The sequence below is a fragment of the Idiotropiscis lumnitzeri genome, chromosome 13, assembly GCF_059441095.1.
Source record: "Idiotropiscis lumnitzeri isolate Australia: NSW breed Sydney's pygmy pipehorse chromosome 13, RoL_Ilum_1.0, whole genome shotgun sequence".
In the NCBI taxonomy this organism is placed as follows: domain Eukaryota; kingdom Metazoa; phylum Chordata; class Actinopteri; order Syngnathiformes; family Syngnathidae; genus Idiotropiscis; species Idiotropiscis lumnitzeri.
Window position 1 is genome coordinate 14847672 of NC_142403.1, and position 115409 is coordinate 14963080.

The following is a 115409-nucleotide window of genomic DNA, read 5'->3' on the forward strand; positions in this document are numbered from 1 at the left end:
ACTTTTTTCAAGTCTGACATTTGTGAATTTATAACATTGTGTGACTAGTCTGAAACCTGCAGTATGGAACCACTTTATGTGCCCTGCGACCAGTCAAGGGTGTACTGAGCCTCTCAGCCAGCGTCACCTGGGATAGACTCCAATTGACCCTAATGAGGACAAAAAAATAATTGTGTATTTCATGTCCCACCCACGTTGTGTTGTGGCTTCATTTTGTGTTCAACCCAAATATCAAGTGTTGATTTTGCCAATTTGCCACAACATGAGTGGAAGTCATGGTGGCGGCCACAAAGGACGCTCTGTGCTGGGACAGAAAACGGGGGCAACAGCAGCTATTATTACTGAGGGTATAATTAGGGTGAGGTAGTGAACAGAGGTCCGTTTGTGATGCCGGCGCATACATTCAGCGGGCTCTTGTTTCACAGGAAGTTTGGCTGCCGCCCAGCCAGGTCACTTCCTGCGGAGGCGGGCCAGCCGCTCGGCCCGCTTCGCCACCATTATTGGACTTGTTGGATTTGTTGGAGCTGCGCCGATGCGCCGAGCATATACATGTCCTCCGTTTTTGTCTCTATAAGCCAGCAAGTTCAACTTCTTAGGTAACATAAACAGCCTTTCTATAGGCCTGTGCTCCAGTGTGGTATGCAGGCTCCCTCTAGTGGTAGTAGAAATAATTACTACCTAAATTCTATTTAAGTTAAATATTTTCATCAATCACACTCGTGTTTGCAGCGCACACTTCATGACAGGTAAGAATTAACAAAGTCTACTATCATGAAATGTATTGTCAGTTTCAACCTGGAAAATATTATGGGCTAGACTTTGTTGTGACTGAAATTACTTTAAATTAGTCATTAATTGACGTTGGGGGGGTGGGGGTGCTTTTCATATTCGACATGCGCTAATGCTAACTGCTTGCTAATGCTAACTGTATGTTTTACTTGTGTCCAGGCGAAAACGTCATAGGCTACTAATGATTTAGGAGCTTTCAGTTTAGCTTTGGTGTAAACACTCGGTTTTTCAATTATGTATACATAAATGTCCCACTGCCTAAAAAAAAAACATGCTAGCGTTTTCGCGTGCACATGCGACCGTATGTACGAAGCTAAATTATGTTTTACGCCCAATTACACGGTGGGCTGTATGTATGTGTTAAATACAGAAATTGCACAAGTAACTGAGACTGAAAATACGGTAGTTTACGAATTTTATAAAATGTTTAACAACCTCATCAGTCCCATACAATTTCTAGCCATTTTAGATGTAATTTTTTTTATGTTGCACTTACTAATTCGATTTTTAAAAATGTTACAAGATATATTTTCTTTGAAAAAGAAAAAAAAAGAAATAAAAAAAAAAACATTCAATAGTTCCTGCATTTGACTCTTTGTAAATCTAAAAGCTCAACTTTGCTTAGTGTTTTTTTTTGTTTGTTTGTTTTTAGAATGACAAAAGGAGAATGGGGGACTACCATAAAAATGGTATTTGGAACTTACTGGGACAATAGAAGCAGTACAATTCATGACAGAGTCTTAATTCACTCTATTATATTTGGGGAAAAAAGTGAGTGTGGGGTCTGGTATACAGCACGATTAAAACTGGAGACAGATCATGCTAATGATTTGTATTAAAGCCACATTTTATTCCATGCCTCAGTAGAATGATAATGTCTGTTAACTGTCTAATAAATAGCAATAATGTCCGCGACGTCCATATGTTCCCAGTGAGTGGAATAAAAATCTAACAAATAAAAAAGATAAACAGACACTAGAAGTTAAGTTATTGTAAAATTATATTAACAATCTTTTCTCAATTTTGAAATAAAAAAAAAAGAAGAAGCAAATAAAAGACAACAAAGGGCAGATGTGTAATGTTCACAGAAGAGGAAAAACAATGAACAAAAAAAAAAATCCTCATCACAATTAACAAGACTTCTGTTGCTGCTGCTGAGTTGATGACGGAGCCGACTAACTTAAGATACCTGGGTCAATATACGGAGTCCAAGACTGTATCAAAATCTTACATAAAAAAAAAAAAAACAGAGGTGGTCAAAACAAAAGTGAAGCCATTTGAAAAAGAACAGTTTAAAAAAAAGTTTCGAAGCAAGGGTCCACTTGAGGGCAGCACTAAGTAGTACGAGTGTCTATGAAAAGCTGATTGAACATTTATTCCATGCCCTTGATATCCAACTCGCGTTCCATGTACTAGTACACTCTTTAACCTCACTAGTAAGGCAATTTAGCACACTAGTACAACTCCCATCTTACTATACATTTAGTTTCAGTTTGGTGACCCTGATCGAGCACTTTACTACTACTACTTGACTAGTTGTGCACAAATGCCTTCCAGTGCACAGTTTTAGCTCGCATGTAGTCGTCCGACAAGCTTGTCCAAAGTTCTCCAGGTAGTGTGCAGTAATGTCATACAGTTGTAAAACAAACATTAGCAGTAAGACAGTGGTCATGCGAGTGCGTTGGATTGTCAACGTATCAAGGGCAAAGCGTCTACTCGTGAATAAATTTAAGATGGATATCAAGAATAGGGAATAAATGCGCAAACATCTTTTCTTAAGCGTCTGCATTTTTTTTCGTTGGGTCCTTGTCTGTTAGCCAGATGGACTCATGGAAAAGGTATAAACACAGCTCAAAAATAAAATAAACAATATTCGGCAGTTGTTTTTTTCCACACCAGTTGAGATGGACCATTAAAAATTCAGACTAGGCTGGTGTCAAAAATCCAGTCCCAAATACAGTGTTCCCCAACCAACCAATATTAAAAATCAGTGAGAATTGGCAATTACCTTAAGTTGCCTCAAGATGGCAGCAAATCAGTATTTTTCTGTTTGGCCTGACTATAAAAGCTCCACCTTACTTCAACGTTGTTTCTTTGTACCAAGCTGGCGCCAAAGCACTACTTGTATTCAACAGGGCTTTGGACTGACTCCTGAAAGTTCCTCGCTTTTACCTCAACTAGTTCCTTGGCACCAAGATGCTACAAAATAGCACCTATGCACCACTTTTTATTTTTGACAGAGCTTTGGGTCTAAGCATAAAAATCGCAAATTGGCCGAAATAAGGTAAAATTACAGGGTTTTTTTTGGCTTTTTTCCCCCCCAATATATACAAATAAACGTCAACACAGTACAACATAAGCCGTATACTACATTTAAAAAAAAGTCGTGTAAAAATAAAATTGCCAATTATAAAGGATAAACAAATTTTGTGTCGGAAATCTATGCATTTATTTTTGTAAGCATTAAGGAACCCCAAAAAATATGTACTTTATAAAAAAATAAAAAATTCTTAATTGGACATTTAATCGGCTATGGCTTACTCTGCTCAATATTTAAATTGGCATTGGCCTAAAAAAAAAAAAAAATACACATTGGTCGAGCCCAGGCAGGTATGTGGGGGGAACACTGTAAATGAAAATGTCCATCATTAAGTGTTCTCAGCAAGTGTGGCGGCAAGGTGGGCACGTATGGCAAGAAGCAAAAAAAAAAAGAAAATCAAAATAAAATAATAATAATAAATGACTGGGAAAAGCTCACGATGCACATGTACATGTATGTACACTCTCCAGTGTTTAAAGTGGACCGGAGCGGGACAAGGGAAACGCTTCCTGCACAAATTAATTCCGAAAAGAGGTAAACCATCGCTCTAGGGTGGGGACTCAGGGGGGGTAATGTATCTCAGGGTACGTGTCGCCATTGATCGTTTCACTAGCTGCTGGTGTCCCGTGAGAGACGCGAGCCATTCTGTTTCCCCGTGTTTCAGCATTTCTGACGCCAAGTTTGGATCCCTGATTCTTTGCTGATGCGTTTGGCCGTGCCTGATAGTCGGGGGGAGGCGTGTGGGTTCGAATCCTTGGAATGATGGCAAATTACGAAGGGTAGGGATGGCAGGGGGAGAGAGCAGAGAAGGAGGGGAGGGGTCACACACTCATCGTCATGGTTGGCGAGTACTGCAAAGGAAGAGGAAGAGGACAGGTTAGAAAATCCTATTCAGACGTCACCTGCTATGGTCACTGAAAGAAAGAAACCTTTGAGGGTGTGACCTACGTTCTCGCTCTGAAAAGAATGGAGGAAATTCCCACTCAGTTCGCCATCATCTCTCGGGGTCCCGGGAGGATTGCTAATGCCACTTAAATTGTTTGGAGAATTCTGAAAACAACAACAACAAAAAAAGAGCATGAAATTGTTATTGTGCGGATGGACAGAGAGTCAATTTGATCACACGGCTGATTGCAACGTTTACCTTGTTCATTCCATCCAAATCACCAGAGCCTAAACGAAGAAAAAAAAAAATCTTATGATGTGCAGAGTACTTTTGTCACATTTGGCAATATTCAACATGTTGCGTTGATGGTGTGCTTCATGGCAAGCGTTGTTACCTAATGACCCGTTCATGTGGTGTGGTTCCATTCCAGCCATGGCTCCCAAGGGTCCATCAGAGCCGGGGCCCATGGGGAACTGAAGCGGAAAAAACAACGTGTGGGATTACATCGCCACTGTAAAGCCAGCAAACAAACTCTAGAATAAATTTCAATCAATTAAAGCTCTAAAGTCGCAGGCCCTGACGTTGATTTCCTATCGCTTTGACGTTAGTTTGCGAGCCATATCCAAAGAAGCAGCCTTACAAATATGGGGAAACATAGCGACTCACTTTTAAACAAGCACGGGTTTATTTTAATTGTTTCCATATGAGCTGTCATCTAGTAAAACTCATGTTTTTCACTAAAACTTTAAGGTTCTGGAACGGATTAATTGCGATTCTGTTCAATGCAATGAGAACCATTACCTTGATTTATGAACATTTCAGCTTACAAACAGGCTCACCACTTAAGTCCATAGCTGTATCACCTAAAATATTGACTTTGCAGCCAAAAAAAGGGTTTATGATTTAATAATTTTTATTTCAATTATCAACCGATCCATTTTCTGTAACGTTCGTCCTCATTCGGACTTCGGGTGAGCCGGAGCCTATCCCAGCTGACTTTGACACTCTAAATGGGTTGCCAGTCAACGGCAATGTCAACGTCCGAGCTTGATGCGTCACCCACTAGTTGCCTCTATTTCAATCCCACCGTAACTTACATTATTTCGATTGCCGGGTCCAGTGTTAATCATGGTGTACAAATTGTCACCAGAGTTGTTGGAATCTGTTTAAAAGGGGAGTAAAAAAGATAAGCTTTCATGCGAGCGGTAGTGGGGGGAATGCATGAGTACGGTGACTCATGAGCAGGAAGTCGTCACCTGCGGGGCTGGGCATGATAGGAGTCCCTGGTGGTCCTCCTCCAGACGCGCCCTTCGGAAAACACAACATCATTAATCACTGGCGAAAAAGAATGTTACCCTAAAAGAGCAAAGATGTCTCCTCACCCCATACGCGCCGGGAGACGGTGATGAGTAAGGCATCTGTAACCAAGAACACCGACCATGATTGACCAGAGATGAGAAGCCCAACCGCACGCTTTATAGCTCAGTGTCATCATTCATCATTGTGTCATCCTAAGAGCATTATTATGTGCGTCTGTTCCGACTGTGCGTGGAAAGCGTAACACAAAACACCGCAATTGCATCCCAGACGGGAGCCTCGGAGCGCATTAAGACATCCGCAGCGCCGAGAGGCGATCTAACTGAAATTTGAACCGCCACTGCTTTGTCTTTTACTCCGTACGCTTGTGTGTGCGTATGTACTTACAGAATTAGCATTGTTAGGATTGGGCCATGGCCGACCGGTCCCTGGGCCCCTGCAAGGCAAAAGGAGCGTTGAAACGTGACAGTCGCGCTCTGGATTGAAGAGAATTGCGAATAAATTGAAGACTCACATGTTGACTCCTGGCATGCCGGGACCCATGGTGTTGTGGGGGGGCCTCATCCCTCCACCGAAGTTCTGAAAAGACATTATCGTTACTAGATGGGCTGATAACTGATATTTGGAACCGATAGCCATTCGTAGAAATACAATGAATAAATATGATAATACGATGCGTAATTCTATTTTGTTTTATGTGACAGTTTAAAAAAAAAAAGTCCATATAAATCACCAGTGGCCATTTTGATGACAATAACTTTGTTTTAGTGCTAGCAAAGCAAAAATCTACTGTACCTGCGGGCCGGGCCCCATCGGCCCCATTCCTCGAGGGCCGCTCATTCTCTGCATGGGCCCCAAGTTAGGATGACCTGGTGGGATGAAGAAAGTTGATGTGAGGAGAAAAGACATGAGATCATGTAATTCCGCAAACCTCCACTTTAAATACATAGATAAGAGACGGAGGAAATGGGATTGATTCTTACCTTGTGGTCGTGTTGGGTCCATATTAGGCAACATGGGATGTGGGCCGGGTCCTCCACCTGGTGGCTGCGAGGGAGAAATGCATCACGTTAATGAGTGTTAGAATTTGCGAGTGTCCTTTCTTCAAGGGTGTGAAAAAGAAAATAAAAAAATAAATAAAACAGCAATTCCCATTCAACAAATTCTAAAATCTTGGACTTTGTTTTGTTTAGAGTTTACATTCACCTTTTTTCTAATTTGTGAAATGCGCTATATAAATAAAATGGTATTGTATTTCATAATGCACAGTTGTACTTTGAGATAAGTCCGCTAACCACCAGGGGGCGACACACAGTTAAGTCTTCATTAAGCAATGCGAATGAAATGAAACATATTTATCAAGTTAGCACTTGGTAATTTGGAATTCGTGGATAAATTAGATCTTTTTTAAATTATTAATCATTTATTCTAAAACGGTAAGCCATTTATTTTAAAATGTTGTGATTCTGTTTACAAATTGTTCAAAAAAATAGTACTGATGTTTTCCATAAATTAATGAATATTTGCAAATCACAATCATGATTACAATATCGGTCCAAATGAATCAAAGTTAGAGCATTTGCCAGTCAAAGTACTACCAAAATCCCCCCCCCCCAAAAAAAAAAATGTTGTTGTTTATTCTTCTACCTGGTTTGCCATCCTGATGGGGGGGCCTCTCGGACCGCCGGCGAAGCGAGGCGACATGAAGGACTGAGACACAAATAAGACATCAGCGTCAGATTTAAATTCAAACCCAATACTCTTCCTTCCTTCATTCCCATTGTGCCAGAGCAAAGCATTGGGGCTGAGACCAAAAAAAAAAAAAAGCATAGCACGAAGCACCGAGCGCTTGGAGCCGGTGCCCCGAAATGACTGCAGAAAGCCAAACGGAGAACAAGGAAGGGCCAAAGTGGGAAAGGGAGCGTTACCTGACTGTGGGGTCCCATCATATTGTTAGGGGGAGGAGGCTGAGGGTGAGGAGAGCCCTGGGGACCGGGAGGACCCTGCGGCATTGCACAAAATGACGGCAAAATAGAGGAAAGGGTGGGTGAACAGAGAAAGAGGGGAAGGGCAAAGACAGAAAGAGAGAAGCGGGGTTACTGCAGGGCAGAGGACAGCTGGAGAGCGAGAGATGAAAAAAAAACAAAAAATAAAAATGCAACAACAGAATAAGCTTGCTAACATGTTCCAAACACAGTCAGGGAAGCTAAGCAGAGAAGAGCAAGCGTGTGAGACTTGGCCTTGAACGAGAGAGAAGACGATGTGGGCTTTCTCGCCTGTCAATCAAGGAACGGAGGAACCTTGCTGCATGCAGCATGTTATCAACGCTAATTTCGAACCCCCCCCCCCCCCAAAAAAAGAAAAAGTAACAGCATCGGTTAGGCTCCGTGCAATTTAGCCAACAACGCTCGCACAGACCGAGAAGCTAATGCTGCTCATCTGAAACGGAGTGGATCCAATTTTGAGACAGTTCCAATGGATTCCGGTTTTTGGCTACGCGTGTGCGTGCTCACATTAGTGTGAAAATGTTTGTTCCCGGAATTAGCATGAACACACATTGAGTCATTTTTGGTTGGACAGTTATTTAATTAACTCAATAGACATTTTGTCCCATTCGGTTATTGTAAAAAAAAAAAAAAAATGTCAATTACTTATTTATTTTTTTTTGACTGGGTTGTTGGGCTGCGCAATTATTTACATTTTAATTGATATCACTAAACAAAAGAAGTTTCACAACCGTCTCAGTACGCTGCATTACTAGTTAACTTTTGCAGAGGATAAATAATATGACTGTGTATACTTTTATTGTGTCTCTGCATATGTGGCTGCACGGTGTGTGTTCAATTATCCGTTGCTTAATGGATTACAATTGTGTGACTTTTGATGCTAGGTGACATTCAAAGTCATGTTATTTTAAATCCGTCTAATTTATCGGTTTATGTGTAGTTTGACAGCAAACTCCAACTGGACTCTTTTTTTTTTTTTTGAGGAATTGTTCACTATCTTCCCAGCTTTACAGAAAAAAAAAATATTTTTAAATATTTTTACAGAAGGTTTTGGTAAGATGACTACTTTTCAAGGACAAATGATGAAATAGTTTTTAACGGACTTCTTAAGAGTTCATATCACCGTTTCATTCCGCACAGTTCCCCAACGCGTCGCGCTTCATGAGATATTGATTCACAGTAGGTGCAGCATACTTCCATTTCTCCATTAGGGAAAATGGCCGTGCCACGCCTGCCTGTTTACAGCAGCGGAGGGGCCTGTGCATACTAAACATCTATGACGTTTACGACGAGTTCACTAAGCAGATTCAAGGACAACGGCAAGCACGAGCACTCCGGCGCTCTGTGATACACCCGTACGAGATGCAAAACAAGAGCTGTATCAGCGACTCGGCTCGGACAAAAGACTGTTTTAATTTCTTTAAGTATGCTAACCACGTCTGTCAGTGTAATGCAGTATCATGGCATGTATTGAATCACGTTTGATTGGTCGGGGTACAAAATACACCATATAAAAAAAAAATATTCATCCATCTATATTATCTATTAATTCACCAATATGTCCTTCAACTGAGCTCCTTTTGTGTGTGTGTATATATATATATATATATATATATATATATATATATATGAGAGAGAGACAACATGAGAATGATTCAGGTCTAGTTTAAGTCACAGGCGTAACTGACAAATGTTTATAAAAAGAAATATTGCAAATAGTCACATCACAACAGTCAACGACTCAAAATATTCGTCGGATCTATGAAGGGGTAAATAGCTGCACGGACCAAGCTGTTAACTTAATGAACAAGAGGCCGCACTGAAGATGACTCAATATGTGTTCATGCTAATTCCGAGAAAAATAACATGTTGACGCTGATGTGAGCAAGCAAAGACGTACACAAAAAAAAAACAATCCAATGGAAGAGACACAAAACTGGATCACCTTGTTCCCTTTTTACACATAGAGCCTAAATCATGCTGTTATTTCTCTGTTGGCAGCCATGTATTCAGTGGAAAAACACGCACGTCAGCCAGCATGCATTTTCAACCTCCCAATAATTAAAAAAAAAAAAAAAAATCACCCTGACAAATACTAACAAAATCGAAGAAATGATTGACAATGCTTAATTTGGCAAAAAAAAAATGTTGTGGGTTTTACAACTATTTTAATGGCTGGGATCAGTGAGGTGAGTGTTCCACTGACCTGGAAAAATCCAGGTGGCATGGGTCCTCCTGGCATGCCATCGCCAGGGGGCATCCCCCCCATTACAGGGCTGGGGGCCGCCGCTGCACTCTGGATAACAAACAAAGACAAAAAAGACGAGTCATGATGAGGCCTCAAACACATTCAAAGGAAAAACATTTGCTACAAATGAGGAGTGGGCCTCAGTGGTACCTTGACTTGATTTGTTTTGTGTCTGAGCTCGTGGAGAGAGAGAAACAAAGAGCACAACAACCGCCGTATTCACAAACCTTAATCGTCCCATTTTAAGAAATCTGTGCACGTGTTCAGATTTTTTGGAATGATCGCTTCTACAACATTCCTAAGTAATCACAATTTCCCATCATTGGTGTGACGCCTGATCTACATGATTATCTATTGAAAAAAAAAATTTGGAAACGTGGACAAATCACACATTGACAAGCCCTGCCACAAATAGTTAATAAAAAAAAAATAAATAAAAAAAAGTGATTGATGACCTCAAAAGTTTCAGAATTGCCTCTGGATGTCACATGATAATGGGAAAAAACCATTTCATTCATCTTCTTTTATTATTATATTCCTGGAACGTGCTGATCCAGATCTGTACCAAAATCGAGGAAGTTACTACCACAACAAGGTTGTGTTTTTTTTTTTTTTACAATTAGGGGCACCAAAAACTGCAATATCCGCTCAGGATTCTACATTTGGCAGCAATGTGATGCACGATTCTAGTTAAGGTAAGCCATTTTAAACAGAAACAAAAAAACATTTGCGTCATTTATAAACGGAAGTTTCGAATTCAACCAAAAGTCGTTTGCTGCCGTCAACACGGTTAGAAAACGGGGCTTTGGAGTGCGGGTGTGAGCTCTTTTGTAACATACAGTTTTCAGAAAAATGTGTCTTATACTGCAGAGCCCACTTGGAATCCCGTATACGTTTTATCTATATCAGGCTTGGGAAAACTACGGCCCGGGGGCCACATGCGGCCCGTTAAACGTATTAATCCGGCCCGTTGAACTTGAAGAAATTTAAATGAATAAACCTTGTTAATGTCTTATTTTCTAAATACTGTAGTTTTTCAAAGACATATATATATATATATATATATATATATATATATATATATATATTGTTGCAATACTTTTGTTCACTTTCATTTAAAATTAAATGTACTTCACCGATGAGGTGAGGTTACCGAAACACTCCATCCCTCTGCTCCTCTGTCAAATTTTAGAACCCATTGTGGCCCGCCAATCAAAAAGTTTACCCACCCTTGCTCTATATCGTGGATGTGGGCGGGTCTTGAAAAACGAGGTTGACTGCACTTGGCGGGAGTACGAACAGGTAAAAACATTGAGGTGGTCCACGAGGCGAATCCCGACAACTGCTGTTCCATGATGTCGTGAATGAGATAAGCATCAGGAGTGACTCAGTGGCTCCAAAGTGCAGCTACACGGCATACTGGACCGATTTCCTGCACAAACCGCAGACCTAATTCACTAATGTGCCATTTGCTTTGGTCACACACGCTCCTAATTGCCCGCGTTGTTCTTCTCCCTTGTATCGAAGGCAACATGAGATGTGCTAATGCCTCCTAAGCGGCCGTGTTGTTTGGCTTCCACAGAAAAGGCGACGCAACAGGAGAAGTGGCCCCCTTTTCGGCTCCATTTTGGTCGCGTAGACGGGACGCCGACGAGGAGCGATTACGACAGCGATGGAAGGACGGATGTACGATCGGCCCCACTCAAATATGCAAACGCTGTCTGGAGCCCTCCAGCACTCAAGACATTACTGGTCAACAGCCAACACACTCCCTGTATCGACTGCACCTCCCCCTAATTATATCGGCGCAGGGCTGCCACTGCAGGGCCGCTGTGAAATACCTCAGCCGGGAGAGAAGTGAGGCCAGAAAGAGAAGTCACGACCTCAACACCTCAATGATGAGCAAACAAACACGTATTTAGGAAGTTTTTACACGTTAGTGTTAAAGGAGAGGGAGGGAGGCGGCGGATGCGCAAAAATGCAAGAAATTGATATGATTTGAAGAGAGACGCTGGCGTCCTTTCATTTTGGTTACCTGGGCTTTTAAATGTGCGCAGATCGCTCGAGTTGTTTTGCAAGTCGAAGTTAGCCGGAACAAGTTTTGCTCTCACCAAGCAGAGGACTGAAATCTGAATTTGGAATCTAATTGATTACAGAAACAATGGCGAATAGTTTTAAGTCAGCCGGCGCGAATGGTTTGGATGACCTTGGGCAAATTTTATTGACATGGAAGCCCAAAAACACTTTGATCCATATAACTTACTGAAAGAAACACCCAGAAATGAAGAGAATAGACCGTTTGGAATAAATTAATTTCATGGAGAAAAAAAAAACAATTCTAAGTTAAAGTTGACAAAGTAGGTCAGTGCTTCTGATTGCTGAAGGGATTAATTCCATGTATTAAGTTTTTAGATGAATCCCTGGTCTTCCATGAATTTTATTTCCTTCTACGATTTTGGCTCATTGAATGTCTCCAACATTGTCGGCAAGCCCGATTGACCAATGATGCTCTTATAAATTTATTTTTTAAAGCAGATGCTTGACAAAAGGTATGTTTTAACTTTATGGTAGTCAAAATCAGCCGGTAAATTTGTCCAATTAACTGGAAATGATTCTTATTTTACTATAAAATGTAAATGCGGTAGTTTTAGGATATCATCAGCTTTGTGGACACAATATGTTCCTCGTTGGTACCAAACATGACAAGCTGAGAGAAACATGGTTTTTGGACACCATTATTATATTGTCAAGCATGCGCAAATTAATTTTCATTTCTGGCTATTGACCTGATGCTTTGATCATATACATATTTTCCTTATTTTTCATCCAAATTATAAAGTCCATCTTTTGAACAACTGACTCTCCCCTCTCAAGTCCTAATTGGTCCTCATCGCACTAAAATTGACAGATGTGTTTGGAGGCTTGATGTAAAGAGCCCAGCCGAGCCCTCAGCCTTAACCCGACCTCGTCTTTGCGTAGACGCTGTGGAACAGGAAAGGGGGGCGCAGATGTCTCAGCCTTGCGTCGGGCTATGAGCTCTCGTCTGAAGCGGCTTCCTAGGGGACCTCTTTAAGACAGACTCGCCCCTCCCCAGTAGGCGCAATTTTGGGTTGTGCATGTGTTCACTTAAAAAGCCCACAAGCAGCCGGCTGGCCTCGATGGCCTCAGGCCGGAGGATGCTAGAAAAGGTCAAGAACTAAGAGCAGCTGATGCAAACATAGGTGAGTATTAAGAAAGACTACAGTTTCGTTCCCGAATCATTCACTCGGTTCCTACTCCCTGAACACTACACAGGGTCCTTATATAGGCAAGGCATTATATAGCGCAATTCAGACACAAGGTGGTTAAAAGTTGTTTAAAAAGTAGTTTTAGAAAAACTACTCAGGTACTGTCAGTTATGTCATTGATGCTGACGCATAATTACAACAGACCAGATCAGCAAGTTAGTCTTCCATCATAAATATAGAACAAACACACACATTTGAATGTATTTTACAAAATGAATACAAGCAAAGAACTTTGTCCAGCCGTCTTTATGTGCCTGTGAGTGCTCTTGTATTGTCTGTCAACATGTATTGCTGCGCCGTTTGTGTTCCAAGCCTACAGCATAGAAGCTATTTGTTAACCTGTCTGACATTTGGTGTTGTTTGTTTGCGTTATGCTAAGTGGACTTTCCAAGAGTAAAGTGGTTGCTTTCATTCGACATGTGATTCTCTTTGTTTCATATTTAGTTTGACAGTAAACTTCAATAGAGGGTGGGAGTGACCGGTTGGAAGTGTTTACTGAACTGCTTGCTACGAAGTGAGGTGAGTTCACTGCCATCACACAGCGTTTGCGTGTTGCTCGGACAAACGACACATCTTGGGGGGGAGTTTTGTATTTCAAGGCACCGTGGTCTCCCTACCCCGATAAACCTCATTACAAATTAGTACAGCATAGCTAAATATCAAATCGGGCATTGGCAGTGATTCCAAACACAGTCTTTTTGAAAGCACAAATGGGATGAGGAAGAAACGATACAAGAGACCACCCAATTGCAGCCTCCTGACCAAGCCAGATCTTAACAGCCCCTCTTCTTCCATTAGAATCAACAGCGCAAAGAAAAAAGGGCCCTGTGTTTAGCTTGTAAATGTTTAACCATTACTCAACATCGTAAAAGCTAGCCCGGATCCCGGCTGGACGCTTCGGTCCGGCCCCGCCCCCTCTCGCCTCGTGTCAGCTCCTCCTGGTGGATGCTCGGCATATGCCACAGTTGCCGCTCCCCTCTTGTCTTTCACCAAATCTGGCCCTCGCCTCCCGTGACAGCCATCAATCAGCCGCCGACGCCATGGCGACGGGGCCCCGAGGGGAGCATTCAGCATCGCCGGCGTGAATACACCAGGGCTTTACGAGCGCCGGCGGCCAACGAAGCGACGCGCGCAAACGCACCTCCCCCACACCTAGACAATAGCGACGCTCCAAGCACCAATACTGTCCACACATACAGGCGCATGATAGCTTGACCCCCCTCCACCCCCACCTCACCCCCGACATCTACAAATGCCCAACATCAGAGCAAAAGGCAGCCGCAAGATGTCGGGGAATGAAACGCAAAGTGTCTGGATAGCAGAATTTTCCCTGCGTATGCAATTCAGAGGTAGCCACCTTCATTTGATTCCGGGCCACTTCCGATTCTAACCGCATACGTACCTAAATACGCTTTTTTTTTTTTTTTTTTAAACCGTGTCACTGAAGCTGAGTCATAACTAGAAGTGCAACAATTAAACAACAGCCAATTGATTATCAAACTCACCGATAACTATTTTTATAATCAATTTTCTAGAGACCTCGTTGAAATTTCAGCCTCTCAACAGTAAACGTTCTAAGTTTTCTGTAGTCACCCATGAAAGTAGACACATTTGTTTATGCATTCTCTGCACTGTCAATTAAAAAAAAAATCCCGATTTTGAGTTAAGGGAATAATTTTTATTTTTATTTTAATCATATTCATCGATCAATCAAAAATGCTTTTTACAGATGACTCAATTATTTAACGAATCGTAATTTGTAGGCCTATTTGTAACTTATATTTATTTTATTAACTAACAAATAAATGAATAAACATCGGCTTGACGGGCCACTTGGAAGCAAGGTACCACAGTTCTCTGTGCTCGATTGAAAAACCGCAGGACACAAAGCGAGTGTGGAAGAATGTCGGTTTCAAGCGAAAACGCTCGCCTGGCAATAACAAGGCATGTCGTTATTTAAAGGGCAGCGCGCCGCTGTCGGCGCTCTCCGAGCTCCTAGGTCACCAGCGAAAACCACAAGGCCCGTTACCGTGACAACTATCTGCCAAGAGACAAACCCACGTCGCCATTTTAACGACGGGAACCCCCTACAGCCCGCCCCCTTCCTGCCTGATGAGTCAACCCCCCTCTCCCGAACCCCACGCGCAGGCGAGCGGCCGTCCTTTTCTGCCGATGCCGTGAAAGTGTTCTAATTGGCACTTGCTCATGGAACAGGCGTGAGCGCAACAGATAAAACCTTTCAAAACGGATCATCGTAGTAAAAAACAGGTTTCACATCAAAGAAATGTCATTGACTGGGTGTGCACGTCGTACGTTGAGGATCTAATAGCCGTCTCCTCCTGCCGCTAATCAATTGAGAATATTCCATAGACGGTTAAGATGCCTCAATGTGTACCGACAGGTCTGACTCGGGATACGCTGACATCAGCATCGTTTTCCCAGAAAGCAAATCAGCCCCCTCCTTTGCGTGCATCACCCAACAGAGCAAGATAACAAAAAAAAGCATTGAGGTACAAACAGAGAAAAGACAACACATTTCAATTTACAAATTAAACACAATGGAAATGTGAGAGGGAATTTTTTTTTTTTTTTTTTTTTATAAATGATGGCACCAAGTTCATAAATGTGAACACTTATGAGTAATTAACCCACGCCTGAAAAGATTTCCGCAATTGACGATTACGTGAACATTAACTTTTTTCAATTAATTGGTTAATCACATTTTCCTTACCTTTTATTTCAAATTGGCAGCGCAGGTAATTTGACAAGTTAAACCGATAATGACTTTGTTACTGCTTCAGGTCATAACGTGTCAGAAAATAGGCAACGATCTTGATCATTGTTTTCCAAAGTCAAAGCAGCTGTCTGCAAATGTCTTAATGACAAACGAGTAGCTGTCTATTAATCGAGCCACCTTTTATATTGTAATTGCTTACAGATCCCCCAACATGGCGGCAAAGCACTACATTGGTCTAAATAAAACACTAAGATGCCACCAGCTTTGCACATCCGGTAAAGATATGACAACGATGTTTAAAGAACAATTAAATTTCTAAATTACTTAAGTGGCGTGTGTGTGAGATTTTATTTTTAGCATGTAAAATATGCGCCTTGATCGATAAAGGTGATGGTCATAATAATAGATTATTCAAAATAATCAGTCAAACTCCATTCATCACGCCATGAAGCTATTGAGGTCAGGCGCTCTGCATGGGCTGCAACCGGCAAAGGCTGTTGATCCAGTCTGAACTTGTTTGCCGCCTAACGTACAGCAACGTCATGTCAACTAGTGGATGCTGAGCAACTCCTTGGCCAAATAGGAGTCAAGAACATTCACACACTCATCCCGTTATAAATAATTTAAAAAATAATTTTCACCATGGCTGATCAAGGAATTCCATTCATTCAAGTTATTTAGAGAAAACAAAAAAAAAACAGGTTCTGATACAAAGCTGAGCTCAAATGAAGATATTTTACAAGTTATTGCCCAATCTAAAAATAGCTCGCAATATTAGCGGCTCAACAAACATGCCGATTTTTTTTGGTTTCCTGAAAAGCTATGTTTATCTAACCGTGCCTGGTTTTTGCCCTTGAGCAACATTGCGGCCTTCAATAACAGACTACTCACATAGTCGTGGAAGGCTTTGGCTTCACTGGAGTGGTCACATGTCTCTCTCCTCTCCGGCGCAGCGCAGTACAAGTCCCAGAATACACTGTGGAGGACACGTGGTGATGTGAGACAAACACCAGCGCGTAAACAAGCTCCGGACGTGTTTACACGGAGAGACAAGATCACCATCGCTTACCACCACCAGGAATGCAGGAATCCGGGGGGTTCTCCGAGTGTTATGTTCTTCTCCCATCGTATCTGGGGAGAATGTTTGCAATCATCTTAAAAAAAAATCTATCGGTTCAAGACCGATACTGGTCTTGTTGAAGGCTGCCGATACATGCAAAAAATAATAATAATAATTTAACAATGAGTAAGTCCTCCTCGGCAGTAGTTGGCGCTATCCTGTGGCCACCATCCTAACCATAGCCAAAGAGAGCAAAAGTGAGATGATCCACAAAGCGCACCTACCTCTGACAAAAAGGTCTGTGCAGACTTTTGTGCGCCTATGTGAAGCAAATACTCGTAGACGTAGAGAGCCAACCTGCGGAAAATAAAATCACACTTTTAATTTGAGAGGTAGATGAGCACAGAAAAGCAGATAGAGCGGAGAAGGTAGTCCAGTTGCACTATGTTGAATAAAGCTTTTTATTTGATATCCAACTTAAGGACCAGGCACTAGGACCCACTTTGTCCTGACTAATACGGCAATATAGTACACTAGTAAAATGACTCTTAGTCATAACGTGCGACGACCTCACGCTGGATGTCAAGAGTATCAAATAGCGAAAATCTGGATGCAACCGACTGCTCCCTAAAACATTTAAACTGTACTGTAATAGCCAAGATGTCACAAAACACAACACAATGTCAGCTAGTGAACACTGTTATATCCAACTAGTAACATGGAATTGTTTTGCTAGTGTGCTGAATTTTCATAAAGTAGCTGGGAAAACATTACTCTTGAGCAGGGTAATAATAGTTTGGGAATTTTTATTATACAACAAGAGTCGTTCCACCAGTGCACCCTGGTCATTCTACAAGTGCATCCAAGTTGTTCTACTAGTAAGGTTGAACTGTTTCAGTACTGTGGACAAAGCGTACTAGTAGATAAACTTGAAGCTGGATATCAATTAGGCTACTAGTGTGACAAATCCCTCACACCTGGGCTTGGTCTTGTAGCTTGTGCAGGAAAGTCGTTTGCTATTAACGTTTAATAGTGTATTAGTATGCTACAAGTGGTACTAGTTTTGGTAAAAAACAGACTCAACTAGTGACCCTGCTCACTAGAACATGGACCTCAATTTGGATATTGAATTTGTATTCAATACCCTTTAGATGGAGGCTATCAATAAGGAGTAGCATTACTAGTGCACAACAGTAGTTTACTACTCTCCTTCGACTAGAATGGTTTAATTACATACTAAATAAGACAAATGTGTTTTATTATTTGTAAGACAGTCATTCAACTATATCACTATTACACACTAGTAGTAGTAGTTTTACTAGTGAGTATAAAGAGCAAACCATTACATAAAAATAGAATTGACATTGAATAAATACTCAAGCGGATTTATGTGAAATTGTTTGGTGCTCCTTGTAGGGACCAGGAGGTTACTAGAGTGACACAGTCATACCTACTAGTTCTGTCAGGTTACTAGTGCACCATAGTACACTACAAAGATCTCAATGCATATTAGTAAACCAAAAGTGGTACTAGTACAGGGAAAATACATTACTATCAAGACACAATCATTCTTCTAGTTTGCACTAGTAGTTCACCAGTAGTGCACTTAATTGTCGTACTAGTGAAGACAAAGAGCGCACTAGTACATGTCTGGAAAACAAGGATACCGAATAATTGCTTAAAAGTCTTCCCATACTAGTGCAGGCCTTGTGAACAATGGCTGCCTAGCAGGCTGTGGCATAAACACTTACATGGGGCTCAAACACAAAGTGTGTGCGTGTATACGTGTGCGCGTGTGTGTGTGTGCGTGTGGTGGTGGTGGTGGTGCAACAGCAGCAGTATATAGTGCAAAAAATACACAAAGCGTCTGCAAGGAAGCCTTGGCGAGAAGGCAAACGATCCGAAGCGAGGCTAGCTTGCAAAGAGCTCCGCACACAAAACAATGTAGTGTGCAGCCAGGCGATGTTATTGTTTTCTAGCGCTCGATTCGAGGCGAAATGTCACACTACTGCTCGTTATCCGAGTAGCTATTTACACACGCAATCGGCGGTTGGAAAATGACATTTAATTAAAAACATTTCTTTTTAAACGACGCCGATACACATCGGCAATAGTGGACAAGGCGGTTCATTCAATTCCTTTCTCGGTAGCAGGAAATCGCCTCTTGCTAGCCCGTCCAGCGAACAACAGGCAAGTTGCGAGGGGAGGGGAAAAAAAGACAGCACAATTCGTCACTGTTTCTCGCCTTACTTTTCTCGCGCTTGGACGTCCGAGGGCACCGGGGTTCCTTTGCCTTTGGGAAACATTGTTTCTCGTGGTAGAACAGTCGGCTTTCTTGCTTATTTTTGGTAGTTTTTTTTCTCGCCACTCTATTTCATCTGTCGGTTCATCGCGACCACGACCCTCTCGCACGCCAACCGCACTACACTGGTCCTCCTCACTAGATAGATAACTCAACCGAGCTTGGTCCAAGCGCGGGGCGGGGCGAAAGGCGGGGCTGACGCTTCAATTGATGGTTTTACTAGCCAATAGGCGCGTGGGATTGTATTTAAGGTCGACCTCCCTGTGCTCATTTTTAGCAAGAACGTCATTTTGTAACAAGATTATTTTATTTGACAAACTTCACTAATTTAACACTCATACTACATAAGTAAGAACCACAGGCAACAAAAGCGAGCACACCCCGAAGTGAAACGGCCCAAACCAAAGAATGTGGCAAGTATCAAGCCTGTGTGTGGCCAGCAATATTTTACACTGCTTTGGCACTTTTGGACATACATAATAAAAATAATAAATTTACTATCCCCATTAAAACAACAAAAACTAAACAACAAAAATGAGTTCACCCCTAGGTGGGAAAAAAAAAAATCTAAATTCTGTTCCAAATGTCAATGCTGTATGTGGCCACTATTATTTTCAAACACTTCCTAACGATCTTGGACATGGAATTCTCCAAAGCGTCATTCTAAATTTACAGTGCCCTTAAAATAACTCAACATTCCTCCATTAATATAAATGGAGACAAATGTGAGCATTTGCTCGCACTGCCTGAAGCCTTTTGGGCAAGGGAGTTTACAGATTAATGTCTAAACTGATAGCAACAAAAGTGAGTACACCCCAAAGTGAAACTGTCGAAACCAATATGTCGTTATTATTTTTCCAGTACTGTTGTAACCCTTACAAATGGACGTTAATATTTTGGGTTTTTTTTACCTTCATAATTAAGTACATCTGTACTTTTCGTCTTTTTCTTAACTTTTATTTCTACTTTCCTTTTTTTGCACCGTTATCTCTGCTTCAGAGTCAGGTTTTGCTACCACTCCTGAATATATTTTGCAAGTGTCCATGTTTCAAAAATAAAAAAAATTTTCATCTAAAAAAATATATTTGTAAAGTTCCACCTTAAAACTTGCTGCGCGCTGGCCTGGATCCCCCCCCCTCCTCTCTCTCCCCCCCTCCCCTCGAGTGGCGAGTGTGATTTCGAGTGTGTGTGTTGTTATTTAAGAATGGGGAAATGAAAAAGAACCCCCTTCCGGGTTGCCGTTTGCTTTTTCCTACCCGCTTTTCCACACTTTTGAAGGACCGTCAACTCACCTTCCAAAGCCAAAGTCCCTCTTTCAATATCGGTAAGTGTCTTTTAACTTCTCTCCGGAGTTAAACATACCCTCAAGCTTCGAGTGTTTACAAAGTTAAACACCTTAATACAATTCATGAAAGGTCATTGCAAGGATAACACAAAATTCAAGACCTCGTCGTTGCATCTTATTGCAACTAATCTTGTGTCGCAGCTCTGGAATTTTGGAAAGAGAACATCACAAGTGCCAACATGCAAATGAGAATTTAGGAATGAAATGCCTTTGGATTGTGACGCAGGATCGTTAGTTTTTAATCAGCTATTGCAAACTTTTGTATTGAAAGGACACATTTTAGGTCATGTTATTAGTTGATGAGGTGAAAATGTAGTTCACTAGCAATTTTGGTCTAATTTAATGACAAAAACATCAACAAAATGTCAATCAAATACATCATACTCAGCAGAGATTCTGATTATTAAATGTTTAATTTGTGGAGATTGCTCCAAACGTGTTTTCCATCGCTAAAATGATTTTATTTACATGGATCAGAACTATTGATTCTGAGAACCCAGATTAGATTCACATGGCAACATATAGATGCTGCAATCAAAGTGGAGAAAAAAAACGTTTTTAAAATAGTCTAATTTCGCTTATAGGTAATGCAGGTAATTTCTTACAATTGTGTCTTGAACAACCACCACTAATGTAAAATGTGTAAAATGGTTTATTTTAACAAAGAAAAGCTCATTATCTATTTTAATGTTATTTATAATTATGATGTACGTCATTGTGTGCCCTGCAATTGGCTGGCAACCAGTTCAGGGTGTACCTGAAGATAGGTGGGATAGGCTCTAGCACCCCCCCGCCGCGACGCTTGTGTGGAGAAGCGGATAAGATAATGGATGGATGGATTTATAAATATGATATTATAACAATGAGAGCATTATTATATCTGTCTACATGTGTTGCGCCACTATTCTTGTTCAAATATCCGTTACTTAAGGCGTTATAATACTGCAACTCCTACACTACTTGTTAGTCCATCCATGGCATTTTGCATTGTTTGTTAGCTAAATGGGCAAAGCTATGTGGTTGTTTTAATGACATAGCAATGTATAATATTCTCTTTAAGTTTAGTTTGACATTAAACGTTAAAGAATGTTGAAGAATTGTTCACCATCTACCATACTGCTGTTTGTTGTGAAGTGAGTTAAAAGTAAAAAAATTCGGCCATTGACCGTAATTGCAATGTTGCGTTCGCTGACTCAGCTATGACCCACCCACGCGTGTCTCCTGTCTGCGCAGCGGTGAGTCATGATGTCGGAAGAGGGGAAAGGGTCCGGCGTGACGGTGGAGATCGGCGAGGCGTACAGGAACCCCACGGAAGTCACGATGAGTCAGATTGTGCTGCCTTGCCACTCCAATCACTGCGGCGAGCTGAGCGCCGGTCAGCTGCTCAAATGGATGGACTCCACGGCCTGCCTTTCAGGTGGGCAAATCGTAATTAAATTTAGGGCCTCACCGATAATTTATTATTTTTTAAGCCGATTCCAATAGTTGGCAGAATACAATTCCGATAACCGATCAATCTGCTGATTAATTTAATAAAAACATATCATGAATAAAATAACTTATGTTTTGGTCCATTAACGTTTGCCGGTAGAGCGTTTAATTAGTTTTAAATTAGTTTCTTTGTCCTTAAGTATTTGCTCAATTTGCAACCGAGAGAAAAATCAGCAAAAATCATTTGATTTTTGATTTGTTTTTTTGCCGATTTTCCTTTTTGGATTCGGAATGTTGTAATGTGTATGTCTTCTGTTTTAATGTGTAAAATCGACAAAAAAAATTAGAGTTTTTTTTTTTGCCAATTTTAAAAGGGCTAATACAAGCCAATTAATCAGTCGACCACGTGTGCTGTAGTAACCAGCATCTCCAGCTTAATGTCGCGTTCCTAAAACATCCACATTAAAACTGTTAATTGTCCGTATGTGTGAATGGGGACAATTAATGTAGTGAAAAATGGATGAATGCATTTTAAAAAAGCATGAAACTGATAAGACAATGAACAAATGTAACCTATCGCTTTTTTTTTTTTTTTGCACTTTGTACTCCTCCTTCCTGGTATTTTCAGCACGCAGCGGAGCTCAAAATGCAACATCATTCAAGTGTAACTCTAATGCACTCACTTAAAAGGTGCAGGAGTATGCACTGTGAATAAATGAACCGCTTTGGATGAAATGGATTTGAAAAAGTCTCATACATTTTCAATGTAACCTCAGAATGCCCCAAAATAAGATGATTAAAAAAGAAATCTCTCCAATTATGCATACACAATAGAAATTCAACAAAAGATCTATTTTAAATCGAATTAATTAAAAAGACTTTAAATAAAACTGAATACAAAGGTGTGCTACAATAAGTGACAAAACATTCTTCTACAATGCCTCCAAATGTAACCTTTGCGCTGTAAAAAAAAAAAAAAAATTCTTCCACATTGCGATGTTGATTTGAATCCGTGTAATTTTTCAGCTCTTATGATGACCGAAACTAATCTCTCTTCACAGCTGAGCGTCATGCTGGCTGCTCCTGCGTCACCGCGTCTGTCGATGACATCCACTTTGAACACACCATCGGGTAAGAACTGAACCCGTAGCCGATCCAGTCGTTCGCAACTACTGTGCCGTGGCTCCTCAATGGACCGTGGGAAATCATCCAATTTCACTGAACTGGTTTGAAATCTACCCTATGCCAGCAACACTTAGTGACACGCGGGACAATGAAATGACTTCCATACTGTTGTCACATGCTTCGGAGATAAGCTAAGATAAGCAGCCTATCCTATGTTGATAGCATCATCACCGCTCCATGTTGATTGTAAGCGTGTGTGTGTGTTCCAGGGTGGGAAATGTAGTCACCATCATAGCCAAAGTCAATAGAGCCTTCACATCCAGTATGGAGGTTGGTGGTTATTACTGATTTTTTTTTTTTTTTTTTTTTTACAATTGAAAATATTCAAGTTATATCATACCTTAATTTTTTTAATTAGAATTTTTTTTACCATTTAGGTCGGCATAATGGTGACATGCGAGGACCTCTACACTGACACTCACTGGAGGGTTTGTCAAGCCTTCGCCACCTTTGTGGCCAGGAGAACGGAAACGGGCAAGGTATTTGAGGAGATGCGGGCAAAAATATTGAGACATAGACACATGTGTCAGTGAGCGTAACTCGACTCACTGAAAGCAGCAGCTGAGGAACATGTCTTCAAAAAAGAGGCCTCAAAATGTTTTGTGCCACTCCCAGTTGAAGTATACTGTCAAACTAAACCTAAAATAAATTTAAAAAAATGTGTTCAAAACAACCTCATACTGTAGCTTTGCCTTAAAGGTCTATTCAGCATAATGCTAACAAGCAATTATAACCCTTTAAGTAAGTATATGTAGACATACAATAAAGCAATACTCTCAAGCATATATTCTTTATCCTCTGCAAAGGATGACTACTATTACTGCAGCTCACTGAGAGCAGTTATGATCGTCACTATGCCTTTGTTTCCCTGACCGCAGGTTGCCAAAACCAGAAGCAGCACAATGTCCATTGAATGAAGCGAAAAAAAATACGTTACAAAAACGGTTTAATCATTTGCTTATCTAATTCGTTCAAGTATAATATGACAAAAGGGCATTTTTTATTAGGTTTATAAAACTAGAATGGATTACCGTAATAGCATTTCCATTTATTTTATGTGGAAAAGATGATTGAAAGTCAAGTGTTTTGTGTTATGAGTGTGGCCAAAAATTTTTTATTTGTATCTCAAGGCAGATATTTCAATCAACAATGCACATGTTACAGTAGTTCTGTTTAATTGACAAAGGGGAAGGAAATCCAACCTTGTAATTGGTTCTGACACCCTGAAAAGTTGCAGAACCCCTCCTGAGTCGACGCATGTCCCAACACTTTTATCCATCACATGTACCTGTCGCTGGCCCCGAGTCCCGTTCAAATGTGCCATTACAGGTGCAACTGAAGCAGCTGAGCCCTCAAACACAAATGGAGCAGATGGAGTACAGCCTGGCAGCAGAGCGGAGGAGGATGAGGCTCATTCACGCCGAGATCATCACAGATCTGCTGAGCAGCAGCACGGCGCAACTGGGTATACACCCCCCCTCCCAATTTGCTTGCATCGGCAATAAAGGCATTCCATTGTATTCTTTGAGGTTTCCCAACGTGCCGCTTGGCCATTAATCTTCACCTGCTGGAATGTTGTTCTTTTGCCACAGGAGAATTCCAAGAGTACCAGGACGCCGTGCCGGCCGAGCGCACTCGAGTGGAGAGTGTGGAGCTGGTGCTGCCGCCCCATGCCAACCATCAAGTCAGCACCTTCGGAGGCCAGATCATGGCTTGGATGGAAAATGTAGCCACTATTTCGGCTAGGTACTGTATATGCGGATTAAACCTCGATTTAACGCTTGATGAAATTTTGTATGTGAGAGAGAGAGAGAGGCGGGGGGGGTGGAGGGAGAGAGGGAGCCCTCTTTTAAAATCGTATATGGTTTAACTTCTAAACATATTCAAGCTGTTTATTTATCACTCCCCCTGAAGTTCCTTAACTCATTTACTACCATTGACGGCTAAAGACGTCAAAGATCCATTTCTTTTTTAACATTTTTTTTATTTTTATTTTTTACTCTCCTGGCAGCGAATGAGTTAAAACTGACGAGGAGTTTATATTATGGTTTTTAATTGATAATTGTCTCTCTCCTCGTCAATAATAGCCGCTTGTGTAACGCCCATCCCACTTTGAGGAGCATTGACATGTTCCATTTCCGCGGCCCATCTCACATCGGTGACCGACTGGTACTAAAGTCCATCGTGAACAACGCCTTCAAGCACAGGTCAGTCTCTCCCCAATATGACGTCACAATAAACCTTTTCACAATGACGTCACCTGTACTTCGGGATGGCAGTAGCTCCGATGACACTACTTAAAACAAACCCTGACCGAGGTGGCGCGATTGAGAAAATGGCTAGGAAAATTATTTCAGCGTTGTTTACTTTCAGAAAAAGCCTACTAGAGCATCCAAACTTTTTTGGGGGTAAATCGCTTGAATTTGATTGGTTAATATTCAACACAGCCACTTTCCCAGTTAAAAGAGTGTGTGCACACCTTTGCGACCACTTTATCTCAGTTACTTTGACTTCCCTTCTCGAAAACTTTAATCTCTCTCGTCTCCACTTTCTTATGTTGCAGCATGGAGGTTGGAGTGTGTGCTGAGGCCTACCAGGGTGGAGAGCCTCAGCGTCATATAAATAGTGCCTTTATGACTTTTGAGGTATTGGATGCCGATCGGAAGCCACGCACGCTGCCTCGAATAAGACCTGAGCCTGTGGTGAGTCAGCCATATTGGGTTGTCATGTTGTGAGAAGGACTTACCCGACTTAATCCACCTTTTAAGACCACCACTGTCAGTTAGGATTTTAGAAAGCATCAATATTATACAAACAGCATGCAACTGTGCCAAGTATAAGTTAAAAAACAATAAGTTAATAACGTTTCACGGCACAAATATTACAATTTAGGGTGTAAATGTAGACTAGTGCTTCAGGTAGATGTAAATACATAACTTTGCACCGCCGTGGTTATGCAACTAATGTTTTACAGGACGGCAAACGGCGTTATCAAGAGGCTATTGCAAGGAAGAAGATCCGCCTTGATAGGTGAGTGGAAAAACTCAGCAACCATCTTGGCGGAGGATGTTTTCACAAGAATGAAGTTGAGTCAGTACAGTGGTACCTTGACTTGTGAGTGCTCCCGTTTACGAGTTCTTTGAGATACTAGAGAGACAAAGAGCGACCACATGAGAGAGAAGAGACAGAGACACTGAGAGAGAGAGAGCCTGAGAGAGAGAGAGCATGAGAGAGAGAAAAAGATCTAAGAGAGAGAGAGTTTCTGAGAGTGGGAGAAAAATACACTTTGAGAGTGACAAAGCGAGAGACACAACCCCAGAGAGAAAAAGAAGTGAGAGAGAAAGACAAGCCCTGAGAAAGAAGACAAGAGAAGACAGAGTGAGAGACACGTAGAGAGAGAGAAAATGAGTGCGAGAAAATGAGAGAGAGATGATTTTAGTTATTTATGAGTGGATAATGTAGGACCATTTTGAAACAATATTCGATTGAGACTTAATAAATCATGCTTGAAATGATGGTTATTTATTTATTTTTTAAATAGGGCTGATTTGATCACAAATTTCTATTCAATAATTTGTTCTATTTTCATATGTCGACGGTTTGAATGTTTTCGTAACATCTTCATCATATAACAGGTGTGGTACTCGTTTGGCCGCCATGTGCATATCTGATGTTGCGCACTGTGGTCCGAGGGATGCTCGGGGAGTTTGTTTGTTCGAGGGAACATTGGTGCACACATAACAGCACGTGAGTCGTCAGCACAGAATGTTACCGCTGAGCAGAGCTCACCAGGCATAATACGCTTATTGTTGCGCTCTCGAGCGGCCGGCCTCCGTTCTAATCGCATATTTATTCAGTCAAATGTTGGAACCACTGCAAGAATGTTTTCATGTTGCTTAGGTCTTGCTTTTGTTTCTGGAATGCAGAGGTGGGCAAACGTGCACACACACGGTCTGGACAGAGAAGTAAAGATACTTAAGCGTGAGAGAATTATTGGTGTTTGAATGTGAGAGTGTTTTTTTTCGGGGGTGAGTTTGTGAGAGGTATTTTGGTGTGTGAGTATTTGGATGAGTGAAAGTTTTTGGTGAGGTGGAACATTTTTGTGGGTGTCGCATTTTATAAGGAGTTTTTGAGAGTTTTTATGGAGCGTGTGGAGGAGGACTTTTTATATGAGTGAAAGTTTTTTTTTTGTCTGTGTGAGAGGATTTTTTGTGAGTGTGAGAGAGACCTATTAAAAGTACTTAAATACGATATTAATTAGAACAAAAGTAACAGCTCAGTAATGTAGCGCTACATACTGTAAGTGTACAATCCAGTATTTGTACTCTGTTACTTCCCGCCACTGCTGGAATTTACAGTAAATGTTTTCTTGTGTCTGCAGGAAATACATCATCTCTTGCAAGCAAAACGAAGTGCCGCTGTCTGTACCCTGGGATCCAAGTAACCAGGTATGAGTCATTCTAAAGACTCCGCTTGTGTGATGTTGTAGATTGCCTCCATATGCCGGCTTTATAATGGCCTGAGGGCCAAATGAAATGCACTGCATAGTTTTATTTATTTATTTTTTTTTTTTTTTAAAGCCCACTCAAGCTCATAAAATGTGCCTTCTTTGTTTCTTGCTAAATTGATTTGTTCTTTTTAGTTTTGGGCTTTTGTTCAAAAAATGCTTTTTTTTTTACTTTTTAAAGTTATTACATAGATGGTTGTGCCTGGATATTTGTATTTGACAACCCGGCTTTCTTGCATCCTTTGCTTCTTCAGATGTACTTGAGCTACAATAATGTCTCTGCTCTGAAACTGATGGGCACCATAAACAACTGGGTGTTGACCTCAGAAAAAAACAAAGTGAGTATTTTGATATTAAAAAAAAAAAAAAAAATATATATATATATATATATATAAAAATAAATAAATAAATAAATTAAATCAGGCTCAACCTGAAGTACCGAATCCTATGTGTAGGTCCGACTGTACACGCTAGAGGAGAACCAGACGCTGTGCTTCAAAGTGGAGATGAACGTGAGCGTCTCGGCCGAGCAGACGTTCCACCTGCTCTCCGATCTCACGAGGAGAAAAGAGTGGGACCGCCATTATCAGTCAGTCACTTGCTGAATTTCTCCACTACAACAAATATTGAAAGACCATGTAGTGTCAAACAATCTGCTTGTATTTAATATCTTTTTTGCGGTGGTCGTTACGTGACCAAAAAAATACATCATTTTAGTCATCATATAATTTTTAAATGAATCAATTATCGGAATTGTATTCTGATGTGTTATGTTTCCTGCAGGGCGTGTGAGGTGATCACGCAGGCAGACGAGGACGACACCATTTATCGTGTTAAGACGCCCTCCATCCGAAAAGGGGGCAAAGGTCAGGACTTTATCTTGCTGGCGTCTTGTAGGAAACCATGTGATGTCAGGTATGTTGGGACACATATCGCGTCATAAAAACCACGGGTCGTTATCGAGCTGATATTGGCCTTATTTCAATCTCATCGTCAGAAAGTCAGAGAGTCTTCTCACAATCCTAAAAACATGATTATCAATGTACTCTTATTTTGCTTGTCACCGATTTAAGAATCGTGTTGTCCTGTTTTGTGTCTTGCAGGGACCCGTATCTGCTCGCGCTACGCTCAGTCACACTGCCCACTCACCCCCCGACTGCCGAATACGACCGGGGAGAGGTTCTCTGCGCCGGCTTCACAATTTGGGAGGACTCCAGCGCTGTCACCAAGGTTCCACATTTGTCAGCCTTTTGCTCACCCACATTTCTGCACAGCTTTGTTAACAACTCGTTTTGCAACTTGTTTGGGCATTTGTCAATGCGCAATGGTGTCCTTCAACTCGCTTGTGCGTTTTTGGGTTTTTTAAAACGCCAGCTGAATCAACTGGGCCTTTTATAACTAGCTTTAAAAAACTAATAAAGTTAAGCTACTTTTCAATCACAAAAGAGTCTTCAAGTGCTTCACAAGCCCACGGTTCATAAAAATAATGAAAAAAACAATGAAAAAAATATTTGTGGGGTAGGAGAGGAGAAGCGGCAGTAAAACAGGCCGAAATCCAGCTCTCACTGGGTAAGGCACTCATTAATGCTCCTTGGCTAGTAGAAAATAGAGATCTCTGTTTTCAAAAATGGTACGTAAAGCTAAAACGTCGTCAGAAAAATCAGTAAGTACCTTATACAGATACAAAATCGACTTAAGTCCAGAAAGAAAATGTTTGTACTTGGTTACTTCTTACCACGATCAAAATGTGTTTGCTTTCAGGTCACCTACTACAATCAGGCCACGCCAGGTGTTCTTCCTTACATCTCGACGGACATTGTTGGACTCTCCTCCTCTTTTTACAGTGCTTTTTCCGCCTGTAGTGACTTCCTTGAGGCCAATAAGGACAGCTTGGCCACTTCAACGCCGCTGGCCAAAAATGCAGCGAATACGCCTTCTCTCCAAAAGGAGCCGTAGTACCGAATTGTCTCTTTTTCTTTTAGATTGTGTTTCGGAAATACACGTGTGTGACAGTGGCACTTTGTTTTTACGGTTTTTACTTTTTGGGCATTTGTTGTAAAGGGCCAAGGAAGTGCAGCGTGTGCGTCGTCAAACCTGGTACTCGTTTCAAAGGCATAGGATATTACGCAAGATTGCGCAAGGATCGTTAGCCTCTTATGGTTTTGTCAAAACTGACTGGAATTCTGGAAAAATGAAATTGTGCAATAATTAATATAATATTTTCCTATGACATTTTATTTTTCTGGCAAGTGCTGTAATTACTGCTTGTGATTGTTATTGTTATTTTTATGTTTGCATTGGTAGTTTATGCATGACTTGACGTAACATAAGTAGCTCTCTTGAGATGCTGCGTTAATACAACTGCAACAATAAACATTAGACAAGTTGGACTGTTGTCGTATTTGCCCAATTTTTGTTGTGTGCTCCGAAACAATAAGTGTGAGTGAAAAACATTCACATATAAACATGATTTATAAAGTGAAATATGATTGATTATGAAATGATGGTTTAAATAAAACGAACTGTTTAAAAGGATGAAATAATTCTCTTTAGATTTATTTTTTTATTATGATTTTTTTATTGTAAAAAAATTACATTTCAAATGACCAATTATTTAATTAACGCAAATCCTATTCTGGCTCTTGCGGTCTCCCGAGAGGCGCAATCAGGTGCTTAGTTGGCTTTGTCTTGGGTGGGCTTCACACAGCAGAAGCATGAAGCCACATGCCTCTCACCTTTTACAAATCTTTGCAATGGGATCATACCAAGTCTGAAACAGAGGCGATACACAAAAGGCGCTCTGGAAAGTAGATTTACCCTTGTCACTTGTGTGGCGTGCCGGGTTCCCTCTGATCTATTTTAGGAATTTGGGTGCCTTTGCTCGGCATCCTGCATCTGTCTGTCGCAACTGGCCGGGTCACTTCACATCACAGTACAGTATGCACTGGTACCTTGACGTTAATTGTTTTTTATTTTATTCATTTACAGGGTAAGACAAAAATGTTGATAGCAATAATATGTGCCCACCGTACAACATTCTGATTCATATTGTGTTTGAGGAATTAGAATAAAGTGGATTATTCCAGTTGTTGAGCTGCTATTTTAGCCTTATACCTTTTTTGGGGTTGGGGTATTTATATTAATTTAAAAATTGACATAGTTAAATAGTCAAAAAATTCACAGTAATTAAATAATTTTACGCAAGCCATTTCCGCTAATTATTTTATTCAACGTTTGGGTTTAAGAAGCTCGCGGCGTAGTGCGGTCACGTGACAAAGTACGCGGAAGTAAAACCGGAATTAGTCACCGTACAGAAGTCCGGGCTTGATTTCAAGCTACTTTTTACACATACGAGATGGACAACATTAATCGAAACTGTTCCCAAAAGTTGCAAATGGCAACTAAAGAAAAACTGAGAAAATTCAACGGTTTGCGCGGTAAGTTTTCCACGAGCTCCCTTCCACGAATGTACAAGTGTGTTTTAGATACAGTGCTGTTAAACTTGTTTCCATCGCGGCGGTATATCGTTGAAAGTTTGTCAATCTACGGGCTCGTGTTTTTTGTTGCTGTTTACTTTTTTTTTCAATACCACACAAAAAGAAGAAAAAAAAAGACCGATATTGTAAATTCTCACAGGTGCGCAAGTGCATATCTTGGCTCTACCAACCCAACCCATTATCAATAAATAAATCTTCCGAGTGAGTTTGACACGTGATTTAGAACAATAACATTGTTCCTTGTGATCCACCTGAAGGTCGAGAGGTTGCATGCGATGAATTTTGGGACGTGGTGGTCGTGACCGCTGCGGATGAGAGGCAGAAAGACGCCTACGAGCTTCAGATTAAGGAAAAAGTGGACCGGAAAGAGCTACCGCTTGGTGTTCACTACAAGGTCTTCTCGGATCCACCTGGATGTAAAATAGGTGTGTATTCAATTGATGAGTGTTTTTAGTTGATGCTCACGCCAGTCTTCAGTAGGTTTAAGAATAAACGTTAAAACTTGTTTGGCTGGCAATCCAGTTGGCCTACAAGTAGATTGTTTTGATTCGTTTTTGTACTAAATTGAATGTACGCTTACTTTTAGGCAACGGCGGCTCCACTCTTTATGCTCTGCAACACCTCAGTGACATCTATGGCAAGAATCTTTGCAAGATGAGAGTCATCCTGATCCATGCAGGTTGGAGATAAATCCAGTGGTGTAACTATACGGTGTTGAAACTGACAATCGTGATCGTCTAAACCAGGCGTGGGCAAATTACGGCCCGGGGGCCACATGCGGCCCGTTAAATGTTTTAATCTGGCCCGCCAAACTTGAAAAAAATGAAATGAATAAACGTTGTTAATGTTTTATTTTCTAAATACTGTGGTGTGTCAAAGACAGATATCATGTTGGAATGCTTTTGTTCATTTCCATTTAAAATTAAATGTATTTTATTTTCTCTGATGAGGTCAAGTTACCAAAACACTCCATCCATCTGTTCCTGGTCCGGCCCCTCTGTCAAATTTTAGAACCCATTGTGGCCCACCAATCCAAAAGTTTGCCCACCCCTGTTCTAAATGATCAAAGATGTAACCTCCCATCCATCCAAAATCGAGATTGGCGCTAAATTTCTTTGGCAAGCCTCATCCAATTATTTTTCTCTTGACAGTCGTTCGACCGGATTTGAACTAAACTGCAGCTACCTCAAAGGCTAGTTCGACTACTGTATGTGAGGAGAGAGGACCAGAGGAGAGGAGACATGACTAGCCATAGAAAATATGCCTAAAATTTCAGACCCCCCAAGCTTATTAGGGTCACTGATATTGAAGCATTTCGGCTGCCTGGTTGAGAATTGAGACGGAGATCTCTTGTGAAAAAAACCCCAAAACATCCCCATATCATGGGCACTGAACCATGATTCCGAAATCGAGATACAAACTCGAGTCTTAACGTATCGTTGCAGTCTCTGAAGGTCCACGTTCCAAAATGCACGGCCCGCCACTGGATTAGTCATGACTAATGACTCTTACCCGCAAGATAGTGAACTGTTTTTGATCCTTAAATGTTCACCCAGGTGGCTCGAGTCAGCGCCTGCCCAGTGCTAGCGCGCTCGGGAAGATTTTCACCGCCGTGCCGCTGGGCGCGCCCCTCTACCAGATGCTGGAGCTCAAGCTGGCCATGTATGTGGATTTCCCCTCTCGCATGAAGCCCGGCGTGCTGGTGACCTGCGCGGACGACATTGAGCTCTACAGTATCGCCGCGGATGAGCGCGTCGCGTTCGACAAGCCGGGCTTTACCGCTTTAGCCCACCCCTCGCCGCTGTCCATCGGCACCACCCACGGGGTGTTTGTTTTGAAGCCGCGTGAGGACACCGAATGGTCGGAAATGGAGAACAGAAGCTGCTTGCGCTTTCTTCACAAACCAAGCGTCGATACCATGCGAGACATGGGTGCCATTTGTCAAAGAAGAAGCGATTCTGACGCCGAGTTTGTGTACACGGACAGTACCTACTATGTGGACTTTGATACGTCGCAGCATCTCCTCGGTGTGCTCAAAGGGGTCGGACTGTTGGAGTGCGAGATCGACGCGTACGGTGATTTCCTTCAAGCGTTAGGCCCGCGGGCCTCCATAGAATATACCCACAACACGGCAAACGTCACCAAAGAGGACGACGGTCTGGTGGAAATTCGCCAGAAGATTTTCCGTCTCCTGCAGGGTACGCCCCTAAACGTGATCCTACTGAATAACTCCAAGTTTTATCACATCGGGACCACGGCGGAATATCTTTTCCACCTGACCAGGGATGAGGCCCTGTCGAGCGAGTTGGGTCTCCTGTTTTCTGCCTTCAGTGTGCACCCGAACGAAAAGGCAGATGCGGCATCCTGCGTGATGCACAGCATCCTAAGACCGAGTTGCTCCGTGGGGGCCGGATCCGTGGTGGAGTACTCCAGACTGGGCGAGGGAGTTTCCGTAGGTCGGAATGCAGTGGTCAGCAACTGCTGGGTCAGTTCTGGTGCATCGGTGCCCGATGGGGTCTTTATGCATTCGCTGTGCGTGACCCAGCGGGACAAAACTGGCTTCGTCACCGTCGCCTTCGGAATTAACGACGACTTGAAACGCTGCGTAAAAGCTTCGGAGTCGATGGAAGCTTTGACTCTTTTTGGTGTGACTCTTGAAGCCTGCGTGTCCTTCTGGGGACTGGACTCCCGTGACTTAAGATTCTCCGGTGACGTGTCCAGCTGTAGTTTGTGGAGCGTTTGTTTATTTCCTGTTTGCGAGGACCAAGAACGCTCATTCTCTGTATCGCTCAACATGTTGCACGCAGTCCTGGGGCGACGTGCCTTCACCTTACCCAAAGATATAAAACTGATATCCATGCACGGAGCGTTGCAGTGTAAAAACCTGCAGGAGATGCTGAACTTCAGGAAGGGACTCTATCATGACATCACACAGAGCTCATGAAACATATTTTTAATACTTATCCTATTGTCATGGCTTTCTCTCCCTCTTAATCACTCTGACTGGACAAGAATCTCCACCTGATCTTTATCCTCAACTCAAAAGCAGTTCTGATTCCAACTCCAAAGCGGTGCACTTCTGCCATCTACACGGTTCTGTTTGTGATTCCAGTGGTTTCCAAGCCTGAATTTGAACAGAAAAGACCCTCCTGAAGCATACATCCAGGGAAAATATTTATGTATTTATATCACATGTGTTGTGATAGCAGAATTATGTGTGTCATTGATGAAAAAAAAAAAGTATATATACAAGGATCTAAATATGATGAGGATGACGAGGTCACGAAAGAAAAACATTACGATTAAAGTGACTGTTTAGCTTGATATTTTTGTTCACACAAAAAGCAAAATTTTTCTCGGGATTTTGGGCAAAGCAGCTGAATTTCTTTGAACTTACTTATGTTCTACTGCTGATTACCAGAGATTGGAAAATTGACTCAAACTTTTTTCCCTGGTGAAAGAAGTTTGTCATTTTGTGGATTTGATGTAAAAAAAAAATAATCACAAAATAATCTATCCCCAGCAGTCCAGGCTCAGTAATTGTAATGAGTACATTGAATGAGTTTCTTCAGTGAAATTTTATATGCGACGGTAACTTTGACAAAATATCTACGACTTGCAAGCACATACCTGAGTATAAAAGTTTCCAACGTGAATTTGAAATCTTTTCTTTGCTACCTTGACATAGTCAATGTTCAGTGCCATTTTTCCAGAATTTCCTTCAATGATATCTAAAATCTAAGGTTAAACCCTCCCCCAAAATGTATCCGCCCCCACCTCAGTGAACTTCACATATGTCCCCACAACACAAGGATTACCTGTGTCTCACACACACACACACACACACACTCACGTGTCACGGCGACGAAGGGAGATCAGTTGTCAGAGTTTGTTTGGCCGTTATTATTTTTAGCCCACGGCCATGATCTCCTCTTTATCTGGACGTGTGCAATTGTGGCAGCGGCAGCGATTGTATGACTGACGGCCTGTTCGCTCACAGCATACGGGACCTTCCTTCTCGATGGGGAACTACAAATCCAGACCATCGCAGACGTGTACAGGTAAGATGAGACATTTAGTTTTTTGGGGAATGTGATGAATTCGAAATCAGCAGCTCGTTTGTTTGTTCTTGCTGAATGTGACAATTAGGGTCAAAGTGACAATCGCGATTATTTTGAATCATAATTATTCATCTTGGAAACATGTATTTTTACTGCACTGATTTTTGATTATTTTTATTTATTAATTTTTTTTTACCATCGGCTAACTGAATGACTGTTACCTTGTTTTCTTGTCACTTGCCCGAAATCTGAACAAGATCCAAACAGCGCATGCTGATCCCTTTCGTGGCCCGAGCGCCACACCATGATGACCATCTCCATTTTTTTATTTTTATTTTTATTTATTTATTTATTTATTTTTTTGCTTTACTTTCTTCTCTTGCCATGACTCGGCAAGATCCATTTGCCTCTTTTGTGGTTGGCTGACTACTTGTTGAGAAAGTGTTTAATTAGATATGCAGCATTTAAAATGGAAATGTTGCTGACAGTCTGGTTCGTTCAATTGTGGCAGCCAAAATCGAAGAAATTCGATTAATTGTGCAGCCCCGATTCTAAACACGTGCGGCTTACTTTAATTGGACACTTTGAACTGTCCTTAAATGTGAACGTGAATGATTGTCTCTCTTTACTCAGCTACGTTTTATTTATAGAGCACAGTGGCAGCTGAAACAAAGTGTTGTCCATAAATACAAATTGAACGCAAGACAATTGCACATAACATTAAAAAAAAAAAAAAAGTGTTGAAAGCCAAGAAATTAAAAATGGCTCTTAAATGGGACTTCAAAAATGTCAGCAAAAGCCTACTAGAACAGCTGAAGTTTAAATGATGTCATTTTGAAGACGACTGTATGCAACCACATAATCTTATGTTGGATATTTTTACTACATGCGCACTGAAATAACGGATCACCAAATTATTTGTGTGTCGCTTAAGATGAGTGGAAGAAAAAAGTGAGCGAGTCGTACTCTGTGATTCTGGAAAAATTGCAAGATGACCTCCAGCTCAAAGACAGCGAGCTCGTCGACCTCAAACTTGCATTCAGGTGAACTTTTTCTCTTTTGCCGCACAGCCAAGGGATGTTGATTTAAAAAAAAAAAATAAATAAATAAATAAATTCTCCCCTCTGTGACTCAGCTCTGACGAAGCGTTTCAGAAGGTGAACTTGAACTACCGGACAGAGAAAGGCCTGTCCCTGCTGCATCTCTGCTGCGTGTGCAAAGGTATGCACGGCCACCACACGCTATTAATAACTCGTCAACAAAACGCTATGTTGGAGTGGAAGGACAGATTACTAGCGACTTATCTGAGGACGACCTTTTGGTGTTGAAGTCAGCCTTGTTAAAAGCATATTCATATATTCACTTTTTGCTCTTTTTCTGTGAAAGCTATCCTCGGTTCTGTTTTTTTTTTTTTTACTCTTTTTGTAATGTCACACAATGCTACAAAATGGCCTATTCTCTGACAAATAGGAAAGTAGTCATTTGTGTCAAGGCTGTCTCAATAGTTTGAAGATTTAGCCCGGGTGTTAGCTGAAGTTAGTCTTGGCCGCATCTGTGTATTTTTTTTTTTTTTTTTTTTTTTTGCTGTGCGGCTATGAAAAAGCCCAAGCTGACAAACGTCTTAGTTCTCGTTATTGCTAGACAACTGATATGGGGTAAAATGAGTTTGAATTTATATTGAAGGATTCTCGGACAATAGGTTTCGGTATTTACATTTTTTTTTTTTACATAAATGAGTCCGGAAGAATCTGTAACTGTCCAAATACTTAAAGACTTTCAGTGTTTATAAAAAGTCTACACACACACACTTATTCAAATGTCAAATTTTGGTGAAATGACACCCAATATACATCATTTTATGTGACCTTTAACCTTTGCAACCCAGTTAAAAAAAAAACTTTTCTGTCATGGAAATAAAAAAATAAATAAAAAAAACTGAGGTAAAAGTTGAAGTGGGGCCTTAGTCAAGATGGAGGGAATTATGAACGGTTCCAGTCTTACCACAAAGCCTTCAGGTTTCTACTAAAGTCAATGAAAAGCCTACTAGAACATCTGAACTTAATTTGGGATTAAGCTGAACACAGGTGTGTAGGCTTAACTCTATATTTTGTCCAGGTAACAAGGGACACATCAGCTCTTTAATGGTCAAGGGTCTCCGTCCGTCCAGACTGACCAAGAATGGCTTCACTGCGCTCCACTTGGCTGCGTATAAGGTGATCCCATCCGGCAAATGCACGTCCTTTTTCCTTGATGATGAACGACCGTGAACGTGTTGCTTCTTTGGCCCGCATTGCTGTTAGGACAACGGCGAGCTGGTCACGGCGCTCCTCCACGGGGGGTCGGACGTGCAGCAGCTGGGCTACGGAGCCCTCACCGCCCTGCATGTTGCCACGTTGGCCGGGCACATGGAGGTGAGAGAGATACAGCCTATTAATTAATTAATTAATTAAATAAATTCCAATTTTTTTTTTGGGCTGGGTTAAGCTGACGGGGTGGGTGATTTTTGCGCAGGCGACTGATATTCTCCTCCAGCACGGCGCTTCCGTTAATGTCCAGGATGCTGTGTTTTTCACCCCGCTGCATATCGCCGCTTATAATGGCAACGAGCAGGTAAATCCAATCCTCTTTCACCATCGTCCATTTAGGGCTGAATGATTTTGAAAAATAATAAGTCAGTGACTTAATATATTTCTCAATTGTATCTTTTTTTAAAAATTTTTTTATTTTTAAATCAGCTCACCAAACTATTGCTGAAGTTTGGTGCTGATGTGAACGCCAGTGGCGAGGTGGGAGATCGGCCGCTGCATTTGGCCGCAGCCAAGGGATTCCTTGACATCATTGCGCTTCTGGTCGGCGAAGGGGGAAAAGCGAACGGTAAGACTTTCCAAAAGTGTTTTAGTTTTGGGGTTGTGAAAAGTCTTGGGTTTAAATGCCATAGGAATTTGATTTATTTCAAATTAAATCGAAGTATTCTTACATTTAATATAAAGTAACTTAACCAAATTCAACATATTTTCATCAACGCAATCTTGACAACAAGGCTGCAAACACAAAGGAGAGTTAAAATAAATTGACTTCAATTAAATTGACTCTTTTTAGACTTTTTGACAAATATCACTGTTCCGCAAAATGTATATATATATATATATATATATGTATATATATATATATATATGTATATATATATATATTTTTTTTTTTTTATGTGACAAGAATCACAGTATTTATTTTTTTAGTTTAGTCACATATCACACTTTCTTGTTTAAATAGATTATTTTTAAATGTTGCAAGATATTACATTCTTTTTAAAGTTTGCAAAATTACACATTTTTAAAATCACAACAAACAGCCAGATATGATTTTTAATTTTTTTTTAATGTTGAATGTTAAATGATCAAATAATTTTTATTTTTTGGATTATTTTATATTTTTACAACTTTTACAATGTATATCACAATTTAAAAAAAAAATTACAAGCAATCAACATTTGTTTTTTTTTCTTAATTTAAAAGAAAAAAATTGTTGAAAAAAAAATAGTTACAAATTATGACATGATTTAAAAAAATTTTAAAGGGGGGAAAAAAGCTACCACAATTTATTTTTCTAGTTGAGTCACAAAATATCACACACAGTTGTATAAAAGGAAAATCATTTTTAAATGTTACAAAATACAACACAAAATTGAATTAAACATTTTTAATGTGAAAAATGTGGAAGTTTATAAGCATATCACACAATAGAACAAAATTTTTCCTGTATATACTTTATGGGCGTGTGTTTGTGTGCGTGTGTCTCCAGTGAACGCGCAAGACAATGAGGACCACGTGCCGCTCCACTTCTGCGCCCGCTTCGGCCACCACGAGGTCGTGCGCTTCCTCCTTCAGGGCAACTTCGACGCTCAGGCGCACGCCACCAACATATACGGGGACACGCCGTTACACTTGTAAAGGGTTCGCTGCCGTGTCGCTATCCTGTCCACGTTGCTCCGAAGCGGACCGTTTGATGTGTCGTCTTCGCACGCAGGGCCTGCTACAACGGCAAATATGACGTTGTGAAGGAGATCATCCAGCTCTCTGGTGCCGAGAGTCTCACCAAGGAGAACATTTTTAGCGAGACATCACTGCACAGGTATCGGTTTTTACCGTATTTCTTCAAATAGTTGCCGCCGCAGGTTGTAAATCCTGATGAGTTCCCGTTTTGCATCTCAGTGCTTGCACCTATGGTAAAGATCTGGAGATGGTCAAGTTTTTGTTGAGCCAGAATGCCATGAGCATCAACCACCAGGGCAGAGATGGACACACAGGTGACTTTTTTTTTTTTTTTTTTGAATCCTTCTAAACCCTGTCTATTACTGAATCTTAAAATGTTTTTTTTACTTTTGAATGTTACAAAATATTACGCAAAAAAAGACATTTTTTCAAGTGACAAAATACTTATTTGTATATCCAATTTTTATTTTAAAGTGACAAAAGGCTGCTCATATTTTTAATAAACTGAAGTAAAATAATTATTTAATTTCAGAAGGTTAAATTGACAAAATATGACACTATTTTGTAATAAAAAGTAAAATTTTAACATCAGGATCTAACATTTTTTTTATTTATGTTGAATGCTACAAGGTATCAATCACGCTTTTTTTTATTTTTTCGTATGTTGAATTTTACAAAAGTATCACCAAATAAGATATTTTTTATGATACAATAATTCACATTTAAAAAAAAAAAATCATATATATATATATATATATTTTTTTTTACACAAGGTTTTAGCTCAAATTTCTATTTTTACTTGAACACTTACAAAGCAGCAGAACATTTAAACGGAGCACACAACAAAACTCGCAGGCATACATTATGTTTTCTTTGTGAGACCAACAAATATTACTGAAGCTTAGTTGCAGACCTTCTCTGCCTCCTCTTCTTGCTTGTCATTCTCTCTGGCTTCGTGGCTGGGTTGTTCCCCACGATGTCCTCCAGCCCTGCACAGCGCCTGCTTCCACGGACACATCCGCCTGGTGCAGTTCCTGCTGGACAACGGAGCCGACATGAACCTGGTGGCCTGCGATCCGAGCCGGTCCAGCGGGGAGAAGGATGAGCAGACCTGCCTTATGTGGGCCTATGAGAAAGGTGACAGTCGACCAGCTCTGTATGCTGCCAGTGAACTCGCCTCACCATTATTTTAATAATCTATAAATCGGTCGATTGTTTTTTTTTTTTTCCAATTAATCGGTAATTCATAATTCTATCCCTTTATTCGAAAAAAATTATTTCAAAATGACGGTGTATGTATTGCACAAACATAAATTACGACAATGTTACTGATTTGCTGAGTAACTTAAGAAAATATGAAAAAATCATTGATCATTATTTGCAAAGTACAAGGATTTTTAAAAAAATTTTGATTCAACATTATTTTAATAATCTATAAATCGGTCGATTGTTTTTTTTTTCCAATTAATCGATAATTCATAATTCTATCCCTTTATTCGAAAAAAGATATTTCAAAATGACGGTGTATGTATTGCACAAACATAAATTACGACAATGTTACTGATTTGCTGAGTAACTTAAGAAAATATGCAAAAATCATTGATCATTATTTGCAAAGTACAAGGATTTTTTTTAAAATTTTGATTCAACACAAAGAATCAGTCTATTTTGACGGCGGACCACAGAAATCATATATTTACTGTTGATTAGTGGAAATTGAAATAGACTAATGCAACAATATTCTTTATCCTCTGCAAAGAACGACTAATATTGCCACAGCGTATCGTGCCATTGTGACCAGCTTCTCCCGTATTTTTTTATTACCCCAATCAATGCCGCTTTTTTTTTTTTTCCACCTCGATTTCCACCGCAGGTCACGATGCCATCGTCACTTTGCTGAAGCACTACAAGCGCCCAGATGACTCTCCATGTAATGAGTATTCGCAGCCGGGAGGGGGTGAGTCCAAAATCAACAGAGCCGCACAAGCAGTCACGTGAAAACGCGTCTACATTTGTTGATTGTCTTCCAGATGGCTCGTACGTTTCTGTGCCGTCCCCTCTGGGGAAGATCAAGAGCATGACGAAAGGTAACGAGGTGGAGCGGATTTTGCCGCATTTTCACCTGACTGTCATCTGACGTGATGCACACATGAACACACATGCTCTGTTGCTCGGTGAAGCTGGTGATAAACACAACAACGCTGAGGATGGATTTGACTTTGGCTTTTGAAATTTAGTTGGTTTTAATTAGGTTTTAGAGCAGGTTGGTTTGTTTTGATTTTTTTCGGAAATGCTTTGGTTTCGTTTGGTTTAGTTTCGGTTTTAGTTTCGGTTTTAGTTTTTTTTTTCTTTTTAAATCAATGGTTGAGTTCATAAAAAAACTTACTAAGTGTTGTGTAATAAAGTAAAAAAATGTTTCCTAAACTTAATCCATCATACAATATAAAAAAGTTTGTCGTTTTTTTTTTTTTTTTACACATTTTTTTGGACTACCGGTCTTCTTTCAATTTAATTAGAGTTCATATGCTTTCTCAAGTTATTGTCAAAAATAAAAATAAAAGAAAAAACAAGAACCAATTCAATAAAACTGATGTTATTTTTGGACTCAACAGGGCAAAATTTCTCATAAATCACGATACTTTTTTTTTTTCCCAACAATATTATGTGTTTATTGAACTGTAGCGGTAAATGTTCCTTGTTTTTCCATTTCAGAGAAAGCCGAAGTTCTTCTACTCAGGGCCAGCCTCCCCTCTCATTTCCATCTTCAGCTCTCCGAGTTGGAATTTAATGAGATCATTGGATCTGGTAACATAATTTTTTTTCCTTTTCATTCAATCTTACAATATTACAGTAGAACTCAATTTCCCCCACAGGCTCCTTCGGCAGGGTATACAAAGGGAAGTGCCGGAACAAAATAGTCGCAATTAAACGGTGAACCTCTACTTTGTACAAAAAATACGTTTCTCCTGCACCTCCCTCTTATCTGACGCTTCGTCTGTCATCTGCAGCTACCGAGCCAACACGTACTGCTCCAAGTCGGACGTGGACATGTTCTGCCGAGAGGTGTCCATCCTGTGTCGCCTCAACCACCCGTGCATCATCCAGTTTGTGGGCGCCTGTCTGGACGACCCCAGCCAGTTCGCCATCGTCACCCAGTACATCTCGGGGGGATCGCTCTTTGCGCTGTTGCACGAGCAGAAAAGGTGAGCGAGTCAACGCTTACGTCCTTCAGCCGGACCACCCACCCCGTTCATATCTTAAATCATCATTACCAATGCAATAAAACCAGGGGTGGGCAAACCTTTTTGATTGGTGGGCCACAATGGGTTCTGAAATTTCACAGAGGGGCCGGCCGGACCAGGCGCAGATGGATGGAGTGTTTTGGTAACCTCACCTCATTGGAGAAAAAAAAATACATTTAATTTTAAATGAAAATAAAGAAAAGCATTCCAACAAAATATCTGTGTTTGACGCACCAGAGTAGTTAGAAAATAAAAACATTAACAAGGTTTATTCATTTAAAATTTTTCAAGTTAGGCGGGCTGGATTAAAAGAAGACTTTTTGGTTGTTTGAAATCCCTACAAGTGTAATTCTCTTTGTTGGATGTTTAACTCGTTTAATACCATTGACGGATAAATACGTCAAAGATGTCTTTTTTTATTTATTTTTTTCCCCCCCAGCTGGTATTGAATGAGTTAATTCATTCCACTGGGAAGAGAGAGTTACACAATAAGAGCATGTTTTCACAACAGAGCAGTCAGCCGGTCTCATTATCCTCCCTGGAAGCAAACCCCTCACCAATTCCTCCACTTTAGTCGCAATGGTCATCGATCGAGATCAAGTGTTGTGCTAACTGCGTGCCCAGGTGCACTCCGGCTTATCGAGCGACGGATGTTCAAAGCTGTGTGTGATTGGGAAGGGGCAAGGCATTGATCCGGCTTTAAGTCACTGCCGCTTTAATGATGTGTCAATGGACAGGCTTATTGATCTGCAGTCCAAGCTCATCATCGCCATGGATGTGGCCAAGGGGATGGAGTACCTGCACAACCTTACCCAGCCCATCATCCACCGAGATCTCAACAGGCATGGGTCTCACGCACTCGCATGCACACAGCCGAGTTGTAATGAAAAAGAGATGTTGTTGGTTTTAATGACACGTGTGCCCTTTTGCAGTCACAATATTCTTCTTTATGAAGATGGACATGCGGTGGTGGCTGATTTTGGAGGTAAGACTTCTTTTGTCAGACTGAGGAATCATCATAGAGAAAAATACGTGCAAGAGAACGAAAACGAAAGAAATTTGGGGATTTTTTTTTTTTTTCGCCTTACAAACACCAGAAATTCTTCAAAGAAGCTGATAAATGTTCAATATACCTAAATGAGCGAATATGTGTATTTGCGTGTGCCAAACTGCAAATATGCAGCGGTCGACTGTTATTCATAAGTTGTGATACCACAAATCACCACTAGATGGCAAACATGTCTAAGTTGCATTTTTACTGGGTCTTATACTGCCTTATAGTACTTGTACAAGTTGAGTAGGCCCGATAATTTGTGAATTTGGAATGTTATGCAGGACAAAAATACAACCTCGATAATTATTTTATATTATTTTGATTGAGTTTATTTTTATGAAAAAAAAGTGCTGTTCAGTTTGTGCCATCCTTGCATAAAATGGTCATTTTTATGCAAAAGAACCCTTAGCGCGGGAAATTATTATTATTATTATTATTTTTTAGGTTTGCTTATAAGCCATTCTTGTTGAGTTTAGATAGTGTATCATTTACACATGCATTTCTAAAGTATTTTGCACATATTCACATATTTTGTCCATATTTCAAATTGCATTTTTGCAACATGTCTGGTTATGAAGTGCGTGGTCCTACGTGCCCCCCCCCCATTAGCACTCATGAAAAATTGTTCCCCCCTCCAGCATTTAAGTCGTTAATGTTAATTGCGTTATTTATGATGGTCCTTGCAGAGGTGCTACCTCAAAGTAAATTCAGTGCTTAACACTGAACACATTTCTGTCTGCAGAGTCCCGATTCCTCCAATCAGTGGATGAGGACAACATGACCAAACAGCCGGGTGTAAGTCACACAGGGAGCAAATGCACAGTCCGCCACCGGAGTTTCCTTTGGCTAACCATGTAGCTCGTGCATGCCTGCGCCTGCAATCAATTACCGAGCAGCACACCAAACTGCCGTCATGCAGATTCGGGCTCGGCGTGATGATTCATCACGACCCGGGATGCTTAGCCTGCAGTTTGGTGTTAAGTGTGTTGCGTCTCTGGAGAGCCGCCTGTTGGAAGAAACGACTTACCCTGGCACAAATACGTTGTTTGGCGTCGCAACTGCGCGCATGTGCGTTTTCAAATGGCCGTTTTTTTTTTTTCTTTTTGATTTTTACTGAGATGTCTGTCTTTGTGCGTGTGTGTGTGTGTGTGTGTGTGTGTTTAGAACCTGCGATGGATGGCTCCTGAGGTCTTCACTCAGTGTACACGCTACTCAGTCAAAGCAGACATGTTCAGCTATGCCCTCTGTCTGTGGGAGCTGCTGACTGGAGAGATTCCCTTTGCACACTTGAAGCCTGGTAATTTTTCTTTATTTCTTTGCTTTAATGTGCATTGGCTTCAATTGGGTTTCCTTTTTTGATTAAAAAAAAAAAACTGTCGGCCTGGTGTGATGCAGAATATTCCAGCCATGTCGCAATGGTGTTTGACAGTTCTTCGTGTGTCTTGTCCTCAGCTGCCGCGGCAGCTGACATGGCATACCACCACATCCGGCCTCCGGTTGGCTACTCAATCCCAAAACCCATCTCTGCACTTCTGATGAGGGGATGGAACGCATGTCCAGAGGTAAAGCAGAAAAAAAAAGCCCTTCGTGAAAAGTGGAGGTCAAGCAGAACAGCGACTTTGATGCTGATGTTTTTTTTTTTTTTTTGCTTTTGTTACACCTCAAATTATAAAACAACGCAAGCATGAAAAAGGGGTTTTGAATGCAGAATAATTATTAATTTAATATAAAATTAATGTGTAACAATGATAATAATTTATATAAGTAAATCTGTGCCATCAGTTTGAATTTGAACACTGATTTTTTTTTTTTTTTACCATCAAAACTGAAAACTGAATTTTTTTCATCATTGAAATTCAACATGTAAAAAATTGGCTACAGAAATTCAGATGCAAAAAAGTTCAGCTGCCAAAAATTTGCTTGCAAAAAATTCAAAATCTCAAGTCATCTGACGTCCAACCAATCATGCAATTGCATGTGATTTTTTTTTTTTTTTTTTGCAGGCCAATTCTTTTTACATTTTGAATTTCAATGCTGAAAAAAAATCTGTTTTAACATTTTTATGGTAAAACTATTCAGTGTGATAAATTCAAACTCCGATGGCACAAATTTAATTTAATACAATATACTCATAATTTCACATTAAAATATTATTTGTGTTCAGTAGCCAATACATTTTAGTGTATAAACCATTACATAACCCCTCACTTTGTAATTACTAAATGAAAAACCATTGCACACTGAAATGACAACACAAAAGTGTTTTATCTATCTTTTTATTATTTTTATTTTTTCGTAGCTGTAACAAGATCTTGCCAACCAACTGCTCCGATGCTTTTTGCTCCTTAATCCCATTGAGGCAAAGCGTGCCGAGTCAGCTGCAACTACATTCAGCGCTAATGAATGGCACATTCATATCCCCCACAGATCATACATTATTGCATGGCTGTGCAAAAAATGAGGAACGCGCATGACCAGTATGCCATGTCCCCAGCTTCCTCATTAGACTGCTGCGACTTAGTGAGGAGTGACCGTGATTGGCGGTCCACAATGGGTTCTAAAATTTGAGCCCATTGATGGGGTGTTGGGAACCTCACCTCATCGGAGAAAAAAAATCCATTTAATTTTAAATGAAAGTGAATAAAAGCATTACAACAATATATATGTCTTTGACACTCCAAAGTATTTAGAAAATAAAACCGTAAGAAGGTTTTTTCATTTGATTTTTTTCGAGTTCGGTGGGCCGGATTAAAACATTTAATGAGCCGCATGTGGCCCCGGGGCCGTAGTTTGCGCACACCTGATGAAGAGGAAAGGAAATCTGTTAGGCCTACTAAAATAAAATAAATAAATAAATTTTAGACACATACAGCCAAATATGACATTCTGAAATGAAGAGACTGGGAATTAATTCCTGAAAAAAATCGGGATTGAATACTTTTACAATCAATTATTCTATCGATGATTCGGATGAGTGTCTTACAAAAGGATTATTTCCCCAATTACTGTTTACTAAGCAATTATTATTGTTTCCTTAGAATTGTTTAGTGATTTAAAACAAAACAAACACACAAAAAAAAACGGTGAAGCAATATTCCACAAGAGGGATTGATGTTGTACTCGCCAACCTTTTTGAAACTGATTCAAGGACGACAGAAATCTGAAAATTCGGGTTGAACTCAGAGGATTTGGACATTTCAGTTAAACAATAGTTCTAGACGATTACTCGATTATTGACATAGTTGTTGATTAATTTGATAATCGACTAGTCAACGATCTAGTCACTTTCTCATTTCAGGACCGTCCGGAGTTTTCTGAAGTGGTCACCAACTTGGAGGAGTGTTTATGCAACGTTGAGGTATACCATGAACATTTTCACAAGGCGGTCGGCAAAAAAAAGCAAACTGAGACGACATTTACCCTTTGCATTCCTGTTGCATCATGAGTGTGCCAATGCTGCATCTGTGTGTTTGTCCAAAGCTGATGTCACCCGCCTCCAGTAACAGCAGCGGCTCCTTGTCGCCTTCCTCGTCCTCGGACTGCCTTCTCGCCCGAGCCGGGCCCAGTCGGGGTCACGTGGCTGCGCTACGGTCCAGGTTCGAGCTGGAGTACGCGCTCAACACTCGAGCGTACGCCTTCTGGAGCCAGAGGTAAGACGCACGAAATGACCGAAATCTGCAAACCTGTTTGAGAGCCACTGTCCTTTCCCGCCGGTAATGTTTTGTTTCATGCCCGTCAACTCAAACTGTAGCTTTGTTGCTCTTATTTGTACACGATTTAGGCAAACTGTTGGCTCTTGTTTGACAATTGCTATGTCAGGAACAGAATTACAACAACAGTGGCGCGTGGAGTTGCTTGGTTACCAAACAGACAACAAAGGGCAGCAAGTTCACTAAACCAACCAGAACCGGCCTACATCTCCATGGGGCCTGCTGTGAAATTTTAGTCTAGGGGGGGGTGTTGTATTTACGTCAATAATGATTATTGATCATTTCTTGATAATTTCCTCCTTGTAGTATTATAAATAGATTAAAAAAAAATTTCGTCTATGTCAGTGATTTGCAGTTGGTGGGTCGGGACCCAAAAGTGGGTTGCGGAATCGTTTTGGGTGGGTCGCAGATATGAAGTAAATAATAAAAAAAACGAAAAAAGTGTGATCAGGTATGTATTTTTATTGGGCTGTGAAGCCGATAAAGCAAACGACTAAGCAATCCACCATGAAAACCAATTTGCTTAGTTTTTTTTTTTTTTTTTAACCTTCAGTGAACGGAGGCGCGCATCTGGAGGCCTCTCGTTGGAGGAAATAAGAAGGAGCATGCAGTTTTCCCCCATCGATCGCAATGGTTTGTCCACTCCTGTAGTATTGTAATGATTCAATATTAATTTGTTAATATTATTATTATATATTATTATGATTAATCAAATAGGAATTGATTTTGTATTATTAAATCATTCTAAATCAAATCTTTTGAGTTATTTAAAGAATCGTTTCAGTCCTATATTCAATACTAGAACTCGATACATATCAATATGAGAGTCAGTGAAAGATTTTGGTGTTTGGTGTCACAGATTTCATTTTATTTTCAATGTTTTTTTTTGTTTTTTTTGGCAGGTTACGTGTCCGATCCAATGAGCACCATGCGATTTTGCTCCTCGTTCAGCAGCAATGGCAGCTTTGAAGACAGTAACTAACATCGTTTTCCGTGCCGGTGATGCTGTATATACTTTTATGTGTTGTTGAAGGTTTTTTTTTTCTCCTGGTTGTTAGTTTGCATTTATGGCTTATTTTTAATCGAGACTTACATTTAAGTATTTATTATATCACTCAATGTTTTTTTTTATCTGAAAATAATCAGTAAAATCTGTGATGAGTACATTTATTTTGTGTATAAATGGAAAAAGGCAATTTGGAGTTGCGCACTTTTAGTGTAGTACCACGTTGTGCCACTGGATGTTGGGCAGCACTGAGCTCTTTTCAATGGGATGACGTGTAATTAACATCAAGAAGAAGAGAAGATCGTTTTATATTGCTTGATATAGAGTTTTACATTTTCTGGATTAGCGAGAGAGTGAGAAGAGACACTAAGGAATAAAAAGTGTATTTGAACAAGCTTAAATGTTTCTTTTAAATCTTTCAATATGTTTAAAACACGTGGGAATGAACACAAGCAACTTCATTTATCACGTTTTTTTTTTTTATTTCTTCAATGGCCAAACCGGCAAGATGAATGAAGCCAGGCAAAACCGCACAGGAGGATAGTAAGGTAAATAAATAATCTGTTTAGGAGTAAATAGAGTTTGTGTTTACACCACTTTTAATCATTTTATCATTTATGACGAAATGTTAGCTCTCGTCAAGCCATAATGGTCACGTGAACATGAGAGCACTTCATGCTTAAGTGTGGGAACATCGCAGGTCGGCAAAGTCCTGTGAGCCCGGTTGCTGTGAATTATTCAGTTTGTGAGTGTGTGAGTGAGCTGGAGTATCTTCTTTCACGTAAGAGACGATAGAACTCGATCCCTCCCATTACTGGCCCTCTTTGAGAAGAGATCTGCTTTTATAAACATCGCAGTCACAACTCATCGCGAAGCTTCTCGTTAGGGAAGTCCCTGGAACTTATTTAGAAAGTCTGGATCGTGTCCCTTTTCTTCAACTTTATGAATGAGATAATGACAAGGCGCACTTAAAATAACCAACGCCTTCAATTCATGTTACGAAAGCCCCGCCCCCTCGTAATCAAAATCAGAAAAGTAGCCTCTCGATTAAATGCCGAAACCTGCTGGGAAATGTTTGATGACAAGCATGCTGTCTAATGTCCACTCTCGGTTCTGGCCGATGCCAATAAAGAGTAAGAACTTTGTCCAAAAGGCGTTTTGTTCACTGACAACACGCTCAAACGGTCTTCACTGACAATGTCATCCATCAGCCGCATGCTCGGGTTGACGGACGCTTTGTCCTCAACGGTCACGTGGCTTCCAACGTCTGAACTTGAAATTTTCAAATGGCTAACCTCGGTTACTTCTTGACTTTCTTTGTGCATATTTCCTTCTGGAGATGTTCGCTCTTTGACTTCCTGGTGGGCAGGATAGGTCCCATTTTCAGGCGAGCCTTGGGTTGACGTGGCCTCGACGCCCAAGTGTGACCCATTTTCTGTGATTTGCGCTGCAGTCTCCGATTTGATTCCTGACATGCTCGCTGCTCTCCACCCATGTGTTGATTCGGCCTCGTCTTCAACGAGAGATCCTTCACTCTCCTCTTTCTCTATGAGCTTAGGTTCAATTTTGGTGTTTTGTCGGAGTTGTTCCACGTCATCCTCTACTTCCTCATTGGCCACCTCCCTGTCGTCATTAATTGGATTTCTCTCAAGATAAGCCTGAGCTTCATCTTTGGTGTTACTGACTTCCATGCGATTTGTTGCAACCTCCTCATGGGATGTCTCGGGAATTTTCAGAAGCTCTGAAGATTGTCTGGGATCTTCGCTGGCACCCGCGTCAGACCCCTTTAGGTCTTCCGGAGATTCAACAAACGTTTCAAAGAACTTGGACGCTAGGTGTGCAGTTAGCCAGTTGGTGACAAGCTCTGCACTGCTTGCTCTGGCCAGCGCCTCCGGACTTTCTCCATGAGGGAGCTGATTGCCAGATTGGATGTTTGATCGTGTTTGGCTTTGTCGACGCACACTTGCTCCTTCCTCAGAAGCTTTGCTGGCCTCGTCGTCTGTGCCAGATGATGGATCAGCCTTATTTTTAGGAGTTTCTGTCATTTTCTCAATCTTGAGGTCTTGTTCGTTTTTTCGTGGTTCATCAAAGTTGAACTCGACTCTAGACGCTACAGTCTCAAAGTCATTTTTCTCGGAACTACCTTCCGTCTTACGGACATCTCCCGTTATTTCCATCTTTATCTCGTCGTTTTTGTGTTCTGCAAATACTTCATCAGGCTGTTGTCCTTTTTCAGCTCGCTCCGATATATCGTCATCACTTTTCTCCTCGTTGGAGATGCGTTCTGCTTGAGTGGACGTCTCCCCATTTTCAGCGTCAACTTGACTCCGTTTACGAGTTTCGATTATCAGAACTTTGTCTGCCGTTGTCTTGCTCGTATTTTCTGCTTGAAAGATGCCAACATTCTGCATCCCAATTTTGGGATCCTCATTTTGCAAGTGCTCTTCTGGCGTTTTCTCCGGTTCCTGTGCAATCTTCGATGATTCTTGTCTTTCCTCTGTGTCCGAGGTGACAATCTCTTCCTCTTCAGGTTTAACGGCTGTATCTTTTTTAGCTTTGCTGTCATCTTTGTGTTCACTTTCCTCGGTATTATCAACGGCTGATTGGTTTATTTGGTCAACCGTCTCGGCAGTAATGATTTCTTTGTCTTCGTCTTCCCCCGTTACATCTCGACGACTTTCTTCAGCTTCTTCCTCGTCCTTGTGTCTCGCTTCGCGTTCTTCCACCTGATCAGTGGTTGCCTTTTTTGTTTCTTCACCGTCGTCGGTATACGCCGGAGTAATGTCTTGGTTTTCGTCCCTCGTGGCGTTCTCGATCACTTCATTTTCTTTTTTGTCAGTGGTTGTTTTGCTTTTTTCGTCACTTTGCTTGGCCTGCTCATCTTTGTCTCTCTCATCTTTACGTTCTTCTGCTACGTTCTCATCTTCTGTTGTTTCAGTTTCTAACTTTTTATCTGTAGCTGCTTTGTCTAGCGCTTCCTTTTCAGAAGTAACACTTTTCTCTTCGTCATCTTTATCCGTTAAATCTTTTTCTTCAGCTTCATTTGCACTATTTTCCATTGCTTTACTTTCGTCCTTATCTGTAGTTGCCTGGTTTATTTCTTCAAATTCTTCGGCCTCCATTTTCTCTTCTTCCTTATCAGGCACATCTTTACTTTCTTGACTTTCCTTCATAGTTTCAGTGGCTGCTTTTTTTACTTCTTCACTTTCCTCCCCTTGAGCAGTAACAATGACCTCGTCTTTTCCTGTCATATCCGTACTTTCTTCAGGTTGCTTTCGGTCTTTCTCGATCGCTTTTTCTCCATTGCCCCCGTTGATTTCATTAACTCCATCCGCCTTTTCTTCATGTACTTCTTCGGCCTCTGCGTTGTTCACATCATCTTCTCCATTGAGGGTTTCCATTTCTCCTTTGTCGGTTTGTGTTTCGTCCTTTGCGTCCTCCGTAGTTTTAGGACTTTCTTCAGTTTGATTTTCGTCCGTTTCACTTTGCTCGTTAGCGTCGCTTAGTTTCTCATGCGGGTTCGTTTTTTCTTCGTCTTGTTTACTGTGTTCCTCACAATTTGCATCATCTCGCCCTTCGCTAGTAGCCTCAATATCTCCTGATGCCTCATCCTCTTCTTCCACTCTGCTGCCGTCGTCTTTCACATTGTCGTCTTTAAAAACCGTTGCCTCTAATGAACTTGTGTCCTCTGGTGTTGCTTCGAATTCTGACATTCCAGTCGACTCCTCTGCCTTCGCCTCGCTTGCCGGCTTCACCTCTGAATCAGCGTCCGCAATCGCCGAACCATCTTGAGATTCTAAAGTCCCTTCGCCTTCCTTCCTTTTCTCCTCGGAATCACCTCCTTCCATCGCTTCCTTCACTTCCTCCCGCTCCATTGCGTTTACGCTCTCGCCCATCTCATATTTTGTGTCGTCAGAGTTCTCTCGGGGTTCTTCTTGTCCTGCTTCAGCATGTTCTATTGGCTCAGTTACTTCCTCTAATTTAGATTCCACCACAACGGCTTCTGCAAACGCACACAAATAGGTTGTTTGATTTATTTATTTATTTTTTAACAAGCATCCCAACAACGTTTCAAAGAGGAATTAAAATTGATACCGTCTTTTTTCGGCTTCTGGCCTCGGTCTGTGGATGCCACGTCCTCCTCTTCGGTGCTGGTGTCGCTCAGCTCCGGCTCAGAGCTGCACTGCGACTCCTTCAGGATGGCTTCGGCGAGCTTCTCCTGTACAGATTTGGCTTGGGAAAGACAAATATGCAACGCAAACTCAAAATCAGCCACACCCGAGACATTCAAGGAGGTTTGAAAAGAAAGAGAATCAGTAAGGAAGCATAAATTCTCACACAAAACACACTTTAGAGCTTTAATTGGGCAACAGGGTCAAAGTAACAAATCATGCAAAAATATGCACACAGCTTTGAAAATAGGATTCGGCACATAGAAGACGTACAGCAAAATCATGAAAGGAAAAAGTGACATTTTGACACCTGGCACAGATACTGTGGCATCTTATATGATCTAAAGTGTAGATAATAGATTTCCAGATATCAAACACATGATTAAAAATGCAAAAATACTGGTGCTGAGCTTCGTATTTTATGTCAGGGTTGTCCGCATACGGTCCTCGAGGGCCGCCATGTGTTCGATGTTTCCCTCCTCCGACGCACCTGATTCGAATGATCATGATCGTTATCAGGCTTTTGCGTAGCTTGCTGATCACGCGAAGCGGGTGTGTTGGAGGGGGTGAGTCATCTTAACCGTGCAGGATGGGGATCCCTCGAGGACTTGCATTTTGACACGCTTGTTTTAAATATTTGGACACGCTGTAGACATTTAAAGCTACTCATAACTTGAGTCTTGTCGTTCAGCAGCTTTGCCAAGAGTGCCAAGAAAGGTAATAAAAATGATGGAAAAATATTTAGACAATATTGTCACTCTCTTAAAATAATGGCCTCGAGGAATAATTTGTTAAAAAATTTAATTTATGCCTGATAAATCTCGCCGGGATGCAAGCCACCTCTGCTACAAGCGGCTTCATCCTTAGTTATACAGCTCATTTAATTCTACCCCTGATAAGAAATTATTATTAAATGTAATCAGTAATTGGTTCAGTTTTTCATGTTTTCTGGGAAAAAATAAATAAAAAAACCTAAGCCATTATTTTAGGATGGTGATGATATGCAAAAAAATGATTAAAAAAAAATCTAAGAATAAAAAGACTTCAAGTAAACTTAATACAAAGAGGAAATACATATCAGAGAGATTTTTTTCCACTGACTTCATGCAGTGTAGTCATGATAATGTACGTATAATAAACAAGGGCAGCTTTGTGCCTCTGGCAGGGTCAAGGGGGGTCGGAGGGGGGGGGACTCTTACTCTCTCTGTCTGTCTCTGATCTGGACCGTATCAGCACAATAAGCGGTGGTTCAGTCCACGCACTCCCATTTACTCACCCCTCTCCGGCTCCTCCAACTTGCTCTCATCTTCTGTCTCGCAGCCCTCCGTTTTCTCTCCCGATGCCTCCCGGCTCCGTTCTTTCTCTGCTGCGTCGGAAACATCCACATCTGCGCTCGACTCGGTGGCTGTGGATTCTTCTGGGTTCACGTCATCTTTGTCATCCACGGTTTCTTCCTCTTGAAGGACTTCCTTGGGTTCTTCCGGTTCCTCATCCTCTCTTGAGTCTTTGACGACCTCGACGTCGCTCTCCTCGCAGGAGCTGGAACTTGAACGAGGTCTCGTGGCATCTTCCTCTGTGTGGGGGGATTGATACAGTTCGAAATTCATTCAAAGTCTACCAAATGACAAATTAAAGTAGTATCAAAAAGGAGAAGATAATGCAGGAGTAAAAAAAAAAAAAAAAGAACAATTACCCTAACCACTTTTTTCCTCTTATAAACTGAAAGAGTCAACCCACCATCCTTGTTGTCATCTTCAGAGTCCGATGAAGTTTCATCTTTAGTCTGTGCGTCAGTTCCACTGGTTGGAGATGCTTTCTTTTCATTGGATTCCTCCACAGCAATTTTGTCGTCTCCTTCAAAGTCCTCATCATAATCTGCACGGCAAGATTATCATCTGTCAATCCTTCGGGTACTTAACGTGTGCTTCATCATCATCGTCATACCATCTCTGTGTTTGTCGTCTTGTTGTGGAGAGGTGCTCTCACATGCTCTCCCGGCCTCCTTGAGTCTTCCTCCGGCATCTTGAACCTTCTTGGGTGGAGGAGCTGGCTTCTTGTCCAGGCCCATTGCTATTATGCACCTAAAATTGATCAAAGGTTTTCATCATGGGCCACTTTGTCATTAAGTTGCTCACAAGTGGGTCGGAAAAAAAATAAATAAAAAAAATCTCTCTCTCTCTCTCTCTCTCATTTTTTTTATCAGGTTTGAGAGCTATTTTCATGTTCTATTAAATTATTGATTATTATTGAAAAGTTAGAGCGCAACGTTTTAGATTTTAATTAATAACTCCAATCAAAATCAAGGTGGGTAAATTTAATGTGAACAAGTCAAGGAGCATAAACTTCCACAATTATTTGTTTGATTCAATGTTTCCCTCGGAGACGGTGTGTTTCGGTGATTCTTTAATTTTGTAAAAAAAAATTATGTTTCGTACCCTCATTGGGAAATCCAATTTAAAAAATAAAAAAAAAATTCAAAAAAGCACATCTAAACGATAGCTAAATCCATTTTCTACATCTAAATTTAATTCAAAATCTAAAAAGAAGGATTGAGATGCCTAAAAATAAAAACGATAACGAGCGCCTTATCTCACCTGTAGCAGGGCGACGCCCGCTCGACGGCGCTGAAGCCAAAGAGTCCGTGCCTGCCGCCCAGTCGGGGGCCTCGCCTGTGCTTGAACTCGCAACACGAGCTGAGCCGCTCCACTTGCAGCCCGTTCAGGAAGAAGGTCAAGCTAAAAGGGAAACCTCGATGTCGCCTCGACACAAACTGGAACGTCTCTGAGGTGAGAACGGCGGGTCAGTTGGGAATGATGTGACATGCAGAATCAAAACTTTTCCAAATCATTTAAGGCGAATTTCAGCGATACTGAAACACTCGAGTGATTATTTTCCTGTGAGTGTTGTTGCGTTTTCCGTTTGTTTGCGTCGCTGCTCCATGAGTGTTAAAATATCATTTGTGTGATTTTTTTTTTTAATGAATGCATTTGATAATTTCTGATAGCCTGCATTGTGTTAGCATTAAGCTAACGTGATGAAACGATATAGTTTGGTTGAACATTTTGGTGATTAAATAATTAAATTGTATGTTTATCTGTGTTACGTTTAAGTGTGTGCTTGAGGCTGTTGTTGGGATAAAAACATTTTATGTGGTAATTTGCGGATTTTCACCGGGTCTGGACCACATCCCCGTCGCGCTAAATGTCGGCTCACAACATTATATTTGATGCTAATTATTTAAAGCCTTTAATGTCTCAGAAATGAGCTCAGCCGATTTCAAATATTTTTTTTTCTTTATTTCTCTGAGGCTGCACTTTTGATGCATGAAATTTTAAATAATTGTGAAGAAAAGCCTGTCTTTCTTTCTGACTACGTGTCGAGCTGCCGGAGTGTAGCACCAACTACTGGTGCGGACCACTTACACCAGGTGTGAGCAAACTACGGTCCGGGGGCCACATGCGGCCCGTTAAACGTTTTAATCCGGCCCGCCGAACTTGAAAAAAATTAAAAGAATAAACCTTGTTAATGTTTTATTTTCTAATTATGGTGTGTCAAAGACAGATATTTTGTTGTAATGCTTTTGTTCATTTTCATTTAAAATTAAAAGGGATCTTTTTCATTGAAGTTCTCAACCACATTTAACTTAACCTCTCTCTATTTGGGCCTTTTTCTGGATTTAATAATTCTATGACTGATGAGAACAAGAACGAGCCTATTTTGACAAATGTAAGATAAAAAGTACAGATGCCTCTTTTTAAATATAGGGAGCAAACAAAAAAAAAATACTGAAGGAAAGCAGGTGTCCAGATCCCTGAAAACTTGACAGCCACATACTTGTTGCATCGCACCACTGACCTCCTTCACGATGCTTGCCCTTGTACACGCACAGGTTCTCTCCTCCGCAGTGTTGCTGAAACACTTTAACCTCGTCCCTCAGGTCCTCCGAGTCATGGGAGAGATGCACAGATTTGCCAAAATACACCATGGTGACTCGCACTTTGCTCTGGGCCACAGAAGTCCTCAGGAGGGGCTGCGCCTTGAATTAAATGACGTACTTGGTTGATGCTTTCTGACTGGATCGGATTTTCATTTCCATATATATATCCCATTTTCACACCACAAAGCGCCAACTATGACAAATTGTTCTTTAGACCTCGTTGGCGTAGGCTGTGGTGGTGGCGGGGCGCAGTCGTCTGCGGCCCCTGAGACTGGGAGTGCCGCTGGGAGCGCAGTCGGGCCCCCTGGCTTTCTTCTTGGTGGCAGGAGGCAGCGGCGTGACAAAGTTGTTGATGACCGGCAGGCAATAAGGTGACACACCGGGCGGGGGATCCCATGCGATGGGCTCGTGCTTTCTTGACTCTCGGTCAGTCTGGGAGGGAGGAGGGCTGCGTTGTGAATGTTAAGTATTTTGCATTTCTAACCTAAATTTTAATATTTGTGCCGTAAAATTGTCATCGTTTATTCCACGAATCCCCTTCGCCTGATGACAAAGAAGAAACACCTGTTGTTTTTTTCCCGTTTGCAGACCTGTGCGTCCGACAATGAATTCTGCTTTGGCGCGCTTGTTTGCCTGTCCCCGTGGCTGTCTTGGATTCTGCTTCAAAGACGGTGACGTGTGAGTTCCCCATTCTGCTTGCTCTGAATTAAGACACCGAAGTGTGAGCATCTCTGACGTGCTTTCTTTAACCAATTCGATTTCAAATTCATCCTCACGACGATGTTTTTTCTGTCCTCTGATTGGTCGGTCAGAGGAGACTTGTTCCAGCCAACTTGGCTGAGCAAAACTTGTCTATTGTGTTTGTATCCTACTCTGCTCTAAGCTACTCTTATGTGTCCAAAATCACGTTTTAATTTTGGTGTGATTACTGTGTAAAAGCAGGCAGGTGATTTTTTGTTTTGCTCTCACGGTGCAGTTAAACGCCGGGCGGTTGTCACTGGGTGCTTCGTTGACCCTGTGCGCGGAGCTGCGTTGATTGTTGCCGCTGTGGATTGGCTTCAAGCGTGCAGGCCGCTGCATCTTTCCTGGAGCAGTGTTGGGTCGAGATGAACATGGCTGCACACACGCATTAGACTATGAGACTCGTGGAAATCTGTGAGTAATTTACATCTCTCCTTTCTCAAAAAAGTCCAGAATTGCCTATAGATGCCACAGATTGGTGGGATTAAAAAAATTGCATACTGTATCTGCATGGGAATTTTGAGTAAAATTTAAAAAGTCAATGTACTTAAGTTAAAAAAAAAAGTACATTTATAGACAATACCTGTTTTGTTAACTTGGCACAATGAAAATATATTCTCGCTAGTAACAATGGCTGAGGCTATCCCGCTGTCAAAACAAGTTACTTTACGTTTGTACTTGTCAATATAGCTAGTACTTTCTTATTTGTGCTTTATTGGTACTTCTACTTACTACAAGTCCAGAGTACATTTTGCCACCTCTTGGACTCACCGATTCTGAGGATCCGTAATAACCGCCCGCAGGTCCTGAGTGCTGTTTCCGGACAGCCCTCGCACCCATGGGTGGGCGTGGCGATGTCATCCGTACATCGTCTTCAAATCTCTTTGTGCGCGCCACCTTCAAAACCAGAGTAGCGTACGGGATGTCATGTTCATGCAGTGAACCTCTTTTATGTTATGTTTCTGGCCCATTGATGAACTAAAAATAAATAAATAAAAAAATCCATGTGGTTATCGCCCTCCTACATGATTTAAACACTCATTGTAAACATTGCTGTAATATGTGTGTGTGTTTGTGTGTATATGTATGTAATATATATGTAATATATGTGTAATAACAGCGTATCCCCTTGCGTTCACTTTGCATACTCCAAATGAAGTCAACACGGAGACACGAAGCGGCATTGACATGCAAATGACTCACCTTCATCTTGTGCACTCGCTCCTTCCTGGCAAACGCCTCCAGTTTTCTTTTTATCTCCATCTGATGGAGACGCTGCAAGGGAAGCGGAGCCAATTAACATGGCTCATTATGCCGCACGACGCTGACAGTTGTCTGAATTGTTTTTTGTGTATGGTACACAATGTTCTGACCCCCCCCCCCCCCTTCTCTTCTCCACCCACCTCCATTTCCAGAACTTTGAGGAAAATGGCCTGGGCCAGGCATTCTCTGACATGTCTCTGGTGGGCCCTCTGGAGTAGCTTGTGTTTGTATTCTTTGTCTGGAACGATGCGCCCGCTCGTGGTGATCTAAGGGCAACAACAGTCACAACACTCTGCTAGAAGAAATAAAACACAAAACAATGTCTCAGATCTTTAATTCAAAGCAGTGTTGGGAAATAACCAGTACAAATATTTCATTAAGGTATTTAATTCGTTTTCTCCAATCTAACAGACTTCATTTCTCATCTCCCAAGATTCATCAATAATGATGCTCAAAGCTGTGCGTCATTTAATGAACCTATGTCGCTTTTTGTGGGCGTAAAAAGCAGGATTGAAAAGAATTTGACTTTCAGCAATATTCTGCAAAAACTGCCTGAGTTTGAAATACTTCCAAATTTACAGTGATAAACAGAAATGTGTGCCACCATCTAGTGGCTTTCAGTGGAATTACACCCAAAAACTAAATAGTTGTAAATTGTCCAAAAACCTTCAGACAAACATTTTTCAATTCATAGGCACGGAAGAGAGTGTCACACAAATCTGTGAAATTAAATCTTGCACAGAACTGTTTTTATGAACAGATGTCAGTCGAATGCACCATGGCTCGCCCATAAATTAAGGTACCACTATAGATTTAAAACAGTTCTTCAAATAAGGCTTCCACACAACAATTCTATGCAAATGTAGAAAATGTTCTTCTATTGTACCAGTCCGGCTCTCTGCAAATGTCTCCTGATGCGAGTACTGCTGAAGTAGCCAGTCAGGTGTTTGTCTGTCAGGCTGTTGTAGGCTGAAATAAGCCTGCGGCAGAGAAAAATAAAACAAATGCTAAACATTTTTGGGGTAACACAATTTTGTGTCCGGTTAAAATGAGCAGAAACTTGTAATGGAGCATGCCTGTTGTTCATTTCCACTCATCCACAGCTCTCTTTTTTTTTTTTTTTTTCTTCTTTTACAGGTGTCTGATTCCATGCATTCATTTGAAGAGATGACACACTTGACCCCCGCCTGCTTCTCTATTGTGCACCTGGATTGTCTTTTATGTGCTACTGTGTCGCTCTTGATGGTCCGATGCTCTTTTTGAGAGCGACGTTATCGAAGCATGGCGATCCAACAGTTCCTGTCCCATGTTGAGGTTGACTCTGACAGTACCCTAATTTGTTTTTTCTAATTATTCAACAATTTTGGCCGGTCTACATTTCTCCTCCAATTCAAACCGTTGTGTGCGGACGGATGGAAATGATATCGTTTCATTTATTTTTTTGTCAATTTTTATTCCATAAAATTTCAATTAACATGTTAACGGCTAAATCTGAACGGAGATTTTTCTGTCTTTCTGACCCATGTGACGGTTCACTTAAGTGTCAAGCGGCTGCCGTGTAGCGCCAACTACTGGCGAGGAGGAGTTACTTGATGTCATATTTTTGTCTTGCTGTCAAGTATCTGTGGCTGGTATCGTCATCGTTCACAATACCTTTTCAACTTGATACGATGAAGAAGGAATCACTAATTAATTGATTAAAAAGCATCCTAATACTTTTGTATATGCATAATTTTGTGTTAATCCTGGAGTTATTTTAGGAGTTGACGGAGAACTTTTACGAGTTTACCTTTTTTTTTTTTTTTTTTTTTAGGCACGACTTTTGTCCACTTGGCAAGCAACTTAGAATGTACTAGTAAAAAAAAAAAAAAAAGTGTATGTGTAGTGTCCTCCCAACTAAAATATGTGACATTGACTCCCAAACGTAGAGTAGCAAATCAAGTAGCACGTACCCCGGGTTGAAGTGACTCATGGTGCTCATTGTCTCTCCGTCTGTTTCAGATCCCTCAAATTTTCCAGCTCGCAAGCTCGGCGGCCTGCGCTCGGCTGACGGGAAGGCAACCAGAGCACCAAATTCTCATCTGATCCCGACCGGAGTCGCCGCTTACTTTTGCTGGAGTGGAAGCGGTGACACTGGGCGGTTGCCATGGGAGACCACGTGACAATGCTGCCAACCAGGCTGGTTTCCACTTACACGCACGCACACACACACACGCACACACAGTTGCACTGGCATCAAACTCGACACCAGTTGCACTGACCTACATTTACAACCTTAATTCTAACATTTGTTCCTTGAAGTTGCTTACAATATCTGAATGTGGAGATTGTCTTGCAAAATGCGTCTGTGGCGATTTGCACGCATGAAACATTTTAATAATCAGCATCTCTGGTGAGTATGATGACATGAATTTGAGGTTTTTTTCATATTGTTACGTCACTTTTGATTGTGAACTATGACAGAAGAAACGCGAGGCAGAGTTGCATGCTGTTCTGGAATTATATAATGAAATAACTTATTTAAAGTAGAATAAAATACATCTTTATCCATATCGCTTTTTCACAACACTCATTTTAACTCCTCTTCCTGAAATTGATGAAACTATTGCTTTGATTACAACTTCTATTACTACTGTTGCTAAAACTACAACCATGTCTATTATTATTATTATCCATTCAGTAAAATATGTAAATGTGTGATCAAAATTAAGCACAAAAAAAAAAAAAAACAAAGCAGTCAAATTTAGACCCACACAAATAAAATAATACATATTCCAACCCAAATTTTCCAAAACTCTACTCACCTGCCGGTGTAAACATTGCAGGTCCTCCGATCCCCTCTAGAGGACATAAGGGAAATGACAAAACCTTCAGTTTGGTCGTCAAATGTGTAAAAGATTGTAGCCTCTAAAAAAATATTGAATCAAAACGTCCCCAAACAATTTGATTCAGTGATTTTTAATTTTTTTTAATCCAGGACGACAATACTAAAGTACAGTATATTGAATGTATTTTCTGAATCTATAAAGGTACAAGGTAGACTAATCTATGATGTATATATTTTATTTTCATTTGTTTTGCAGGTACCCGACTTGACCAGAGAGTGGAGCCGTGTTCCTTTCATGAGATGCTAATCTCACTGGGATGACTGGTGTGCCACAAAACACGATACAATACAATGATACCTTCACTCACCCGTTTAATTTGTTCCATGACCAAAACTCATAAAAAGAAATAGCTTTAAGTCGTTTATTGCCGCTCGCCGTTGAAGTTTACTGTCAACCAAAGTGAATTACATGTTGGGGAGGTTTTTTTTTTTTTTTTAATTAATTAAATTTTTTTTGGTAATCCTAAATTTTTTTTATTTTTTTTTTACTTTCTACCATTGGGTGGCGGCACACTATTTTTTGTTTGCCACTGTAAATTTGAAGGAAGAAGAGTGAATTATTTCAAGGTCAGCCTAGTTTGTGCTGAAGATAATTGATCGTTCAATCCTGATTTTTATGCCTACCGAAAGCAGTGGCTGTAGGTTTTTACATTTATATCATGTTTATAATATAAAATATTTATATATTGTGTGCATCTTTGAGCATTAGTAGTCTTGTATATTGTGAGATAATTTTTTTAGTTTGGACGTAAACCAAATTAGTTTCCTGTAAACTGAGAGTGGGAGCGGAGTTTGTGCAATATTTCTGAGTTAACCATTGCTCTTGCGCTCTCAAAAATACATTTAAATTCATTTGTCTTATTTTATAAGTGTGTTTAAAGACCTTTCAAAATAGATTACAAACCATAAATGCTATAAAGTCATGCCTAGAGAGTATTTCTATAATTCTCGTTGCCTTTGTTGTGGAACGTTACACTCCTGATGGAGGGAGGATTATTGTATTAGTATTTTGTTTCTTCCGAACTCTGATTCTAACCTGGCATAGTTCGCAATTTATATGAACAAGGTGTGAAGGCCTGTTTGAACATCCGGGCAACAAGCAGTCGGAGCTGATGGAACTTGAGACAGACACCTTTTTTTTCGCCCGCTAAACACCGTAATCAAGTCAGCAAGCGTTAAAAGAACAATTAGCCACCAAAAAGAAAAAGGGATGATTAGAAATTCCATTCAGCGGAAAAAAAGATTCCCGGCTGTCGACGGGGAAGATCTCTGGGGGTCCTACGGTTTTGGTGATGGAAGGAGGGGGGTTGAGTTTTTGCAATCAGCGTTAAATAGAGCCGTTTTGTGGCTGTGTGATTGTCAAGTGGGCCATTACTTGTTGATAAGAGCGCTTTTTTTCCTGCATGTGGCCCTTGATTGGGGCAGAGAATGCTGCTTCCCACTCGCGCCGTCCCGGCGCAATCAGGCCCCTTTTTCAGCCCACTGCCATTTTCACTGCAGTGATTTCCACCCATGAGCCCCCCCCGCTCACCCAATGCCCCCTACTCAGACCCCCCACCACCACCCCTCCCCTTCAGATTCAATGACTAGTCATTTCCAGCAAGGAGAAAAGGTCACGCTAATCTGCGAGTGTCAATTGTAATCTAACCTGTCGACCTGATTTCAATTAAATAAATGAGATGAAGCAAAAAAAAAAACGTTAAGGAGAGCTTCAGAGGTCAAATGCTATTCGCTCGGAGAAAAGACTCTCCCGCACTCTGTGGTATGCCCACTATCTTGCAATTTTGTTTTTTTTTTAAAGTCATTTGTCTTTGGTCTTGCAGAACCCAAGTCCGCTTCAGCTTGAAGTCACAAACTGTTTGGTAAAGAACAAAATCCATCACTGACAGCAAGTTGTCAAGGTCCTGAAGGAGCAAAGCAGCCCCATGAACGTTTACACCGCCAGCATGTCCGACTGTTGGTATGATGATCTTTTTCTAAAATCATCTTTGCTCTCGTCAGTCTCTCGAATATTCTCCCCAAAAATTCTCTAATCTTTCATCCTATGAGCCTTAACTCATTCACTACCAGCTGAGTTATATGTAAAATGGTCAAATGGATCTTTGACGTCTTTAGCCGTCAATGGTAGTGAATGAGGTAATGTTGGTCAGCGGCGAGGGAAACCATGAAAAATGTAAAAAAAAAAAAAAATTTCACAGCATTGTAGTTCCGTAGAAATTCCACTGGCATAAGCGCAACAAAATACTAACCGACTCCGATACCCTTACGTGACCACAACAAGTTCTCATCACCCATACATGTCATTTTATTTACACTTTCCTTCCTTCCTCTGGCGGCTGCACGAGGATTTCTAACGTAACCCACTGCAGCATCCAGACGTGATGTCACAAGGCAGTCGGAGGAGTTTTGTTGACATTGTTTTTGTCTGCTTCATAGCCCGCTAAACGCAACGATAACACGCCAAACGATACGCGCCGCTCGATTGGCATCTGGGCAACATGCGGGCTCCTGTGATGGACGCCAGCTCCTAACTATGTCTTTACATCTGCTCTTTTGATGATAAAACACTTTTTTGTCACTTTTTGACCTCTCGCTATCGGAACGAGGGTTTAGTAGGGAGCGTGGCCGGGGGTGCACGGTTGGAAACGCATTATCTGATCTGGGGGGGGGGAAGGAAAAAAAAACGAGCATTCATCGGCACCGGCTGGAACACGACGCATCTTCAGGAGGCACGCTAGGACTGCTTGAGCCCTCCCGAGATGATCCGATACGGAGGCTCATGCGGTGTCATGCCGATGCAGGTTGGGAGCAATAAAGACCTCCTGCAAGGCAATAAAGAGACATCATGTTATCTTTTAAGGACTTCATGTTTTTTTAGGATCTTCGATTCAGCTTCAAAGGAGCAGCAGGAACCTTTTCATTCGAATTTGGTTTGGCATTTCTTGAAAAATCTATTTTGAAAATTGGGATTTGCACACAATTGCAAATATTTAGTTCCAAAATTGCCATGATTTTGAAGTTGACTGAATAATACACATTAATATACTATTTTATTTTTTTTTAAAGGGGAAGTCAAGTAAAAAAAATTTTTTACAATAATATGTTCAATGCGGTCCCACTAGTCTAAACACAGCATTCTGATTAATATTGCGTTTGTGGAATATAAATTAAGCCGCAAAATCCTCCTGTTTTTCTCCATCTAAGAGGACAACACAAAACATACTCACAAAAAAACCACAAAATCCTTTCATAGCCTCCCAAAATCTATCACACTAACCTCCCAAAACTCACTCAATGAAAACCGCACACGGGCACCAAAAAACTCACTCCAAAATAACTCTCACGCAAATGAAAATCGTTTAACTCACCCCCCCCAAAAGAAAATTCTCTCTCGCTCTCCCTCCCTCTCTCTCTCACTCACCTAAAAACTCTATTCGCAAGAAACTCCAAAAAATAAACAAACTCACTTTTAAACTTCTACAAAATAAACTGCCGTCACAAGAAAAAAATCACTTGCATAACATTCTCTCTCTCTCTCTCTCTCTCACAAACTCTCACACTAATATAAAATCAACCAACATACAAACAACAAAAACCTCAAAATGAAATCCATCACTCACAAAAAACTCTCATGCGAACACAAATCTATTTTATTCTCCCCAAAAGTCTCACTCCACCTCCCCAAAAACTCATATTCACTTCCCCCACAAAAAAAAGCAACAAACCTCACGAAAATAAAATCACTCTTAGCTCACCACAAAAACACTCAAAAACTCGCGCTGAGATATCTTTCTTGTCCTTTCCTTGCCCTCATACCGGCTTTTTTTAATCACATTGTACTTTTTTCTCCTTTGCACTCTTGCAACGAAACCACACAGACAGGCAGGCAGGGAATTACTGGGTGGGCGGGCGTGGCCAAAGGTGACACTCTGAAATCTGAATTCTGAATTCTGATCCTCCCTCGGGAAGGATCACTTTGCGGGAGGACAACAAGAAGAAGAAGAAGACGACGACGCAACAGACATGCGCTGGAAAAATGAGGCCAAAGGTCAACGCTGCATCCTGGCAGGAGGCTCCGGCGAGGAGGTGAGTACGTACGTTGTTGGGAATGAAGATGCGGATGGGGATGGAGGCCTCGGGCCCGGCGCCGCGCCGCGCCGCACGGACGGCAAGTTGCTCTCTCCTGCAATCTTTGGGGCATCCACTCCACCTTCCCTCGTCGTTAAAACTCAAGCAGTTAATGAGACCTCTTCATTTGTTTTTTTTTTTTTCAACTTTGACTTTTTTTTAATCGCTGCTATTAAATAAATCAACGCCCTTTTGTTGTAGTACCACTAAAAGGGGGGAGGAGGGGGGGGTGCAGGTTTGGGGGAATTACTGGCTCAAGTGTCGTCTGTTAGTCCAAGTAATGACTCCTCTTAAATTTGCAATTGGCGTCGTCATGGTGAGCAAGTGAGCGGGCAGCTGATGATATTTATGGCGAGCATGCGGGTCAGTGAACGCACCACGCGCGCGGCCACAGAGGAGGAGAGAGGAAAATAAAAAGAGGACATGTGCGCATGTGAGGACTCCAAAGAAAACTTTTTGGACACGGGAGACCACCTGGTAGGGATGAGAAGCTTTTTAAAAAGAACAGAGATGTTCTTTTTATTACATTGTGAAGTGGGTTTTTTTTCCTTTTTTTTTCTTCACAATTTTAGCGCACTTAAAACCAAAACAAACGCACTGTGGCATTTTTAAAGAACTTTAATAGGACGTCAAAATGATATTTTGTGCATGTATATGCTGTTTTGCGGCAGAGATCTGTTTGTATTTGTTATAATTTTGAATTAATAATAATTAATAAACTTGTGTAATTCATTTAAAAGTACTAGTTGTTTTTTTTAATTTTTTAATCTCTGAAGAGTGCAAAAAATTTTATCACCAGCAGAGCTTAGTGTTGGAAATTGTACAAAAATGCATTTTGCATCTACATCTGCATTTTATTTTTTGCACTACAATTTGTAAAATTTGATTTATAAATATATTTAGCCATTCTTATTTTTTGCATCAATTTTCATTCCCAAATAGTATTTTTTTTTTCTTTTTTTTAATAATAATGCATTACTTAACCTACAAAATGCTTTCAAGAGAGTTGAGGTGATGTGCGTGAAGATTTACGAGGCAGGTGTGACCTTCTCCCCAGTTCGGGATGAAAGCTTCAAAACTTGCCTAAATATTGCTAAATCTAAAATATTTTCAAGCAAATATTCTTATTTTTACAAGCATGCTTATTCCTTGTAAACCCCAACTCATACTGTACATTGACAATCAAATTGTATTCTGTTGATTTTTTTCCATTAGCTGTCATTTCTATCCACCGATTAAACATTAATAGCTGTGATTTTTTTTTTTTTTTTTTTTAACTAGAGTGCTCGCCACAACTTCAGTCGGAAATATCTTCAAATGTGCTAATGTTTTACACCAAATTGCTATGATTTACTTGTACATTGCTTTTGCGTGTTTATTATTATTATTATTATTGCTATTATTATTAATGAATTTTATTTTTTTTTTTTTACCATTTGACTGAAATAAAATTCTGCTTTTAATAGATTTGCTGTGAATTATCGCCATTTTGAGGTCAAAATTAGGATTAGTTTTCTCAACCAATGCCTTTGATTTATTTTTTTTTTTCCCACCTTTTTATTACCACAATATGTCACTTTCAACTACATTAGAAACATCAGAATAACATCTTCAACCAAAAACTCTCAGGGCAAACAACCTAAGTAAATCTAAAATGCTTAATTGTAAGTAAAACATGCACACAAGTACGGCAGCGTTTTTTTTTTTTTTTTTTTTTAATAATGCAAATTCCATCCATTACCCATCAAAAAGAGAACGATCCGGGGAAATAAATAAATAAAAATTGTGTATAATTTCTTAAATTATTTCTTATTTAAGAGGATTTCGTGTGAAGAAAAGCGCTTGGATGAAATGTTTCCTTTTTGTTTGTGTTACGCATGCAGGTGGAGGTCGTGGATGAAGACATGTCGGCTGAGCCCCTCCTCACCACACGCGTGTGCGTGTGCGCCAGCTGCAATGAAAAAATAGTTGATAAATATTTATTGAAGGTATTTTCTATTATTACTGTGCCATTATTATTGTAGCTTTGGTGTGTGTGTGTGTGCCAGCTGCATTGAAGAAATAGTGGATCATTTTATTTATTTATTTATTTGCTGATTGTTGGACATTGAGCAGGTTTTTGTGCGTGTGTGCAAGATGTTTGGAAGAAATGGTGGCTTAACATTGATTCCGACAATGAGGAAATGGCGTCTTGAAAAGCATCCAAAGCATTATTATTTATTTTATTTTTTTTAATGAGCATTTTCATTGCAGCTTTTGGTGTCATTGTGGTTTCATGGTATTCATGCCTCACAGGCCCGGAGAAGAAATAAACAGTTGTCTTCCCTGTGCGTTTGTGCGTGCACATGCGTGTGTGTGGGTGTGTGCGTGCGTGCCGCAGGTGAGCGACCTGTCGTGGCATGTGCGCTGCCTTTGCTGCAGCGTGTGCCAGGCCGCACTGGGAGGCCACACCAGTTGCTACATTAAAGACAAGGAGGTCTTCTGCAAGATGGATTACTTCAGGTAGACGTTTGTTCTGCTTTTTTTTTTTTTATTACTTTAACGTGAGTACAACAAAATGGTGCACGTCAAGTTAGCAGAAAACAAATACTGCATGTACAAGTAATGATTTTTCGATTATTGCAGAGGTCACCAATGCGGTTCTGTTGTAAATATAGCAAAAAGTGCAAATGGTGATTTTCTAGGAATGTTTTAGGAGTGATCAATAAAGTGTCGCATATGATATTTAGCTGTTTCCGAATTACTGTGAGAAATCATCAACATGATCGGTCACTTCACAGAAATAATTATTGCACACTTGCGCAACCACATTATCTCAGTTCTTTATTTTTAACTCCCCCTCTCAAAAGATGAAAGAAAATAAATTCAGACGGGCAGGTATAGGTGACATTAATAAAGGGAAACAATTAATTTTTTTCTAAATATACCATAAAAGCCTGCCATTTCAACACGGGTGTGTAGACTTTTTATAGCCACAGTATGGGAACTCCATCATTGTTTTTTTTCATGGAAATGATTAACATCTCAAATGCAATTGGGATTCAATATGCGTCTAATCTATTTTTATTTCATTCACACTTGTATAATAATAATGCAAAAAAAAGTCATGCCCCATCAAAAGGTTTTTGATCACTTAACAAATTATTTCATTCTGACTGGATGAATTTCTCTGCCGATTACGATTGATGCCGGTTGTTGTGTGTGCGTGTTGTGCCGCAGAAGGTTCGGCACGTGGTGCGCGTGCTGCGGCCGCCACATCCACGCCACGGACTGGGTGCGGCGCGCCAAGGGCAACGTTTACCACCTGGCTTGCTTCGCCTGCTTCTCGTGCAAGAGGCAGCTGTCCACCGGAGAGGAGTTTGCCTTGGTGGAGGACAAGGTGCTGTGCAGGGTCCACTACGACTGCATGCTGGACAAGCTCAAGAGGGCCGCCGACAAAGGTGACTTGTCAAGAAAATTATTGGTGAATTAAAAATAGTTAATTAATCACACTCATCAAATTGTAATCCGAGATGACTTTATGTGTCCCAAAGTAGATTTTTGACACTGATTTCTCCGCTTTGCTGCCTTAAAACGGTCATCGCTAGCGCTAATCAGCCTTGCTAACTTTGATTGAATCATCGAAAGATTCGTTAGTCACGGCCCGAAAATACAACAGATTTTTTTTCAACTGTTTCTGCCCATACGGTTTTTGTTTTGTTTTGGGGGTTTTTTTGGAATTAATTGTAGGCAGCAGCGTAAACATGGAGGGTGGCGTGCCCACGGAACAAGAAATTAACCAGCCCAAACCCTCCAAGAGGGCACGGACCAGCTTCACTGCCGACCAGCTGCAGGCAAGACAAACATTTTCAGAGAAACACATGGAAGTGAAGCAAATGCAATGTCCAGTACACACACACACACACACACACACACACACATTGTTTGAATATTTTTTTGGTATTTTTAAAACTGTGTTTTAATTGGTCTTTTGCAAATGCAGGTGATGCAAGCGCAATTTGCCCAGGACAACAACCCGGATGCTCAAACGCTGCAAAAACTGGCCGAGCAGACGGGCCTCAGTCGACGAGTCATACAGGTTTGACGTATAATAAAAAAAAATTTAAAAAATGTGAATATTATCGTCTTGCATTAGTGCAAATTTAAAGGCAGACTCGATTGTGCAGGTGTGGTTCCAGAACTGCCGGGCGCGCCACAAGAAGCACGTGAGCCCCAACCACACGTCCGGCACTCCCCTGACCTCCCTGCAGCCCACCCGGCTGGCCCCGCCCACGCCGACCCCCGAGGAGCTGCAGTACACCACCTACGAGGGTCCGGAAGGTTCCATGCTGTCGGCGTTGCACTCGTTCATCGACAGTGAGCATCAGGCTTTTTATGAACTTCTATACGAGTGACTGCTTTTCACTTGACTCAGCATTTTTCACTTCACCAATGGTGTGTGGCACAATACAATGTGTCATGCGCTGATTCTCAAAGTGAGGTACGCCGTCTCCCTCTAGTGGCACGAAAAAGAATCACTAAATTTAATGTTCATATTGTTACTGTGGCTGCACGATTTTTCAATTTGGGACACTTCGGTTGTATTCAACTTTTAAGTGCGATACATTTGCATCGTTCAAAATTGCCTAGAGATGCCGCAGGGTTGCGGCAAAGCACTACTTTTTGTTCAGGAAGGACGTCATTTGTTTGTGTAGCAGAAGTTCCTCTCTGCAATTCATTTCATTTTTACTTTACTATAAAAGCATTGCTTTGGCGTCTTCTGGTGCCAAGAAATTATGTCGAAGTAATTTGAGGAGCGTCATAAGATACGTTGATTTGAAGATTAAATGCAATGTATTGTGAAACGTTAACGTTAAATACAACTGAACTGTATCAATGCAGTGATTCTTTCTTGGAGAACTAGAGCCACCACTGGTACTAGTAGCACACTTTGACAATCACTGGAATAGATTGTGGAGGTGTACCTAATGAAATGGCTGATTAGCGTGTAGCTGCCATTTTAGGTTTTATTGTCCTCAGGGGGCCATGCTAAAATTGATGAGGTGATGATTCAACGCATTTGTTTATTACGTAATATCACGATCATCATTATTTGTGAAAAACGTTAGGATCATTACAAACCGTGAAATATTATTCCTGTAACCTGCCTCAAAATGTATGATTTTCGTTTTATATTGTGAAGCTTGAAGTTGCTGAATATTTGTGAAATCTCCTCAGAACGCCGCCCTCAAAAAATGCAAACGGGATGCGTCTAAAGGTCTGCAAATGTAATTTATTGTGCGTATGTGTCTTTTATGAAAAATAAATGTCTAATTTTACAAACACAGAGAAATGATGAACATGAAGAATAATTTATGAGCGTATGTTTTACTTTGCAACATTTCAAAAAAAAATCTCACCCAAAAAAATGTGAATTTTTTTTTTTTATTTGTTGGAGGAAATTCACATTTTTCACAAGGTAACCTAGTTTCGAGTTTTGAAGGGGGAAAAATATTTTTTCAAAAAATGTTATCCAATGAAAGGCAAACATTTCAATGGTTAAGAAAATTATTTTTTTTTTGTCTTAAAAAAAAGTCATATTTCTAAAGAAAATGTCTTCATTTTGACACAATTTAAAAAACCAAGAAATAAAAGTGCCACATAATTTACAATTTATTTAATATTGTCATTAATAGCAATGGGATTCTTTAATCAATCAGATTCCTAATTGGTCTTCACGGGGTCCAACTGCTGGCTCTTGATGATTTCGACAACTTTATTGATCAGTTTGAGCAAAACTTTTTACTGCAAAATTTGGCTCACAAAACACCTCTGCTGTGTGGTATCTCCAAACATTCATACATTTAATAATCAAAAGGAATCACACACACCACACTCATTAGATTTGCTTGTGTCTACTTGTTGCTTCGTTGAGGTGGACCAAAAGAATCTCATTTGAGCACGCATGGGACAGGAAGGGAGGCACATAACGACGTCAGTGGCGCCCGTCATTGTTGTTGACACTTTCAGTAGAGATTGCGTAACGCTGACCTACCACGTTGAGCTTTTGTTTGGGGTGACCCTATTTCAGAGCCACACCAGCAACAAGATGGCGGACAAAATTTGGGATTTTGCAATTTGTGTCATAAATTGCTGTACAGTATTTTTAGTTGTGAAGTTGCGTTCTTTAAAAAATGGAGAAAACAGTTACTTATTCAAGAAAAAAATGGTTTTTTTTTTACATTTTTAAAAAAACAAAAATAATTTTTAATTTTATAACAAAAAATATAATTTTAATGAAAAGCTCAGTGTTTTTTTCCAAGAAAAAAATTTGCTTTTTTTTTTTTTTAAAGTGTCTTAAAAGAAGTCTTTTTCTGAAAGAAAGAAGGTAGTCGTGTTGATTTTCTTTTAAGATAAAAAAGTACTGTATTTTAAAATATTCATATTTTTTTTAAAAAATTTAATTTCCCTGTTGCAAAGAAGGTCGTGCAATGCTGATCTTTAGTGGAGAATTCAGATTAAATTACACTGCTGAGGTTGGATTTATGTCCACCAGAATAAAAATCTCATGCGTTACTATTATTTATTTATTTATGTGCTGTATTTTTCCCGTCGGATTTCTATCGCATTCAATCTCAGGAAAAATTCCATGCTCCATGATTCACAGCCAGCTTCAGAATTCAATGAATCATGCCTTTTGTTTGCACATTCATTCCCAGGTTAGTGTCTATACGGGAGAATGTGCGTGGATGAAAAAAAATACACAAGCCCGGGTACATCTATTGTTTTTGCTTTTTAAATGGCTTACACAATGTTCTTCTCGGCCTTTATTCTTTTCTTTTGATTTATGTGTTGTTCAGATAGTAGTGTGTGGTAAATTGAGTAATCCAGCCCCTCCCTCCCTCTTCATTTGTGGGTTTAATTCCACTTTGGGCCTCTAGGTGGCAGCATATCACTGTACATTTTAGAAGAAGCGAAAACAGGAAGTATTTCAGGCTCAGCCTCGTTTTTTTTTTTTTTGCGGAAGCGATTAGAAACAGATGAAAGAAAGTTTCATTCCTCTCCTATCTTGCGTTTTATGCCTACAAAAGTGAACGGCAGTTAATACATGCCTTTATATACGGTACTGTGTGTCCTTGTACTTCACTTAGGCCAGTGGTAGTCTGGAGGGGTTATAGAAGGAGATGTGTGTTAGTGTTTTCTTTTTTTTTTTTTTAAAGCCTATGTTTGGTGAATTCAAAAGATCCATGCCGTGTGTCACATGGCCCATCTTTTCCAAATTGCATTAAACATATTTCATTGAGTGCCAGCCAGCTGGACACAATATAGAAGATTGAATGAACTAAAGGCCAACATGCAAAAAAATTGTGTATATAAATGCTGTTTAGTAAGACTACGTGGGACAATAAAAACAAGAAACCATTTCAAGTCGAACCCCAGCAATAAATGCGCAAACCACATGTTGACAGAATGGAAGCGGAAAGGAGTTTCAAATGAAAAATGAGCAGCTTCTGAATACATTCAGTTGAAAGTCCGTTGAACAGCCGCACCTCGTTTGGCAAACAAAACAGTCCTTGGGTGACTTAAGGTCGGGTCCAAAAAAGCGCAAAGAATGACTACATACTTGCTATGCTCCACTTGAACTAAATGTCTTTTTGGGGTGTGCTTCCATTAATCCAAAAAATCCGCGACTCACCTTGCATTGCTAAATAATGCTTTTGTTCACATGATTCCCAGGGGGGCGGAGCTAGGGAGTTGCGACCAACCTGATAGTTTTAAAACCAGCCAGAGCTTGAAGAGACAAACGGGCCTCCTTAGAGGAATTTTCACTCATGGAAGCAGCACTTCATCCCCACGCCAGAAAATTACTTTTTGAAAAATGTTGAACAAGAAGTGTAGCTTTGCGATACAGGTAAGCGAGCGATCAATCACCAAATGGAGTATGATAACCTCAAACACATTTTCTTAGTAAAACAAACAAAGTCAAATGTGGAAGGATGTGCACGCTCGACCCTCAGCGGGCGATGGCGCGGATCTTGAAGGGGTACGGCGTGCGCGTCAGTCCAACGATTCCCTCTGAGCTCAGCTCGACTCCTTCCGCGGCGGAGAAGGTGAACTTCTGCAGCGTGCCCACGAGGAACAAGAACAGCTCCATTCTGGCCAGGCCCTCACCCAAACATGCACGTTTGCCTGACACAAAGTAGACGCAGTCATCTCCATTCTCCTCCTTGGAATCCACAAGGACGGCTTGATTACCTGCGGAGAACGGTAAGAACGCATTCCTCTTGACAAAATTGCCATCAGAGTCCAGGAAGTGTCCAGGGTTGAACGTATTTGGCGTTTCCCATTCGTTCTTGTCAAACAGCACTGACGCCAAGATGGGACACAAGGTGCTGCCCTGAAAAACACAAGATGAGGATGCGGAAGCGCATTTGAGTCCGATGAGAGACGTGTGCACCAAAATTCCTGTTAAGCGGTGAGGCAATTTTTTTCCCCAACTTATACAATACACATTTATTGATATTGTGTAACAAGTTGAAATATTAAGTGGAACAAATTTGTAATATGAAAGGAATTTAATAAGATTAAACTTTTGTTACTCTATTGCTGTGGATGAAAAGATGACTACTATATTAATATGAGAAAAAAAAGAAAAATTAATTTTATTTGTATATTTTCATGCTGATCACACTGTCGATCTGGGATCTCGTCCTTTTTTTTTTTTTTATCCTCAGCGATTCAACCTGTTACAATAGCGCTTTTCACAACAGCTGGAGCCGTAACAAAGCGCTTTCCGTATGGTGTAATATAAATTAGCGCGGAATTCCAACACAAATTAAAAAACAAACACATATACAATACACTTTTGCCTTCCCAGTTTCTGGATGAGATCTTGAGCAATTTTTGTGACTCGGATCATGATAGACATGTCCACCAAATTCCATGTTGACTGATGAAAACAGCTGACAGTACATTCATTACAGACTGAGACACCTTGGGGATGAGGCAGTCTCCAAGTTGCAGGTCTTTGGAGGCCACTCTGACTCCGTTGAGAGGAACAATGTTGGCCATCCTCTGGATCTCGTGGATGACGGCGTTAGCATATGGCATGTTAGCTCTGTCGCTCATCCTTGGGAAGCGACTCGTCCCGATCACTCGCTCGATCTCCGCCTGGACTTTGTCTTGGAAAAAGATGGAAAATGTTGATGTGATGATGGGAAGAATTATTGCTTTCATTGGAAAACTGTTGATTGAAGTCACAATTGTCCAAATTATGTTCCGTTCCGGGCGCAAAAACCCACCCTGGATTTGAGGGTTCTGGATGAGGAAGATTAGGCCCCACTGCAGCGTCTTGGAGGACGTCTCCGTCCCGGCAATGAACAGATCCACACAGCACAAAACCAGATTTTCTTCTGTGAATCCCAATTCGGAGTTTGCTTCGTTCTGTCCGGAGAAATCAGAAAACCCACATTCAGTGGCGTCTCCTTTTCTCCGCTAACGCGCTTTGCCGTTTTTACTTTGCTCTCCACCAGGAAGGCGTCGATGTAATCCCGCCGGTTGCAGGGGTCCAAATCCAATTTATGGCTCTTTATCTGGGAACCGATGAAATCCTGTAAGGCTTTGAAGTTGGTGAAGATTCTGTTGTGGGGCCCAGGCAAATAATTCATCAGTGCTGGGAAAGCGTTGTAGAGCTGCACCCAGGGAACATAGAATCATGTTATGATCAGAAACTCAATTAGCATCCGAGTTCGGGACTAAACCAGGACCAAAAGGACAGTGTTGTGGAGCTACACTGAGGGAGTGTCAAGGAAATGTGCTTTTCTTTTTGTCATCATCAGTATTTGAATTTGCATCAGACTTTGCTACTGAGTTAGCCATGATAGCAATTAGCATCTGAATTAGCTTCCTCACCACGCCCCACACGGAACCTTCCAGGTAGATCATGTCAGCCATGGTGGCGTGTAGATGCTTGAGGTTTGGGTCATCGTAGTCGAACCTTCTCCCAAAAACAACCTGGCAGATGATGTTGGCCACCGCGCTGTTCAACACGGCCGAGAGATCGAACAGTTCACCTGAGGGGAAGATAACGGCAATACAACAAACAATAATGACGTTGAAATGCTAACCCTGATGGAGTCCATCGCTCGTGTGTAATATTTGGATTATTTTGTTGCTTTGAGTTGAGGTCACCTCCGTGTTTGTCCAAGTCGTGGTGCAGGTGTTGGCTCTCCTGGCAGATGCTCCTCTCCATGCTGCCGTCGGCTAGGCCGAAGATGCGCAGCGTGCCCATGGCAAAGTGACGCTGCGTCCTCCATGTCTTGCCGTTGCAGAACACAAGCCCACCTAAAGGCGCAAACAGAGTCATTGTGTAGACCACAATTTCATCTGTGTGTGTAGCATTTGTGTTTCTACCTTTTGCGTGCCTTTTATGTGTACGTGTGTCTCTGTGTATACCACCTGTCCATCTGTGCGTAAGTGTTTCCCACTTGTCTATGCGTGTTGTGTATTGTGTGTGTGTGTTTTTGTATACTGCCTCTAAGTGTTGGCGTGTGTGTGTGTGTGTGTGTACCATCTGTATCTGTGGGTGTGCGTGCATGTGTGTTTACCCGTTTTTTGTCTTTTGTGAGTGTGTGTACCATCTGTTAATGGGTGTACTTGTCTGTTTGTGTGCATGTACCATCAGGACATGTATATATCTTCTTTGTGTGTGGGGGTGTGTGTGTGCGTGTGTGTGTGCTCTATTCCATCTGTGTGTGAGGCATTTGTATTTGTACCTTTTGTATGCCTTCTGTGTACCAGTGTGGCTGTGTGTATACCACCTGCTCATCTGTGTGTGGGTGTTTACCAATGGTCTGTGTGTGCTATTTTTGTATATACCTTCTGTGTACGGTGTGTGTGTGTAGGTGTGCGTGTGTGTGTGTGTGTGTGTGCGTATACTCCCTGTACATCTTTTTGTGTGCATGTACTAACTGCCAATGTGTGTACCATCCGTGCATGTGTGTGTTTGTACGTGCGTGTTTACCACTTTTTAAAAACTTTTGTGTGCGTGCGTACCAACTGTTCATGAGTTGGTACCTGTCTGTGTGTGTGTACCTTATTTGAGTGTGTGTATGTATTATATTGTATTGTGTGTGTGTGTGTGTACCACAGTTCCATCTGTGTGTAGCATTTGTGTTTGTACCTTTTGCATGCCTTCTGTGTGTCTGTGTGTATACCACTTGACCATCTGTATGTGGGTGTTTACCACTGGTCTATCTGTGTATGTACCTTTCGTATACTGTGTGCGTGTATGTATATGTTTACTCCCCGTAAGTCTTTGTGTGTGTATGTACCACCTACTGCATGCACGTGTGTAGCGTCCGTGAGCCTGTGCCACCTCTCTGTGTGAGTTTGTCAAAGAAATAAAACGAGAATGTGTGTTTGTGAAAGTGCTAGTGTGTGCGTACACCCTTTTTTTAACGTGCATCTGCATGTGTGTATCCTACCTGTCTGTTGTTTGTACATTCTGGCATACATGGCCATGTGCGGCCTGTCCACAAACTTGTCGGCCTGCTTTACGAGCACTTCCTTCACCATCTTCCATCCGCATACGAACAGCGTCTTCTGTTGCCCTATGTGGATGCGGAACACGCCTCCGTAGGTGTCAGCCAACTGCACACGCAGAGGACAATGGCGCCTTGTGGTCAGCAATGTGATTTCGCACAATAGTCCCTGTGTGTTGAGCTTGCTCAGCAGCACACCCGCAGCTCGCAATTTGTTCATTTATTGTTAATGGAATCATTTAGCGGTCGCTTCCGGAAGAAACAAAGCCGTGGGAGAAGATGACCAAGAGAGCTGACCTCAAAATATTATCTAGTATAGAAACCGCTGGCAAGAATGTCCAATTTAAATTTGTTTTAGTTTTAGATGGGCTTATTCAAATTAGACAGGCATTTTTCCCCGTTTTGCACCCTATAAGAGTATCGATAACTTGATTACGTTCTATTTCATGCATGAGTTGAGACATGATTTTAATAATAATAATAATAATATTCCCTTTATTAGTCCCACAATGGGGAAATTCGAGATTCGAACCCAGGCCTCCTGGGGAGACTGGGTCCTGAACGCGGCGCCTTAGACCACTCGGCCATCCTGGCAGCACTTATTAAGAACAGTGGCTGGTGTTGTAATAAGTATCCGTACTTTAAGACAGAATTTTTCACATTTGAACTAAAACTTTTGCATGATCATTTTCATGTTTTTACATGATAACTTTAGTGTTTTTTTTGTTTTTTTTTTTTCATTTGGAGTGGCTGAAATACGGTTCTGTATTATATTGGACCAAATCCGATGATGCCCAATTTTTGATGTCCAGCAAATTTCATGTTGCCCAGTAAAATAGAAATTCCCGAAGCTAATTATTTCTACCTCCTAACTCCTCCGGATCTGTCCACTCGAGGCCACCAAAAAGTCAATTGAAAGTCAAATAATACTATAATTGAATGCGTCAATTGAATTCCTACCTGCATCAGGTATATGTGAGGTTGCTTGACGGCAATGTTGAAGATATTCCCGACAAGAGGCAGTGCGAGCGGCCCGGGCGGGAAGTGAGCTGGCTCCTTTTTGATAAAGGTGCACCCCAAGAGGAACAGGGCCAGACCAAAAAATAGCAACCCCCACATATTCAGATCCAGGAACGTGCTGTGCATCCACAAGATGTCCCGTTCGGTTGTCGTGTCAGTGCTGCTTGGCCGGGGGGTGGAGCTTTTATGTGATGCTGAATTTGCAAATTCCTCCTTTAATTAAATCAATACTATGGATGACTTGGGGCATCAGTGTTGTCGTTAAATACGAATACTTACTCTAATCATGAATTAATTGTGGGTCATCTCATTTTTCGGAAAGCAGAGTTCATTTTCGTGACAAAAACAAAAAAGGCATGTTCTATAGAACTTGTCTGACTAGAGGAAGACAAGCTAACATTGTGGATCGTTTTACAACTTGTTGGGCAATTATACAAAAAATGGAGCAAATTTAGAAGAGAGTAAATGTTTGTTCACAGCATGGTGAGGGTTGGATCATAAAACGGCACAAAAAAAAAATGAAAATACAAAATGAACAAAGTAAAAAAAAAAAAAATATATATATATATATATATTGAAAGTCATAGAGAAACACCCAGAAGCGAACCACTGACTACTACCATAAAATTTGCCCAACCCTAAAAAGCACGACTGAAAGGAACGCAAACTGATGGAAATGAAAACAACATTAACTCCAATTAGACTTATGCAAATATTAAGTAACAAACTGCAACTAAATGTTTCTGAGTAACTGCAGCTAAATAACTGCAAGTCACTAAGCGATGTTAGGTGAGCAAATAAATGTCAGGAAAAGCCTACTTGAACCTCTGAACTTTGTTTGCATTAGTCAGAGTGTCAGGTTCGTCAATCAGACATAATTTATTTTTGAAGTTTATCTTACCCCTGGCGTTCCGTGCCGTCCCTTCTGGTCCATGGTGATCGAGCCGAGCGTTGGGATGTTCTAGCGAGGCTGGCCTCAAAATGAGGGTTTTAATACTAGTTGCTGTGCACAGTCTTCCTCCAGCCATCACTGTTCCCTCCGCTCGATCCAGTCACCATCCAGCTCGAACTCTGAAATGTCACGGGAGAATCACACCAAATGTGGTGGAGCGACCCTTACCGTGACAAGTAGGAAATTCAGAGACAAAATAGACACGGACACCAAGTGGCAAGAGTCTGGCAGCCAGGAGAGACGATACCCCAGTGCTCGGGTCGAATCTCTGAAGCTTACTGCACCTCCCTGGGCCTTTTATTGAAAATCACGAGTTATATCACAATACAGGTTTACACAACAGATCAAGGGTATGTTTATTCTGGTCGCAGCTGTTGTTGATCCTGCTCACGTCCGCACTTCTTTTATGTTGATTTGGAGTCGACTTAACCTGGGTGCAGGTGGCTGTTCCCAAAATTTGCAACAAAACCTATACCGTGTAGTTAATGTCGTGCCGTGTGATATCAACTTCTCTTTATTGCATTTGTTAATAATTGTTCTTATGTTATTTCTCTGTAGCCACTTCATAAGAATTTCTTTATTATTCTCGACATTCTTCTTTAGCATTGGCGTCGTCGTAGTTGCAGCAGACTTCAGCAAACATCTCTTATCAGGATTCAGCACGATGCTTTTCTCCTGCATTTCCACTCAAACTGCAAACACTCAAGCATAATCTACTTCACTAGATTTGCAACATGTGATATGCACTACATATTAAAATAAAGCGGTGTCACGGCAAATGTAGAATAACCTCTTAATATTATTCGAACACAGAGGCACTTAAAAATAATGGCAGGTGTGACTGACTCCCATTTGATATTATCTTGAATGTGATTGGCTGATTTCATCTCAAGATGGCAACTAAGAAATGTCAGAGGCACTTTAAATGGTGGCAGATGTGTTGCAAGAGGGTGTGCACACTTGTGCAACCACGTTATTTAGGTTGTTTTTACTAGAGTTGTATAGGTCATATCAAGGTTGGAAAAAGTTTTGAAATGATTAATTGTCCTCTCATTTTCTTATTTTTTTACATCTAAAATAATATAACATTTGAACAGGGGTGTGTAGACTTTTCAAATCTACAGCACTGTTGAAAATGGCTCTAATTCCCGAATAGGGAAATTTCACATCTTTTGTCAAACACCGTGAATTAAAGTTAAAGGTCAAAACTGATAGAACACTTTAACACTTGTAACAACACTTTTATTACAAATTCATTGTTTTAATATGGAATGAACGTGATGATGACCTGGCTGTCCTAACTGTGTGGTGATTTGGGCAGGCAGGCAGGCCATCAGCGAGGTACAGCGAGCATCCGGAACTCTTCTGGGGTATTGGTGAACCCGAGCACACCCTCCAGGCTGGGCATCTCTCCGGGGACGGCGGCAAAGGTGAAGCGTTGCAGGAGGACCGTGAAGAAGAGGAAAAGTTCCATTCGCGCCAGCTGCTCGCCCAAACACGCTCGTTTACCTGGGAGGAAACTCGTCTTACTCGCTTTGCAGCTTTTAAACCTGCAACCCCCGACAAAGTATGGCCCGCTTGTTTTTTTTTTTTTCCTTCTTCTTTAATTATTAATATTAATTTGTGTTTAAGTATTTTGATATACATTTTATTAATGTTAATATTGTAAAAAAATAAATGCAAAATAGTATAAAGAAGTAAGTATATTAACAGTGCAGTTGAATTATTTGATTAAATTGGTTAAATTTATTATTGAAAGAAAGGCAATAATTTAGAAAATTACATAAGAATTTTACATGATCTATATTCTGAAATAATTTATGAATAAATTATTGTTGGTTTTGCATGATAATTTACTCTTGTATATGTACTCTTTCTATTTTATAAATTTGTTAATTTATTGTAACATTTATTGTAAAAAGAAAAGTGAAATCATTGAATTGGTTACAACTAATAAGATTAAAAAGTGGCAATTAATTATTAGAATATTACAATAATTTGACGTGCAAAAACAAAACAATTTTACATATGCTGCATATTTATTTGGATTTTTCTTCCTCAAATTTGTAATAATTAATAATAATTAATTCATTTTAAATAATAAAATTAAAATTGTCAAACCAGATTACGTACATACGAATTTCTTTTAATAACTGTTGAATTTATTACAATAATAACATTTAAAAAACGAGGATTTATTGATTTATTATTATACGAATGAAAATGTTTTCACATTTTCCATGCATTGCTACTTTGTTTCTTTAACCTGAGCTACAAACAAGGGACATGGTGGCCATCGGGAATTTCGGGAGTTTCTTGAGCGGCCGGTCCATTACACGCTGCAATTGGTGAGCATCAAGCCCTAAAGTTGCACACTCTTTTTCAGACTGCAGTGACGGACAGCCACAAACCTGCGGAAAACGGCAGAAAGGCGTCTCTTCTACAGAAGCGGCCGTCCGAATCCAGGAAATGTTGAGGGTTGAACGTGTCAGGGGTCTCCCACTCGTTCTTGTCGAAAAGCACAGACGTCAGGTTGGTAATGATGGTTGTGCCCTGGAAAGTAGTAGATGATGTCATACTTTCAGAGAGAGGAGAGAAAATGAACGCAAGCGCCACACAATACAGTCCAGACTCGTACTTTTCACGAGTCCCAAATGAAGAGTCTGACTCAAGTCTCCAGTCTATGGTGAAACGAGTCCAAGTCGAGTTGCAAGTCCTCATCCCCGTGCGATATTACCTTTGGGATGACGTATCGTTCCAGTGTTGCCTCCTTATTGGCCATCTTGGGGAATCCCAAAGGAACGACGTTGCCCATCCTCTGAGTCTCATAGATGACGGCTTCCGTGTAGGGCATGTTGGGTCTGTCGGTCATTGCGGGCTGGCGTGATGGCCCGATCACGGTGTCAATTTCCGCCTGGACTTTCCCTGGTGAGCACCAGACAAATCAGAAGTAACAAATTCTTGTCTGTGGTGATCTGGAATATAACAGCCTTTCTCACTTTGTATCTCCGGATAATGCATCATGTAGACCATAGCCCAGCGCAAAGTGGTGGCCGAGGTCTCTGTGCCGGCCTCCATGAGGTCCAAGGTGGAAACCACCAGAGCCTCAATGTTGAATTTGGCTTCGGGGTCTTCCTTCATCTACACAAAATGACGCTGTAGTCTATCAGTATTGAGGTCAGAATGACACCCGTCTAGATCATCCATACTTTTTCTGGAGCTCAAACGGAGTCTGGTCACCAAATATGACGTATTTTCCCTGTAAGTTACATTTTACATTTCTAATTCTGAAGGCCCTGCATGGTCAGATTGTTTTGGCATGTTGGCACACAGAGGCTAAAATCGGATGAGACAAAAAAAAAAAAATACGATTCGAATAGCCACAGTAGCCAGGAGAATTTCGACAAAATAAGGAGAAGATAGATCAAGGGTGGGCAAACTTTTTGATTGGCGAGCCACAATGTGTTCTAAAATTTGACCAGGAGCAGATGGGTGGAGTGTTTTGGTCACCTCACCTCATCGGAGAAAAAAAATACATTTAATTTGAAATGAAAGTGAACAAAAGCATCACAACAATATATTTGTCTTTGACACATCACAATATTTAGAAAGAAGGTTTATTCATTACATTTTTTTCAAGTTCGGCGGGCCGGATTAAAACGTTTAACGGGCCCCCGGGCCATAGTTTGCCCACGCCTGCTATCGATTTTTGGGCAAAAATTAATTACATGCAAAGTACAGTGGGACCTCGATTTACGAGTGACGGGATTCAAAAGTTTTTGGACATAAAAGCCTTTTTTTTTTTTTTTGGCTTTGATTTTCATTTCTTTTTTCGGTGCTGGTGAATGTCACAACTTCTCAACAATTGGCAGAGGATGAACAATTCTTCCAAGTCTTTGATGGCCCACCACTAAGCCCACCTTTTCTATCTCCGCAAGGTACACGTCAATGTAGTCCCGGGGTTGGTCCGGGTTCCACTGCTCCTGGTGCTTCTGCACTTCCACCCCCAGGAAACGTTCAATCTCCCTGTAGTTGGCGAGGACTGTCTGATGCGAGCCCGGCAGGTATTTGACTAGAGCTGGGAAGGCGTTGTAGAACTGTGGACGGAACAAATAACAATAAACACCATTATGGTTGATGCGTCAGGGACTTCTTTTTCTTTTTTTTTTTTAGACAACACTCCCGGCGGCCATGGACCTGCGCGAATGTAGAACCGGCTAGCTGAATGGCCTCGTTGTCCAACTCGAGAAACTTGCGGTAGTTCCCATCGCTGTACTCAAAGCGGTGTCCAAACAGCACCGAGGCAATGACGTTGCCAACCGCGTTGTTTAGGGTGTAGTGAGGGTTGAATGGCTTCCCTGGAAATGCAAAGCATCATGGGATCGTTATATGCTTTTTGGCGGGAAACTTTCCAATAAGCGGCGAGCAACCGCAAACGACTTGCCTTGCTCCTCTTTGAAGGCCTCGCACAGGAATTCACATTCCACTTTGATGTAGTTTTCTAGAGATCGCTGGCCCTCTCCAAAGTTTCGCAGGTGGGAGAGGATAAACTTCCTGTGCTTCTTCCACGTGTAACCGCTGCTTAGCCCCACACCTGCAACAATGTCAAGGGTTATACCACACGGTCCGGCCGTCACAAAGGCTGGATTCACCATGCAAGCTCACATGACCACTTTCAATTGAATTCCTTCTGAAAGTTCCACGACTGGCAGCACAAAAGATATATTTCTTATCCGAACAAAAATGCAACCATCTTTTTCTCTTTTCATCATGCATTCCTGGAGGCAGTTTTCTAGAATGTTCTGCAACTACGTTGTCTCTGCCATTTCGATGTCATCCACGACTTCAAAATAGATCCCCTTGATACCCCTGTTTAGCTTGAGAAAAAAAAGTAATGAAATACAAATGACGGGTTGTTAGGAATGTTGCAACAGCACGCCGATGTTGTTCTTGCCCAGGAAGTGTCAGATGCTCAGGGCATTGTGAGCAGTTGCATTGTCATGGTGATGCAGTCACAAGTTGTTCGCTTACGCACTGAACAACGCAGCCAGGATATTAAAACAAAAAAAATGCACAGTTTGCGCCGTTGTGGGTGTGAACACAGCCGACTGGACTCACAGCCATTCTCTTTAAATGTGCGAAATTCTCTGACGGAAAAGAATGCAGCGATCCATGCATAAGTCATGGTCTTTTCCTCGCCGGTGTAGCAACAGGCAACGAAAAGATGGTATCCTCGTTAAATACAGAATGAGCGTGTAATAACACATAAATAAGAGAAGAATAAGAAATGAGTTTTAGATGGTGGGTCAAAATCCACAAATTAGAACGAATCCCCTCACAATTGACAGCCACTTGTCTCACTCCGGTTCAAATCTGGTTTTGTCACTCACCGAGACCCTTGAACATCTCACTGAAAAGCGGGATAATGGGCCGGTCCACAAAACTGTCCAGCTGGTGGACCAGCGCCTCTTTGACCATGTGGTACCCTGAAATAAACACCATCATCTCGCTGCCTTGCCTCAAGCTGAACACGGGGCCGTAGTCCTTGGCGAGCTGAACAGAAACCACCGGATGAATAACATGGTCTAACAATTAGCAGTCGTAGAAAAATCATGGAAAAACGATTCAGAGTTATGGACTTCTCTGTTTATTCTTCTCGTCTGTTTGATTTATTTTTTGTAGACCGCACTTGCAGAAATGCCAATATATCCTGATTTTTGTGGCGGTCCCAGTCCACCACCTGTGCCAATTCATTTTCAGTGTCTCTGGTCTTACGTTCTCCAAGGATTTGAGGTCCACCCCGGTGAAGACATTCCCGAGAACAGGCAGGGCCAAAGGTCCCGGTGGAAAAGTTTTTGTCCGCCAGTTTCGTAGCACGTCCGTCAGCAGCAGCGCCGCCAAACCAAACAGCAGCCAGCCGCTCAGGTCCAGACACTCGAAAAGCGCTTGAAAAATCATACTGTCAGGGAGACTTTTCTGTCCCGTCTGCCTGCGATCTGGGTTTGTTGTTTTCGATGGAAAGGAGAAGAGGAGGAGGAGGAAGGGGGAAAAGTTACGTAACGTGTCCTCATGTAGGGTGAAAAATGGGAGTACAAGTTCAACCATTTTACAGCTGACTGCTGATAGTGACGGCGTGGAGGGATTGTGCACACCAGACGACTGATTATCTTTTTAGACAATAAAATACATTCGCTTGAATGTTTTAGGTCTCGTGAAAAAACTCCAGCAATGATTTACTGGGGTCAGTATCAGTGGTCACTTTCCCTTTGCCAACAACAAGCATTAAAGCTGTCCAACTCGCCATAAATGCCAGTAATTGATTATCAAATCAAGTGATTATTATTTTTGATCATTGATTAATCATTTAGCGACCTTGTTTAAAATCAGGTATGTTGAAGGAGAGAATCATCTACAACGTGCAGGGTAGTGGCCTTCGACCGGATTGGCCCATCCTCACGTTACCGGTCTGACAGGGTTGAATAACAAAGTCAACAGAAAAAAAATAAGGAAAACAAGGCGCTTTGGAATGAAAAAAATGAATGAATTAATTAACTAATGTGTAAAAAAGCAGATTCAAAGTTAAAAAAAAAACAAAACAATCAGACAGATAAGACAACATGAACGACCAAATGCAATCCAAACAACAAAAAAAACAGATCATCACAGATTCATTGATTATTGAAATAATTGTTAGTTGCAGCCGCACATTTTCTTTCCTCTCTTTCAACCCCCCCAAAAAAACGGGGAGAAAGCACCTTTACCAAAACTAAAACCATTTTTTTTTGTACACGCTACATTGTGGCAGGTTGCGTGTTGAAATGGGAACAGTTGCATGTGAACGTCATCTTGCGGTGAGTCAAGTAGGACACCTGTTGACTTGAAGGCTCCTGTCACTAGACCCGCACGTCACTAAACCGGGTCACTGGCCTTGTTTCTCTTTCGCTCTCTCTCAATCTCTCTCTTTCTCTGTTTCTCTCTTGCTCTTTAGCTCTCTCTCTCTCTCCCTCTCTTGTTCTCTCTTGCTCTTTAACTCTCTCTTGCTTTCTCTCTGTGTCTTTCTCTCTCTTTCTACCTTTCTTGCTCTCTCTCACTCACTCGCTTTCTTGCTCTTTAACTCTCTTTCTCTTGCAGTATCTCTCTCCCTCTCTCTTGTTCTTTCTCTCTCTCTCTCTTCTTCCCTCTCTCTCATTGTCTTTAACTCTCTTTTTCCCTTTCTTGCTCTCTCTGTCTCACTCGCTCACTGTCTCGCTCCTTACCGCTCTCTTTTTTCGTGCACTGGCTCTCTCGCCTCTCTTTCTCACTCTGTCTCCCTCCATCTGTCTCTCTCTTTCTCTCTCTCTCCCTCTCTTGTTCTCTCTCTAGCTCTTTAACTCTCTCGCTCTCTCTAAATCTCTCTTTCTCTCTCTATATATAATTCTCTTTTCCCTTTCTTGCTCTCTCTCACTTACTCACTTTCTTTAACTCTCTCTTTCTCTTGCAGTGGCTCTCTCCCTCTCTTACACTCTCTCTCTCTCTCTCTTCTTCCCTCTCTCTCGTACTTTAACTTTCTTTCTCTCTCTCTCACCCTGACACTCTCTCTTGCTCACTCTCACACTCTTTAACTCTCTCTTTCTCTCTCTCGCCTTGGCTCTCTTGCCTCTCTCTCACTCTGTCTCCCTCCATCCGTCTCTGTCTCTCTCTCTCTCTCTCTCTCTCTCTCTCTCTCTCTCGCCCACGTGAAACACATGCAATAGCACTGAGTGCCATCTTAACACGTTGCTCAGTTCGGCTGTTCAACTCTTATCAGATGGACACTCCACAAAATGTCAAAAGCAATCGCTTGACGCCAGGAAGTTGTTCCACTGGTGTGACACTTTCAGTGCTGTGCTTGCGATGACCCTCTGGAGATGCTTCATCACGCTTCTCCTCAGCAGTGAGTATTTTGTGGCTTTTTTTCGCACTCACACGTTCAAAAAGGCGACCACGTCTGTCTTTTTTCCCTTCCCAGTAGGAAGTGGCCCACTCTTTGGCGGCTGCCAGGAGTTTGACGACAGCTTGGGCCACCTCAGCGTGGAGCCGCCCTCGCCCTTCTTGCTGGGCTCAGACCTCCGGGTGTACTGCCACATAAACAAGTGTGGATGGAGGTAAGAACCCAGAGACAAAATATTAGGCACAGGTGCACACCATTAAATGAAAGTCAAAATTATTGCTTTTGCTGATTTGACTGTTCATCAATAGTACTGACATTACACAAATAATAAAAAGTCCAAATAAAAAAGCAAATTTTGAAGTCAGTCATTATTCTAAAAGCAGAAGAAATGTGAATACAAAGTATCAAAATAACCATAAAATAAGTAATAAACCAATCAAAATAGAGGTGGATTATAAATTCTGTGTTTATAAAATTAATAAAGTAAAGTAAAACTCGAAATTTATCAGTCATAAAAAACATGTTTTAATAGAGCTATATTAAGAACTGGCTATACAATAAGAAATGAAAATAATTTGAAATTTAACAAAAGGAAAAATAAATGATCTAATAATAACAAAATAAAAAAAATAGTCACATTGAAAAAAGTAATGCAAAGAAAAAATAATAGCAGAACCATTTGTGCAGGTGTTGAAAATTACAAAAAGTAATAAAAGTATAATTAAGTAATACAATAACAAAAAAAATTAATAAAATAAGAAAGTGGAAGTACAAATCCCTGAAATAATGATGATGTTTGCCGCCTTGCAGGTCCAAAGTGTCTTTGGTGTTGAAGCCGCAACCCGTGTCTCAGTGGATGAGGAACGACTGCAGCCCCGTCGTGGAGTTCAGGCTGCCCGACATCAGGCGGCCCCGATTCCACCTGCTCTGCAGGCTTCACAGAAACGGTGTCGACAACATTATCGGAGGGATAAGCCTGCAAGGCGGCTGTACGTACCAAAGCGAGCATCTCGCATCTGCTGGCCAATGGGTAGTGGCAGTTTTAGACCAATTTTGTGGAGGAGTGAGGAACAAAAACAAACAAAAAATTAGGTAATCGTAATATTAAAAAGAATGGAACCAAGAAAAATAATTACCAGTCGGAGTGGTAGAATTAGGCCAATAAAAACAAATGTAACCATACTATTACTACAGCTACTACTAAATAAATGTATACAAGTAATTAATAACAGCGTAATTACACATTTTATGCAAATAATAAACGTTAACAGAGTAAATCTAAAATGTTGATGATAGAGGGTTGGATGATAGATAGATTGACTTAGCTAGCTATCGAGCTAGCTATATACAGTACCTAGCTGTATAGATCGATAGAAACAGTGGTGGTTTCTGGCATGTGCTATATGTGTGGCCTCACATGGCGGCATGGTGGTGGGATTCTTGGACGGCCTCTGACTAGATAGCAAGCTAGCTAAAAATGTCAAATTAGCGTAATGGATAACAAAAAGCGTTTTCCATCACCAAAGGGCCCCCAGATAAGCCGGAGAACATCACCTGCGAGACTACCGCGCACTCCCCCTGGGTTGAGTGCCACTGGCAGGCTGGGCGCGACACCTACGTGGCCACTTCCTACAAGGTGTCACTCATCAGGTCAGCTGTCAATCACGCAACGACGGCTCGGATTGACTCGCAAAAGCTAACAGTTGTACGTGTGTGTGTCACCCTCAGTGGAAACCGCGCATGGAATTGGTCCTCAGAGGCAGATAAGGTGGTACTACCAAAAGCAGAGTTGGATGAGAATCAGCGGTACCGGCTGGTGGTTAGCGCGGACAACCGCTTTGGACGCTCACGCTCGAATCCGTTTACGCTCCAGACCACAAATATACGTGAGCAAGCAAGAAATGCACACCTGACCTAAAAAGACAAATTCGCAAGGCAACACTTACCATTAAAGTACACAGAATTGTTGCCAAATTTAATTTTTGGTAAATGCATAACCGGTAAATAAAAATGAACTAATAGGACTACCTCGAATTCAATGGCAGTCATACCCCAAAGCCCTCGCATCACCCGAGTCCATTTCGGGAACTCCTCCACCCTGGCGGCCATGTTGCGGTGGGACACCCCCGAAGACATGTCACAGCTCACCACTTCTGTCAGACTCCGCCCAGCCAACTCTTCCTCCTGGGTAAAAAAAAAATTAAATCCATAAAAGCCAGATTACCCGCTCCGGGCTGGGTGTGCTTCCTGCGGTGACCACGCTCCTCCCGCCTCGTATCGTTTAGAATGTGAGAGATGCCACGCGGCTCAGCCAGGACGAGATACGAGTGGACGGCCTGGAACCCCTGGTAGAATATCGATTCCAGATGAGGACGTGTGCCACGGAAACCAGGAAATGCAGCAAATGGAGTTCAGAGGTGACGAGCAGAAGTCCTGGAAAAGGTAAGGTCAATTTTCCTGTTTCATGTTTTATATTGTTTCTTTTTCTAAAGTGATACATTACACTTAAAGTACAAAATGAAGTACAGGTAACGTCTTAGTTGGATTTATACCTTAAATATAACAAAAGTGCACGCCTCCCTAATCACCAAGGGAGATTCCCCAGGGCTGCGTCTTGGGGGCCCCTGCTTTTCATGATCAACTTCCTCCGATTGGGCCTCATTTCTCAAACCTTTCCTTCAAACCCAACATGTCCTCTCTTACCTCCTGCTAATCAGAAATTAATTCCCGATTCGCCTATCGCTAATCATCAAAAGTTGCATAATATAAAACCATAAGATAGAGTTTAACGTTAAATTTCTTTTCAACTTAAAAACATCAGATTTGCGCTGATGACTTCTTCTCAACCTAATGCATTCGTTTCACCTCGATATCCGATAAGATTTTTACTGTTTCTAAATCTAAGAAAGGTTTTCTGGCACTTTTACTGTTGGAAAGAAAATCTGGCATCCTTTGTACAAATATTACAAGTTGGCTACTGTAGCATTAGCAATGCTAGTTTCATTAGCCCGTCTTTAGCTGTTCCTATTATGTGTTTGCCTTACGCTAGCAGACTTTGTAGGACAAATTTAGGTTACATCCATTCAGTGTATTTCTCTTATGTTCAGTTGGGGGCGGTAAAAAAGAGTTTGAGGCAAATGTGCCACGAAAGCAAAGTGGACAATTGAGAGGATAAAACTATCATTGATGACTAATGAGTTTCCTGTGCGTTTATCTTTAGGACCGTCTCAGCCGCTACGTGTGTGGCGGATATTGAGCAATCACCGGAACAGCTCACTGCAGACTGTCACGGTTTTGTGGAAGGTAACATGTTGTCTGGAGATATTCAACATTTTAAAGTAGACATAGTGTGCCGTGATATTTCTCTCGATTTAAAATCAGATCCGAGATGCTTTATTGAAAGCTGTCCGACATTTCTGGGTCAAAATACACAAAGGCTAAATAATTATCGTACATTTGACATCCACTTGTCACTTTCTAGGTGAAATCACTCGGTTTAGGAGGTTGGTTCTGTTTCATGCAGATGCCAAGTAGGTCTTTCGTAACTATAGCAGGCGGGGCGAGGGCGCTGTGACAAAGCAAGCAGCTACTTATTGTTGCCATGGTCGTGACTTTTACAAAAGAAAAGTGTCAAAGCTCGAGAAAGTGATTGAGGGGGCGGTTATTATGTACAAATGCAGGAGATAATCTACCCTCTGTGTCCAGACTACAAATAGCACTTGTGCAAAGTGACTACTGGCTAACAAGCGAGCGTGCTCCCATTTGAAAGTATTTTCACGGGGGAAAGCAGCACTTCAACACCAAGTTGCTAAGTTACATTCGTCAATTAGCATAGCGGATCCTCCCGTGTGGTACTTGCAGTGAACCCTGCTCTGTTCTTTAATGCTAATCTGCTTGCTAATGCTAATCTGCGTGAATACTGAGTTTACTTTTTGCCTTTTGCAAGATGTGCTTCTGTGTCGTTCCTTGATTACACCGGATGTTCACCCAGACTAGCTGCCCTGTCATTGGAGTAGCGATTCGGTATAAGGACCGTGTTGGGTAAATTAGACAAATTGTTGCATCGCAATCTCTAGGTACCTCCTCCAGAGTCATTCAGTGGTCAGGTAGAGTGCTACAAGATGGACCTGGGCCGCGGTCTGGCGACAAGGGAAGTCATCTGTGCCAAGTGCCTGTGCCGGTTTTCCCTTGAGGTGCCAACTGATCTTCCGGCGCTTACCGTCAGTGTGGTCACCACTTATGGGACGTCGCCACCAGCCAGCGTGCCCCTCACATTCACAGGTGCACTTCCGATTTAGAGTGCAATTTTATTTTATATATATATATATACACACACAACATTGAGCAGCCCTACATTAATCTTTTTTACACTGTTGTGAAAAAGAAATGTATTTATGGTGAAATGGTAGCAACAAGGATAACTTTGCATGTTGCCATTCAGGTGATGAAGGGCCTGCTATCAGGCCTGCTGATCTCATAGCTAACAGAAGCGCTATGCTAGTCTCCTGGGAGTGGGCTAGACCAAGGGCACCAGGAAGGGAATGGCTGTACTATGTGCTGGAATGGACTAGCGTGCCTTTGGGAAAAGGTGAGCTAGGCTGGATGCAAGTGGCCTTGGATCAAGACAAGGCAAGAATCACAGGTAAAATAACAAACACAAGGTCAAAAATAGTAAATGAACTTTGAGACTCTTTTTCAGAACTGCACTGACACCCAGTGGATAGCTGTTGTATTACACTCAATGTGCCTGTGATTTCCCGTTTTCAGACCTGTCTGTGGGCGTGAGGTACAACTTCTCAGTGTATGCAGTGAACACGCGAGGAGTCAGCACGCCGTCCTCTATCCTGGCCTACTTAGGACAGCTCAGTAATACACTCCTGCATGCATTTTACTTATTTATTTACAACATACGTAAAGTGAAGCACTTTATTTTCACACAAACAAAATAAAACATAATAAAATGGAAACTGTGATGTCCTTCCGTTTTCTACTTTTATAAAATGGATGAAAGTTATTTTCCCCAATCATTTCAAATTTAAACATTTATAGCACATTTAGATTTTTATTAGTATTAAATTTAGCTTTTTAAAAAAAAAAAATCACGTAATTCTAGAGCGTTAGATAAATAGAAATTTCAAATCCATTTGGAAATAAGGCTGTAACACAAGAAAATGTGCTAAACGTGACATCACACTTTTCAGAACCCGACGCAGGTCCCAGCGTGTCGGCGCTGGACCACAACGCCACACACCTCCTGATCCAGTGGGAAGACCCCGCCGTGGAGCAGCAGAGGGGCTTCATCAACAACTACACTGTTTATCTGAGGACCCCCCACCTGCACAGTCGAGAAATCCCAGGTGAACAAAAGCATCAAAGCGAGACAAATACAAACACGAGCAAGTGTGGAGAGAGAAGTGGGACATGTGAAAGACTGTGATTCATACAGCATTGCCCTCTCATGGACATTTTGAGTACTACAAGTATGCTTTCATTTTGACGATCGTTTTTTTTTTTTTTAATAAAAAAATAAAATATTCATTAAATAAAATGAACTGTCAATTAACTGCCAGGGTAAGTGTTTAGTGGCAGTTAGTGTTTCAAACTGTATTATTTCTAGCTATTTTTCAAGTTTGTAGTTAGGGTTACAAATCATGGGTCAAAGCCAGGGTTAGGATTCTAAAAAGTTCAAGTCAGCCTTTCAGAGGTTTGTTGTCTATCTTTATTTTGTTTTTCCCTTAAATACTTTACTTCCTTTGTTCCTCCCTTCCTTCTTTCCTACCAGACAAATGTATCGACGGAAAGGTAGTGTCCTCCCTCCACTCTTTCCCGTCTTCCTACCTCCCTTCCTTCCAAACTGCCTTCCTGTACCTTCATTCTTTTCATCTTCCATCCCTTGTGTGAGACTGTTGATGGTTATTGTTGTCAGTGGTGGTGGCTGTGTCACGTCACAGACAGACATGGCTGAAGTGTCCCCAGGGCACAGTGGCCATCCAGATGTCTGCCTCCACCTCTGCCGGAGAAGGCCAGCGCGGGAACCTCATCTATTCTCGGCCCCCGGAGCCTGCAGGTGCCTAATCATGACATTGCTTCAACAATAAAAACTACAGAATGTATTGTACAATGTGAGAGTTGGAAAATTTAAAGATTCTGAATAATAGAAAAGCAAGAATTTGGAAAATGTGAAAAAAATCTTTCTTAATGTCTTTAATGAGCTAAACATACTTTTTCGTGAAAATTTGATATTGTCGTGAAGGAAAACATTCTTTTTTTTATGAAATGGTTTGTTTTTTGTTCAGCTGGACTGGCCATGATGGTGTTCCCTGTGTTGGCTGTGGTGGCCGTCACATTACAGCTGGCGTGCTGGAGCTCTGTGAGACGAAGGTTTGAAAAAAAAAAAAGAAATTTTACTCACAAGAAGTGCCCGTTTGAGCTCTGTTGTTAAGCGAAACAACAATGTGTGTGCGCGTGTGTGTGTCTGTGTGATGATCAGGATCAAAGCAACATGTACATTGTGTGGACCTGACTGGTTGGTGGAGAAGCTTCCCAAGCCAGGAAACAGCCAAGCCATCAAACTACTGGGGGTAGGACACTTCATTAGGTACCCATGTGCCATCCAATATAAAACATTGTTAGCAATATTGTCACATTTTTAAACATTTTTCTTTACATTGTCATATTATCAATAATAATGGTGGCGATGATGCATTCTTTTTATGATTGCTTTTGCAACTCAGAGTGGTTTTTGCGTGATGAATACTCAAGTCAATAAATATCCACTATAAGAATAATAATCTCCATCTTTAGCTGGACGTCTGGAGCGAGCCGTCCTTCTCGTACACCGACAGCGACCCCCCGCTGTCCCCTATCAGTTTTGCCTCCGGTGAGGATTCGTACCCCTCCGTCCCCTACGTCCAGCATCCCACCAAAGCCGAGACCAGATTTCTGGAGACGGTTGTCATGGCAACGCTGCAACACGGTTACAAACCTCAGCTGACTGTGGTCCCACGAGTAAACCAGCCAGATCAGGACCAGATGGCCCACACGGGGGATGTCTTGGGTTCCGGCGGATTTGGACCAACCCTGGGGAACTTGCTGTCAAGGTTGGAGTCGGACTCCTCCGCCTGGCCCCGCACGCAGGGATTGGACTGGGGCAGAAGCAATTGGGGGGACCTCGAAGACCATCGCTCTGTGGTGGATTTACAAGGAGAAACTGTGGTGGAGGTCTCGCTGACTGGTGGCTACATCCCACAAATCTGCATTCCCAGCAGCGGGCAGGAAGCAGAATAACCAACACTGATGGTGTTCATTCATCCTGTCTGCATTTAGTTGGAAACCGTACAAAAGTAAGCACAACCTCCATGAGACATGAATTTTTGTAAATTTTTGCATTACTTTAAAGAACTTTATTTAAAAAATGTTTTTCCGGAGTCACTTAAAATTATGTCGGTATTGTACTAATTACAGTGCATATTTTGAACAATATTGTGCCAAATTCGGGTGTGGAGAGCATCAATATGGTACCTTGATCCAAATTTTTGGGTAGCAAACGTTCCCTAAAAATGATAGTTTTCTCTTTATTTCAGTGTACTATTTTGTACAATAGTCTACTAAATTCTCAATAGGGATTACTGATTTAATTCCTTTTCAAGTAAGCAAAGTTGCCACTATTTATGTTAGTTTTCTTTTTAACTATATCTTTCAAAATAAAAGGGCATTAAACAAAAAACACGTACAAAATTATGCAATTTTAAACAACTCCTAATAAATTTTCATGAAGACCGTGTATACATATATATATATATATATATATTTATATATATATACATACATACATATACATATATATGACGCAAAGATTCACTAAAACGCTTTTTTTTTTTTTTTTTTACATTTTGTACAAAATTCCACGTCATTTTTGAGATGACGGATTCTGCTTCAAACCTCCGCCAAGACAGCGGCTTATTTAAAATGGTCAGTTTTCTAGGACGGGTTCAAAATTAGCAAGGTCGCATTAAAGTTTCTCTTAAAAAAAAAAAAGTTGCTTGTCTATTTATGAACTTTTTGTGTAATGTCACACTAAATTCTTGCGTTAACAGCGTCAACCGGCTTTCAATTTGAACCTGTCGATTGACAATGTACTATTTTGTATTTTTCTTTTTTTTTTTTTTTAAACAATATCAAACTAAAGTCCCTCAACCTGTTTCCTCCTTATTAAAGTGATATATATATATTTTTTTTTTTCAAAAGTGTTTTTGTTTGTACTTTTTTGTACAACACGCTACCAAACAACAGTCCCAATATGGTCTTATGAATTCAACCTCTGTCAAGGCTAAATGAATGTTTTTCTAGAATGGCCACTTTTCTTAGAATTACAACGCATTATAGTGTACTTTTTTTGTTGTTTATGGTAACGTTTTTGTCGAAAGTCTTACAAGGAACGATAATGTTGTGTAATCTGATTTAAACCTCCACCAAGCCAGAAGCCAAACCCTTTTAAAACATAAAAACAATTAGCATAGCATTCGGGGTCAGCGTTAGCGTAGCATTCTGTTGTCAACGTGTGGCATGAGTAAATTAAAACCACACTGCAAGTCAGTTGTCTGTTTCCTTAAATTCAATGTAACTTTTTTTTTTGCAACTTCCTGAGGCTTGTCTCACTTCCCTTTACCACCCCCGCGCCACAGGCACACTCAGCTCAATGTAAAACATTACAACTGAAAGGTCATGCCAGAAGCTTTTTTTTTTATTTGTTGTTGTCCCAGTCAGAGGATATGCTTTGTAGATGTCAGGGAAAGTCCCACAGTGAATCTCGTTATGAGGCTGTCATGCTTGAAAGGAGTTCCCAGATGCGCGGAAACTGTGATGAGGAGAACTGTGGGAAATTGTGTCGAGTCTCTGGTAGCTGAGCTAAGTGGAAATGCTATATTAAGATAAAATGAGAAAAGATTACGTTTGAGACATTGCGTTAAATGTCTGGTAGCGTAACGCAAGACAGCTTAACGCAGCGACATGTATCGCAAAGTCGTAACGGCATCATATAGTGCAGCGAAATGTAGCATAATGTAACATAACGTAATAATTCATAGAAATAAAGGTGTATTGTTTTGTATTGTATAAGGTAGCATGCAATCACGAAACATGACATACGTAAAGCAACGTTACGTGACATCACAGCATCGGTGTCAAACTCAAGGCCCGGGGGCCAGATCTGGCCCGCGACCTCATTTTATGTGGCCCGCAAAGGGCAAACAATGTGCGTCAACTTCCTGTTTCGAGCGCATTTATTTCTCTTTTAACAACATTGAGATATAAGATATTGTCATTATTTGTTAGCAATCCTCCCCCATTTAAAAGAAATTGAAAAAATTGTTGAACAAACAATTACTTCCTGGCTTTGGATTTAAACCTGGCTTTCCATCACTCCTAAAAATCAAAATACAACATATCAAAAGTAAGTCGTAGAGTATAACACAACACAACGCGCTTAAACCGTAAAGCCAAGAAACACAACTACACTCGCACCAGCTAGCACACAAAGGGTGGAAAGAGGACTCATGTGTATTATAGTGGTTCCATTGTGCAGCACGCCCCACTGAACTTCCTCCAGTTAGTGCAACTTTGACTCACATGCTGACAAAGAAAAAAAAAAAAAAACTGAAAAGATGACGCTTGTCACGTTCACACTACACGTAGGGTGACAAAAAAAAAAGGACCAGGAAGATGAAGACAAAGCACTTGATGGAGGAGGCATGATTTTGACTTTGGTAAGTACATTTTGCGTGACTGATTGTTTGCTTTGTCCCTTCTTACGCAGTGGTCAATATGACTTCCAGTTTTGTGTCTCTTGTGAAGGGTGACGGTGGTCTTTGATGTGGACGTGTGACGTGCGCGAACACACGTCCATAAAAGTGATGACACATGGCGGCTATTCCCACGACGTGGTTCCTGGTCTACGTTGTGTTGCTGCTGATGCTGCTGGTGCAACTCGGCACAAGTAAGCCTCAAAGTTTATTTTGATAAAAAAAAAATCTACTTTATTGGATAATTGTTGTTGCCAAATGTTACACACACAAGGAACTTTAGTATTAGCGCAAAATGAAAGTAATGATGCAATGTCGTTATTGGTCAGGGTGAGCCAAAAGTAGGTTTACTCCAAAAGAACTTCCTCAAGGAAGGAAGGAATAAAGGAAGGCTGGATTTTTTTAAACTTGATTAAAGGAAAGAAGAGAAGGAAAGATGAATGGTGGGATGGAAACAAAAAGATGGTATGAAAGGAAGGAAGCAAAGAAAGCTGGAGGATGGTCAGGATGGAGGAAACAAGGAGGTATGAAAGGATGTTTTGCCTTGATTTGTTGAAGCAAGGAAGGAATGTGAGAGGGAAGGAATGGAGGAACTGAAGGAAAGCAGGGAGGATGAAAAATATACTAGAATGTATGAAAGGGTGAAGAATGAAGGATGGTCATCAGAGAAAATGCACAGAGAGATGTAATGGAATGAAGAAGGCCAAGCTGGACACTAACAACTTTAAAGGGGGTGGGAAAAGAATGTTCTGAACGAAGGAAGAGAAGGATGGTATGAAAGGAAACCAAGAGGAAGGAAAGAAGGATAGAAACAAGTAGAAAGACAAGACAGTAAATCTTTTAACGTAACGGATCGAAGAAAAGGTAGAACACGAAACGAAGGAAAGCCACGAGGATGATATGAAGGGAACAAAAGAAAGGAGGAACACCGACATTTTTAGGATCTCACCTCGTGTTTTGCGAGGCGCCCGAATTGAAGAAGCCCTTTGGATTACAGACAAAAACGTCTTTGACAAACAAGGAGAGTGAAGTTGCGTCGATCCAACCTTTAGCTCCCTTACCCTTGCTTATGAACCAGGAAGTAGCTGGCTAACTACCAAGTAGGGCTCTTCACAATCCGAGAGGTCTGCTCCCGACAGATTTCTCTTGTTTTCTTACCTCTCAGGTGAGACCTCAGCTTGCGTGATCTGGTCCAGCGCGGGGCGGCTGGTGCGGCGAGGCTCCAGCTTGGAGGTTTACTGCACCTTTAACTGCAAGTGCGGCCGCGCCATGTTCAGCGACCACCCGCCCGCTCCGCAGCGCCACACAGTGGTCAATGCCAGCACCACTTACGTCCACGTGGAGAACATCACAAAGCAGCGGACCTTCAGCTGCCTGTGCCAATGCCAGGACCTGGACCCGTGCGGAATCGACATCTCGTCTGGTTGTGAGTGCAGATCAACCGGGGGGTTGGTTGTCCTCTCCAAATAACTGATTTTGGACAGGTCCGCGATAAGGTTTCATGTCTGCAGACCCACCAGAGACACCGCGGAACATTCAGTGCAGGCACAAGGTGCTGAACAACCAGACGGGTCAGGTGCTTTGTTCCTGGGAAAGAGGCCGCAAAACACACCTGACAGACATTTCAGAGCTCAGGTTAGTGTGTGAGAGAAAGAGAAAGCGAGAGAATGACTTTGAATAAATCTGGTCCCCACAAGTCATTTTTCCCCATACGGAAAGTGTGTGTGTTTGCATGCGTGCCTTTGTGTGTGTTGCAGGGTGACAATTGTATCAGAAGATCCCACTCAGTCGTGGCCTCCAATCAAAATCTTCATCAGAGGATCCGATCCCCCTTTAGCCAAATTTTCCTTGCCGAGTAGAGTTCACTTCATCTCTGTGCAGGTCCACACACAGAATGAACTGGGGTCAGCCGTGTCGCTTCCCGCCAACTTCACCCTCAGCAACATTGGTACCTTTTTGTGTGTTTCTCTTTGTGTAATTGTTGTGGTGAACTTTCAAATTCAAATTGTGTTAACGTGAACAGCGATCCCCGACGCTCCGGTCCTCAGCGTACCAGGGTGCTCCTCCAGGGGATGCGACGTCAGGATTCGGTCACCCGAGAGAACGCAACACCTGGAGGTTCAGTACGCAACAGAAAAAGGGTTGTGGACAAACTATTCAAATTCAGTAAGAATACCAAACTGTTTGTTTCCCATAATAACAATCACAGATTCTGAGATCAAGATACCAGACAAAATTGAATTTTTTTTCGGGAACAATTTGTGGTCGCTGATGTGTCCCGGACTTCATCTATAATCGACCACAAATATTAAAACTTTGTTCGAATCCATGCGGATCGAATGCTAAAACGCTAGTCGTTGCTCCACCAGGGTGTGCCCACGGCTTTGGATCAATTGCTATCCATCTGGTCTCTGGAGCCCTACCAGTTGTACCATTTCAGAGCCAGGGTCAAATTCAGCCTGGGATTGTGGAGCAACTGGAGCAACGTCACCTCCCGATGGACTCAGGAGGAAGGCAAGTATTTAAAAAAACAAAAAACATTGAAATTACATTTGACCTCATGTCAGTTATTTTTAATTTATTTATATATATATATATATATATATATATATATATATATATATATATATATATATATATATATATATATATATATAACAGTTTTGTTGAAGTTTGAGAAGTACAATTTTGTGACCGCAGTACATCATGTTTTGGATGCTGATATGCTATGGGAAGTGCGTTTATAAACGTGATGGTGTTAAGATACAATATTTGTGTTGGCAGTTTCCTCAAAGCACAACAATGCTTGTTTGAGTTAAAAGCTTGTGTACTGGACAATCTAAAATGCTACACCTTGAACCTGTAAATGGGGATCCCATAATTACAAAATATCGCCCCGGAAGTTGGTTTTGCTTTTTGGCAGGGTCGTCTATCATAATTAGGCACATCAAAAATCTCGAGAAACTATACCCATAATACGGTCATCCAACAATGCCACATTTTGAACATTTCTTGACACTTCCACTAATTTTCATGTTGCCCAGAAATTTGGTGGCGGTGTCAACCATGAGTAGATGGGGAAAAAAAGTCAGACAAATTGACCCAGAACGCCTATGACACTACAATTTTAAACACTCATCCCTCAATGCTCAGTCCTTGATGCTAGTTTCAACTTAGCAACATGAAATTTGGTAGACTTATCTATCATGTGTAGACCTGTTTGAAATTGTTGCACATCAGGGACGTCCCCCACCACTCCCAACGACGAATATTCCCGGGCCCAATTTTGACCCGAAAAAACACAGAAAGTCAGTCATGTTGGTTTGAAGTCGTGTAGTTTTGTGACTTGCCATTGATCAGTTAAATCCTCATTTTGAAAACTCAGCCCCTCATTTTGGATATAAGAAGACATTTTAAGGACATCTCACGTGGTTATTCAACGACAAACTGATACAAAACACATTTGACTCTGCAATTTTGTAAATTCAATCCCCGAAGCTGACTTCACTTAACGATATGAAATTCTTGCAGATGTCTACCATGAGTTGTACCATTAAAAATAATTACAAAAAAAAACCCCTCAGGAAGCAATACCCAAAACATGCAGTGAGTCCGTTATTTTGGTTGAAAATGACATTTCTAGGCCAGGTTTTTCAAACACAAATTGACAAACAAGAAAATACTTTTGACGCCACAGTTTTGAAAATTCATGCCCCAAATCGTGAAAAAAGTCTCAAGAACCCAACCCAAAAACAGAGCTAGTCAGCCATTTTGTTTGGAGCAGCTCTTTCACTCCAGACAAAAAAATGGCATCTCTCAAAACAAACATTGTGGTTTGTTGTCTGGCAGCGCCTGCCAAAGAGCTGGATGTGTGGTACACTCAACCTTCCTTCGACTTCAAGACCATAAGACTCTTCTGGAAGGTAAACAGTACAGTGTGAATGCGTTGTATGAGGATGTTTTCTGAGCATCACTTTCTGTTCCACTTTGACGCTAAAAGGTCAATTTTTGACCACGATTTGAGCGTTACGCATCACACACTTGTAACCACAGGCCCTTATGTACATACGCACACGCTCACTTACATATGCACGGAGGTTTTGTCATTTGTCATATTTAAACCAAGTGCAGGAGAGTTGACAGTTTCACTTTACTAGAAAAGAGGAGCTTAAGAGAAATGATCACGTAAAAAAATGATAACTTGCCAAATACCAGATTGAGAAAAAGTTGTAAGAATCAAGAGATAAAATATTCTATGAATAGCTGAGCCTCATACATATTTTTATACGACATAGTCTAACATATTTTTTTTTTAAATTTGGACCTGTTGTACAAGACAAATACAATAGTAACAAAATTCTACTCATATTTGTTCAACCCATTCAAAGCATTCTAAGGTCAAAATGTTTATTAGGAAAATGTCACCACTTTTTGAAGAATTTCCCCAACTAGTAAAGACATTGAACATATTTATCTTTTTTGTTATTTTGCTAAAATCATCTTACATGTATAATTTCGCATCTGAGCCAAGCCCTAAAATTCCAGTTGTTTTACACACACGCACACGCAAAAACATTCAAGTAAATAAATAACTAAAATTCCCCTCTATTAATCATCGTCCATTGGAAACAGACCTACTTTTAAAGAATTCCACAAAATTCCCGACTGAATGAAGAATTTTCAAGAATTGCACACTTTCCATGACAAAATTCACAAGTAAAAGAGACATTCTCATATTCACCATCAATCAGTTCGAACCCTCTCTAATTATATCTCATCAATATTTAAAAAAATAAATAAAAAATGCAACTTTTTGAAAAATTTCACACCAAATTCCGACATGTTCTTGATGTGGTGACGTAGCTCTTTCTCGACTTTCCAGCCGATGACTATCGCTCACGCCAGGGGGAAGATTGTGGCATACTTGGTGGCAGTACGCAGCTCCCAGTCTGTACTGATGTCCACGTCCAACCTCAGCGCAAACGCCACCGGCGCTTCTCTTGCATTTTGTGCGGAGTGTCATGTGACGGTGAGCGCCCTTAACTCCAAAGGAATGTCCCCACCGGCCAAAATCATTGCCTATCGTGCCAAAGGTAAGCCATCACGTCCAGAGCATCCAGAATTTTTTTTTCACCTTTTATGTTTACAGCCAATCCAATTTTTTTTTTAAACCAACACCTAAATTAAAAAGGACACATTTTGAAGCTTTCATTTGTGAAGAAATCCAATTTTCCAAGAGAAATTTCCCAAATCCAGACTTTTATTCTTTTTTTTTTTTTTTCCTTTTAGCATCAGCCCAGTTGGACGTTGAGGTGAAGCCACATGAGCACGGCGTTGCCCTCTTTTGGAGACAAGCGGAAAGGGCGACGTCGCACGTGGTGGAGTGGTACCCCGAGGGGCTCAAACTGCAAGAGCTGCACTGGAGAAGATTGGCTGGAGAAGATCGTCACGCCGTCATCACAGGTAAATTTCTGCTCAGCGGTCAGATCCGTTTCAGTTCAGATTCTCTTGATATGTTCCCAATCATTCTCTTGATGTGTTGCAGATCATCTGCTTTTCATCTACTTGCAGTTCAGATAATTCTCTTCTTGTGGGCCTAATCATTAGGTTCATGTATTCTGGATCATCTTTATGTTTTTTTTTTGTTCCAGATGATTCTCTTGTATTCTTGCTGATCATCCCTGTCATATGTTCCAGATTCTGCTCTTCATATGTTCTAGATAATTTTCTTAACCTGTTCCCGATCGTCGTCATCAGTTGTTCCGGCTCATCATATATTTTGGATAGTCCACTTCATGCATTCCAGATAGTCCTCTTCATATGTTCTCGATCATTCTATTTATGTGTTCCAGTGTTCTAGATTACCCTTTTCACATGTTCCAGATTATTTTCTTCATGTATTCTGGGTCATCCTCTTCAGAGGCTCTAGATAATTTTTTTTTTTACTTGTTCCAGAGTCTTATCTTCATGTGTTTCGGATTGTCGTCTTTATATATCCGGAATATAATATTCCAGATAGTCCTCTCGACATGTTCTAGATCTTTCTATTCATGAGTTCCAGTTCTTCCGCTTTTCTGTACGGTGTTAAAGATTACCCTCTTCATATGTTCCGTTTCATGTGTTCTACTTTATCCGTTTTACGTGATGTGTTCCAGATCATTCTTTCAATGTGTACTGAATTTGTCACACTTCCTTGTGTGCGCAGGTTTGAATGCGTCTGAGTGCTACGAAGGAGCTCTTTATATTCTCTGGAGTGATGGGTCGATGACCACAAGAACCTTTAGACTCCTCAACACCAGCCAATCAGGTGACAGTCTAGTTATGAGTCTGACTCTCTGTCACAAGATCCGAATTCAAGTGTCCTTTGTTGGAACGTCTCTACCAAACTGAATTGGTTGAATCAGCCATGACTCCAGAGCATTCATTTCTTCTTTTGTAGTACCCAAAGTTGGTCCGTCGGTTCAACAGGAAGTGGACGCCAGTAGAGTGACTTTGACGTGGGGGGAACTTCCCAGGGCTCAGCGTGGCGGGTGCATCACACAGTACACCATCTATCTGGAAGACAGCAATGGACGTGTGCAGCAATGTAAAAACCAAATACGCAAATATCTTGATTGAGTTCTTTTGTCCTAATTGCCATTGTTGATTTGCAGACTCGGTTCAAGCGACTAAGCGGACGTTTGTGTTGTACCTGCCTCCGGGTATCCACAGTCTGTGGATGACTGCTTGGACTTCTCTGGGAGAAAGTCCAGTCACTCGAAAAGTCAAGATCGTCATCCAAGGTGAGCTCATTATGTACATCGTGTTTCTCCGCCAGAATATCATCTCAAGTCACTGTTCGTTATTATGAGTTAGTGTGTGAATTTTTAATAGAAATATATTTTTATTAGAAATAAATATCCACTTCGTTATTATGCAACTTAATGTGTACAGTGGGTTGTGGTGCTAATTATAGGCTCGAATGACTAAAAAGAAATTCTTGTCGTGGTTCACAGCTGTGGAGGGGATCCCGATAATCCTGTTCTTGTGCTCGCTGTTGTCGCTGGCCGTGTCACTGGCAGTGTTGCTGTGCCTCTGTCAAATTGCAGCCGTGAAAAAGAGGTTCATGACTTATTGCTGCAGCAGCAAAAAAAAAAAAAAGCACTTGATTAACTTGCCTCGTTTAACTGGAACACGTCCTTCTTGCAGGGTGTGGCTGCTTTTCAAGTGCTTCTTGCTGCAAGTTGTGCCGGATCCAGCAAACAGCAAATGGGCAAAAGAACGCGCCCAGGAGACGGTTAGTACATCGAAGTAGAGTAAAAGCGTGCCACGCGCTGATGATTAGTAATTCATTGGGCGCGGTACGGTGGACAACTGGTTAGCACATCTACCTCACAGTGCAGAGGTGAAGGATTCGATTCCGGCTACGGCCTTCCTATGTCAAGTTTGCATGTTCTCCCGGCGCCTGCGTGGGTTTTCTCCGGGTACTCCGGTTTCCTCCCACATTCTGAAAACATGCATGGCAGGTTGATTGGACACTCTAAAATGTCCCAAGGTATGAGTGTGAGCACAGATGGTTCATCTTTGCGTGCCCTACGATTGGCTAGCAACCAGTTCACGGTGTACCCCGCCTACTGCCCAAAGACATCCGGGATAGGCTTATTTAGTTTTAATATTTTTGTCTATTTTGGTTGCCAGGAAGTTGAGAAGTTGCCTACCCAGCCAAGTGAGACCATTACGACCGAGGATGACGAGCCAATCATCACCATGATCACAGATGACGAAGAGCTGTCCAACATGGAGCAGGTGGCCTTACCACCAACCGGCCCGTCCACATCCCAGTGGCCCATCACCACGTACATCAAGAGTGACTCCCATGAGTCGGACAGCTCGGAGCAGACTCGGACCTCGCTCGACTCCAATACCATCACTGCCGTTTACATCTCAGCCACATGCCAGGAGGGTTGCCTGGCTGAGGAGGAAGACGTGGACGAGGAGGAGGAGATGCTAACGCCGCTACCCGCTTGCAGCTTGTTCAGTCAGCAAATGGAACCGCATTTTATTGGGAGGTTGACTCTGGATGTGGTCCGAATCGACTGCAGCAGCCTCTTTGAAAACAGCTGATTGCACACACTACTTGGGGTTGAACCGCTTAGTCCACTTGTTGATGAGTCGCATCGACATTTCAAAGATCAAGTCAACTGATCACAAATTATATGTTTCTTCATCTCATCTTCCAATGGGTCCATCTGCTGCTACCGCCGGACTACTAACGACTTGTGGAAATGCAAAAATGTCTGGCAATCACGACAGTCTTCGTAGGAAACTGTGAAAATAAGATGTTTGAGGACAGTGTTGGCGGGAATGCTCTCCACCCACCACATACAAGAAGCAAAACTCAAATTCCTCTTAATTTGGTTTCTGTCTATTATATGTGTTTGAAATTGGACGAAATCTGCAGTTGGACTTTATGAAGGCCCCTTTTGTGGGTGCCAAAATTCATTATGCTGTGGGAAATTGGCCCCAAAAAATAGGGCAAGAAATGTATTGTCATATTTTATTTTATCTAAAAAATGACCAGGTAGACAAACACAGTGAGACATCTTAATGTAATGCGCATAAATATTTGATGTATTCATATGTACAGTATCAAACATCACTTACTGCTGTTGTTGTTTTGATTTGATATTTCACCTGTTTTTGCAGGCTAAGAAGGGATCGCCTTTGTTTTTTTTTTCCATGTAGATTTCAAAGTGTAATGAAAGACATACCCAAAAGGACCTGTGAGAGGCAGTAGTATGCCACGGGACACTCCCACCGTGGGAAAAAATGAAGAAGCTGAAGTGCGGAGGCTTAAAAAGGATCTGGATGTGCATACAGTGAATCCTCAGCATGACCTGGATTACTGAAGATCTAACAAGTTGTACTGACAATTACAAACCTTTTCGTGTGGGCGTTAATCACTTTTCGCTATTCGCGACATACAAGATTTCTCTGTACACAATTAAACAGATATATAAATAGATAAAAACAAGGTGGAAATTTCTATTGTGAAGGTCTTTCGCTCTTTAAGTCCTTCTTCACTGAACTTTCTTGTCCTTGTCGGCCACCACTTCCGACAGGTCCTCGGGTTTGACAGCCTTCACCTGGGCCTCCATTTGGGTAACCCGTTGCTTCATGCGCGTCTGGCTGGAAGTGAACTCGGCCATGAGCTTAGCAAACTTGGTCTGCATGACGTCCAGGTTGTCCTGCAGCCTGGTCAGCTTCTCTTCCAGGTCCTTGGGGTCGGCTCCGGCATTAGCCACAGCCTCGTCAATCAGGTTGTCTTTCATCAATATGGCCTTGCCCTTCTCCTCCAGGGCTTTTTTGGCGTCTGGGTACTCGGTGAGCGCCTCCATCAGGTCGTCCTTAGAGAGGGCGAAGAGGTCAGAGTAGCCCACACTTCGGATGTTCGCTGTTCTCCTGTTCCCGGCCTTGCTTCCCTTAATGCCGAGGATGCTGATTTCCCCAAAGTATGCGCCGTCACTGAGGACCACGAACTGCGTGACGCCGTCGTCGGCCACTACAGCCAGCTTGCCCTCCTTGATGATGTACATCTCCCGGCCAATATCACCCTTCTTGCAGATGTAGTCCCCAGGACTGAAGACTTGAGGCTCTAGCTTGAGCACCAGCTCAATAAGGAGTCCTGCCTCGCAGTCCTGGAAGATGCGCACTTTTTTAAGTGTGTCAAGATGGACGTTGATGGCGATTTCGGCCTTGAGCTTGTCCGGCAAGTTCTTCAGGACCTCTTTCTCATCACAAGTCTTTTTCTCCGTCCACAGGTAGTCAAACCACTTGATCACCCGGGCCTCTAGGTCTTTGGTGACCTTACGGAACTGCATGTACTGCTTGATGGAGTCGATCTTGGCTTGAAACTCAGCACGGGAGGCGTTCATGTTGGAGATCATGGCACCGACGTTTCCGACGATACTGGCAAAGATCAGCACACCAGTGAGGAAATCCGCAATGACAAAGAGGTACTCCACGTCTCTGACCGGCGCAGGCGTCTCGCCAATGGTGGTGAGGGTCAGTGTTGACCAGTAGAGGGAATATATGTACTTTCTAGCAAGGCGGCCATGCTCCGGGTGGCTGATGTTGGGGTACACCCAAGTGTCCGAGCCAAAACCAATTGTCTTGGAGATAGCAAAGAACATACAGGCATTCCAGTGGATAATGACCAGGATGTAAAGCACGAGATTACTAATACGAAACATGTTTGGAAAGCTGGTCCTGGTCTCTGTCCTCTCGAAGAACTCGAACAGCCTGGAGATCTTGCAGAGGCGGTTGAAGCGAAACTCTGGGTTATTGAATCCATATCTCAGGAAGAGCAGATCGGTGGGGATCATGGAAATCATGTCGTACTTGAACTGCGACGTGGTCCTATATTTGGCTCTCAGTTTCGTGGCGTCCTTCACCAGCAGGCCTTGTTCCAGGTAGCCTGAGGAACAGACATCAAATTAGAATCCACCTGCAAATTGGCCTTCTATCAATGTGAAATGATTCTTGACATGCAGATTTAATTTGTCGCGTGTCCAAGTTCATAGCAAAAATAAACTAGTTTCAGAAACTGGAATAATTATCTACTGGCCGGAGTTGCCTCGAGCAGCTCGTTTTGAGTGTTCTCATTATTATTATTATCAAGTATTTGTGTTCTGTTCTGTTTGAAATGCTTAGGTGAATAAGCATCAGTGGTTAAAGGGGCTGCAGTTTAGATACCTGGCCAGGAAACTGACCTGTTCTTGACCTGACAAACGTGTCAGTATAGTAGATGAAGTCTGAGGTGTAGTCCAGGAAGACCCAAAGTTTAGTGAAGCGGTCCTGGAGTTCATTGAAACAGGCCCTGGTGGAATAGATGAAAACATTGAAATATTTTCATTTTCACTTCAAATATTCAACCAAGTTCAAGTCAAACAATACCTGGTAACAATCATTATCAGGTTGTAAAACACTGGGCCAGCAATAACCGTCAGCCACCTGTAGTACATATCTGCCGCCGGGTCCATAATCCAGATCTCCTTCCTGGATTTGAAAATAAAACTTTCAGTGGGCACGTGTAAAAGAATGCAGGAATCAAACAGATGTTTCTACAATCAAATCAGGCCGATGTCAAGTCCATTGGAGAGTACTTACGGGGGCTCCTCTTTCTTTTTGTCATCTTTCTTATCATCTTTTTTGTCATCCTTTTTCTCATCTTTCTTTTCATCCTTCTTCTCGTCATTCTTCTCATCCTTCTTCTCATCATTCTTTTCACCCTTCTGGTCTTTTTTAATCTCCTCTTTCTTGTCTTCCTTTTTGCTAAGGAACACAATCTCGGGCATTTAATTCTCTTAATCACAAAAGGGTGTCTTTGTCTATGATCGACAACCAAAGGGATACCAAACTACAACAAGAGGGAAGGTTCTGGTCCTATCTTGGTAGATGTTTCTTTTTTTAAACTCCTCTTTCTTGTCTTGATTTTTGTCAAGGTCACAAACTCTGGCTGTTAATCGGGGCAAAAGGGGAAGAGTACGGTAGGATTACTGGAGGGTTTCTGGATAACACCAGGAGGGGAGGGTCTGGTGAAGGTAGCATTGGTCCAAATCCTAGCCTTCCAGAGGATTCATTACAAATACAAGCTATTCCTGTGTAGTTCAGAAATTCTTCTTAATTGGGTGTAACTCAACAAACCACCAAGACAACTACAAGACGATTAAACTGGGAATAGAAGGGATGTCGCTACAAGCCGAACCAGCTACCACTGAGTTTCTATCAAGGCTATAAACGTACTCATCTGTGTTGTTGCAGTTATTCATGTTGTAAGTAGCTAGCGGCCACTTACTGCTAAGACTTTGGAAAGAAACAACATAGGGTAGTCAAGCCCCTTATATTGCGGGTGACTTCATTCAAATTACCACCACTTCCACTCACTTTTTCCTGTGCATTGTGCTGTTGCAGTCCATGGACTGTCCGTCGCTCTTACAGCCGGACACTTCTTTGAGCTCAGGGCCTCTGAAGCGCTCCAAGAAGGAGTCATGCCTCGGCGGTACTTCAGGGTTCATCCTGTTAAAGGCCCAGTTGCGCAGCATGTAGAAGAAGTAAGAGAGCCTAGACATGATCAGAGAGAGTGGAGACAACACCGACGTGACACACATCTTGGCTACTGAGAAAGGGAGTGGTCAGATCACAAGGGAGAGTCACTGATATGGAGGTTTACCTGGCCATTGCTCCTGGACCAGTAAAAAGCGTTCTGTTGGACTTTGAAGACAGTGCCCTCTCGGGGTTGTGACTGGAAGACATCGTCCACATAACTTGAGCCAGAAAGTGCCAATGTCATGGTCAAAATGTTTTTCCCTATTACAGATCATTCCTGTGTCCCTCAGGCAAGGTAGACTGCAGATTGTAACCTTCCAAGACCGCTGTAAGGGAGCCGTCGGAAGAACTACTGAAAGTAGCGTCTGCTTGGGAGATTTCCTAGTTGCGTCACACGCTTACCTTTCCGTTTTTTTAAAGGACTCACAAACTAGAACACTGCTGTACCAGATACTCAAAATGTTGCTTGCTTCCCCAAATTGCAACTATCTTACTTTTTTAAGCAGTATACCATACATACTTAAGGTGACATCGACATTTAAAAGATGACTGGATTTGTTTAGTAAAAACACAAAACTTACTTGTGTGCCTTCTTAAAAACATTCAAGACAAAGTTGTGCAAATATACTTGGGATATACAAAAGGCGGCCACAAAAGCTAAAAACTCCTAAAGGAGGACAAGGCTAACGACTGTCTGAACCTTCCACTTTCAAACAAACCTGCTGTCTCCATTTTCGATGACGGCTAGGTCCTCGTCGGATGTGTGACTGGACGAACGACATCTGGTCAAGTAGGAGATTTCGCTGTTGACCTTCGCCATGGTGTCGTGTCGGGCCCGACTGGCCTGAAAAGTAATGATAAAATCAATCGGGGTGCTAGGAAGTTGTCTTTTTTGGACAGAAGTTCAGGAAAGTCACTGGACATTTCTTAGGCACACAGTGGATTCAAACACGATGCAAAACTCGAGCCTGGGAGCAGCTACGAGCGGCCCTGTCACGGTTTTGTGTTAATTTTTCTGGTGTCCAGGGATAATATTTTCCAACATTCCCAGAATCTTTCAAATGATTGTAAAATTTTGAGGTCATGGTCTGCCCACATTACTTAGCGTAAGCAAAACAAAGCTCGATCTATGTATGAAAGTAAAACTGCTGCCGTGAAATCGGAGTCTGGAACGATTCAACTCAAAATGCCCAACTTCCTGTTCCATTTATAGTATGGATCTTTTGGACTTTTTTATGTGACTTTTATGTCGAGTGTTTTTGATCATTTAGTTGTCATCAACAATCACCAAATTTCTTTTCGATCATTGAAAAGGGTGTTCGCGGCAGATTTTTTTATGTAAATTTTTATGAGCATTACACTTACCTTGGTATAATTGTATTTGAGGGCCTGTTCATCGCTTTGCCTTCATCGTGCTTGTTTCCAAAATATATGGACCTGACATCGACACTTTTCCACTGTGTGGTGGAATATATATATCCAGCCTCTAAAAATACACCCTCCTTATATCCTTACCACTAAACAGGATGAGCGTGCTCTCTGTGTGTGAACGGTCAGCTCTGCTTTTAAAATAAATGCTGCTTACGGGTCTGCTCCGGCCTTGCTGGCGGCATGGGTGTGGGAATATATAGCACGGTTAAGTCTATTAGGAAGACTTCTTTGGGAACACATAGTTAAGGACTGCTTTCTTCACCTCTATGAAGCCACAGTCTGGGCAGGTTCTTTTAAAGCAACTTTGTTAGCCACCACTTATGACCTTCTCAGAAATTGCTTGTTGATAACGAAAAGTTACAATTATTTAAAAAAAAAAATGCATGTCATATTATAGTAATCCATGGATAGCATTAAGCGTAGCTGTCAAATGAAAGGCAAGATAGAGTCAATAATCATTTGAAATTATGAGCGCTAAAATTAGCCCAAAATGGCTGATTCAGACCATTTTAAATTTCAATCGTGGGTCCTTGTGCCTTTTTCATGCGTTCTGTTATGATAAACACGTCCAAACAATTTTGCATCGACCGGTGAACCAGGTGCAATTTTTTTCTAACTTTCACAATTTAAGATTTTTTTTCTAAAGAACTTAATTAAAACTACCGTCTGGAAAACGCACGGATTCATGACTATCCGCATATTTTTTAATCTCTTTCTGTAACATCCTAAAGATGGCTCCCAGAGAACAGTCTGCTGCAACTAAGAAACCAGTGAAGGAGGAGCTCGCCACTGGCCGTCAACAAAAGCAGAATGGAAGTAGCGTTCCGAGAGGCGGGTCTGGCTGTGGGTGATAAACTTCTCAAGATGAAACAGATAAAGTTACCGCTAAGGGAAAAATATCATGACATGGCTTCTAGTAAAGTGGCATGCTATACTGATATTTCCTGAAGTGTGTCTATGATGTCATGACTAATTTGCATAATAATCGCCCCCATACAGTTTCTCTGCTGATGAGTTGGATGCTAGGCTGGCCAAAGATCTGTCGTTTTCTAACTACCACACCCCATGAAGCATTATCATGTCCAAGATCAAAGTTGCAGAAACCTTCAGAAGTTCTTCAATAACACCCCAAAAAGTGGCTATTCATTTTTGTTTTAATTGTCGCTAGAGAGTTTGAGAAAAAGTTCCCAGCCTTAGCTTCTAATACTAATAATTATTATGAATATTAATAATGTTCAGCTTTGTTGATAATTGGGCGATTTAGTGATGAAGTGCTGCCTCCACAAGTGAAAATACATTAGAATCTGTATGAGTACTCCCTTAATAGGGGTGGGCGGTATGGTTAAATTAGCCAGTGGTTGTTCTGTGCATGTGCCATTCATTTAGAGTCTGCACAGAGGGGTGAACATCGGCTGCTCTGGAGGGAATCTTAGTCTCCACAAATATCCAGTAAAAACACAAAAAGTATCAACGTTTGTTACGAGCTACTTTTTGGAAACTATTCCCTCAAGGGCTTGGAAAAATTGCTACGTAAAGCCACAAAGTTGTTAACTTGGCCACAGCTCCTTAGAATTTGTAGTTTTTTTAAATGTGTATTTTCTTCATTGAGTTTTCCACTTGGCTGCTATTCAATAGTCAGCATTCATTTGTTATTTATTTTTTTTATCACTGTCATCTTTGCAAACATTTAAACTCCCTCGCTAATGTCTGTGGTTGTAAGCACGTGTAGACACGTGTAGATTAGCGCTAATGCCAGGGAGTTAACAATAGCAGTACAAGCCCAACCCACTCCATTAAATGACACTGACAGTAGTTTACCATTAGCCACTGCAGCTAAAGGTAAACTTGGGTAGCATTACATCATTGGCCACGTCAACAAAAACTTGCTGGAATGTGAAATCATTGCATTATGACTTCATACCTGCAGTTTTCACATCAACATGTTGGAAGCTAGTTGCATTATACAGTTAAGTCGACTTGTTCTTTTCATGTTATGTACAGTGGAACGGATATAAAAATATAAAAAGTCTACACACCCCTGTCAAATTGGAACAAATTATGAACAGTTTAAAACAGTAGTCAGTGTTTATATATATAATGTATAACTATAACAACAAACTTCGCAACAAGCAGCAAGTTGGCAGTGTACCATTATATGTATGTTGTATTATCCTGTGGCTTGTGAGGAGAAGCGGTACAGATAATGGATTGATGGATGTATTATACTGCCCCCTGTGACATGGTGCACACCAGAAAGAGCAACAAAATGTCCATTGATTTGAAGCAAAAAAAAAATATTTTCTTTACATTTGTTACTACTGTTTTTATGTAGTTCTACTTTTCTTACTTAAAACAACATTATTTGGTATTTTTTGAGAGAGCTTGACTGGATGAATGGAATTTCTATTCATTTCAATGGGTTCAATGCACTTGTATTACGAATCCGTTTCTGTCATGAATAATGTATATTTGTCGTCCCTTCGTTAATCAATCAAGCCCTACCTGCTGTTGACTTGACCTTAAGGTTTTTATTTATTTTCTTTTCCCGTTATGGCGTCATCCTCCGCGGTTGAAATAAAATAACGAGCCTATTTTGACAAACGAAACAGTAAAAAGTTTTTTTCTTTTTTTTTTTTTTTTTTTAGGGCCACAACTGATTGCGATATTTGGCAGGATAAAATTCAGATAACAAATAAAACGGCCAATTAAAATATATTTGATGAAAAATAGAAAAATAACCAACAACTTTGTTTTGGTCCCTTAACATTTACAACAATAAATGTATGAATTAGATTGTTTTACAATATTTGTCTTTTTGCTTTTGTTTAATGTCACAACAGAAAGAAAAATTGGCCAATTAGAGTAAGGGAATGTTTGAACGTCATTTTCTTTGAAAAATATACTTAAGTGCAGTTACAAAGTACTTTGTGACTATCCATCACTGAGTGAAAATAAGCACCGTTACGTAGTAGATCAGAATTACTGTTAGCATTATGGTTGACAGAATGATCTGTTAATATAATAATGCTCTTATTTGGTTTGTGGGAGATTAGCAGCACTGTAGCGTAAAGACCCGCTAAGAGGCTTGAGGCTTTCTGTTTATCGCAACAACCTCACCCCGGGCAGGAACAACACAATATATGCAAGCTCCGGTAAAGACGATGGCTCGGCTTTGTTTAAAAGTTTTTTTTGTTTGTTCGTTTAAATTACATTTAGCTCTATAATATATATTTGTGTGATGAGCCATGAGTAATTGAATTGATTGTTCTTATTTCTTTTCCGATTTAATTTAAATTCAGAACGTAAAACCTATTTGAATTATAAATACTATAAACGCTGTAAATTAGAAAACTATTGGTGTGCATATTATTTAAAATTTGCTAAAACATCCTAATGAAGATAGATTTTTGTATTACATATTAATATTTTGAAAACTTTATTTTCATGTTGTTTTGTAAATTGGACCTGCTGTTCTATTGACTACCTGAACTCAAGCAATCAAAAATACATCAAAATATAATTTGCGTCTTATCTATGTGATATTCCAGGGATGTTTTCTTTTTTTATATTGCTTTTTTTCTTCAATATTTTTAAACACTGATGTCTACTATGTTTGAAAATGACCTTTCTAATGATTTATTAACAAGCTGCACTAGCTCATTAAACTAATTCACTCTAAAATTGAAACTAGTCAATGTACTTTTGTTCATAATACTTTTTTATTGAAGGATTTTTTTAATGTATTGATTCAAGACTAGCTTTACCATTTTTTTTGCAGTGAACTAGTCCAGTAAACTATTTTTTATTTTATACAGTGTCCACAAAAAGTATAAATATTCAATATATCTTGTTTAATTATTTTTTTAAATATCCTGTTCATGAACACAGTATTTTGAATGCCTTGGCAAAAGGAAAATCTATAAAAATAAAACATTTTCTCTTTTGAGAACATTTTATATATGTTTTCTATAATATTTCATCTGATTTCATTTTTTTATCCGTACTCATGTTCACCAAATTGAAAGGCATTGACATCCACTTTATTTTAAAAGTGCCTTTGCAAATATATATTTTTTGTTTTAGACTATATTACCTTTCATTAAAAAAAGTATTTCCTAAATATGAGAAAATGAGAAGTATTTTTTTTTTCATTGAATGTGGCACCTACCTGGTCACACGTTTAAGTCCACCACATAAGAAAAGAGCCCTCTGAGACCACCACCATGTGCATCCATCCTTCCTCAAACCACCATCTTCCCCTCACGTGTACGGCAAATTTTAGATAAGCAAATATTTCCCCATGGCTCGCTCCTCCGACTACGTGTGCGCCTCCTGTACATAGTCACTGCCAGACGAGGGGCTGTGAGGATGAGGATAGGATGAAGAGGAGAGGCTCAGCCTGCAGATCCCAGATCAGGAGATGGGAGGAGTCCTCCATCATTATGACCACATTGAAAAGAGAATAAAATAAGACAAGAAATGCCTCTAATCCTGATTTAGAGTGGAGAACCTATTTCAGCCACTTCGTGCCCCCTCTTGGTAGCTTGGTCCACTTTTTCTTCAATATTTTTACATTTTGTGACAATATATTGTCGAATTTTCAAAATAAACCTTGTGGTTGTAGTGAATAAGAGATATATATAGTTCTCATTGATGTCAAAAGATATCCTCGTGTTGTATTTTTAGGTGTGAGTTTTTATCCAATCAGAATTCAGCTAGCGAGGCCTTCAGATACATTGTGCGAGCATCTGTTCTGTGACTGACCGGGCTCTTAGAGTTGATAGACGGTTGTAATAGCCAATTAGATCACAAGTTGATGACAGTAAGGCCTTCTCCAGGCATCCCGATGAAGGTGTCTTGTGATTGGATCCTCACTTGTGAGAGGGCAGTGCTATGCAGAATCAACAAATCCACACCAGACAGTCTTACCGTTGACCGTCAAGACTTTTTGAAAGCAAAGACCGGGCATACTCATTTTTGTTCATGGCAGTGGGTGGATTGCAGTACTTTTCTATCATTTCAGTACTCTTACCATTACAGTACTTTTACCATTGCAATATTTTTATCATTGCAGTATTTTCAATCATTCAGTAGTTTTTATCATTACATCGTTTCCCCCTCTGTATAATGGACAGGCATTAGGAGTGTTTCCTTACACTTAGATACGTTTATACTGTGTATATTTGCATGCTTTTTATGAATGTCTGCTGCTAATGTTATACATTAACAGCTACATTACGCCGCCTACTCTGTGTGATCAATATCTTTGCTGCTGTAACACCTCAAATTTCCCCATTGTGGTACTAATAAAGGACACCTTTATCTTCATCTTTATCTAATTTAATAGTTTGTTTTTCACTTACTGAAGCAAGGGAGGGGAAATGCAGTAAGTGAAGGCCAGACAATCCTATTTTCCTAATAGCATTGTTTTTATTAGAACCCATCAGGCACAGATAAATGCTTAGACCTGGAGTGGTGAATATAGTGATGAAGCAGAATGGCTAATCTCATTTCAAGTGTTGCGGCGACCAATTACCCCCTCCCCTGCACCCTCCACCCCTCTCCTCTCCAAACCTCATTA

The 115409-nt window shown here is 41.2% G+C and overlaps 11 protein-coding genes and 1 long non-coding RNA gene across 23 annotated transcripts; 7 read left to right on the forward strand and 5 right to left on the reverse strand.

Moving 5' to 3' along the window:
- Positions 1 to 411: 411 nt before the first annotated feature.
- Positions 412 to 17163, forward strand: LOC148324624 (uncharacterized). Its single transcript, XR_015846313.1, has 4 exons — positions 412 to 746; positions 11149 to 12787; positions 13298 to 13372; positions 16544 to 17163. It is a non-coding gene; the product is annotated as an uncharacterized LOC148324624 (long non-coding RNA).
- ssbp3b (single stranded DNA binding protein 3b) lies at positions 1619 to 19081 on the reverse strand. 2 transcript variants are annotated; one of them, XM_088313152.1, is made up of 18 exons: positions 18901 to 19081; positions 16935 to 17007; positions 16660 to 16721; positions 16482 to 16566; positions 9525 to 9614; positions 7241 to 7315; positions 6960 to 7022; positions 6296 to 6359; positions 6108 to 6181; positions 5827 to 5891; positions 5700 to 5748; positions 5378 to 5413; positions 5252 to 5303; positions 5093 to 5157; positions 4390 to 4468; positions 4254 to 4282; positions 4058 to 4159; positions 1619 to 3960 (listed from the first exon to the last, which is right to left on the reverse strand). In XM_088313152.1, the coding sequence occupies exons 1-18, from the start codon at positions 18954 to 18956 to the stop codon at positions 3931 to 3933; spliced, it is 1149 nt and encodes a 382-aa protein (XP_088169278.1). In that variant the 5' UTR covers positions 18957 to 19081; the 3' UTR covers positions 1619 to 3930. The 2 variants fall into 2 exon arrangements, with proteins under 2 accessions (XP_088169278.1, XP_088169279.1); XM_088313153.1 differs by lacking the exon at positions 7241 to 7315.
- A 1024-nt stretch (positions 19082 to 20105) lies between these two features.
- On the forward strand, positions 20106 to 29808 carry acot11b (acyl-CoA thioesterase 11b). Its single transcript, XM_088312571.1, has 16 exons — positions 20106 to 20276; positions 21531 to 21714; positions 22790 to 22859; positions 23123 to 23183; positions 23291 to 23392; positions 24243 to 24378; positions 24506 to 24659; positions 25001 to 25120; positions 25477 to 25615; positions 25888 to 25943; positions 27295 to 27361; positions 27675 to 27758; positions 27876 to 28009; positions 28204 to 28335; positions 28524 to 28650; positions 29182 to 29808. The coding sequence occupies exons 2-16, from the start codon at positions 21540 to 21542 to the stop codon at positions 29374 to 29376; spliced, it is 1752 nt and encodes a 583-aa protein (XP_088168697.1). The 5' UTR covers positions 20106 to 20276; positions 21531 to 21539; the 3' UTR covers positions 29377 to 29808.
- An 899-nt stretch (positions 29809 to 30707) lies between these two features.
- Positions 30708 to 34382, forward strand: fpgt (fucose-1-phosphate guanylyltransferase). The gene is made up of 4 exons (XM_088312572.1): positions 30708 to 30857; positions 31175 to 31342; positions 31504 to 31596; positions 32474 to 34382. Exons 1-4 carry the CDS (start codon positions 30776 to 30778, stop codon positions 33859 to 33861), a joined length of 1731 nt encoding a protein of 576 aa, XP_088168698.1. The 5' UTR covers positions 30708 to 30775; the 3' UTR covers positions 33862 to 34382.
- A 243-nt stretch (positions 34383 to 34625) lies between these two features.
- tnni3k (TNNI3 interacting kinase) lies at positions 34626 to 60547 on the forward strand. Its single transcript, XM_088312570.1, has 31 exons — positions 34626 to 34978; positions 35913 to 36021; positions 36114 to 36199; positions 37094 to 37191; positions 37279 to 37389; positions 37490 to 37588; positions 37714 to 37852; positions 38777 to 38921; positions 39002 to 39106; positions 39187 to 39281; positions 39955 to 40104; positions 40841 to 40924; positions 40998 to 41054; positions 41680 to 41772; positions 41841 to 41898; positions 41976 to 42170; positions 42947 to 43051; positions 43142 to 43194; positions 44006 to 44058; positions 44428 to 44560; positions 44716 to 44825; positions 46562 to 46621; positions 46744 to 46913; positions 47527 to 47606; positions 47876 to 48527; positions 54752 to 54937; positions 56303 to 56459; positions 56677 to 56766; positions 57065 to 57243; positions 59230 to 59406; positions 60094 to 60547. Exons 1-25 carry the CDS (start codon positions 34939 to 34941, stop codon positions 47953 to 47955), a joined length of 2508 nt encoding a protein of 835 aa, XP_088168696.1. The 5' UTR covers positions 34626 to 34938; the 3' UTR covers positions 47956 to 48527; positions 54752 to 54937; positions 56303 to 56459; positions 56677 to 56766; positions 57065 to 57243; positions 59230 to 59406; positions 60094 to 60547.
- Positions 48335 to 60190, reverse strand: erich3 (glutamate-rich 3). 2 transcript variants are annotated; one of them, XM_088312567.1, is made up of 14 exons: positions 60045 to 60190; positions 58979 to 59072; positions 58233 to 58358; positions 58033 to 58104; positions 57601 to 57726; positions 57058 to 57204; positions 56305 to 56520; positions 56007 to 56187; positions 54746 to 54932; positions 54096 to 54232; positions 53889 to 54026; positions 53428 to 53724; positions 52075 to 52212; positions 48335 to 51982 (listed from the first exon to the last, which is right to left on the reverse strand). In XM_088312567.1, exons 1-14 carry the CDS (start codon positions 60071 to 60073, stop codon positions 49074 to 49076), a joined length of 4797 nt encoding a protein of 1598 aa, XP_088168693.1. In that variant the 5' UTR covers positions 60074 to 60190; the 3' UTR covers positions 48335 to 49073. The 2 variants fall into 2 exon arrangements, with proteins under 2 accessions (XP_088168693.1, XP_088168695.1); XM_088312569.1 differs by having other exon boundaries at positions 58233 to 58387; positions 60045 to 60059.
- Positions 60548 to 61172: 625 nt separating the features above from the next.
- Positions 61173 to 70427, forward strand: LOC148324630 (LIM/homeobox protein Lhx8). Of its 3 annotated transcripts, none has more exons than XM_088313994.1 (9): positions 61173 to 61243; positions 62803 to 62939; positions 64949 to 65065; positions 66991 to 67095; positions 67488 to 67609; positions 68327 to 68547; positions 68837 to 68940; positions 69090 to 69185; positions 69274 to 70427. In XM_088313994.1, exons 3-9 carry the CDS (start codon positions 65003 to 65005, stop codon positions 69499 to 69501), a joined length of 939 nt encoding a protein of 312 aa, XP_088170120.1. In that variant the 5' UTR covers positions 61173 to 61243; positions 62803 to 62939; positions 64949 to 65002; the 3' UTR covers positions 69502 to 70427. The 3 variants fall into 3 exon arrangements, with proteins under 3 accessions (XP_088170120.1, XP_088170121.1, XP_088170122.1); XM_088313995.1 differs by having other exon boundaries at positions 68330 to 68547; XM_088313996.1 differs by lacking the exons at positions 61173 to 61243; positions 62803 to 62939; positions 64949 to 65065 and adding an exon at positions 65355 to 65584.
- Positions 70428 to 72118: 1691 nt separating this feature from the next.
- Positions 72119 to 78673, reverse strand: LOC148324631 (cytochrome P450 2J6-like). Of its 3 annotated transcripts, XM_088312722.1 has the most exons (9): positions 77590 to 78576; positions 76573 to 76738; positions 75278 to 75430; positions 74999 to 75159; positions 74605 to 74778; positions 74389 to 74530; positions 74081 to 74268; positions 73343 to 73484; positions 72122 to 73276 (listed from the first exon to the last, which is right to left on the reverse strand). In XM_088312722.1, exons 1-9 carry the CDS (start codon positions 77773 to 77775, stop codon positions 73101 to 73103), a joined length of 1488 nt encoding a protein of 495 aa, XP_088168848.1. In that variant the 5' UTR covers positions 77776 to 78576; the 3' UTR covers positions 72122 to 73100. The 3 variants fall into 3 exon arrangements, with proteins under 3 accessions (XP_088168847.1, XP_088168849.1, XP_088168848.1); XM_088312721.1 differs by having other exon boundaries at positions 72119 to 73276; positions 74081 to 74530; XM_088312723.1 differs by having other exon boundaries at positions 72120 to 73276; positions 74081 to 74530; positions 78551 to 78673.
- A 1148-nt stretch (positions 78674 to 79821) lies between these two features.
- On the reverse strand, positions 79822 to 84629 carry LOC148324632 (cytochrome P450 2J2-like). The gene is made up of 9 exons (XM_088312720.1): positions 84377 to 84629; positions 83992 to 84154; positions 83046 to 83195; positions 82799 to 82959; positions 82522 to 82698; positions 81601 to 81742; positions 81339 to 81526; positions 81013 to 81154; positions 79822 to 80110 (listed from the first exon to the last, which is right to left on the reverse strand). Exons 1-9 carry the CDS (start codon positions 84557 to 84559, stop codon positions 79935 to 79937), a joined length of 1482 nt encoding a protein of 493 aa, XP_088168846.1. The 5' UTR covers positions 84560 to 84629; the 3' UTR covers positions 79822 to 79934.
- Positions 84630 to 85626: 997 nt separating this feature from the next.
- il23r (interleukin 23 receptor) lies at positions 85627 to 95105 on the forward strand. Of its 2 annotated transcripts, none has more exons than XM_088312712.1 (16): positions 85627 to 86513; positions 86589 to 86724; positions 87321 to 87499; positions 88037 to 88160; positions 88239 to 88396; positions 88556 to 88698; positions 88796 to 88952; positions 89731 to 89813; positions 90587 to 90791; positions 90952 to 91152; positions 91278 to 91376; positions 91712 to 91867; positions 92437 to 92577; positions 92807 to 92891; positions 93001 to 93091; positions 93315 to 95105. In XM_088312712.1, the coding sequence occupies exons 1-16, from the start codon at positions 86474 to 86476 to the stop codon at positions 93795 to 93797; spliced, it is 2481 nt and encodes an 826-aa protein (XP_088168838.1). In that variant the 5' UTR covers positions 85627 to 86473; the 3' UTR covers positions 93798 to 95105. The 2 variants fall into 2 exon arrangements, with proteins under 2 accessions (XP_088168838.1, XP_088168839.1); XM_088312713.1 differs by having other exon boundaries at positions 86592 to 86724.
- A 1022-nt stretch (positions 95106 to 96127) lies between these two features.
- Positions 96128 to 105155, forward strand: il12rb2 (interleukin 12 receptor, beta 2a). Of its 4 annotated transcripts, none has more exons than XR_015846285.1 (16): positions 96128 to 96274; positions 96363 to 96504; positions 97476 to 97736; positions 97807 to 97945; positions 98068 to 98258; positions 98334 to 98476; positions 98680 to 98824; positions 100160 to 100233; positions 101193 to 101403; positions 101600 to 101773; positions 102516 to 102617; positions 102750 to 102896; positions 102964 to 103092; positions 103306 to 103411; positions 103499 to 103694; positions 103988 to 104135. XR_015846285.1 is itself a non-coding variant. In XM_088312714.1 (16 exons), exons 2-16 carry the CDS (start codon positions 96429 to 96431, stop codon positions 104411 to 104413), a joined length of 2412 nt encoding a protein of 803 aa, XP_088168840.1. In that variant the 5' UTR covers positions 96128 to 96274; positions 96363 to 96428; the 3' UTR covers positions 104414 to 105155. The 4 variants fall into 4 exon arrangements, 3 of the variants coding, with proteins under 3 accessions (XP_088168840.1, XP_088168842.1, XP_088168841.1); XM_088312714.1 differs by having other exon boundaries at positions 103499 to 103586; positions 103988 to 105155; XM_088312716.1 differs by having other exon boundaries at positions 97822 to 97945; positions 103499 to 103586; positions 103988 to 105155.
- A 5-nt stretch (positions 105156 to 105160) lies between these two features.
- On the reverse strand, positions 105161 to 114205 carry LOC148324635 (cyclic nucleotide-gated channel cone photoreceptor subunit alpha-like). 2 transcript variants are annotated; one of them, XM_088312719.1, is made up of 9 exons: positions 113997 to 114205; positions 109117 to 109241; positions 108522 to 108593; positions 108236 to 108367; positions 108095 to 108154; positions 107459 to 107623; positions 107246 to 107347; positions 107062 to 107168; positions 105161 to 106766 (listed from the first exon to the last, which is right to left on the reverse strand). In XM_088312719.1, the coding sequence occupies exons 2-9, from the start codon at positions 109215 to 109217 to the stop codon at positions 105370 to 105372; spliced, it is 2136 nt and encodes a 711-aa protein (XP_088168845.1). In that variant the 5' UTR covers positions 109218 to 109241; positions 113997 to 114205; the 3' UTR covers positions 105161 to 105369. The 2 variants fall into 2 exon arrangements, with proteins under 2 accessions (XP_088168845.1, XP_088168843.1); XM_088312717.1 differs by having other exon boundaries at positions 108236 to 108412.
- Positions 114206 to 115409: the final 1204 nt, after the last annotated feature.

Bases quoted from the DNA above. Each gene is read 5' to 3' on its own strand.
- ssbp3b (XM_088313152.1), bottom strand. From the start codon at position 18,956: ATGTTTCCCAAAGGCAAAGGAACCCCGGTGCCCTCGGACGTCCAAGCG. The intron at 7,023-7,240 runs GTAACGCTCCCT...TTTGTGTCTCAG, and splicing joins TGATGGGACCCCACAGTCAG to TCCTTCATGTCGCCTCGCTT. The intron at 4,283-4,389 runs GTAACAACGCTT...TTCTTCGTTTAG, and splicing joins CCACATGAACGGGTCATTAG to GCTCTGGTGATTTGGATGGA.
- acot11b (XM_088312571.1), top strand. From the start codon at position 21,540: ATGATGTCGGAAGAGGGGAAAGGGTCCGGCGTGACGGTGGAGATCGGC. The intron at 25,121-25,476 runs GTCAGTCTCTCC...CTTATGTTGCAG, and splicing joins AACAACGCCTTCAAGCACAG to CATGGAGGTTGGAGTGTGTG. The intron at 25,944-27,294 runs GTGAGTGGAAAA...TTGTGTCTGCAG, and splicing joins AAGAAGATCCGCCTTGATAG to GAAATACATCATCTCTTGCA.
- fpgt (XM_088312572.1), top strand. From the start codon at position 30,776: ATGGACAACATTAATCGAAACTGTTCCCAAAAGTTGCAAATGGCAACT. The intron at 31,343-31,503 runs GTGTGTATTCAA...GCTTACTTTTAG, and splicing joins TCCACCTGGATGTAAAATAG to GCAACGGCGGCTCCACTCTT. The intron at 31,597-32,473 runs GTTGGAGATAAA...ATGTTCACCCAG, and splicing joins AGTCATCCTGATCCATGCAG to GTGGCTCGAGTCAGCGCCTG.
- tnni3k (XM_088312570.1), top strand. From the start codon at position 34,939: ATGGGGAACTACAAATCCAGACCATCGCAGACGTGTACAG. The intron at 37,589-37,713 runs GTAAATCCAATC...TTTTTAAATCAG, and splicing joins CTTATAATGGCAACGAGCAG to CTCACCAAACTATTGCTGAA. The intron at 40,925-40,997 runs GTGAGTCCAAAA...ATTGTCTTCCAG, and splicing joins GTATTCGCAGCCGGGAGGGG to ATGGCTCGTACGTTTCTGTG.
- erich3 (XM_088312567.1), bottom strand. From the start codon at position 60,073: ATGAGCACCATGAGTCACTTCAACCCGGG. The intron at 58,105-58,232 runs GTGGGTGGAGAA...CTTCCCTTGCAG, and splicing joins TCAAAGTTCTGGAAATGGAG to CGTCTCCATCAGATGGAGAT. The intron at 54,027-54,095 runs GTATGACGATGA...CTTGCCGTGCAG, and splicing joins AGACGACAAACACAGAGATG to ATTATGATGAGGACTTTGAA.
- LOC148324630 (XM_088313994.1), top strand. From the start codon at position 65,003: ATGCGCTGGAAAAATGAGGCCAAAGGTCAACGCTGCATCCTGGCAGGA. The intron at 67,610-68,326 runs GTAGACGTTTGT...GTTGTGCCGCAG, and splicing joins TGCAAGATGGATTACTTCAG to AAGGTTCGGCACGTGGTGCG. The intron at 68,941-69,089 runs GCAAGACAAACA...TTGCAAATGCAG, and splicing joins TCACTGCCGACCAGCTGCAG to GTGATGCAAGCGCAATTTGC.
- LOC148324631 (XM_088312721.1), bottom strand. From the start codon at position 77,775: ATGCACAGCACGTTCCTGGATCTGAATATGTGGGGGTTGCTATTTTTT. The intron at 75,160-75,277 runs GTGACCTCAACT...TCTTCCCCTCAG, and splicing joins CGACTTGGACAAACACGGAG to GTGAACTGTTCGATCTCTCG. The intron at 74,779-74,998 runs GTGAGGAAGCTA...CCCTGGGTGCAG, and splicing joins AAGGTTCCGTGTGGGGCGTG to CTCTACAACGCTTTCCCAGC.
- LOC148324632 (XM_088312720.1), bottom strand. From the start codon at position 84,559: ATGATTTTTCAAGCGCTTTTCGAGTGTCTGGACCTGAGCGGCTGGCTG. The intron at 82,960-83,045 runs GCAAGTCGTTTG...TTGCATTTCCAG, and splicing joins GGCCTTCAAAGAGGAGCAAG to GGAAGCCATTCAACCCTCAC. The intron at 80,111-81,012 runs GTTTGTGGCTGT...GTTTCCTCCCAG, and splicing joins CTTTCTGCCGTTTTCCGCAG to GTAAACGAGCGTGTTTGGGC.
- il23r (XM_088312712.1), top strand. From the start codon at position 86,474: ATGACCCTCTGGAGATGCTTCATCACGCTTCTCCTCAGCA. The intron at 90,792-90,951 runs GTGCACTTCCGA...GTTGCCATTCAG, and splicing joins CGTGCCCCTCACATTCACAG to GTGATGAAGGGCCTGCTATC. The intron at 93,092-93,314 runs GTAGGACACTTC...CTCCATCTTTAG, and splicing joins AAGCCATCAAACTACTGGGG to CTGGACGTCTGGAGCGAGCC.
- il12rb2 (XM_088312714.1), top strand. From the start codon at position 96,429: ATGGCGGCTATTCCCACGACGTGGTTCCTGGTCTACGTTGTGTTGCTG. The intron at 97,946-98,067 runs GTTAGTGTGTGA...TGTGTGTTGCAG, and splicing joins ACAGACATTTCAGAGCTCAG to GGTGACAATTGTATCAGAAG. The intron at 102,618-102,749 runs GTGACAGTCTAG...CTTCTTTTGTAG, and splicing joins CCTCAACACCAGCCAATCAG to TACCCAAAGTTGGTCCGTCG.
- LOC148324635 (XM_088312717.1), bottom strand. From the start codon at position 109,217: ATGGCGAAGGTCAACAGCGAAATCTCCTACTTGACCAGATGTCGTTCG. The intron at 108,594-109,116 runs GTTTGTTTGAAA...GATGTCTTCCAG, and splicing joins ATCGAAAATGGAGACAGCAG to TCACAACCCCGAGAGGGCAC. The intron at 106,767-107,061 runs GTCAGTTTCCTG...TCTGTTCCTCAG, and splicing joins GTTTGTCAGGTCAAGAACAG to GCTACCTGGAACAAGGCCTG.